Below are 144,179 nucleotides of genomic sequence, written 5' to 3'. Positions count from 1 at the left end.
AATTTGGCTCTCCCCTCATCGCTGAACCTCAGGTTTCTCCTCTGGAAAGTGGGACTGTGCCTGCCTCAGAGGGTGGTGCGAAGGGGAAATGAGGTCATGATGTGAACTGAACCAGAAGCTCTGGGGTAGGCCCAGCCATCTGGGTTGTAACAGGCCTCTGGGGGATTCCGCTGTGCGCTCAAGTTGAGGACCACCGTTCCAGGCGAGCAGAGCTGCTTGTATCTAACTCAGTTGCAAAGCAGCTGCCTGATGACCTGCCCCGGTCTCTGATCCTCCTCTGTGAGGCAGGGCAGGAACTGCTGGCTTCTTCCTGTTGGCTGGGTCTCCCACTCAGTGGGGGCAATGAGCTTTGGGGCCCCAGGGTCTATGCCCCTGAAAGCCTGTGATGTTGGGACCCGGGGTCGTCGATCCCACCAGAGCCTAAGGAAGGGCTCCTACCTTCCTGCCAGAGGTGTGGCACTGGGGAGCAGCAGAAGGCCCAACACCTCCACCCTCATCCCAGTGCTGCTGTGTCTGGGCTGTGCGCCCTGGAGCAAGTCACTTTCCCTCTCTGAGCCTCACTTCCCCATGTACTGTCCTCTGTTTCATGGAAGAGGAGACTGAGGCACAGAGAGGTGAAGCTGCTTCCAGCTGTTAAGGGTCAGTGAACATGAGGCTGAAGGTGCAGACTGTTGGCATGACCTCCCCCTCCAGGCCCTCCCAGATCCACTGCTACTTGGGGTTGAGCAGAGCAGGTGCTGTGGGGGTCCTGGAACCAGCCTGACCTGAAGCAGCTCAGTGCCAGATAACCAATGTGTGGCAGCCAGAGGTCTGTCCCATGCTAGGGAAGAAACCCCTTGTGGTTTTAAGAGTTGGGGATTTGGGGGCTGCAGCTGATGAATAAGGAATGAAGCGAGCTTATGAGCAGGCATGAGAAGAAGTTGTGTGTCAGAGCCTCAGATTTCTTCCAGACCAGTGATTGGCATGGTCTGAACCATGGGACCTTGTTAAGAATTTCTGGGTCTTTATTCAAAATATATGTCCAGAGTTTCTTTTCCAGCAGGGCCCCTGGCTCCTAAATACAGTAAGCAAGGATAGGGGAGCTGGATGGTGGCTGTGTTTTATGGGGATAAGGATGTTAATAATAATAACTAGCATCTACTGAGCAGCTGCTAGGTGCTGGGCTGTGAGCATCTTTAGTGTTTAAAATTCTATGAACTAGATAGTATGCCCATTTATAGATGGAAAAACACTGACTCAGAGACATTTGGTAACTGGCTGAAGGCCAAATTGTGAAAATGTGGAGGAGCCGGATTTGAATCCAGATCTGCCTCCCAAGTCCATGTTATTTCTACTGCACCGGCTGCCTCCCCCAAAAACCCTACCCTCCGCCCCAAAGGCCCCGCCCCCTGACTCTGCTGTGTCGCAGGGTACGACTTTGCGGCAGTCCTCGAGTGGTTCGCCGAGCGGGTCGATCGCATCATCCTGCTCTTCGACGCCCACAAGCTGGACATCTCTGATGAGTTCTCAGAAGTCATCAAGGCCCTCAAGAACCACGAGGACAAGATGCGGGTGGTGCTGAACAAGGCGGACCAGATTGAGACGCAGCAGCTGATGCGGGTGTACGGGGCCCTCATGTGGTCCCTGGGGAAGATCGTGAACACCCCAGAGGTGATCCGGGTCTACATCGGCTCCTTCTGGTCCCGCCCCCTTCTCATCCCAGACAACCGGAAGCTCTTTGAGGCCGAGGAGCAGGACCTATTCAGAGACATCCAGAGTCTGCCGCGAAACGCTGCCCTGCGCAAGCTGAACGACCTCATCAAGAGGGCCAGGCTGGCCAAGGTGAGGCTACCTGGGGGGGTGGAGGGGATGGGCAGCATGGGCGGGGCCAATGGTTTGGGGTGGGGGTGGGGTAGCTGCAAGACCTGCGGGGGGAAGGGGGGCAGAGCAGGAGAATGTGGTGTCAATGATCACAAGCCCTGGCGTCAGATGGCCAGATTGGACTCAACTCCACAGTTTACTGTGCATCCCGACCCCAGCAAGGCCCTTAGTTGTGCTGTGCCTGTTTCCACATAAGTAAAATGAAAGGGTTAGAAGAGTAAAGAACGGAAAAGCCCTCATCACAGTGCCTGGCATCCTCAGAAGTGCTTTGTACACGTCAGCTGTTGTTACTGTCTTCCTCATCAACGTCATCACCAGAATTTCCATCCCTGTTATGCCTTGACCTTACCCTCCCCACAATCTCACCTTTCCCTGGGATTCAGCAAAACAACATGCGTTGCAAGCAGCGGGAGAGAAAGAGGATGGAGACAGAAATAATTTCGGAAGTAGGAGCAGGAGTGGGGGGGATTGATGGGAAGAGATGGGGTGAGAGCCACCCTAGAGGAAAGGAAAGAACTGAGGTCTCCATCTGAACGTTTCTCTCCGCCCCTGTTATTCAGGTTCATGCCTACATCATCAGCTCTCTGAAGAAGGAGATGCCCTCGATGTTCGGAAAGGACAACAAGAAGAAGGAGCTGGTGAACAACCTGGCCGAGATTTATGGCCAGATCGAGCGGGAGCACCAGATCTCACCTGGGGACTTTCCCAACCTGAAGAGGATGCAGGTAACCAGGGTCTGGGGCCCCAGGAAAGGAGCAAGCCGGCTAAGCAGCCTGAGCTTGGAGGAGGCCACCCTTGGATTCCCTGCGTGGAAACTCAACCCAGAATCAGTAGGCAGGCCGGCAGATGGCCCTGGGTCTGCCCTTCCTGCTGGGCTGGCACTGGCCCAACAGGGGCCGTATCTGGGCCCAGGGAGAAACATGGAGCCCCAGCGCTCCCAGTGGGCAGCAGTGTTAGAGGATGTTCGGGGGTCTGATACCTCAAGTTCATGACCTTCCCCAGTCCTGGCCACCACAGGTTTGGAATCCCCACCACATCATGTGAAACAGGACAAGTCACCTGACATTCTCCTGACCCTTTATTGCTTAAGTTTACCACTGAGCTCCTCCTTGGGAGCAATTTGGGACATAAGCCACAGAGAAGCAGAAATCTGCCCAGGAGCTCACCATCTTTGGAGCATACCATGGGCCCCTCTCTTGGGCCAGGGTCAGTCACACATAGTTTCTTATGTGTGAAAAGTCGTCTGAGGGAGTTATTTCATCCTCCTTTTAGGATGAAACAGTCCTCTGAGGTAGGCATTTCATCCTCCTTTTACAGATGAGCAAACTGAGGTTTACAAAGGTAATTAACCTGCCTACGGTTTTAGTAATGTTTACACAGCCTGCAAGTAGAAACCCCAGGAGTGTCCAAGGTCTAAGGAAAAAACTACCACACCATACTAACTGGATCCTCTCTGACCCTCTCTCTTTTCATCTACATACTGAGGCTACAAAAATACCACCTTATATGGATACTGTGGGTGTATATCAGATAATATCGTGGGCGTATATCAGATAATATTTGCAAGGCACTTAGCATGGCCTGGCACCAACTATGCTCTTAAAATGCAGTAGCAAGTTAGGTGAGATGTCACCAGTAGAGGAAGCTGCCTGATGAGCGCAAGGAACCTAGCTCTCTGCACAATTTTTGCAACTTCTCATGATTAATTCTCATGTAATTATTTTAAAATGAAGGGCTTCCCTGGTAGCGCAGTGGTTAAGAATCCGCCTGCCAATGCAGGGGACACGGGTTCAAGCCCCGGCCTGGGAAGATCCCACATGCCGCGGAGCAACTAAGCCAGTGCGCCACAACTACTGAGCCTGCTCTCTAGAGGCCGTGAGCCACAACTACTGAAGCCCACGCGCCTAGAGCCCGCGCACCGCAACAGAGAGTAGCCCGCACTCCCCGCAAACAGAGAAAGCCCGCACGCAGCAACGAAGACCCAAAGCAGCCAAAAATAAACAATAAAATAAATAAATGTATTAAAAAATAAAATATAAAAATGAAAAGTTTTTAAGAATTAGGAAATTAGGAAAAACTAGCAGCAGATGTAGTAGTAATATTGTTTTTGCTCTTGTTGCTTTTAGGGTTTCAGAATATCAGTATAGTCCCAAATACGCATTTTTAATTTCCTATCTAGTAAAATAAAAAGAAAGAAAGAATAGACATCCAAAGCATGCATTTGTTCATGTATGCATTCATTCCTATAACCACCTACCGGGAGCCAGTCACTAATTTCAGAATTGTTTCAACTTTCAGTTTCTCTTTGTATTAAGAATTTAATGATCTGTAAGCAAACATTTGGGGAAGATGACATTTGAAAGGGACCATATGACTTTTTAATGTGAGGAATTCTTTTGCAACATAAATGGTTTCACCTTCTCGCTTGTTTGCCTGTCTGACGTCAGTTTCTGTTAGGGATGCTGGATCAGTATGTAAATGGCTGTCCGGTGGGGGCATATGTGTGGGCTGATGGGAGCAACCCTCACATCCTCTGGAAGATACTGGGACCCCCTAGTTGGGAGCCCACCAAACACGCTTAGATGTGGACAGGCTGGGAGAGACAGGGACCTTAGGAGGTTGTGCTGAGGGCAGGAGAAAGGCTTGTCAGCTCCACCGTCCCCCGCCCAGCCCCCCCAGGCTCCCTGGTCCAGCCCTGCCCTAGAAGGGAGGTGAGAATGCCCAGGCTCACACTTGTCTTGAAATGTAGCCGTGGGTGTTTTCTGAATTTTTCTGCAGTGAACTCCGTGTGCTTGTCCTGAGACTGTCCCCTGTGCACTGGCCTCATCCCAGTGTCCTGAGATTGCTGTGGCCAGAGCCAGGGTGGGAGCGGGAAACTCTTGTCTTATCATTATAGAGGCAAAGGAGAAGCTGGATGCTTGAAACTCAGGACCTTTCAAAATGGCAAAGACATGCAAAGCGGAACATATTTCTTTTACTGTGTGCTGTGGGGGTCATGGGAAGTCAAGGAGGGGAGCTGTTGCCCGTGCCTACTGAGTCAGAACCCTCAGGGAGAAGCCAATAGTCACCTTATCTTTGATAAAGGAGGCAGGAATGTACAGTGGAGAAAGGACAGCCTCTTCAATAAGTGGTGCTGGGAAAACTGGACAGGTACATGTAGAAGTATGAGATTAGATCACTTCTTAACACCATACACAAAAATAAGCTCAAAATGGATTAAAGACCTAAATATAAGGCCAGAAACTAGCAAACTCTTAGAGGAAAACATAGGCAGAACACTCTATGACATAAATCACAGCAAGATCCTTTTTGACCCACCTTCTAGAGAAATGGAAATAAAAACAAAAATAAACAAATGGGATCTAATGAAAGTTCAAAGCTTTTGCACAGCAAAGGAAACCATAAACAAGACCAAAAGACACCCCTCAGAATGGGAGAAAATATTTGCAAATGAAGCAACCGACAAAGGATTAATTTCCAAAATTTACAAGCAGCTCATGCAGCTCAATAACAAAAAAACAAACAACCCAATCCAAAAATGGGCAGAAGACCTAAATAGACACTTCTCCAAAGAAGATATACAGATTGCCAACAAACACATGAAAAGATGCTCAACATCACTAATCATTAGAGAAGTGCAAATCAAAACTACAATGAGGTATCACCTCACACCAGTCAGAATGGCCATCATCAAAAAATCTAGAAACAATAAATGATGGAGAGGGTGTGGAGAAAAGGGAACACTCTTGCACTGCTGGTGGGAATGTGAATTGGTTCAGCCACTATGGAGAACAGTATGGAGGTTCCTTAAAAAACTACAAATAGAACTACCATATGACCCAGCAATCCCACTACAGGGCATATACCCAGAGAAAACCAAAATTCAAAAAGAGTCATGTACCAAAATGTTCACTGCAGCTCTATTTACAATAGCCCGGAGATGGAAACAACCTAAGTGCCCATCATCGGATGAATGGATAAAGAAGATGTGGCACATATATACAATGGAATATTACTCAGCCATAAAAAGAAACGAAATTGAGCTATTTGTAATGAGGTGGATAGACCTAGAGTCTGTCATACAGAGTGAAGTAAGTCAGAAAGAGAAAGACAAATACCGTAGGCTAACACATATATATGGAATTTAAGGGAAAAAAATGTCATGAAGAACCTAGGGGTAAGACAGGAATAAAGACACAGACCTACTGGAGAACGGACTTGAGGATATGGGGAGGGGGAAGGGTGAGCTGTGACAAAGCGAGAGAGTGGCATGGACATATATACACTACCAAACGTAAAATAGATAGCTAGTGGGAAGCAGCCGCATAGCACAGGGATATAAGCTCCGTGCTTGGTGACCGCCTGGAGGGGTGGGATAGGGAGGGTGGGAGGGAGGGAGACGCAAGAGGGAAGAGATATGGGAACATATGTATATGTATAACTGATTCACTTTGTTATAAAGCAGAAACTAACACACAATCGTAAAGCAATTATACCCCAATAAAGATGTTAAAAAAAAAAAAAGAATACTCTCTCCAGATAATCCCGAGAGCATCCTGATTAAGAGCTACTGGCTTAGGAATGACCTGTGGCTTCTACCATGATTTGTTTTTAGTTGCCCTAGGCCTCCATTTTTCCTTCCCTAAATAGTGATAGTATGTGATTTCCCACTTGCAGAAGGTCACGGGGGAGTGAATGAGATAATTAACGTAGTGAAAGCACTTCCAGCGTTCTTGAGTATAACCCTTATTGAAGTAGACACCCGCATGACTCAGTCTCAGAGGGGTACAGCATTCAAGATCCACTCACTGTTCAATAGCCAGAACTAACTTAAAGAGCAATTTAATTATAGTCATCCCTCGGTAACCACAGGGGATCGGTTCCAGGACCCTCCACAGATACCGAAACCATGGATGCTCGAGTTCCTTATATAAAATGGTGAGGTACAGCTGGCCCTCTTGTATCCACAGATGCAGAACCCTCGGATACAGAGAGCTGACTGTATTTGCTTTCTAGAACGCTGGAGGAAATCCAAATGAATCAGACCAGTAATGGTTAAATTTCCCTTCCTTCTCCAGCCCCTGCAACGATTTTCTCTCTTGAAAAATCCACCAAGAGCCAACGTGCCTTTTTTCTCCTCCTCTCATATCTTTTGTGGATCTCCTTCCATTGTCTTCTGTCCTCACCTTCTTTCTTCTCTCTCTTTCTGCAGGACCAGCTGCAGGCCCAGGACTTCAGCAAATTCCAGCCACTGAAAAGCAAGCTGCTGGAGGTGGTGGACGACATGCTGGCCCATGACATTGCCCAGCTCATGGTGCTGGTGCGCCAGGAGGAGACACAGCGGCCCGCCCAGATAGTGAAGGGCGGAGCATTTGAGGGCACTCTGCACGGCCCCTTCGGGCACGGCTATGGGGAGGGGGCTGGGGAGGGCATCGATGATGCTGAGTGGGTGGTGGCCAGGGACAAACCCATGTACGATGAGATCTTCTACACCCTGTCCCCGGTGGATGGCAAGATCACGGGCGCCAATGCCAAGAAGGAGATGGTGCGCTCCAAGCTGCCCAACAGCGTGCTGGGTAAGATCTGGAAGCTGGCCGACATCGACAAGGATGGCATGTTGGATGACGAGGAGTTCGCACTGGCCAACCACCTCATCAAGGTGAAGCTGGAGGGCCATGAGCTGCCCAACGAGCTGCCCGCCCACCTCATACCCCCGTCCAAGAGGAAAGCCACCGAGTGATGGGGGGGCGGGGAGGTCCAGAGCAGGCAGGAGTTAGAGGAGATGGGAGAGGCGATCACACACACACACACACACACACACACACACGTTGGGAACAGCACTGCGGATAAGGGGACAGTGATCCCTAGGTCTCCAGGTGGATCTTCGTGTGGACACATCTCCAAGTTCTCGGCATTGCCTGAGGCACCGGAGTGCTCCCAGGGTCCCAGGTATCAAGCCTAGGTCTCCATCCCTCTTTCCCTCCCCTATTCCACTGCCCAGAGACCCGCCTTCTCCCACAGAGGGGGCAGTTCACTCACCCACAGATGGCCCACCTACCTCCAGATTCCCCGGACTCAGAGCATATGGAAAAGGCTTCTCACTTAATAGACAATCCACTTTTTTTCTGTGCTTTCTCCCCCCTCTTTGGCTTCCTCATATGAAGTCTGCTCTGGGGCCAGGAGATGGGAGGGGAGGGGAGCTGCGGCAGGGAGGGGAGGGGAGGAGGGAAGCGTCCTCAGCGAACCAAGCCCCAGACTTGAAGACACGTGGCCCCGAGCCCTGTTCTCTCCCAGGCTTAGGCTCTGACTGCCTTGGCAGGCCTGGCTTTGAAACCTGCTTGCGCTTCACTTCAAAGAATCCCAGAACCAGAGAGAGAAAGGAAAAACTCGGCGGGAAAGAAAGCAAAGAAACTGTTCTGTCATCCTCTGCTCTCATAGCCAGTCAAGGTGGGTTTTATTCCACAGATTCTGGGACATTCATATTTTTTCCCACCTGGCCTCTATGTATCGATGCTTGTACTCGCCTCACATTTATCCAGCCTCTTCTGAGTGCCAGGAGCTGTGTTAGGCACTTTATATATATTATCCCATGTGGTCCTCACCACGCTCCGAGGAAGTATGTGTTAGTCCCTCCAATTTGCAGAGAGGAGCCTGAGACTCGAGTTCAGGTGACCCTCCCAGGGTCACAGAACTCACATGTGATAGGGCGAGGGCCACAGACACTGCCCTCTGCTGGGATGATGTGCGGGATCCCAGCGTTTCTGGCTGATGATACACCGCGGCAGATAAGCTGAGCACACAGCCCCCTCGTGGCCTCCCGGAGCGGGCTGGCGAGGGAGAAGGGCCAGCCAGCATCTGGTGGGCCATCAGTCTGGCCATCTGTCACAGCACAGAAGCAAACCGTGCCTTCCGGCGACGCTCCCCATGTTCCTAAAATCGCAGAAGCCCGACAGCACCAGCGGGAGAGTGGGCTGGCCTGTTGGGTGCTGTTTGCCTCTGTCTCTGCTCTGCCTCCCACCCAGTAGCCTGAATCATCCCAGCTCAAATGCAGCCACCAACTCTTATCCAGTGGGACCTCCTGCTGATTCTCTGAAGGCCAGTTTGGGAGGTCTAAGGTCGTGTTCCCTGCAGGACCCCCGGGAGTCCGCGGTGTCCTCGGCAAATCCCCACCGTTCTCGGTGCCCTGCAGTCTTCCTCATGGTCTCTCCCTTGGCTTGCTTCGCAGCCACTGACTCAGTCACTTTGTATGCCATGCTCCTACTGTGATGGAAAACGAAAACAAGTATAACTTATTTTGTATCTATGTTGAGACTATATAGAGAATATTCTGTGTATCTACGATGTGCTTACTACTGCAGTGCATTTGTCCTCAGTGTTCATGTTAATATAGCACATTTATCCTTTGGTACACGCTTGGCCGCAGAGCATCATTCCGTGGGAGGCTGAGGAGAGGAGCTGGACTCTTACTCGGGCACCTTGGGCAGAGGATCGGGGCCGCCCATAGCCAGCATCCACAAGTAGCGTCCCATTGGCCTGGTGCCTCTCCAGGCCCGTTGCCCTGGTGGAACCCCACTGACACTCTGGACGGAAGATGGTCCCCAACTCCTGGGGTTCCTTCTGCATCCGTACATTTCTCTTTCTCATGAAATGAACACCAAAGGAAAACCAAGGCAGAGAGGTCTGACCTCCTCTAACTCAAGAGCCAAGCCCAGCAAAGGGACCATTTCTCACCTCTTCGCCTTTACTTGAGCCGAAGGAGAAATGGGAAGGAGACAGCAGAGGGAGGGGAGGTTTCTGTCATTATTTTAGATAAAAGGGGGTGTCTGTCCCCTCACCCCAACGCCTCGTGGACACATGTGCCACCTTCCTGCCTGTCTCCCCTCCCTTCCTCAGGACTCCACCCCGGAGAGATCTGGGCGGCATGTGGGAGTTCGTGTTGCCATCTGCTGAGAAAGAGGAGATGGGGCTTGAGGCCCCTCCCCACGGGGGAGGGGACAGATGAGGGACACTTCCTCTGGGGCTGTCCCTCTGCCCCTGCTGCCTCGACCTACTGACCTCTTGTGGGCTCTGGGGGCCTGCAGAGATCCCCTGCCTCAGCCTCGAAAACATTTAATGTGGACAGCAGAGCCACGTCACAGCAGTCTCACCGGCAAGAACCCCTAGAGGCTCCGCTGGCCTGTCGCTCCTTCCCCCAAACTCAGCCTGGGCCACAGAAATGCTCAGACAGGAAGAGCCCCGCCCTCTGCCCCTGTGTCCATAAAGCCTGCCCCTGACACCTGAGGACTAAGCCATGACCAAAGCCCAGTCACGTACAGGGGACGCTGCTGCCACAGCAGGGCCTGGCCTCCGTTTTCAGGGTGGGAAGAGGTTTCCCTGAGTCACCCCACTCCCATTTGTCCCTTCTGTTCCAAGAATCTACATTTATGTGTTGGCTGGTCAGAATTAGCACAGCCATGTGGGGGGAATAGGCTTATTTCCCCTATGAGATGTTAACTAGCCTCTATACATATTCAATCTTTTATTCTTTAACTTGTCCATCCATTCATTTATCCATCCAGTCATCGTTTCATTCAGAAGACACTGAGAATCTCCTGCAGAAAAGGCCCTAAGATGAGATTCGTACGTCCATTGAGCCATTCAAAAATACTTGATAAATGCCGCTTGCGCAGGGGGAATGTCCTCGACGGAGCCAATCAGATTCCAGCTCTCGAAGAGCTCACAGCCTAATGGGGGAAGTGAGACATTTATACAAACATCGATAATACAATGAGGGACCATGACAGGTCCTGGGATGGGGGAGTGCAGGAAAAGCGGAGGCTCACGAGAGTCAGAAATGGCCTCCAACTGGAGAGAAGGTGGTCAGAGAAGGCCTGGGGCAAGGGTGGGGCACTTGAGCTGAACCCGAAACATTCTGGAGTCTGCCTCTTGTGCCCATCTCTCTTCTCTAATCCAAGGAAGACAGGATTTTTATACAAAAGTAAACACACCGCATTCCCAGCCCACAAAATCATGACAGACTCGGAACCGCTGATGTATTTGAGGAAAAGCATGATGAGAATTTTGTCCCTGGGGACTGTGCTGGTTTTTTCACAGGCCGTTTCAAGTAAAAATTTTATCAGTATCTTTCAAGTTGAAATTTTCAGTGCTTGGAGAAAAAGAAAAATGGTAACAGGGATGGTAAGTTATCCCAGCTGGAGCCATGAGGGAAATGGAGGTTGTAAGGGACATGGCTCTCCGCTTGACCTCCCCCTGGAGGTCATTAATGCTGTTCCCCACAGTGTGGTTCTCAGGTCCTTCTGGCACAGGGAGGACCGAACTTTCTACTCCTTTAAAGTTAAGGAAAACGTAAATAAGACGGAAAGACAACCCTTAGAATGGGAGAAAATATTTGCAAATGAAGCAACCGACAAAGGATTAATCTCCAAAATTTACAAGCAGCTCATGCAGCTCAATATCAAAAAAACAAACAACCCAATCCAGAAATGGGCAGAAGACCTAAATAGACATTTCCCCAAAGAAAATATACAGACTGCGAACAAACACATGAAAGGATGCTCAATGTCACTAATCGTTAGAGAAATGCAAATCAGAACTACAATGAGGTATCACCTCACACCAGTCAGAATGGGCATCATCAAAAAGTCTACAAACAATAAATGCTGGAGAGGGTGTGGAGAAAAGGAAACCCTCTTGCACTGGTGGTGGGAATGTAAATTGATACAGCCACTATGGAGAACAGTATGGAGGTTCCTTAAAAAACTAAAAATAGAACTACCATACGACCCCACAAGCCCACTACTGGGCATATACCATGAGAAACCATAATTCAAAAAGAGTCATGTACCGCAATGTTCATTGCAGCTCTATTTACAATAGCCAGGACATGGAAGCAACCTAAGTGTCCATCGACAGATGAATGGATAAAGAAGATGTGGCCCATATATACAATGGAATATTCCTCAGCCATAAAAAGAAACAAAATTGAGTTATTTGTAATGAGGTGGATGGACCTAGAGTCTGTCATACAGAGTGAAGTAAGTTAGAAAGAGGAAAACAAATACCGTATGCTAACACATATATATGGAATCTAAAAAAAAAAAAAAAAAGGTTCTGAAGAACCTAGGGGCAGGACAGGAATAAACTTGAGGACCCAGGGAGGGGCAAGGGTAAGCTAGGACGAAGTGAGAGAGTGGCATGGACATATATACACTGCCAAATGTAAAATAGATAGCTAGTGGGAAGCAGCCGCATAGCACAGGGAGATCAGCTTGGTGCTCTGTGACCACCTAGAGGGGTGGGATAGGGAGGGTGGGAGGGAGACGCAAGGGTGAGAAGATATGGGGATATATGTATATGTATAGCTGATTCACTTTGTTATAAAGCAGAAAGTAACACACCATTGTAAAGCAATTAGACTCCAGTAAAAATGTTTAAAAAAAAAAAACACGGTGAGCTGCGTGACTTGCTTTGGCTCGCGAGATATGGTGGTCGGCGACATGTCCCCTCCTGGCGGAAACAAGCATGCGGTTTGCCACATTCTGCCTCTCTTGCCTGGCCAGGAATGCACGTGGGAGCCTTAGTGAGCCCAAGTTCCTGGGTCACTCTGAAATCCCTTACCAGTCTGCACTGGACAGGTGGCACGAGCAAGATGTGAACTCTAGTGATTCTAATTTTAAGCCGCTGACAGTCATGGGCTATTTATCACCCAGCATCACCGAGACTATCACAGCCAAAATACCTGCTAAGTTCTTCCCAAAGTTTAGTCCATTGAGTAAGTGTAAAGGAAAGTCTTCTAGGAGGTTGAGTTTCTGCTTTCTCCAGAACCAAGTTCACCTGAAGCTCAAGGCTTAGGTGATTTACACAACGTCTTTTAGTGTCTGAGCCATATTCTGCAATGTCCCAGCCCCAGCCCTTCCATATCGCTTTTTAAGCCGGAGAACTTTGCACTAATGGAGGCAAATGCTGATAGGCCCTGTCTTCTTTCTGTGATAATATAGATGCTGGGGATTGAATGGGCATTTGTCTGCCTAGAGCTAAACAGAGAGTGCACGGGTTGGAGAGAGAAGAACTACAATCCCCAGACTCCCTTGCAGCCAGGCTCAGGATGTGGTTTAGGTCCGCCAACCAGATGTACTCGTGGGAGAGTTTACTGAAGCAGATCATGCCAGAGGTGGACCCAGCAGCTAACACAGAAGCTTCCTGACTTCACAGCTTCCTTTTCATGCTCAAGAAGCTAGAGGCCTTGCTTGTGAGGTCAGATGAAGCAGTGGCCTGCACTAGTGACAGCACAGCAAATGATCGTATGCCACCTAACCAGAGGGCCTGAGCGCTGCTGAGACGTGCAGACGGGACCCAGGCTGCAACAGGGCAGGCTTCCTGGAGGGGTGTGTGGGTGTGTGTGTGTATGTGTGTGCTGGGAGGATACCCTGAAGTGGTTCTTGCAGGATAAGTGAGGAAGGGAGGGAATCACTCTCCAGAGAGAGTGATGACTGGGGAATTTTCAAAGTAATAATCCCTTTCTAAGAATCCAGGGGGTACGAACGTGTGTACTTCGAATACTTGAGACTATAAAATAAGGAAATGGTAAAAAAAATAGCAGTTCTATCTCCTCCCTTAGAATTTCATGGGGAGAGTTTCCCCCAACCCCTTCCCAGGAAACGTGATTAAAGCATAATAGCAACAACCATGGCGTGAGGGCTGGTCAGCATGTACACACCTCATTACCCAGAGAAGACGTGGGAAGTGCAAGGACTGGGGCTCAGGCTACCTGAGCTCCAGCATCAGGATAAGCCATGCGGCCTCTCTGTGCCTCTGTTTATTTTTCCCCTAAGTAGGGATCATTTCAATTTTGGGGAGGTACTGTGAAAATACAAAGAGACAACAGGTGGGAAAGCTCACAGTAACATAAATGCTGCACACGTGAGTTTTGCTGGCATGTGCTGGAAGAGGCACGATTCAGGGAAGAGGCAAGAATCCTACGTACGGGAGGGAGGGAAGGAAAGCAGCCACGCCCCAAAAAGGCACAGAGAGAAAGAAGAACGGAAGAGGTGTGGAGGATCCGGGAAGCGCAGACTTGCAGTGCCTGAATTCTTGAACTGTGCCCGGCGGCTGGAGACTACCTGCGGGTACCTGCAGGCCCTAGACCGCCAGGGCCCCGGCCACCTGGGTAAATGCACAGCCCTGCATCTCCGCTTGGCATCCCTGCCTGGCCTCCCAGCCACCGCGCTCTGGTGCTGGCAGAGGGCTGTGAACAATCAAGGTGCACTCGCCAGGTGGGCTGGAGGGGCAGCGTGACAGCCTGGCTCCAACACAGGCCACCTACGGATGTCGCAGGTCGTAGCAGATCCTCCAGGATATTGAATACACAACCCAAATATCAAAGGTTTATCTTCATTTACAAAGTTCCAGAATCACACTCTTATGTGAGGTGAAGTCTCCTTTTCTACCAGCCTGTGTTTTGTTTGTTTTGAAATAGCATTTCTTAACCCTTGTTTGAGACAAGGAGCTAAGAGAGTAGCAAATGCCAGATCAGGGTAGAAAGGAGATGACCCTCATTGCATCCCAGCCCCACTGTGGGATGGGACTGGGATCTGGTTCACCTTCGAGAGAATCTCACTTCCTGGTGTAACGGTGATGCTAGTGAAATGTGACTTCAGTCCACGTCTCCCTTCTCACAGCCCGCTTCCTCTCTTTTCTCTTTCTCCTGCTCTTCTTCCCACCCCCATCCAGGGTGCCAGAGGACCACTTCTCCCCAGCTGAGCATTCTGCCCTTTCCAGACCAGTGATATACACACACACACCCCACTCGCAGTAGCCGTGTCTGTTCCCTCCCATGGAGCTGAGTCCTGCCATGGGACCACTGGCTGATCTGAGGAACTGAGTCTGCATGTGTGACCATGGGGTCAGATGCTGTGGCCGTGACTCTGGTCACAGGTATGAGTCTAGCAGGATGGCCCAGTGGGAAAGGTCCCAGTCAATCCATCAAAGAAGAAGGCTTGAGATTCAGTATCAGGCGGGTGTTGGGACACACCACCATGCAGGCACCTGCTCCTATGCAGGCTTCCCCTCTGGATCTTATCTACTTCCTAAATACCTCCACAGCTTTCTCGGCAGTACACAGCAATTCCCCAATTCCAGAAAATTCTACTCCTCAGGAATAGGCCACGCATGAAAAGATATAACTGCAAGGAAGTCAGCTGGTGCTTCTTGCCCTGAGCAGAGTAACCGTGCAGAGCAGCCTGGAGCAGATGCAGCTTGTCCTCTTGATCCTCTGGCACGTCCAGGGACCACAGGAAGCGAGGCCTGAGATAACAGCAGCCCTGAACTCTGCAGTGACATTTCCTGGAACTTCTTGAGAAGAAGAGAAAACAAGCAAACTGACTCTGAGCTGCAGTGCCCGGCCAGATGTCACTCCTCAGTCCTGGGGACTGACTTAATGTCTGCTTTGGAATCCAGGTCTAGTGGTCTGTGTACAAGAAGAGCCACTTCACGCACCAAGGATTGCAGCTGGGCTGCCTCGACTGGATAATGACAAAAGTCCACAAGCTGGGATTTTCCAAGACCTAATTCAAATGGATCAATGGCATTGGCATACGTGTTGAATTTCACCACCCAGATAATGAAGTCCTTCAGGGCGCGGAACACGCGTAGCCCAGTGCAGGGGTGCCTCGCTGTGTCACCTGGATGGTCCTCGAGTGCTCATTTCCCGAGCTGCAGGTCGCGCTGCCAGCTGCCCGCCCTCAGCTTCAAGCAGTCTCCAGAAATTACCCTCAGCGGCCTCCCGCCGGTGCCACACCCTCTCCCCAGGAACAGCTGCACCCAGTGTGGGGTCAGTGAGAGGCTACAAAGGCCTGGCCCCTTGCCCCACCTGGAACGGTTCTGAAGCGCCCTCTCAGTTTAGAATTCCACACGGGCTCAGCCCAGCCCTCCAGACTGCATTGCAGCCCAACACCTCCCTCCGCCCCCTCCTGCGTCTTTCTCTTCCCCTTTCCAAGAGCACCCCCCGATACACTTGCTGCATGCTAAACTCCATCCCAGGGTCTGCTTCCCAGAGATCCCTCCCTGCAATAAAAGAGAGGGTGTGGCAGATAGAAGCTGCTCAGTAGACACTGGTTGGCACAGTTGGACAGTCAGTTAGTTGCTCAGTGATAAATCCAGTCTGAGGTTGGCCTCATGGGGACTACTTAGTTGACCATGCAAATAGGAGAGGCGGCCTTGCCAGAAGGTAAGTACCACATGGCACCAAACCTACTTGGCAGGTCACTTTGAATCACTGGGAGAAGCTGGCACTACGGAAGGCAGGGAAAAAGGCAAAATTGTTCGAGGTACACCTCAGGCAGCTCCAGCCAAGGGTTGTTTATTAGTAAATGAGGAGAAGGACCATAGGACTCTTCTTCTTTGCAGAATGAGACCATTGTTTCAAATCACTCTCAATCTGCAATTTCTTCTTTTCTTACTGACGGCCAGTCTCTCCTGTTCGTGGACGTGCTGCAGCTCAGAGAGAGACAGAGGTCCATCGATGTCGGAGAGAACATCCTTTCAAAACGTAAGCATTAGAGGGAAGGACACTTCCTTAGGAGCAGAATTGGTGAAGATGCCGTCCTTAAGCAGAAATCTAGAACCACTGCATTGGGAGACTTTTCTGCATTTGCCATAAAAGCCTTGGTGATAAGGATGAGTTTTTTTTTTTAATTGCAGACTTGTAGGGTATAATAGAAGATCGGTGGATGAAAAAGAGCTGGGGCAATGAAAGAAGATCTGATGGGGATCAGGGTACTCACGGCTGGTTTCCACACCCCAGCAGCCATGGACGAGTAGCAGCTGCTGGGAACACTGATGGGAGGACTCAGGGTGCCTTCCTGACCAGTCAGCTACGGCTTTGCTGGTCCAGAAATGGGGAATGGTGGCACATCCCTCCTAGACTAAAATGTCACCAGTTCCTCAGTGAAGAGGAATCAATTTAATACCAGAGCCATATTGTACACCATATATAGTTTATTATGTAATTTTATGCTAGACGTAGTTAATAGTTTAATGAACCATACCAATCTTATTTCATAGTCTCAATCATTTTATCATCTTTGAAAAGTCTTGAGAAAAAGGATCCTCTTCTGATACTTTTAAGCAAATAGAAGCCTGGACACGGTGAACCCCAGTGAATCATTGTGGTAAATCCCCTGTTGGCCAGCGTGGGCAGGATGGGTAACAGCACCCTTTATAGAACATGCCATAAGGCCACTTCCTGATTGTGTCTGGTCTAGGTCATAGAAACACAGGTCTAGGAGTTGAACGGGACCTTGGAAATCATCATGTCCACCCAGCCTCAGACACCCACCAATGGAGCTCTGTATCCTTATGACTGTCCCTGGCCACCCACGTGTCCAGACCAATTTCTTCTGGATGCGGTATCTTTCAGCAGTCACTATCTCGTTATCACAACACTTTGCCTTATCGACAGGCACATGGAACTGCATCTGAAAAGAATGTAGGGCCAAAATACACTTGTCAAAACCCACGGAATATATGACACTGAGAGTGAGCTCTAACGTAAACTACGGGCTTTCAGTGATGTGACGCGTCAGTGTAGCTTCATCCATTGTAACGAGTGTACCATTCTGGCGGGGGATACTGAGAGTTAGGGAGGCTGTGCATGTGTGGGAACTCTCTGTACTTTCTGCTCAGTTTTCCATGAACCTAAAACTGCTCGAAAAATAAAGCCTATTAGTGAAAAAGGAAGAAAACAGGGCCCTGTCTGCACACGTGGAGCTCGGTAGCTGTATGTCACAGTGAAGGACGTGCTGCCTGGCATGAACTCTGGGGTCAACGGGGTTGGGTCCTCAGGCTCCTACCCCGTCCCGCTGAGACAAAATAAAGTCAATGACTGCTGGGTGTTGTGAGGGGTTGAGCTTTGAGTTGGGGGAGCTGGGGTCTAGAAAAGAAAGAAGATTTAAATAGGTGATCATTTAATTAACTCTCTGCGATATTCTCATCTTTGCAGCTGTAGCTTATCTCAGGAGCACTTGCTTCCCCTTGTCCTTGTGCTCCTTTTCAGCTCCCCATTTCAGTTCTACTATTGAGGGCCTGCCTTCCACCGTGGCCAAGCTTTGAGACCATCATGTCCCATCATTTCCCTCCGTTGTTGGTCTCATGTGATCCAGGCACAGAAAAAATAACCCAAGATGACTTATTGCTGAGAGAAAAGGAGATAAGTCACGAGAAGGGAAAGAATTTTTTTTTTCTTTGCTGCTCAGGAAATGCAACTCGCTAGATAAGTTTTTTTAAAAAATGAACTCTAATTTTCTTCCAATGCAGAAATAAAATTCCCTTGAAAACCAAATGTATCATTTATGTGTCTCAAACCAGAATCATTTTTTTGTTCAATAAAAAAGGCAGATTGGGGGTGTGGGGAATATGATCAATTTCAGCACACACCCTTTCTCTGTGAGAATTAATCAAATAAGGATGAAAAGTAAGGTAATCCTTCCAGTGCCCTTCCCCTGACTCTTCCCACTGCCCGAAAAGATTTCATACAAAGCTATTTCAGTTACTGTAGGGTTTGGCCCTAATTCAACAATTTTGCCAAAGTATGTGTTAGGAGTAGTGCAGTGTCTACAGGGCTTCAACATTCGTGTGTGTGTGAGAGAGAGACAGAGAAAGCGTCTGTGAGCATTTATGTGTGCCTTGTGTGTGGGTATTCGTGTGTGTGGCTGCGTGTGTGTGTTTACTATTTTTGTCCTGTTTCTCTAGTGGTACAACAGTTTTGGAGAGTACCTGAGAACAACTTTGCAAAACACCTTACCGGAACGTTCCTATCCTGTTTCTCTTAAGCAATTCCAGCTTTGGAAAGACAACATTGAAAAGTGCTTCCAGCTGAGCAATTTGAAGACTCAGGACAATGTTGACCTATTATGAACCAGTCAGGTCTCCAGGCCACCAAGCCCATTACCAGGTCCTCTGCAGCCTGTCATCTGGGCAGGTAGTTGAACCCTTCTTTGAACCACATCTGTAAAACAAGGTAAGGGCTCTGCACCCTTTCCTCCCGGTGCTGCCTGCCAACACCCTTCCACAGAAGGCAGCTCGGGAATATGCCCTCTCTCCTTTCCCCTCTTTTCAGCCCCGGTCACAAGCCCACAGTGGCCTCTCCCTTTCCTGAACTGGATGCACTCACACACTCAGCACCTAATAATGTAAGATGAGCTGTTTATTAAGGGTCTCAAGTGTCTTTATTCTGTCTGTTGACCAGACTCCAAGCTTCCACAGGCAGGCTTGAGTTTCCTGTTCCTGTTGCTTCCACCCAAACTGCCTGGACGAGCCAGGGGCAATCCGCTGGTATTTGGTGCTGGACAGATTGTCACAGGCCCAGTGAATGGAGTCCCTTGAGGGCTGCAGTCAGCGAAGCCTCCAGCCTTGCACGGACTCAGATGAGACTTGATTGTTAACTTGCCCCAGCTTGACATCCATGAAGTGGCAGGACTGGATTAGCAACGGGAAGTCTTTCCAAGGATTTATGTATATTTCGTCTTCCCCTCTCTAACTGGAGACTTTTCAAGGAGAAAGATACACCTCCTTCTACTTTTTATATCCAACTATATCGCCTTAAAAAATGCTTAATAAGGAATGAAGGAATTGTTTTTTAAAAAGGAGCAAAGGGCACAAACTCTTTATGGAAATAATAGGAATCAGAATATAGAAAATCTGAGATTATTTACATACAGCCCCACTAGGGACCAGAAGAATAGACAAATTATTCTTCAAAGTCCTTTCTAGACTTGTGACACTGGATACTGAAATAGCTTAAGTGGTCAAGCTGTTGACCTTGTTCATGTCTGAAATGTCTTGTGATCTATTTGATCCTTAGTTGCTGACCATCGTGCACTCGTGATATTGCCATATTCTATCTCTTAATTGCAATGGAAAGAATAATAAGTCTCTGATGAGTGAACAGACTTTCATCAGATAGGAGCATTTTTTCCACGTGAACAATGCTCCCAGGACTTGACAAGCTGGCCCTCATTTCTCTCCATCAAGGTCCTGCCTGTACTGTGAGAGCCTTGTGACTAAGAACCTGATAACCTGCTTGGGAGGAGGAAAGGCGGGAAGTCAGGTGAGGACAGAGCCTTCTCACCCCAATGCAAGGACAAGAACTCTTCTCCCAAGTCAAGGATAGGATATTTCCCAGAACTCTGAATTCTTGCCTAAGGTATATCCAGATTTGTTTCCATGCTTTTGGGTGGAAATGTCCCATTCCCAAGTTGGATCAAACTGACTTCATATAAAAGCTGAACTCCAAAAAACACTCGAACCAAGGGTGGCCAGCTCTTTTGAAAACCTACTAAAGAGAAGAGCTCTCTAGATGGGGCACAGGCTCTCCGCTTCACGCCATCCCTACTCAGTCTGCCTAACAGATCGCATCACCCACCTACACCTTTAGGCATTTTGTAGATCAGCGAGAGCACAGGACCAAGACCTGAGCCTTGAGGGGTGGCCCAAACAGGCAGAGAGAGCAGAGGGCACAGTCACTCCTTAGACCTGAGACAGAGCAGCAGCCACTTCAGAGCTGGAAGCAGAACATGGGATCTCAGAACCCAGTGGTACTAAATGCAGTGGAAAAGCTACCAAGAACAAAGGCTGGTGAAGTTTGATAGGGGAGGTTCAGGAGTCATCCAGAAGGGGGCAGGGACATAGTGAGTTGATGGACTACATGTGGCAGAGGTTTAGCAACCCATAGATGACAAAGAATGGAATAGGAGCTCAAAAGGAAGTGGAATTTTTTAACAAAGAGGAGTCATGAGCATATGTTAGGTTAGGAAGGAGTCAGTTGGAGAAAAGATCTTTAGGGTAACCTACACTCCCGGCTTGCCTGTAACTGAGCAATTTCCTGGGATATGAAGCTTTTAGCATCAAAACTGGTAAAGTCCCAAGTAAACTGGAATGAGTTGGTCATCCTACAAAATGCAAAGGGGACAGAGTGGGGATGGAGAGAGGGAATTACAGGATCCTGGGAAAGGTAGAAAGGCTGACCTGGAAAGGGAGGCTTTCTATACACCAATTATTTTGCCACTGGGAAGTCTCTTGGTACACAAGGAACATTTGGGTTTACGGATTATAGAAACACGTTTGCAGTTGCTCAGTTAGCTTGGTGCAGGGCTGAAGTCCTGGTGTCTCCTGCTACTCCCCGTTCAAGCTCTTGGTTAACTTGTTTCAACTATCTAGAACCTTCTGGTCACTGACATTCTAGCTCTCTGCCCTCCAAATCAAGGTCAAGCTTTCACTGTTAGTCCTCAGCCCCTGACAAATAAAGCTCCTTGCACCAAGGTCCCAGGCCGGGCCTCTGCTTTGGATCAGAACATTCTTCCAAGGGCTTCATGGACAGGAAGTGCTCAGGCCTGCAGCGTACGGGTGGGCATGCTAGAATGTCCCCCGACCTTCTCCTGCTGCCGTCTGGCCACATCCCTGCAGAGCTCACATCCTCAAACCCCTCTTTGACACTTCATCTCCCCCAGCCCGGGTCCACTTCTTTTAACAGTGCTTTCTCAGGAGCAGGGTTTAGGTACACAATTCCTTATCAGTGTATCTTTTCTTAGAATTTAGGAAACTCTCCAAGCTGACAAACCTCTCCCCTTCATATCTGTCAGGGGTTAGAATCAAACAGGGAATCCTGAAAATATAGAACCAGAGTAGCTGCTGGCTCTGCTGCTATTAGCCACGTGACTCTGGGTGAGTAAGCTCTCCAAGCCTCCATTCTCTCATCTGTAAAATGGGTCTATAAATGCCTACCTCCCAGTGTCAGCCTAATTCACCTAGAAGGGATAAACAAAAACAGTTTGCCAATTCTTAACCACACTATAAATAAGCTAGCAGCACCAGAGGTAATGATGAGCTGAAAAGACATCCTGGAAAGCCAGCAATAAATACCTGTTGAATGCATGAATAAATGAAGGAGCGAATATACGATTGCTGACATGATCAGACCTGGGGAGAACCCCAAAACAGTGCTAGCCTAGGTATGAAACAAGGAAGGGGCAGTCCCAAGTTCATGGAGGTGGAATTTGAAGTAAGTCGGCAGTATGAAGACAGAAAAGCTGGCAGGACACCAGGTGCAAACGTGAGCCACAGAGGAGGCCTCGCAGCGGAGGGAAGCAGCCTTGCCGTGAGAAGCCTCCTTAGTTCGGGGCCACGCACAAGCTCAGCCACGCGCTCAACTGTCCTAGCATCACACACACAGAGGCTGCCGGAGCCAGAAGAGGTTCCAACCCAAATGTAAGCGAGTAAAGCGGACAGGTACACGACAGCGGGGTGCTGGGCGGTGGTGAACCGGAGAACGCACACCCTTTTCAACGGAGGCCTTTAAAAATCGGTTAAAAACAAAATCTTTGCCAGTCTCACAAATACAGATGAAGAAACCGGCTCAGAGGGTGGAAGAGCCTGTCCACTGGTGGCAGCCTGATGACTGCAATCTCTATCTTCCAACTGCAAGCGTTACATCGTCAAGACCCCGGGGGAGAGAAGAGGGTCTGTGGACATGGCAGGTCTTCTGCCCCTGACCCTCAGCCTAAGCTGAGCTTCAGACTGCTTTCAACACTGGCCTTGCCCTGATGCAGGTTCCGAGATAAAAGTGCAATAAGGAATGTGCCAGAAGCCAACATAAGGACGTGATTCCCGCTGGTAATGAGACACAGAGGGAGGCTGGCTCTATTAGTCTGCTTGGGCTGCCATGATAAATGCCACAGACTGGGTGGTCTGACCAACAGAAATGTATCTCCTCACGGTCCTGGAGGCTACAAGTCCAAGATCAAGGGCACGTTCGTTTCTTCTGAGGCCGCTCTCCTTGGCTTGTCTTCTCCATGTATCTTTACATGGTCTTTCCTCTGTGTGTGTCTGTGTCCCGATTGCCTCTTTTGGTAAGAACATTGGTCATATTGAATTAGGGCCCATCCTAATGACCTCATTTAACCTTAATCACCTCCTTAAAATCGTATCTCCAAACCACAGTCACATTCTGAGGTACTGGAGGTTAGGACTTCATATGAATTTGAGGGGGACACAATTCAGCCCATATCACTGGCTTTTGGTAGAAATCAACAATCCTTCAACATTTTAATGACATCTGTCCTCTCTGGCACTGTGTATACTAGAAATAATCAAAATCACGGGAACAGAACAAGGGGTCCTCGTCACATAACACTGCAGCAAAGCTCTGAAAATCAGCCTCCCCATTTCCTAGACACTTTAATTCTTTCATTTGAGAACTTTTTTGGGGGGTAGGGTGGTTAAACATACTGTATTCCAGGCACTCTGCCAGGTACCGGGGACACATTTGGTGAGCAAAGCTGACCTGGCCTGGGCCCTCAGGTAACTTCAGAGTCTATTGAAAACATTTCTTCTGGTTCTACCCTTTACTACTTATATGTCTTAGACCAGGTTGTTTAACCTCAGTGAGCCTCAGTTTTTATATCTGTGAGATGAAGAAAATAATACCCATAATTAGAGAAGATAACATGACACATAGAGAAGGTCTATCACAACCTGTGGAACTCATGTGTCCTTAATCAACGTAAACCTTCTCCCCTAAGTCCTATTACTTAGGATTCCACATAAAATAATACATACTGAGGAATTAAGCTTTTCAAACTTGAAAAGGAACATCTTTAATTTGCCTAAATTTGGTACTTCCCATCCCAGGGCAAGACGAAAACAGGACCATAACTTATTAGTGGAGACAATGAACATGTTATCAACAGAAAGGCACATTCCGAGAGAATGCAGGTCCCGCTTCCCATGGTCCGGATCATCCCTCCCTCTTCCAACGCGGGGGGTTGAGGAGGGACTGGCGCCATCTTGGACCATAAATCATTTCCAAATGGTTCCTGGAGGGCACAAACCCCCGGAGCAGTACCTTCCACGCAGCTAAAGAATTTCCTGCCAAAATGGATAAGAATTTCCTGTTTTGCTTTTCATTATTACTTGAAATAATCATATTCCGAGTCTTGGCAGATCGTAAGCAGCAGGGCCTGAGGGTGCATCAGCGCCCTCCGGACAATTGCAGCCACTTTAGAAATGTCAAGTTGAGACCGGGACAAAATGCACAAAACGGCCAGTTGGAATGAGAGAGAAGGACAGCCGATGCGTGGGGTCCCCTTTGTTTGGTGCTGGACTTTACCCATGACTTTGCCCATGACGCCAGACCAGGCAGGAGTGTCCACACTGTCGCTCAGCCTGATTTTCCCCTTAGAGTTCAGGAGGGAGCTCCCACAAGCCCTCAGGGTTATCCCCTCTCCCTCCTGAGAAGGTCCCAGGTGCCCTTAGAAGCATGAACCTCTCGGGGCAGCTCCAGGTAACTCCCAGACTAATTATACTTGCCCCTGTGTGGGCAACCAAACATGCTCAGAGAACACAGGCTGTACAGCCAAGGTCTAGGCGGCCAAGACCTGTACTAGGTTCCTTCACAGGTAGTCTCACTTGCATTTGTCCCATTTCCCCTGCTGCACCCAGCCTAGAATAAAGCCTCAGGACCTCAGGGTCTCATCACCTCCAGCCCCAAGGACAGCAGTGGCCTCTTACCTGGTCTCCCCCTACCCTGTGCTATTCTTATCCCTACTTCTCTAGAGCTGCTGGTACCATCCACACACCACTCAATACGTTCACAAACCTGCTCAGAAATCACAGAGCCTAGCAAACAAGGCACGCGCCCCTCCTCCCGGCACTCAAAGCCCCGCGCGATCTGCTCTCAGATTTCTCTCCTATTATTCCTCCCCTCGTGCACCTACACTTCGGCCAAACGAGGTAGTTCCCCATTAAGTTCACATTTCTTGTCCTTTGCCACACTCCTGCTTCTGCCCCCGCCAATCCTTCTAGATCCTGTGCTCTCCAATCCCTGCCTCTCAGAGTGCAGCCTTCTCCATGAAGTCTCCCCATCCAGGCTGCTCAGGGCCAGCGCTCCCATCCCCACCGCCCCACACAGCTCTCCGTATTGTTTTGTCACAATGTAGGGACGATATGGCCGGTAGGACTGTTGCCAAATATTCCCAGTCTCTTCTGCTGGGCACTTGGTGGACGACCTCGTGACTTGCTTTGGCCAACAAATGTAAATGAAAGTGATCTGCGTCATTTTTGGCCGGAAGCTTGAAAAGCCAGTGTATACTTTGCCACTTTTTCTTCCCCATGAAACATGTGTCAAGGTGAGGCTTCCATCAGCCTGAGACCTTGCTGACCTGCTATGATCATACAGTGGGAGTGAGAAATGTCTTTGCATCATAAGCCACTGAGATTTGGGGGTTGTTTGTTATCACAACAAAATCTGGCTTATCCTGAAAGCTACGATATGAAATCTAAGAGAACAACTAGCCCATCTCCTGCTTTACAGGCGAGGAAACTAAAGCTTAGAGGAAGTGGAATGACTTGCCCAAGGTCACATCATTAGTAGTGACTCAAGTCTAGGGCCAAGTTCCCCTAACATCCAGTCCAATGCTGCTTCCATGGCACCATCCTGTAGGATCCTTGAGACCAAGGACCTAACAGCAGGAGTCTGGGATCTCAGCACCGGCCCTCCACTACTTAGCTGTGTGATCCTGGGTGAGTCACTCCTACTCACAGACCTGTTTCCCCACTTCTAGAATGAGAATACGGGACAAAAACCCTTCTAGGCTGTCTTGTCCTGTACCCCTCTGTGTTCATGTTGGTGCCCTGTATTTGTGGAGGACCAACCAGCTATCTCAAGGGCTTATCTCATCTCTCCCTGGGAGTAACCAGGACTTCTCCAGGCGGGGCAAAGGTCAGACTACATGCACCGACTCACTCTTGAATCACCCTTCCCGTCTCCTAGTTCCTCATCCAGCTGCCCACAGCTGTGAGTTTATGCTTGACTCTCATCTACCAGGCCCTGCCTTTAACTGGTATTTATTCAAATAACATGTACGGTCCTTAACCAACTCCACACAAGCACCTGGCCTTTGACAGTAGAGTCCATAAGGTATGAGCTTGTTTTTTCGTGTGTGTTTGTTTCTTTTGTTTTTTCTTATCACACCTCAGTTCTTGAGTATTCTAAGTGCTGTCAGCCTTTTAATCAGGTCATCAGGTTTCTGTCCGGGACATGCTCTTAATTCCTTGTCTTTGTCTTTTGATCTCCTTTCCTTAAGCTGCCTCGACAGGAAAAGAACCAGTTCTTTGGGAGTTAAGACAGGAGGTTCTTAAAACATGGCAGACCATCATGTATTCCTGGACATGGTGTCAAAAGTCAAGGCGGCCCTTCAGCCATCAGCCACATGCCTGACATTCTTAAGGAGTTGGTCAACCCAGAGCAGGAAGGAGCTCAGAGCATGGGTGACCTCTTCCTCATACTGGTGGCAGAGAGGACAGGCCATGCCCTGGAGCAGCTCCTTTCAGAGCAAATACTTTGCCACAGAAGTATGTTGTTCACAAGGACACTGGCAGTCTTGGGTTTCCCCTTTCCGCTTTGGCCAACTCTGTGAGCGACATTAGAGCAAATGACCCAGGAGCTACCAGAGGCAGTGTCCTTGCAGCCACCTCGAGTCTTCCATTAAGCCCCCTTTTCACCTAACCCCAGGCTAGTTAACCAACCAGACCAAAAATGGAAAGGAACCCAGAAAGTCTAGTCCAACCTGGCCATGAGAAACATAACTACAAATCACATCTATATTTTAAATATTCTAATAGCCACATTAGTAAAAAAAAACAACAGGTAGGTGAAATTAATCGTAATGATACCTTTTTATTTACCCCAATATATCCAAAAATTGTCAGTTCAATGTGTAATCAATATAATTATTATTACTGAGAAAGTTTACATTCTTTCTTTGAAACTGTTTTCAAAATCCAGTGTGTATTTTAGGCTTACAGCGCACCCCATTGGACCAGTCACAGTTCAAGTGTTCACTAGCCGTTTGTGACTAGTGGCCTCTGTACTGAGAGCACAGGTCTAATGAAGCCTCTTACCATTAGAGAGGAGGAAACTGAGGCTCTGAGATGAGAAATGAATGACATCAAGATCCCCACTTCAGAGGCAGGTTAAAGGCTAGGTGTCTGCGTTACCCTTTTAGTTGTACCACTAAAACACCCCAAACCAGAACAAAACAAAAATACCACTCAGCAGCAGATAAGGTGTTGGTTTATACGAACCCCAGACGAAATGCTAAAGGTACTTTAGCAGAGTACAAGAAGTCATGTGACTTTCAAGTTCAAGCAAGCTGGGCATTGAGGGAATTTCTTCTGCTCTCCGAGTGGGGTAGTTATTTGTGCTCCAGTTAAAACCAAGCAAAAGCAGCTGCGCCGCTAAACAGATGCTCCTTCCAGGAGAAAGGAGTCCTGGAGGGATGCCACCCATCCAGCTGGCTGTGCCCACACTAGTGGCCACTGGATCCATTAGCCTAGCTTCTGACCTGCAGCAAGACATTGAACGAAATATTGCTGGTAAAGAGAAAAGAGCATGAGTTCGGGAATCAAGTTGACCCGAATTCCAATCCCTGACCACCTCCGTGAGCTTCTGTGTTCTCCTCTGTAAGTTGGGGAAGATGCTGATGATACTTTCCACTGATGGCTGCTGGGGACACTGAATGGCCTGGTGCCGCTAGCAGGTCCCTGGCACACAGTCAGGCCCTAGTAAACTTCGGCTTTCCTTCCCTGATGTTCCTGAGGCTGGTTTCTCATAGCAAATCAATGCCATTCTCCTAACTGCTTTAGGGAAAGGGGTTCTCTGGCTTAAGGGCCACTCTTATCCAGGACCACTTAGTCAGCTGCGAAGTGCTGCTAACTGGACCTGTCTCAGTGTCTTCATGGATGTCTCTGGAGCACCTTTCTAGGCCCAAGCATGACGTGCACGGAGCATCGCCCTCCTAGAGTCAAGGTGGTCCTCCTGGCAACACTGCTACCTGGGGTTAGGAAGAAAACCAAGCTGGGATGTCACAGCTCTCTGTCCATCAGTGCTATCTGGGGCCAGTCTCAGAGGGAGTAAACCCTAGGAGCGAACCCCTGACCAAAGTTTGGGAGGGGAACTCCTCAGTGGGGGGGTGATAAACTTAGTGCCCAGCTTGGATATGGGAGTGCCTCTCTCTCCCTGTGGTATTTCTAATTCTAACATCAAGTAAAAATAGAATTTCCTGTTGATCTGATAAGAAATTCCTGTTTTTCCAGGGAGCAGGGGAGACCGTATTGGGGGGCACGGACAGCAGGGTTTACCAACTACTTCCGAGATGGACGATTACAGAAAGGAGGGGCCGGTGGGTCCTGGTTCACATTTACTTACTCTTAAAGTGTAAAGACAGCTCATGCCAAGAAGAATCACAGGGTGTGATGAATAATTTCCTACATACATTGAAGACCTTGGCTAGCTTTGGAAAGTTCTTTCTGCTAGTTCCCTGGGGCCTGGATATTTTTAGTTGCCAGATGCAGTTTGGTCCCGATTCTCAGGCTGAGATGTTGAGCCTCACACATGGAACATGGCATATCAGGGCGGCACCTTGCAGGGGGTGTGCAGGTGCCAGGCCTCAGCCTTCACCACAAATCCCTGGTCACCCCAACTTGTGCTCTGCTTCTAGGGTAGCTCAGAGCCTTTGGCTCAGCAGTCCCCGCTGTGCTTGCTTCTGCATAAACAGTTCAAAGAGTTTGTCTCTAGTGGACATTTGAGGCTTTGGGGTCTCCCAGCATCCAGCTCCCATTCCTTCTGTTAATGGCTCCCACATTTCCACTTGGAGAATCACCTCTTCCACCCAATGTGCCAGCTTGACGGAACTGTCAGTCAAGGATTCTTGCCCTCCCCTGGTCAAGTGGCCCATCAATCAGACCCTGTCCTGGGATTTGGAACCTTGAGTGGAGTGATGTAAAGACAGAAAAATGACCATCACCCATTCACCCCAGCAGTCAGCCTCTGGCCCCAGGACCCCGGACCTTGTCTGGCCCCTGCCCTTTTGAGTCTGATTATTCATTTCTCCAATTCTGTGGGCTACCCAGGTGCCTTCTAGAGATCTCCATTTTCTAATACTTATAAATAGAGCACCGTGATAAACGCAACAGTGCACTGACGGTGAGTCGGAGGTGTCACCTTGTGTGTCTTCTAACAGGAAAGTAATAGTCTTAGCACAAATGTGTGATCCTGGACTAGCTGAGAAGCACCCCGACACCAGACAGCTCCTCGGCCTTTTAACAGCCCCGTGAGGAAGACAAGCAGCAATCACAGCACCTCTTGAGAGGTGAGGAGGCTGAGGTTCAGAGGCCTGCCAGCTGCTACACAGCCTGGGCATGGAGAACCATCATGTAAACATCTGTCTGTCTCCTGACCCCAACCTAGGATGTTCTCTACCAGACCTCCTGAGCTGAATTGGAGCTGTGTCCCAGGATGGGGGTTATTTGATCTTTAGCCTCTTCTGCCTATTGATGCCCATGTCCTGGCTCACCAGTAACTAAAATTGGGAAACTAGCCTCTGAGATATATTTCACAAAGTCTGACTTGCATCCAAGCAGAGAAGCCATAAAAACACTTTTTTTTTTTTTTTTTTTGCAGTACGTGGGCCTCTCACTGTTGTGGCCTCTCCCATTGCGGAGCACAGGCTCCGGACGCGCAGGCTCAGCGGCCATGGCTCACGGGCGCAGCCGTTCCGTAGCACGTGGGATCCTCCCGGACCGGGGCACGAACCCGCGTCCCCTGCATCAGCAGGCAGACTCTCAACCACTGCGCCACCAGGGAAGCCCCATAAAAACACATTTTAAAGTCACCTTTAAAATGTCATCGGGATTGTACGTGTGTGTTTCTGTTGACACTTCACAATAGCCAAAACGTGGAACAGTCTATATGTCCGTTAATGGATGAATGGATACACAAATTTTGGTATATCCATACCATGGAACATTATTTGGCCATTAAAAAGAATAAAGTATATACTAGTGTATGCTACAGTGTGGGTGAACCATGAAAATATACTAAGTGAAAGAAACCAGGCACGAAAGGTCACATATCAGATGATTCCACATATATGTAATACTCAGAAGAGATAAATCCATAGAGACAGAAGACAGCTGGTGGTTACTGGGGGCTGGAGGAGAGGGGAATGGGGAGAAACTGCTTAATGGGTACAGCGTTTTACGTTGAATGACAGAAAAGTTTTGGAACTAGATAAAGGTGGTGGTTGCACAATATTATGAATGTTCTAAATGCCACTGGATTATTCACTCTAAAATGGTTAATTTTATGTTATGTGAATTTTATCTCAATAAATGGTATAAATACTTTTGTTGATAACAATAAAACTAATTTGAACAAAACAAGAATATCATTAGGACTCATCCTTTCGTTTTAATTCCTATTAGTCTCCCTGACTCCTTTCTCTTCCTCCGTCAAACATTCACAGTCACCTGTCACCTCAGGGCTTCCTCACACCATTTTCACTCATGACATTTGGTCTCTCAGCAATGCCCAGTGACATCCCAGTGTCTAGAGACGAAGTTTCAACTGGGTGTTCAGAGTCCTCCAATCTCTACATCTCAACTGCCAGCATGCTCTCCACTCTAGCCAGACTGTCCTCCCCCCATCACTGGTCACTGAGCTCTTCCTGAGCCCAGCCCTCCTAAGAGACGTGATCTTCATGAACCTTCACCCTCTATACAGGTGGGTGATGATGATGATGACGATGATATTACCAAACCACTGCTGCTACTATTAATAATAGCTTCCATTCATCCAAAACCTCATGTGCCCCAGCTCTTCTAGGTGTTTATAGTGGGGTAAGGATGCTTCCCATCAAATTGAGACGGTTTTCCTAAGCTCCCTGTTTGTGGGGTAGGCTCTGGTGTTAAGTGTTCTGGTGACTCTTTCTTCTGTGGTAGATAGGGTGCAGCCTTCTCTCGTTCTGCATTTCTGCCATGATAACATCTACTCCCTTTTGTTTTACATTTCCCCCCTTTCGTTTTGCATTTCCCCTTAACCTCTCCCTCGGTTGATATGTAGAATTTGCTATTTGTATGACCTACGGAGCCTGACGATGGCATTGGAGCCAAGATACCGGGACAACTGCCATCTATCAAGAACCTTCCCATGGGGTGGTGCCGTGCGTTAACAGGCCAAGAGGTCCTAAGAAGAAGAAGACAAGATGAGATCTTTGAGAACAAACATCTTTGACTTGTGGGCAAAGTTCCGTGGATGGGCTGGTTTCCCCTCTCCAGTGCTGCGTTAGCTTAATTAGAGCTCGGGAGGGGCTGAATGGAGCCCCGTTGTCAAATGTTGCCATGGGGGTACGGGTTATTTGTTTGAGGTTTTAGCTGGTTGAATGGCTGTTTGTGTTTTTTTCCTCCTGATTTATATGCCTTTGAAACACACACCTTTGAGCAAGGCTGTGAGCTGCCCAGCCCAGGGTCAACAGGCATCTTGGAGTCAAGGAGTGCTAAGATTCTGAGAGCCGAATTGCAGGGACATGGCCCCCAAAAGAAGAAAGGGTGTCCCGGCAACACTCACTCACTTACATTCACAGTTTTGTGTAATATTTATAATAATTTTAGCTAGAGAGAGATAGAACTGTCTCCACATTAGAGATGAGGCAACAGACTCAGAAGGTTAGCCAAGCCACAAAGTTAGTACCCGTGGAGTGTGGACTGAATTCCAAAGTCTCTGCTTTTCCCTGCACTCCAGTGTCAGTTCCCCTCTTCTCTCCATTCTTAGTCATTCCTTGGGGCTCTTCTCTCTATGAATGAGCTGGCCTTAGATTAGCTCTCCCACTTGTGGGGTCTCTGTTCTGGACTCCTACTGTGCATACGAGCTATGTTACTCGCTTGAATGTTGATTTCATAATCGTCTAATATATTCTAATCTAACTGAGTCTCCTAATGGGACAGGAAGGAAGGAGGCAGGGCACAACCTTAAAAAGAATGACACAGCTGTCAAGGACAGGACAGGACATAAACTGCTTAGAGCCAACAAAGTCCAAGATAGCGGAGGATCAACTTCCAGTAGACCCTGAGCCTCATTATAAGTTCATTGTGATACATTAGCATCTAAATGACACACCCAGGACAGTTATGAGGCCGACCATAAAGGGCCAAAAAGTGTGCAGTGTCCCAATTCCTGGAAATCCCTGCCTCTTCCCCAAAACAGTTGGAATAATCCTCCCACTCATTAGCCCATGAAATTACCCAGCCCATAAAAACTAACCACCCCGGAAGCAGCCGCATAGCACAGGGAGATGAGCTCAGTGCTTTGTGACCGCCTGGAGGGTGGGATAGGGAGGGTGGGAGGAAGGGAGATGCAAGAGGGAAGAGATATGGGAACATATGTATAACTGATTCCCTTTGTTATAAAGCAGAAACCAACACACCATTGTAAAGCAATTATACCCCAATAAAGATGTTAAAAAAAAAAAAAACTAACCACCCCGTATTTCGGGGAGGCTCTTGCTTTCTGAGGTGGACCGCATTCTGTCTATGGAATGTGTCTCTCTCTCAATAAACCCGCTTCCACTTTACTATGACTCGCTCTTGAATTCTTTCCAGCACGAAGCTAAGGATCTTCACTTGGCGGCCCATCCCAGGGACTCACCCAAGGCCTGGGACATGACCATCCTCTCACCACATTTTTTCCTACAGCACTAACATATGACTATTTCTTTCAAGCATGCGTAGCTTGTATCCTCAATAAAAGCATAGATTCCTTGAGAGAGGATGATTGCTCTGCTCCCCTCTCCTCAACCCTGCCTAAAACAGTGCTAAATAAGCAGGAAGTGACCACCATGTCCTGGGATCTGGGAATTTAAATAGTCCTTAAAGATTGTTCTCGGGCTTCCCTGGTGGTGCAGTGGTTAAGAATCCGCCTGCCAATGCAGGGGACACAGGTTCGAGCCCCGGTCCGGGAAGATCCCACATGCCGCGGAGCAACGAAACCTGTGCACCACAACTACAGAGCCCACGTGCTGCAACTACTGAAGCCCACGTGCCTAGAGCTCATGCTCTGCAACAGGAGAAGCCACCGCAATGAGAAGACCACGCACTGCAACAAAGACTAGACCCCACTCACCACAACTAGAGAAAGCCCACGCGTAGCAACGAAGACCCAATGCAGCCAAAAAAAAAAAAAAAAAAAAAAAACCACCAAAAAAGAAAGAAAGAAAGAATACCAACCAACCAAACAAAGAAAGATTGTTCTCATCCAGGACCAGACTACTCTAGAAACTCCTCAATGATCACACGAGCAAATGAAGAAAGGAACATTGTTTCAACTGACTTCACTACCTCTAGTTCTTTTTGCCCTTAAATAGAAATCCAAAATTTCTTCTAGGAGAAAGAGGACAAAAATAAATAGATAGCTAGTGGGAAGCAGCCGCATTAGCATTAGGGAGATGAGCTCGATGATTTGTGACCACCTAGAGGGGTGGGATAGGGAGAGTGGGAGGGAGACGCAAGAGGGAGGAGATATGGGGATATATGTATATATGTAGCTGATTCACCTTGTTAGACAGCAGCAACTAACACAACATTGCAAAGCAATTATACTCCAATAAAGATGTTAAAAAAAAAATCCTCTAGGAGAAAAGAAAGTTAATTCCATTCCTTCCAGGGTTTTGGCTCTCAAAGTTCCAGAGTTGACAGTCACCACTACTGAGACTCATTTAGGGGCCATACTGACTCTGCTTTTAAAAGCAATACAGGTTCACAACCCCTTATCCTAAACTCTCAGAACCAGGTGTGTTTCAGAATTCAGAATTCTTCAGATTTCAGAAAGGTGATGTGGTGCATATACAATATATCCTGTAACAACCCCAGCCGTGTCCAAAGCAGCACCTCATTACTATTTCTAAACATAGCTGCATTCCACATCAGGAGAGGGTTTACTTCCAAATGAGTTTCGACACCAACCACACAATTTTCAGAGCTTTTTGACTTCAGAATCATAGATAACAGAATGTGGACCTCTAGTAGATAATAATTATTGAGTGCTTATTATACGCCAGACTCTGCTAAATGTATACTGTGAGTTAACTCATGTAATCCACCAACAGACTCAGAGGTAATTTCTCATTTTACTTCCATTTCACAGATGAGGAAACTGAAGCTTAAAGAGGTTAGCAATTTGCTCAAGATCACACAGAGAGTGAACATGGGAGCAGAGCTCCATGGGTAGTTGTAGATACAACCACTGGGTTTGGGGCCTGGGCAGATTTCACCCTCAGGTATGGAGAGGCAGAGCCCTAGGTCTTGAAAGGAAGAGACAAGAAAATCAGCCACCTTCCAGAACTAACTGAATGACAGGTTCAAGGCTGACCCTCAGCCTTGACCATGAATGAGACAAGCATGACATGGGCATCACCTGGCCTGGAGGGTCCGCAGAGTGCAGGTTAAGAGCAGGGCCTCCAAGGCCAGCCCATGAGGGTCAAACCCCGTAACCAGCTGGGGGATGCTGGGCAAACTTCCTTCCTTGTTAAGTTTCAGTTCCCTCTTCTGTAAGATAAGGTTTCATCATGCTTCTTCATAAGACTGGAAGATTAAATGAAACAATCCATGTAATCACAATGCCTGCCACAGAGTGGGACCCTTGATATTGCTTTAAATAAATGCCTGTGACGGAAGAAAATAAGATTGTAAATTGAGATAACCAGAGAGGAAAGGCATAGGCTGACTGATCCTTCAGTGTTCAAGTGCCCCGTCTGAATCCTTTCGCTGCTGAAAACACCCTTGTTTCACAGCCCTTCACCACTCAGCCACACTAGACTGCGGTTTGAGGGCGCGAGAGGAACGCCATCAGGGCCGCGGGCAGTCAAACATGTCCTGAACAGGCCACGCGAAGGCGGCATGGCTGTTTCACACGGGCTCGGGTGGAAGGTGAGGGTTACGGTGGCCCGGGCTGGAGCACTACGGTGCCAACAAAGGCCCCGACAAAGACCTTGACCCGCAGTCTCTGAACAGCTCAAAGACAAATGGATAGGTCGCTACTCCTGTCAGTTCATTCTACACAAACACCCTGGGGCATGGCCTCGCTCGCCCACGGTTTTCCTCCCGTGGTTTGCCCTTCCCCCACCAAACACAGGCCCTCAGAAATGGCCACCCGGGGCAGCACGAACAGCCAGCCATTCCCCCGGCGCCTGAGGAGGCAGGATTTGCCTGAAGGATGCTGACAGGACCACACTTCACTGGGGTCTTCCAGGGCCCACACTGGCATAACGTCAGGCCTGGGGCCGCGTTCTGCAAGACGCTTGTTCTCGGAGACTCTGCACCTGAAAAGCTTTCCTCTCATCTGCAAACTCATGGCCACACAGGGGCACCAGACGAAGGGCAACAGAGAACAAAAGTTCCAGGAAGACGGGGCATTTGACCACTCACCATTGTGGCTCCCTGCTCACCATTGTATCCCCAGGGAAGAACAACGTTCGGCAAATGATATAGGTGCTTAACAAATGTTTGTTGAGTGAATAAAGAAAAGGACACGCACCTCTTGGGCCGTGCAACGTACGGCTCAGCGTCCCCCGAGGAGGTGTCCCTGCCTCGTCCTCCCCATCCTGGCTGCAGGCTCCTCCTGGCCAGCACGGGAGCTCATCTGAGCACCACGGTCCACACCTGAGGCACGAGGAAAGGGTGCCAAAGCCAGAGGAGTCCGCCCTGACCGGCTGCTCTGACAGTGCTGTCAGCTGTGGCTTGTCAAGCCCCCGTTTCAATCTCACAATGTCTGCCCTCGTTCCGCAGACAGACCTGCCATTAGGAGCGTTCCAGACCAAACCTCAGCTGCTCCGAAGAGCAATAATTAAATCAACAGACCGTGATGTCTGCTTTCGGTTCCTTTCACACCTGTCTGCCAGCAGGATTACTGGGTAAAAGAAGATCTTGGCTGGGCCCAGACTGGTAAGCACCCTGCAAAAATATCCTGGGGCTGGCGGGGAGGGAGGTGGTGGTCAGCCACGTGCTTCTCAGACCCACGCTGCAGCTCACTGACATTTCTGGGGGGGCTGCCCTGTGGCCCGGGGGAGCTGCAGGTGGGGCTGGAATGAAAGAAGCTCACATAGAGAGTTGGCAATAGGCTATGGATACGGGCCGGGAATAATCGCTCCCTTCGCGAGCATCTACTGGGTGCCTCTGGCCTTCAGAGCTGTACCGGTTTCTCTGTCTCTTGGTTCCCTCCTTCAGTGGCCCTGAGTTGAGCAGTTTCCCCAGGCTGAGGAAAGCACTGCGTGCCCACAAGAGATGTTCTGGAAATACTTGCCGACTGGGCAGGGGCAGAGGTGGGTGACACCCCAGATTAGAGGCTCTGCGGCCAAGTTCCCCTCCCTTCCTTGCACATCTCAGTGACGCCCCTGCCCCTGGATGGTGTCCTGGGTTTGGGGCCCCAGGCTCTGGGGAGCGGAAAGGAGAAGGCTCTAGGCTCCCAGGGGCTCATGGGAAGGGAGGTCAGCATGTCACTTTCCTCTCTCAGGACCCCATGGCCTTCCGTAAATACACACAGCCTGGAATTCCTGACAATCCCAGCTGATTGTCCAGGAAAAAGAAAAAAACCACAGAGCGCCCACTGAGCCCTGCCCCATTCTAGGTCCCATAAACACGGATGATTAAAAATACTTGGAGCCCTTGAAAGAATGCCTTCCGCACCAGGGCCCGAGGGTGAGGCCACAGGCTCTGGGACAGGCAAGAGCAGCCCCTGGAAGCGAAAGCAGTCACCTCCAGTGGGGCCTGGGGGCCTCTGCTCTGAGGGGCTCCGGCAAAGAAACTTGGGAGCAGAAGTGTCTCTGGAGGCTGGAAGGGCCTAGAAGAAAATGATAGAGGAGGCCGGCTGATTCTTACTTAGAAAGAAACCCAAGTAAGGTCTGTCAAAATTGTAATGAAATAAAAAGTAGAAAAACCTGTTGCTTTCATCCAATGGGTTTTCTAAAGGGTAACTTCTACCTGGGATCACAGAAGGGCCATTGAATGATAAGCTACAGCTGGTGTGTGTGTGTGGGGGGGGAGAGAGAGAGAGAGAGAGTGAGTGAGTGATGGGGTTGGAAAGTAAGAAGCAGACTCACCGTCCTGGCAGGGGTGATTGACATGGTCGCAGGAGGAGGTCAGGCTGCTGTTACCCAGTGGCAGCAGGGAGAAGTGAGGGCACCAGGCCATTCCTTTGGGTGCCCTTGCTACTCTTTGCCCCAATCTTGACAGTATATGGAAAATGAAGCAGTCATGGGCTTAGAAAAGCATTGAAGAGACTCAAATGCCTCAGGGATGAGGGTCTATCTGGGTCACAATACCAGGGAAGCTGTTGAGACCAGTAGAAGGGCTGGCTGAGGGTGTGGGCAACAAGGATGAAGATATGAGCATGGATGTGGCCCTGAGACCAGCTGGGGTTTGTCTCATTTCCTCTTGTAAGTGTCTCCCAGGAAAAGAGACCACCAGAATTCTGGATGAGCTGCTTCCAGAACTTCTAAGAAGAAGTGGGTCTGAGTGGCACAAAAGATAGACCATTGAAGATGCTGTGCTGAGCAGCCCAGATGCCGCTTCAGGACTAAAGAACTTACTCCCGCAGCTGCTGGAAGTGCTGCCAGCTGAGAACCCCCTTCAGAGTTGCCTTGGTGGTAGAGTTGCCTCGCCCCAAATGACACCCTCTTCCCAGGGCAACCTGCATCCAATGACTGGTGGATGCGGAGGTGGAAAGCCCTGTACCATCACCACCACTCAATCCGACTCTGAAGGTCCACCCCAGCTTCCGAGCTCCCCACGGTGTTGGCGGAGGCCTTTGTTGCCACTGCACCAGCCCGCAGCTCTCCCCTCACTTCAGTCCTGCTTCCTCCTTCCCTTCCTTCCACAGATGTCCATCCCAAGAGCGCTCTCTAATCAAGCTTCCACACTGCACGCGGATCCTGCCTCTGTCTGGCATACTGGCACAGGGCCAAGCACCCACACGTGTGTTTGGCCAAATAAATACATATTCTGAAGTCTGTTCACTATGTATGCATTATCTACTAAAAACTTAATATTATTAGAGCAGACGCAAATGATCCCCTCCCCCGCCCCCATACACACAAACCTCAGGGGGAAGCCCTGGAGTCACCTCCAGGAAGCCCTCAAGCGTTCTGAAAACCAATGGGTTAGGGCGTGGCTCCAGGCAGAAGGGAGCCCTGGGCGGGGCGCTGGTTCGGCACCAGAATGTCTGATTCTGACCTGCGCTTCTGCCCCTGCAGCTGGGTGAGCTGAGGCGTCAGCGCACTCCTCTCACAGCCGCACCCTCGTCGGTCTGAACTGCCCCGGCTCCTTCCTGGGTTGTGTGGGAGAGCCAATGAGAGCTTCAAATATTATGTTTGGAAGGACATTTTAAACTGCAAAGGGCTGTGCAAAAATAAGAGAGAATCGTTTAGCGAATGGCCCATGAATTGTGTTCATTCACTGTGTTCGTGGCTAATTCTGGACACTCATCCCCCTAGTGTTGGATTAAACAAGATATCAGCAGGACCTGCCCTAAACACATCCACTGTCTTCTTTGTCTGGTTCATTTTAAGACTCAAATAAGATAACAAATGTGAGAGTGCTTCAGATGTCATACTAGTGTGTGCAGGTTTGCTACACAGTGGCGGGTTTGGAGCAGGGGTGGTGGGTGCTGGAGAGAGGTAGGCTGGAACCAAAAGAGAAGACCCAGGTCCCATGCTTTCTCCACCACTTACTAACTTGGTGGTCTTGGGCAAATCACCTAACTTTGCCTCTGTGAAATGGGACTGGTAGTTCAAGCTTTACTTTCCTTACAGAGTTTTACTTTTTTTTCTTTTTCTTTTCTGAAAGTCAATGAAAATATGTATTTGGAAGCATTTTGGGTAAATTGAGGCCAAGAGACTTACAAAGTCCTTACCTCCTATAAGTGGAAAAGTTACATGGAACCCAGGGCCTTGACTCCCAAGCTCAGCCTCTTTCCATGCTGGGTCAAGTATTAGGACTAAAAATAACAACAGCAATGCCGATTACAACAGTGATCACCACCGCCTTTAAAATACCTCAGGCAGCTTGGCACGTCTGTGTTCGTTAGATGCCCCTCTGGGCTGAGGGAGTGCAGCCCGGTGAAGATACCAAGGTTTCTATTTCAGACCCCACTCACCACTCACCCCCGGTGCCAGGCACCCTTGGGCAGTGTCCAACCTGCCCGACTCCATGTTGGCAACCCCTGTGGTTATCATCTTAAGTTTTGAGTTGTTTTTCTGCAGCAGGGTGGCTGTGTGCTCAACATTTCACTATTTCGAAGGCTGTCCCCTCATAGAGCAGTGAAATCGGTGGGCCAGAGTGTAGACTGGTCAAGAAAGAAGGCACCAACCTGACAGACAGACGGGGCGGGGGGACCCTTCATCTCCTCCATTCCTAGGAGAGAACAGGGAAAGGAGTGTGGCCTGGAATCAGAGGAAAGAAAGAGGAGAGGGGGAGCCCAGCATGTGGTCAGGATTTCAATCGGGGAAGTTCTGTGTACAGAGGAGAAGAGGGCATTGTCAAACTTCCCGTTAGGGAGGGGACCTGGGGAGAAGGGAGTTCTGAATGCTCCCAGTGTTTCCAAAGGGCCTCTCCATTCCTACCGCGAGCTTTCCCCTGCAGCCAGGAGGTCTGGCCACCCACGAGGCGGCCCGTTATGTCAGTGGGAAGAAGAGCCGAGGCCTCTGGGGTGAGGCGGGAGGTGCTGGGCCTGCATCTCAATTTCCCAGCACACAAGCCCAGTCACCTCCCTTGTCCCTTTTCTCTCCATGTAACACACACCCCTTTATTCTGGGTGTGGACCAATGGCATCTTGCCTTGGTGGAGAATGACCCAAGTCCTGTGATACACGGGGATCCATCCACTGCTAGCAGCTCATGGAATAATTCAACATCTTGCGAATGTCACGTAGTAGCTGGGAGGTGAAGGCAATCAGTGCGGACACCACTCCGCGCGTTTCTAGGTCAGATGAGTTTCTGGATCAGGGGGATCAAGGTGTTAGCTGAGAGTACAGAGTTGCAAGTCAGCTGACCTAAATTCAAGTTCTGACTCAGCTGCTCACCCACCCAACTCGTAAGTTAAGTTAGCTAACCTCTTGAAGCCTATTGCCTTACCTAGAAAATAGGATTAACGCCCACATCATACAGTCACCGTGAATTACAAACAAAAGTATTTGTGAAGTATAATATGAAAGGTTACACTGAGGTGGGATCGCGTGATGGTGAAGATCAGGGTATTTGGGGTTAAAGAGCTCTGCACTGGGTCCCAGTTCCACTCTCCACTCAGGCTGGACCTTGGACAGGCACTGAAATGTTTTAACGTAGATTATTTTTTAGAGCAGTCTTAGGTTCACAGCAAAGCTGAGCAGAAATTACAGAGACTTCCATCTCCCCATCTCCCCAGTCCAGAGCTTCCCCACCATCAACATCCTGCCCCGATGTTACAACTGATGAACCTACATCGTCACCCAAAGGCATTATCACTCGAAGTCTTCAGTTGACATTAAGGTTCACTCTTGGTGGTGTACAATTCTGTGGGTTTTGACAAAGGTACAGTGACATGTATCCACCATTATAGTATCACACAGAATATTTTCACTGACCTCAAAATCCTCTGTGCTCCGTGCCGCAGAGTGGCTGGGCCCGTGAGCCATGGCCGCTGAGCCTGCGCGGCCCTGACAACCATTGGTCTTTCTACTGTCGCCATAGTTTTGCCTTTTTCAGAATGTCATATAGTTGGATTCATATCCTACGGAGCCTTCTCAGATAGGCTTCTTCACCAGGTAATGTGCATTTAAGGTTCCTCCATGTCTTTTCGTGGCTCGAGAGCTCCTTTGTTTTTAGCACTGAATGATAATCCATTGTCCCAAGGTACCATGATTTACTTCTCGGCCCACCTACTGAAGGACATCGTGGTTGCTTCCAAGTTTGGGCCATTATGAATAAGCTGCTATAAACGTCCACGTGCAGGTTTGTGTATGGAGTAAAGTTTTCATCTGAGTAAATACCAAAGAATACAAGCGCTGGATCGTGTGGTTCCCGTAGCTTCTCTGAGCCTCACTTTCTTCATGATGTTTGACTGAGCTCCTGCGCATGAAGCACTGTGCACAGCACCCAGCACGTAGATGGGGCTCAACTAACGGGAGCACTGCTCGTTAGCCTACTCAAAGGTTAGTGAAAACACTAACGTAAGGGATGTGAATCCAAGCATCGTCTGAGGGGGATGACATATGGGTACGTCATAGTCATGAATCATCTCTCTGCAGCCCAGGAAGGCTCAGGGCAACAAGAAATGCTGGAAGGCTGTCAGGGCACCGCTGCCTCCACTGAGGAGGGTCTCCTGAGCAGCCTGTGCTGTGGGAGGGGAGGTGGAGATGAACCCTCTGTCCCATAGTAAAGTCTGTCCCAGGTTGAGCAAATCAGGCTGTTGGGGGGGGGTATCATGAACCCTTAGACGTCTGCTGTCGTCCACCGTCTCCTTCCCAAGTCCGCTCCTCACACAGTTTCCCCCACCCCTTCCTCCACTTGACTCATCCGAAGCTAAGCCCGTAACCAGAAGCTCAGAGGTGATGAAAACAGGCTCTCTTTTCGTTTCACCTACTTCCTGTGAACTCACTTAATTCTTCCCCAAATTACCAGGTCACCAGGAAGCTTCTTTAGTTCAGTTTTTTCCTTTCTTTTTTCTTTTCTTGTTCCTTCTCTGATGACAAGATCTACTTGGGATCTAGACTTCAGTGTAAAGTGTGAGCGGGTAGTGTTTCTTTGGAACCCACTTCTTTGGTATCTTTGGAGAGGCTGAGTGAGGGGATGGGACTGAATGACAAAATGAGGCTCCCCATGTGGTATGTGGTTTCCAGAGGCAATGCATCCTTTCCTGCTGAAAGGACTAAAGACACATCCTCCGGGCCTCCAGCCCTGGGCCATGTTAGCTGGAAACAATAATGGTGCTTATGGGTTTTGTTTTGTTTTGTTTTACATCTTTATTGGAGTATAATTGCTTTACAATGGTGTGTTAGTTTCTGCTTTATAACAAAGTGAATCAGTTATACATATACATATGTTCCCATATCTCTTCCGTCTTGCAGCTCCCTCCCTCCCACCCTCCCTATCCCACCCCTCTATGTTTTGTTTACATCTCGCCCTTCCTTCTCCTTCCAGGCTGCTATGCGATGATTAAGTGATCTGAGTCAGGATCAGGCCTGAGGCTCCCAGGAGCCGGAAAGCTGGAGTTTCTGCCAATGATGCTTACAAAGCCAGCGAGCGTAGGAGGCTGCCACAGGAGAGCCTGTGTGGGTGCCCCTCTAGTGACATCACCTGGGCATCCTCCAACAGGTCACCTCTAAAATGAGGGTGTTGGACTTAATGACCTCTTTGATTTCTTATAGACCCATTTTTAAATACTTTTCCAAATGATCTTAGCACTAGCCAGTAGAAGTTACTGCCATGATGGACATGTTCACTAAAGCTACACCGTCCAGTAACGGCAGCCGGTAGCCAGGTGTGGCCATTGAACACTTGAAATGTGCCTTGTGTGGGCAAGCAACATTTTTTATTTCATTTAATTTTAATTAATTAACTTATTTATTTAAATTAATTAATTTATTTGGCTGCACCGGGTCTTCGTTGCGGCATGTGGGATCTTCGCTGCCGTGTGTGGGATCTTTTAGTTGTGGCATGTGGGCTTTTAGCTGCAGCATGCGGGCTCTAGTTCCCTGACCAGGGATCGAACCTGGGTCCCCTGCATTAGGAGCATGGAGTCTTAACCTCTGGACCACCAGGGAAGTCCCTAATTTTCATTACTTTAAATGTAAGTAGCCTCAAGGGGCTGGTGACTACCATATTAGTCAACACAGGTCTGGGGAGCTGGATTCTGTCTCTTTTAAACTGCATGTTCTGTCGATTCCACCTGAAAATGGTAGCACAAAACTGTCCTCTTCTCTTCATTTCCAGTTTCCGCCCTAGGCTGAACCATCACCATCCCCTCCTCCGTGGTTTCTTTTCTCCTACTTTCACCCTCTATGATCCTTTTGGCATAGCACAGAGTGAGCTTCTTCAAAAGTAAAATTGACCAAGATATTCCTCTTCTGAAAACGCTTCATCAACTTCCCCATCGCAGTAAAATCGAAACCCCCCATGAGGCCTGGACACCTTGCTCCATCTCCCCCTTGCAGCCCAACACTAGGCTCCTGGAAGCCACCAAATCCTTTTCCACCTCAGGTCCTTTGCACAAACTTTCCCTTTGTTCTAGAGCTGGGCTGTCCAATACAATGGCCACTAGCCACACATGGCTTTTTTATATATACACTTAAATTAATTGAAATTAAATACAATTTAAAATTCAGTTCCTCAGTCACATGAAACACATTTCAAGGGCTCAGGAGTCACACGTGGGGCTCCCCTGTGGCGCAGTGGTTAAGAGTCCACCTGCCGATGCAGGGGACACGGGTTCGTGCCCTGGTCCGAGAAGGTCCCATATGCCGCGGAGCGGCTGGGCCCGTGAGCCATGGCCGCTGAGCCTGCGCGTCCGGAGCCTGTGCTCCGCAACAGGAGAGGCCACAACAGTGAGAGGCCCGTGCACCTCAAAAAAAAAAAAAAAAAAAAAAGTCACATGTGGCTCATTGGTACCATACTGGACAGTACAGATACGGAATATTCCCATCATCACAGAAGTTCTGGGACAGTCTTCCCTACACTCGAGCTTGGCTAACTCCAACCTATCCTTCAAGTCTCAGCTTAAATGTCACATTCCCACAGAGGCCTTTTCTGATCCTCCAGCCTAAAATAAGAGCCCCTGCTTTCTTTTGTACAGAGCCTGCAATTTTCTTTTTTAGTTCTTACAACTGTTGCAAAGTTATAGTTAACCTGTGTGGTTGTCTAATGTATGCGTCTATTAAAATCTAGGATAATGTCTTTTTTGTTTACCAGTCAATCCCTGGACCCTATCTCAGTGCCTTGAGACTTAGTAGCAGCTCATTCCTGTTGGGTGGATAAATGAAATAACGAATAAATGGATAGAGTGGTTGCATGTAATCTACTCATCCTTCAAAGCTCTAGGTAAAGAGCCAGAGCTCAGGAACCACATGGCCCTGGAATGGAATCCTGACGGCCAGCTATGTTTCAGCCCGTTGGCTAACCTTTCCGAGCCACCCTCTCTGCACATGTAGGAGGGAATGCTATTGCCAGCTCGGAGCACTGTGGTGAGCTGTGAGTGAGATAGACAGGTAAAGCCCTTGGTCCACAGTCAGTGCTGTGTGGATGTACATTCCTTTTCCTTTATCACTTCCCCTGTGTCCTTCCAGCACTCTCTGTGAGGTCTTCTCCCTCTCACATTGCATCTCCAGCCTTGGCTTCTGGTCCCATTCCCTCTAAGAGGATTTTAGTTTTCTCTCAGCTGCCACAACTCAAGGATCAAACCAGAAGATTTCTCCAACATAGAGAGCTCACCTTGCTTGGGCCCTTCCTCACTGCCCTCCCTGTCTCTGGCTGTATAAACCAGCCTGACTCACCTGCCCACCTCCAACTCATAAAGGCAAACTCCAGCCCTGGAAATTCTCTCAGAATAGCAGGTACGCAGGCATCTGGCCTAGAGTGGGCCCACTCTTTTTCTAGGGTGTTTTTGATCAATTTGCGTCTGTGAACCACCTACATCAGTATTCCCTGCTTGTTTAAAATGCAGATTCCTGGGCTCCCACTCCGGACCCATTTAACCAGAATCTCTGTGGGGGGGCCCTGGAAGCTGCATTTTCAGTAACCAGCTCAGGTGATTCTGTTGCTCTAGATTAAGGCTTCTCAGTGTATATTTACCCCCTCAAGCACTGGGAAGATCCTTCTGGTAAGTCCCTCACTGATCCTCCCTTTAATTTGTATAAAATTTTATTTCTATATCAAAAGATTATTTACCAAACACCTACCAAGTGAGTTATCAAGTGAATTACTACTATTATTTGGGATCTATAAACTCACATTAAAAATTTAGTCGGGTTTACAGTGGACCCCAACTCACTGTTCTCCCCGGTTGGCATGGCAGCATGTGGCCATTCTGTGGACTTCCACGGGGCACATGTCCACAAAGACACTGAAGTGCCCAGAGATGCTTTTAGGAGGACTCACTGTAGTCAGAGGCCCATCACTGTCTTGAGTTGGTCATGATTTTGAACTGCTGCTCTTCTTGGTCTTTAATGATAACTTACTGTGGGTTTGTCATGGTTGATGTAGTTTATTATGGATTACATGGTGAGCCCTGTAGTACGTAGGGGTGCAGAATGACACCAACACAAGTGGGGCCTGAACATTCCCAATAACTAGACTTTAAGACATGTAGCTTGCTGTTAAAACATGAGTAATCTTAAAGCTAAAGCAGACGTGTGTGTACATATATAAACAATCCCTCCAAAATTTGTTTTAGAATGATAGCTTATTGTAATCAGGGTGGTTTTCCATGTGGCAGTATAAAGGGCAGGGTCAGCCGGCTTCGGGCAGTCATTTAACCAGCCCTGCACTGCACACAGCTACCGTCACTCCTTTTTACTGCCTTTGCACCCTGAGCGCCCACTGTCTGCGGCAGCGCTCAACCGCTGCTCCGACACCCCCTCCTCACGCCGCAGCTCCAGGGTCCCAACTGGAGCCCTGGGTGCAGTTGGATCAAGTTAACTGCAAAACAAGACACACATGGGAACAGCCAAGAGGCCCCGCCGGGGACACGGGCAAGAAGGCATTCACCCCAGCAGCTGTGACTGCACCCAGGCTCCCCTCTGCATTCCTGCTGGGAGTCTGAGCACATCCTGTCCGCTGTGTCCATAAAAACAACCTTTGTTATGCTCATCTCAGCATTGTTTATGATGGTAAAACCACTTGGGAACAAGCCAAATGTCAACATCGGGGTGGGGGGGGATTCATTAAATAAACCACGGTGCCATCCATACAATAGGAAACTATGTATCCATTAAAAATAACATGGAGGAAGAATATTAATAGACATGTCAGCTGGGAGCCTGTCTTTGCTCCTTAGGGGGACACCCGGAGAGGAAGGCTGGCTGTTCTCACTGCTCCTTGCAGCAGGTCTCCTGTCTCCAAAGTTCATTCTTTCCATTTCCTCTGCCTGAAGAGCCCTCTGGCCAGGCTCCGCCTATGTAAATTCTACCCATCAAAGGTAGGCAGGATAATGGCTCTCCAAAGAAGTCCATGCCTTAATCCCTGGATCCTGTAAATACCTTACCTTGCAAGGCAGAAGGAACTTTGCAGATGTAAATTAGGTTACAGACCTGAAAATAGGTTGATTACCCAGGTGGGGCCCAATCTAATCAATTTCCCCAGCTGGGGTCAGAAGAGACAAGAAGAAGAAATCACAGATATTCAAAGCATGAGAGGATTCGCCCTCACTGCTGGGGGCAGGGGTGGGGCATATGGAAAGCAGGAGGAGGAACGTGAATGTCCCCTTAGGAGCAAAGACAGGCCCCAGCTGACAGCCAGTAAGGAATCAGGACCTCAGTCCTACCACCACAAGGAAGTGAATCCGGCCAACAACTTGAATGAGCTTGGAAGCAGATTCCTCTGCAGAACCTCCAGAAAGGAATGCAGCCCTGCCAACACCTTGATTTTGACCTTGTGAAACTCTAAGCAAAGGAGCCAGCAGAGCCGCATGGTACCCACGTATCTGACCTACAGAGCTGTGGGATAATAACTCTCCTGGCAACGTGGCACAGTATTATTAACTACAGTCACCATGCTGTACATTACAAGGTGTAGTTTTAATGCACTAAATTTGTGGTACTTTGTTGTGGCAGCAATAGAAAATTAACACACCATCCTTCAGCACCATCTTTCAGTACAAATGCCACTTCCATGAAGCCTTCTCCAGTTTATCCATCTATCCGTGTGTCCCCTCTGAAGTCTCAAAGCATTCTGCCCTGAGCCTCTTCAGCCATTACCATGGTCCACCTGGGTTATATAAGTAGGGTTATTTATGTACATGTCATATTTATCCTACTAGATGATGTGCTACTCGGGGCAGCAACTGAGGCTTATTCATCTTCATTTTCCTTCCAGGGCACAGCACCTCATGTGTAGTCAGTGCTAAATTTTTCTTGGAAGTATGTTTCACAACCTGTACGGATGGTTATTGTTTTAATAAGATGAATTACTGTGGCAATTAGGAATTGAAAGATGGACCCTAGAAATATTTGTAAATATAGAAAGGAATAGCTGATTGATGATGGATACTGACAGCATACGGAAAATTAGAATGGGCAACAGAAGGATATATGAATATGGGGATGTTTGGAATTATGCTCCGGCAGTTGGCTCTGAGATGTAAATTCATATGCAAAATAAATAGGATTGAAAGTTATCTAAAGTGTTTTAGAATATAACCTCTTAAAAGATTCAACTTCTTGGCAACATGAAGATTTAATTAAATGAATGTTCTTCTGCTGCTTCAAATGGATAGAAATGTAGAAGAAAATGTAACATAACACCCAGCTGAGCTCAAAAAAAAAAAGAAAGGGACACCCCCACGTTCCAAAAAGAAGAGGGAGCTTGAAGTCAGCAAGAGCTCCAAAGAGACCTCATAGTCCCATTGATGCAACTACCAGATGATGGAGCCTCTGTTACATTTGGTCCCTGAGGGACCGAGCAGAGTAGATCCCCACCAATATCCTTTGATGTTGACATGGGAATGAAGAAGCAGAGAGAATTCCAAGCATAATAAACAGTTAACACATACCTAGATAATGGAATATCTTAAAATACCTTAACAGAAGAAAAGCAGCCAGTGAGAGATGTATTACCTGCAAAAGAATGACAATTTGACTGACATCAGAAAAATATATGGCAAGGACTGGGAGAAAAGAGCTGCTTCCTAGAATTCAATACCCAACTAAATCATGATTTGAGGATGAGGACAAAATAAAGACATTTTTACAAAAAAGACCGAGTTTACCATTCACAAACTCTGACTGAAAAACTACTAAAACATGTGTCTCTTAATGAAGGAAATTGAACCCAGAAGGAAGAGTGGGATATAAAAGCAATGATGAGAAAACAAAGGTAAACATATGAATACAACTAACCTTTTCAAGGATAACACAACAATGACTAAAGAAAGTGTTAGAACAAGGTGAAACTACTCAGTTACAGAGATGGAGGAAGAGAGGGCATGATCAGAGTACATGCATTTTAAGGTTCTTAACCTGTTTCGTGGCAGCATATATATTTAATTAAACATAGGCTTTTCTAAATACAGTGTGCATGTTAAAAATTTAAAGATTATCTCTAAAACAGTAGAAATAGATTGTAGAACAAAAAAACTAGTAGAGAGAGCAGGGCAGGAAGGAAAGAAATAGCTTGATTAAGCCAGTGGAAGACAATGGGCAAAAGAGAGTAAACATGGTCAGTAGAGAAACACCAAACGAAATGACAGAAATAAATCAAAATACATTATTAATCACAATTGCTGTAAATACCTTATTTTGCCAGTTAGAAAGATTCTCAAATTGCATTTAAACACACACACACACACCCTCATCTTATATACTATTTATAAGAGACTCAACTAAAACATAACATGAACGAGTCAGAAATAAAAGAACAAAGTAGACATACCCAGAAATGAGAATTTGGAGTACAGGCCGTGGAGGAAAATTCTCACCCGTTGCAGAAGGAGGTATGTTCGAGGATGTTTCCCACAGTGTTGTTTGTAGCAGTGAAAGATTGGAAACAGCATGAACATCCGCTAGTATGAGGAAGAAAAAATAAAATTTGGCATATACATATAATAAAACACTACATAACAGATAAATGGCTGAACTAGATCAAATGAATACATATTAAAAGCGTAAGGTTGAGTGGAAAAGCAAATTGCAGAAGGATTTCATCATATGATATCATGGATGTGGGTTTTTTTTCAAAGGAAATTTTATTGAAGAGCAATATACATACATAAAAATGTACACATCATAATGAACCATTCAATGAATTTTCACCAAGCGGCACACCCTTGTAACCAACACCCAGGTTAAGAAATAGAACGTTAACAAATATCCCAGAAGATGTCTCCTCCACCTTGCTCTACTCTAGTTACTACCCCTGTCCAAAGGTAACTACTCTCGTAACCTCTAATCCTATAGATTGGTTTTGCCTATTTTTGAAATTTATATACATGGGATCATATACATACAAAGTGTGTACTTGTTTCCTGTCTGGCTTCTTTAATTCCATATTATGTTTGGGGGACGCATCCTTGTTGAAGCATGTAGCTATAGTTTATTCGTTCTCTTTGCTATGCTAGGATTCCATTGTAGGAACGTGCCACGATAATTTATGCTTTTCATTGGTGATCTACATTTGGGATGTTTTTAGTTTGGAGGTATTACAAGCAGTGCTCCTATGATCAGTCTTGGACTTTTTTTTTGGTGCATATGTGCATGCATTTCTCTGAGGTATAAGCTCAGCAATTCCTGGGTCAGGGGGTATGCAGACTTTCAGCTTTAAGTAGAGACTCTCAGTAGTTCTCCCCAAGGGTTTTACCAATTTACTTTCCTAGCTGTGTGTGAGAGTTCCAGTTACTCTGCATCTTATTCACACTTGAATTTTTAGTCTTTTTAATTTTAGTCATTCTGGTGGTTGATGGGTATGACTTTTGAAACACATTCATGCACAACTACTGTACGTTGCCTGTGAATGAATATACATGTAATATAAAAACATGAAGGGGGAGGATAGACACCAACCTTAGAATATTGACTACCTTAAGGCAGAGAGGCAAGTCTGAGGGCGGGGGTGGAATGAAATGGGAGGCTTCAGCTGTACTTATTCATTTTTAAGCATGAGAAACAAATATGGGCAAACAAACATTTTTAGAACTGGGTGGGAAGTATATATGTGTCTTTTCTTTTTCTCCATATTACTTATATTTGGTATACATTGTAATTGAATTTATTTAAGAAAAAAGTTCTTAAAGGAAAAACAGACCCTCCACAGGGAAACAAACAAATTCAAAGTGTATCTGGTTATAAACACAACACTCAAAACATGAGTAATAGACAAGATGTTCCACTTCTGTGTATAATTGTTTCAGTACATAGAAATGCTTTAAGAAACTATAGTACAAAATAATTATGTGGGTCTGATAAAGGACTAGAAGCAAGTACCAAAGTCGAGTATCTCCATTTATAATTTTTTGCAGGAAGGACAATTCCCCATGCTGCGGTGGATACCGCATGCATGTCCATTTAGAAATAAAATTTTCTTGCAGGGTTGGTATGATTATTCAAGCCGATTTTACAGAGGAAAACACTGAGGTTGAGTGACTAAGTGACTTGCCCAAGAGAGAGGAAAAAGAGGAGAAGCAGAGGGGCTTGGCCCGCCCACACTCAGTTCCTAAATAGCCAAGCACTGCCTGAGGCATGCTGGTGCCACTGCCCAGGGCAGGTGTTCACTCCAGCCTTGATGGGAAGCAAGGAAAGGCAGCCTCCCTCCAGTACATCACATGGACAGGAGGACCCCAGGAAATACACATCTCATGGGAGGAAGAGCACAGGGCACATGCATGGGTCAGTTCAACGCTGTTGATGGGTGAGGACAATTGGCTGCACGGAGGAAGGGCCCTGGTCTCCAGCCCCGCTAGGGTGTGACGGAGGTGGGCAGGCAGGAGGAAAAGGCGGCAAGCCACACGCTGCCCAGACTCTCAGAAATGCGCTCTGTGCTTCTAGGGCTGGTGTTCTGAGTGCATCAGAACAGTGGGAGCAGCCTGGGCTGCTTAAGCCCCCTCCCCCAACATTCAGGGCTCATTCTCAGGAAAGACTTCTGAGTGAGAAATCTCAGGTCTCAGACTCAGGCCATCACAAAGGCACAGTAGAGCACTCGGAAGGGTGCTCCAGAGGGCCACCCTGGAGCAAGCTAACCGGAGGCTAGTTTGATCCCTAGGCACAAAATGGTCTCTCCCTCTGTTGGGATTACATCACCCGCTCCAGGCAGTCCTCCTGGGTGGCTTCCTCCAGTGTGGCCACACTGGTATCCTTGCCCTGACACTGGAGGATGGGTAACTCGCTCTCACCCACTTCCTCTTGCTGCTCTGCTGCCTCAGGCTGATCCAACCACAGCCGCTCAAGAAGCTCTCAGGATGTGGGTCTCTGAGTGGACCCTTGAAGCTCCCCTTCCCCTGACCTGGCGGGGGAAAACGCTGCCCCATACACAGTCTCTCTCTCTCTCTCTCTCCATCCCTTCCTCCCTCCCTCTTTTCTCTGTAACAAGGAGGATATACATCTTGCTGTCTTCAAAGACATACTCTCTCTCCAACATCTCAAACTCTGTATTTCATTTCTTTATTCCCTGAGGTAGGTGAGGAGCTAAAGGCAGCAAAGTCTGTTTCCAGCCAAGCCCCTCTGCAAGTCTCGCATAGATGACTTAGCCCATCACTTTGGAACAAGGGGATGTTTTGCACTTACTGTTTTGTTCCCACCTGTGGAGCTTCAGAAGGATTCCAATTGCAGCACCCTGTCCTACAGCACAGGTGACAGTAGGGCACAGTGTTTGTCTTGGGCTCCAAGCTGTCTATATCGTCTTCCCACCCCACGTGACTAGAATTCTATCATTTTCCCCACAATTTGACCCAAAGGTTGCCTAAGAGAAGGCTCGCTTGACTAGTGGATGTATGATTTAGTTTAAAGCATCTGGACCAGGAGTCAGGCAGCCTTGTCATAAGCCTGTCTCTCCCACTAAAGTGCTGTGGGACAGTAGACAAGTCAGTTACCCTCTCTGGGCTTACGATTCTTGGCTGTTAAACAAAAAGCTTGAGTTTGATGGTTCCCAAGTTCTTTCCAGTTCTAGGATGCGGAGTCGGTCTAGAAGATTGGACAAGGTCAGGGCCAGGCCAGTTCAAGGACAGAGGTGATGCCAAAAACCCTTTGGGCGGTTCCTGACATTTCCATTCCCATCAGTGGGCTGCTTTGTTTCAGGTGATGAGATTGTCACAGGATCTGTCTCCTGCCTTGGGGGCATGTACTCCCCCAGTCCAGGATAGAGACAAAACAAAAGGACAGGTCCCTGGGCCTGGGGGGCCCCAGGGCGACATCAAGCCTCAGCAGGTCAAGGAAGCTGCATGTTCCGAACAGCCTTGTCCCAGGATCTAAAATAGGCAGCAAAGGGAATGGTTTCCAGGCTCCCCCTCCGCTAAAGATAAAAATACCGTGGGCCCGGGGATGTTCCCAGTCGTAAATCCATCAGCTAGGACTATTTCTGTCCTTATCCCTTGCCCACGGTTCCTCCTACGACCTCCATCCATCCTGTCCTCCCCGTCCTGGCTCCCCAGCCACCTTTTAGCTGCAGTAGGTTGAAGCTCATCACTGCCTTCTGACCACAGTCCACGGCTTGGCCGTGCCCCTGTGAGAGTCCTAACCTGCACACAGGCGAACAGATAGGCCATCAGGGGCCTCGTCCAACCTCTGGGAGCCTGAGTAGCACGGGTCCACTCTGACAGGCAGGTGGACTCCCGGTATACGCCAGGTTTCCCTGCCTCCATGGCTCAGTTGCAGCTTGTCTTCCAGGAGTAAATGCCCGTTTACTGCACGGCTGTGGGTAGGGTTTCTTCTTCATGTCGTTACAGACATTAAAGTACTACCTCTTAAGGCCACTGGGATGATTAAATGAGACCCCGTATGTAAAACATGAAAATTGGCACCTGGCAAGTTGTAGATGCTGAGAAAGTAAGACCTGCCTTCCCGGGCCAGCCATTCACCGGGAGTTCAGACTCCCACAGCTGACCCATGTCTTCTGAGAGCTCCTTTGAGATTTTTTCAGTCTGAAACGCTAAATCAGCTTCAGATCCGGCTCTTGAAGAGACCTTTGAAGACACCTGGTCTATCCTGAGGCAGTAAAATCAGCTCCCCGGTAACTAACCTGCAGCAGACGCAATGCTGCTGGGCCAGCTGGAGACTATGGTCTCATGTCCAGTCTTCCACTGCCCTCTGCAGGTTGCAGTGAGATACTGCAGTCAGTGCTGGCATCCCCTGTGCAACACCAAGCCCAAGGACCCTCACTTTACAGAGTTGAAGCAGTTTACAGATAAGACAACAAGGCAAGGCCAGGTGTCTGAGGAAGGCAACACCTCGGAATAGCACGGTGACTTACAGCTCACAAAGCACTTGCCTGTTTGATTTTCACGACCACCCTGCCTTGCCTCTGTTCCTAAGCTCAGAGGGAATTCAGTCATTGTTCAGCCCTGATAGACTACTAACAGCTGACAGACACATCTCAGTTTCAGGCCATGTCCTAGAACATTCCAGAAAATCAATGAAACGGACCTGTGTGGATCTCAGTGCAAATACCGGTTTTATTTCTAAAGCTCTTCAGTTTTAATCATGCTGTAAAAGTCTAGAATATTCTGAAGAAAGGAATTTTGTAAGAAAGTGTGTGTGTGTGTGTGTGTGTGTGTGTATAGATGTGAGTGTTTGGTGTGTGCATTCTCTAGCAATGAAGGTTGGCTAATATATGGCAGATGTCAGCATCTGGTGTGATTATGATGATGAAGAAGCATTTCTCACATGCCAACCAGCTGACGGTTTCATTTATTGGTGACATCAAGCACTGGGCTCAGCTGCGTGGTTTACACTATCCTCCTCCTGTGGCCAGAACCGTGGATCCCATCCAGCAGAATGTTGGATATTTTATACAGTGAAGGCACATGACAAGGTCACACTGTCCACCTAGTACCAGGTGGAAATCACCCGTCAGAACAAGCAGAGGGGATGCTTGCCTTTCTCCTATTCTCTTTTCCAACCTCAGACACTTGGGGGGATTTAAGTCAAGTTCATGAAGCCCAGATAGCACATCACAGTAAGGGAACCAAGTCTCTGAGCGCTGCAGTTCCCTTATGTAACTGGAGTTTTTAGGTCATATATTTATAGACGTTTAGATCCAGAGAAGACCTTAAGAGATTATTCCAGTCCAATCCTTTCATTTTGCAGTAAAATGAAGCACAGAAAAGGGAAGTGACAGCCTAAGGTCACAAAGATAATTAGAGACATGGCTGGGATGAGAACCCAGGCTCCTTGACTGTTTTTTCTCTGGCCTATCTTGATTCGAGTAGCCTCATTTGTAGATGGGAACTACTGGCTTCAGTTGAAGATTTTTAAACCTGATCTTTTTTTAATGCACAAAGAGGAAGAAGCTAATGCATTGTAGGTACTCAATAACCGGGTTTGTTGGCTTTTGGTGTTATAGAATAATCTTACTTTATGCAGCTTAAGAAGATTAAATCCAATTAACCTTGAATTTGTTTCATTCTTTATTCTCTCCAATGAAGTGCTTAGAGGTTTGAATCTCACCCCACTGTCCCATTGCAAATCTGAGTGTGGATATGAGGTTATAATATGACGCTCACTGGTTTGAAGGAAAAGCTTTCTGAGGAAGGCTCACAGATTCAGAGTTACTTTGGTTTACGCTTCTGGAGGTTTGTGGAAATCCTCTTTGAAGAACAGATGCTGTCAATACTTGAGGTTATACAGGCTGTCCAGTGAGTTGGGACATAGCACAAACACTTCCTAAATCTATTTCAAATACGTGATTACAACAGACATGAAATGATGCTAATTGCCTATTAGCCACTTGGGCCTAACATTTCTGAATTTGCTTATCATTGTGTTTATAAATCATATTTTTGATCAAAATCGTCCAATGCATTCAATGTTCTTCCAAACACCGTCCTGATGAATCACACTGTTGTCATCCTGCAAGTTTTATAAATTCATGTTCTGCAGAGCAAGTGTCATCTTCCGTGGAATCCCCAGTGTAGGATAAGAAGACTCCAATGGGGCTTTTCTTCAGACCTTCACAGACCAGGGTTTACAATTTTCTGGTACATCAGTGACACACTAGGAAGGAACAACAGAGAACTTACTGCAGGGTCTTCACATAGCTCAGGACACCAGTGCCAGCCACCATTCCGAGACCAGACACCACTCTGCAGTCCCAGATGTTGGGAGTGCCCCCAGGGCAGGACCCCTTAATTTCCTAGTCATTCGTTCCATGTGGTAAGCACTGTGGCAGGCTCTGGAGACCCAGGGATGCCCAACTAGAGAAGGGGCCCTTTGTCATGTGACACAGTCCTTCACAAGCACACTTGCTCCTGGATCAGCTGCTCATGCAAATCCACTGCAGGGATTTAAAATCACCTGGGTGTTGTAGCGTCACAAAGGGGCTTAGGTTTGAAACTCTGCTTTAGGTCTAGGGCCTCAGAGGAGGGGCTCATCAAATCATTGAGTTCTGCATCAGATTATATACAAGGAGCTAACTTTGTAATCTGTGAGCTTCCTGGGAGCCATGCAGCACCTCTGCCCTCTGAGAATGGGGTTTGGGTAACTGTCAGCACTGGGGCCACGGTGGGGAGGTTCTGGGCTATGGGAAGGTTGCTGCACAGGTGTGGGCATCTCCCTGCCTGGGAGCCCTGCGCATGGGCTGTGTGGTCCTCACCCTGAAGCTAAATCTACTGAAAACCTAAAGGGCAGCCTGACTGGGGACCCATCTTCCTTCCTCACGCTCAGTACTGATGGCGGATTTGCCTGCCCCCGGGGCTTCTCCTGTACCCTTCCCATCCCAGGAACTCTGGGTTCATGAGTACCCACTTCATCTTGAAACCCAAAAGGCCTATCAAATTTCCTATCAAATATCCAAGAGGAAATCCAACTTGGGTATCAGGAAGAATCCAGTTCTGCTAACTCAACGGAGGCTGCAAAGGCAATTGAAGAGTCCTGTGTATGCAGGGCCCACTTCAGCCCAACTCAGAGACTGGGCTGCTTCTGAGGCTCCACCAGTGGATGAAACTGTCCTGGCACAGTCTCCTTTTGCCAGGCATTGTCTCCACAAGTATCACATAGGGGCTTCCCCAAAACGATTCCAGCGACCGTGGAGTTCACTGCTACACACGCCTCCAAGGTAGTGACCGATCACCACGTAGTGCAATCATCTGGCTTCCTAAAAGGCTGCAAACTCTTCAAGGGCACTTATGTGTCCCCAGTATCAGCATGGCACAGGGTAATCACAGAACAAATGTGGTCCATCTCATTCATTCATTAATTCTTCTTTTTCTCTCCATTTCCTTAGTACCTCACACAGTGTGTTTAACAAAGAAGGGTCTCAAAAATGCCAGTGATGGACACAAAAGATTAGGCTCTTCTGGAGTTTTATCCATCACCCTCATCGTTATGGAAAATAATGAAATCTGTGGGTGATAAATGTGCTTCAAACAGCCCTCCTTCCTCTCAGGAGGCCTAGCTGCAAGCTGCAGCTTTAAGGGGTTTCTTGTTATTTTCCTGCAGGTTGGAGGAGGTACCTCAACTGCATAGCAGAGGGCGGGCGTGGACCCAAGACTTCCCAGTTGAGAGAGAGCCTACTGTCTCACCCCTCTCTCTGCAACAGAACCTTCCCCAGCCTATGCCCTGCCTCCCCAGACTGAGGGGGCATCATACCAGGGTGGTGAACTTGTCCACGCAGGCATTACGGATCTTCTCCGGGGTGGCGGGGCTGTCTAGACGGAAAAGCTCCTTCGTATTATTATCTGTGTGCTGAGCCCGAGCTGCGCGGATGGCATCCTTGATGGCGAAGAAGATGGAGGCACCCAGGAAGAGGGGCGGCTCCCCAACAGCCTGAGTGGACAGAGCAGAGTGTAGGCGGGGAGTCAGGGGAGGGCCCAGCTTCCACATCTGCAGGGCTGGGGATGTCGGGGAGCCCAGCCAGCACTAGTGGCTACATCGAGCAAGACAGGAGGAACGGTCAAAATTAATCAGAGGCTGAGAACAATCAGTGCAGTAAATGACTCAACCTTGTGGGTATATTTCTTTTAACTCTTACTATGTGATTTTCTCTGGTGACACCGTGCAAATACGATGGACCGTTGAAAGTTATATTAAGTAACTATATTTTACAGACAAAAAGAAATCTGACCCTTTCCTCACAGCAATAAGCCTAGGGGAATAATCTACCTGCAGCTCTGTCACCAGCTCTTACAGGCAGCATAATTATTCTCACAATTTGCTGAAATAGAGGCATCGTGACAAATAGGAATTAAACTATTTTCTAGCAGAGGTTGTTTTATCCCCCAAAGCATAGGTCACAGACTGCCTGTACCAGAATCACTAGGGACACTTGCTAAAAACGCAGGTTCCAGGGCTGTACCACAGACCCACCGAATCAAAATTTCTAAGGGTGAGCCCAGTGGAGCTGCATTTTTTTTTTTTAAACATCTTTATTGGGGTATAATTGCTTTACAATGGTGTGTTAGTTTCTGCTTTATAACAAAGTGAATCAGTCATACATAAACATATGGAGCTGCATTTTTATCATGAGCTCCAACGCCCAGTGATCTGATGTGCAGTGAAGTGTAAGAGCCAATGGCAAGGATCACAAAGTATCCCAGGCCCTCCCACAGTAAAGTAAACCGTGAGATGAGCAAAGGGCTGTGTCTCATTGGTTACAAGTAATTATCTGTCTTCCTTCCTAGACCAACAACTGTATCAATCAGCTTGACTGATTTTCAACCATTTTTTCATACTTATTCAGAGCATGGAGGAAATAAAGGATGGTTATAACCATCCAGGCGTGCTGATCAAGACTTAAGGTCTAGTGGTGGACACTGAAGGAGGTGAAAGTGTGTGCACAGAGGCGCTGCCCCGTGTGCAGTCAATAGGCTGATTCTCATGAGACAACATGGGTGCTGGACCTGTGAGATCATCTCTAAGATCAAGCATTGGGGATGCACACCTGGGACGGGGGTGTAGGTCAGGATTCCACCTACAGGACTGAACTAAGGAATCCCTCTGAGTGTACCCACAAGCGCTGGCTTGGACCACACAGAGGTGGTGTCATCCTTGACCCAGTTCCCTATGTTCCCAGGCAGGACTGCCCACCCCTCCATCGCCCTCACCAAGGCTCGTGTCAGGTTCTCCTCTCTCCTCCACACGAGCCCCCCACAGACCCACATGGCGGGTGGCTGGAGCCCCTCATCACCACCCGTGGTTTCCCACAGGGTAGACTGGAAGGTAGCACAGACCCAGGGCAACAGTACCTTGGATGCATAGATGGCCTTCTTGTTGGGACAGTCACGGAGCAGGGACACTCTGAACTCAGTGGGGATACTGCCAAATGCAGGGATCTTGTAGGTGCTGGGGCCACGGGTGTGCAGGCTCCCCTCAGGGGAGTAGTGTAGCTCCTCCAGGGTGAAGAGGCCCAGGCCCTGGACAAATGCCCCTTCCACCTGCAGGGCAGACAGAGACCGTGGCTACCCTGCCTTCCCGCCCCCCTCACCCAAAGACAGGTGCTGCTTCCCACGGCGGGCACCAAGCCCCACCTGCAGTGGAGCCTGGAAGGAAGCTGAAAAGAGCCCCCCACTGCTTCCCTGGCTCCCGCCCCAGCCCAGGATAACTGATCTGGGCCTTTGCCAGGCATCTGTGTAGGCACAGCAAAGGCACTGACGTTGAAATCAGTTTCAGAACTTGTCGGCCATTCCAGGAGGGACACGCAGCTGTAGGCGTAATTTCCCATTAGAACCTGCCGCAGGGCAGACGGAGATGTTCCTTCCACGTTGCCAGGGGAGAAATGGCGACCCCGAGCTGAGAAGCAAGCTCGTGGGCTGATGGTGGCTGAGTGTGCCGCAGGGGCCCACGCCCCTCCTCTGTGCTGAGTGGGACCATGCGCTTTGGGGCAGCCCCACAAGAGAGGAGGACTTTCCTGGACAGTAGGATTGAGGCTTTCTGAACTCCCAGCCCTGCCTGCCCTCTGGGAGAAGAGCGCCTCTGCTGTAGCTTACAGATCTCTTAAAGGGCACTGCCATGCTCTGCTGGCCCACACGTCTGCTCTCCCAGCCTCACTGCTCAGAATCGTGATATGTGGCACCATCGTAGCTAAGCAAGTGTGTTTGGGGGAGACCAGGTGCTGAGCATCTGTGTCTGCCGTGCTGAGCCCTGTGCCTGCCTGTAGCAGGGGTTCCTCACCACAATTGTTCAGGGAGTTAATAAACAGATTTATGACTAAGTTTCTCTATACTCAGTAACTGTCCAGTTTTGAGAAACAATGCACGTTTTCTGCCGGATGTTCAATACCTCAGTTCTCGATTCCTCCCTCTGTCTTTTTCTGTTCTGCTGCTCTGCTTAATACTCTCATGTTTTCCAAAAGTGATTTTCTTCCAGCCACCCCTTTATTCCTCTTGCTGGAACCCATGTCTTTTGCTCCCAGGACCCTCCACCACCCCGCGCTTGGTAGCATTTACTTCCTAGGGTCCAAGAGCTGACCTCGATGGAAGAGAAATGAGGAGGGAGAAGATGCCTCTGACCTGAGACCCCACGACCTGCACATTGATCCCAGACTCAATCTCCACTCCCCCATGCTCCCACTCAGACTATGCATGTGTGTGCACGTATGCATGCGTTTGAGTGTGTGCACACCCAGTGTTCCCACCACCCATCATCTTGTTTTCTGATGTATGAGCGCCCTTTCCAAGTTTAACCACGTGGATTTGTCTTCCGCCCCGAGAGTTGGGTGGGCTCTCACCTACCTAAATCCCACTCAGGGAGACTCACTTGGTACCGTGCTCAGACCTGCTTAAAAATGACAGTGGACAAGACGCTGTGGCTGGGGACCCTAGGAGGTGGTGGGGCACACCAGTGGCCAAGTCTGTCACCACTCTGACGCCCCAGGAGTCTTACCTGTCCAATGTCAATGGCAGGGTTCAGACTGGAGCCAACGTCCATGACGATGTCTGTGCGGAGGTTCTAGTACAGAGAGCAAAATAAAAGCAGTTTGAAAAGAAAGGGATGCGTGGAATGACAGAGGGGTCTTGGTGACCCTTAGGTTATTAAGTGCCAACCCGAGTAGTACTTTCACAAGCAGAGCACTCCAGGCACACTCAGGCAGGAGTCTGAGTAGGAAGGGCAGGTCCCCAGGTTCCTGAGGCTTTGAACCTGTCTGTGTCTGGGTCGATCATGTAAGGAAGGGGTTCACAAATTACATTCCACAGGCTGAACCCAGCCTGTCCCCTGTTTTTCTACGGCCTGTGAGCTAAAAATGGTTTTCACATTTTTAAATGAGTGACAAAAATAAAAAGAATATGTTGTGACACATGAAAACTATACGAAATTCACATTCAGTGTGCATAAATTACATTTTATGGGAACACATCCATGAGCATCTGTTTACACACGTTCATGTCTGTTTCCACGCTACAAGACAGAGTGAAATAATTGAGGCAGAGTCTCTGTGGCCCAGAAAACGTAAAATATTTACTCTCTGGTCCTTTATAGGAAGTTTGCCAAGGCATGATTTAACACATTATTTTCCCAACCAGAAAGTTCATTCCTATCGGCTCTTTGTATTGCGATTTCAGACGTTTCTCTTTTTCCCTTTAGTACTAAAGTTTGGCAAACTTCTTACCTTATGATCCCCTGTTAAGCAGTCAATTTCCACTTCAGAGCAAGCCACCCCATAGGTGAAGTAGTGGAAAGCATTCCCTGAGTTTGTCTCAAAGCTGTAGCCAAGGTTGGGTGTCCTGGGGGAGAAAAGAGAAAATACTGCACATGTATTAAGAGGAACATGCCCCCCACTCATACACACACAGATAGCTTGTCCCCTAAAATCTTGAGACGCTAAAGGTTTTATTTTTTATTCAGCTGTTCTTCAAAAAAGTCCATGAGTTTTGAACATTTTGAACCTGTTCATGAAACCCAGGCACTCCGGAGCATTTTGTCCCTTGTCTCTGGCTCTACTTTGCCAATGGCCTTTATATGAATCATTCTGTAGAGCTGAGCAGTGGAGGCTCCCAGCATGCTGGCCTCTACATGGTAGAAATGGAGGTGACAGATCTGCCTGAGCTCATGAAGGACACAAGCTACACTCCAAATGATCTACTGAATAGGGATTCAAGATCTCAGAACCAAAGGTTCTTTCTGGGCCGGCTTGTGAGCTTTTCATACAAGTTCACCTGCTCACAGGGCTGCTCACCTTTCTCGAGGTGAAAGGTAATAAGATCAGTACCTCGTGCCAACTTGGGTGCCTCTTAACGCAGCCACCTTGCCTGGTATTACTCCTCATCTACTGATCCCTTCTAAGTTTCAACAAATGATTTGAGCAAAGGGTTGCTAATAAAAGCAGATGCTCTTTTATAATTTTTTTTCTTTTTCAATCCTGACTATCTTATAAGATTCCAATTTTGCATGAGTCAACATATACGAGTGTGTGTGTGTGTGTGTGTGTGTGTGTGTGTGTGTGTTCTCTGCTTATAACACTCTGTATCTGTGCTATTCTATTCACTCCACAGAAATAATGATGTGAGCTGATGTGATCAGAATCTGCATGAAAACAAAACCAATACAGGGCTGAGGGAAAAGGCTTCTCCCAGGAGATTATCACCTTCTTTGACCTCTGAACTCACCATCTTCATCTGGGTGTTCCCTGATATAACCCCAGTTTTATCAACTCTAAAAATGAAATAGGAACTTATGAGAAAATTTGCATTAGTTTGTGTTTGTGTAGCTCAAATATTACATAACCCAAGGAACACTGGCAAAACATTGCTTTGCCCTAAAAGTATATATATATACATTTATGTTACATATATATTATATATATTCATAAATTCACACAAGACCTTTTAAAGCAAACATTGAACTATTTTCCAAATCCACTGATCTGTGAAAGAAAAGGCACTAGTTAAATTTCCCAGAGAAAGCTAAAACATTATGGCTGACAGTAGATACGATCATATCTTTTTACAGCTTCTAAATCAGATGGACAGGGTCTCTGCTACTGAATTTTAAAGTTGCAGAAGATATGTGCTCTTTTCTAAAACTCACTTTAGGTCCACTGAATTCTGCATTTTGTAACAGGACTATGTGCTCTAAATCCTCCTCTCATTCTTTTGAAGGAAAGCCTCCTTAAAGAAATGTGACGCGTAGCACAAAGTAACACACACGGGTAACTCGGAACACCAGACGCCTCTGGTTCTTGCAGGAGAACGCTGAGGGGCGAATGGCTGGTAATTGACCCGCTATGTCAATAAATGAGGAGACAGGTTCAGAGAGAACCAGTGATTCCCCCAGGTGGAATAGTATACTCTAAGACCAGAACTAGAACAGAGGTCTTCCGATATAACAGCTCGTGCTTCCGGCGCATAGCTGGGTGAGCCCACGCAGTTTAGAGCATCTTTGAATTGAAGCTGGTGGGGGTCCATTGGAGAGACAAACATTTTGGTGCAACTGCTCTCTCCTGACCATAGGCTGACAGAGTTCAGGGCTGGAGGGCCCTGCAGAGGTTAAGATGACGACACACTGTAAGACGGGCGAGATCAGCGCCTTACTTACCTGTAAAACCCGGTAGCAGACAAGCTCACTGTACCCCGGTAGGCAGCCATGACCTGAGCAGAGGAAATGGCCGTCAGGAAGGGGGAACCATGGTTTCCAGAAACGCTGGCCCAGCACTAAGCTTTCAGAAGCTTGTCTTCCTCATCTGGAAGCTGATCAACTCTTTTTCCTAGTGATTCTCACTTCCATACCTTACCTCCCCTTCTCACCGTACCCCCTGCACCAGGTCCTCGTCATCTGAAGCCTGGAGCGCTGCAGTAGCCTCTTAACTGGTCTTCCTGCCTCAAGTCGCCTCCTCGCCCTGCCGTGTAGCCCAGCCAAGTCAGAGGGGTCATCTTAACACACCACACTAGTAGCCATGTTACTACCCTCCTCTAGAGCTTTCCATGTCTCCCCATTGCCTACAGAGCAATAGACCAAATGCCTGACATTCAGGACCCCAGTCTTCTCTCTGGCTTTATGTAACACACACATCATTGCTACTCCAGCCAAAATCAAGTGTCAAGTCTCTCCCAATCCTTCATGTCCCCACACGTCTGCACCTTTGTTTACGTGGGTCCTCTGCTATATCTGTCCCAATCCTTTTCTTCCCTCAGCAACCAGCGCAAGCTTGCCTCTTCATCCACTTCTCCTGTCATTACTCCCTAATCTGGGCAGTACAACAGCAGCTCTGTACACGGCTCATTTGATACTTAACATGTTAGCCTTGTGTTCCTACTTATACTTTCCTGTTAATAAAGCTACTCATCTCTCCATCCATTCTATCTCTTTAACTACATAATAAATTTTCCTTTCCTTCCTTCCTTCCCTCCTTCCTTTCCTTCCTTCCTTCCCTCCTTCCTTCGTTCCTTCCTTCTTTCCTTCCTTCCTTCTTTCCTTCCTTCCTCTCTCTCTCTCTCTTTCTTTCAATATCCACAGCTCTAAGATTTAACTTGTTACTGATATAGTTTGCATCATGATCATTGTCAATTACCAAGCACTTTACTATATATCAAATGCTATTGAGTCCTTTACAGATACTGTCTTACTTAATATTCAGTGCAATCCTATAAGGTCAGCACTTATGAAGATTATTATCTTCATTTTCCGATGAGAAAACTAAGGTTTAGAGAAAAAATTTCTCTAGGATCCTTACTATATGTGCATGATATCAAATATATACATAGATCATAGGGGTGGCAGTGATGGCTTATTTTTCAGTACAGTACAAACACTAAAGAGCTTTGATGCCTGTCGTCTCCTGATCACACCCTTCTGATAATGGCCTTTTGGGGGTTATCTGCTTATAAGGAACACTGGACTACATGGCCGATAGCTGAGGACAAAGCCCAGGTCAACGGATTGGAAAGGCATTATTAAAAACAATTACGGTGCCTTACAAATCCATACTAAAATTCAAACTACCAAAATCAACCCACATGCATGTGGTATCTATGAATGTGGGCAGGGGAGTGCAGGTTGTGTGAGGCATAGTAAGGTGAGTGAGTCAGAGAGAAATAGCTTATTTTCTTTGACTCTGTTGAGGGAGATCTGTACTATCTGCGCTGGTTCACGTGTGGTCACATTTTATGTGTTACTGTTATATCCAGTCCTTTCATTCCAACATTAGGGGAAGGTGAGGCAGGGCCACCATGGCTATTTCTGCTCATGGGAGGAGCTGAGGTCTCTCACCTGAGAGACACTTCCTTGCAGCCTCCCTCTGAGGGTTTCTGACATGCAGGCTTCTGAACCAGAAATCAGAGAACTGGGCTCATTCTTATCATGAGTGCTTGTTGTGTCACTCTTAAAATCACAGAGACGATATAAACTCGCGGGCAGTATCTTTTCCCTGCCCCCTCACAGATAGCGTCTCCGGACCCCAGAGCTGGGCAAGGGGAGAGGCTCCTGGGGCAGCCCTCCAAGAGATGGAGGTTTGGAGAAAACGAGGCTCACCAAGACTGCAGACAAGTGGGGCAGGGGACCAGCCCCAAGGGACCAAGGCTTCTCAGTGAGGCGGAGGTAGCACTCACCCCGTCTTCTGAGGCTCAAGGTAGCTGAACCCCTAGTTCCCACGGGGCTGTCAAGATTCTGGATCAAAAATTCTCCTCAAGTGACTTCCCTCAACTGTGAACATTGTAGAGCGGGGCTCAGTATGGCTGGGCATTTACTTGTCCTGTGAAAGTACACAGAGCTCCTCAACTTCTCTTTGCCTGTGCGACTAGATCCCGACCTCCTATTCCTGCCCAGGGTCGGGGACAAAGCCCTGCTCTTAACTTCGCTTTCATTTGCAAAAGCGACTTGAATCAGCTCAGACTTACCCAGTCTTCCCAGGAGCCACTGGGATTCTTTCTCTTGAAGGGTTCCAGCCTTTGCAGGATGGTCTGGCAGGCTTCCTGAAGAACACATGCCCCACATGGCAGACACATCAGTCCTCTGCATTCCCAGACCCAAACAAAACCCCGAGGACCTGCAAGCGACGCTGTGCCCAGAGTGCCTCTCAGACAGCCTTGCCACCCTCTTGGGAATGTCTGAGTCCCAGGGTAGAAGCCGTGGGCTCTTGCTTGGAGAGCACTTCCTGACCCAGTCCTGAGGCTGACAGAGGGGGAGATGTTGAGGGATCCCTAAGGAGGTGCCTTCTCCCGTCAAACGCCTTTGTTTGATGACATCAGACAAAGCACGTGGTCTGACCTGGCTGACCCCACAATCGAATTTCCATTTCGCTCCATTGTCTTGTGTCCTCCCAGAATCCCCTGCTTTCCCTCCAGCTGCCCTTGCCCTCCCACGTTCATCCTTCCTGGCCTTGATGGAAGTGGTTGTGGTTCTTGAGCCCCTCTTTTAGCTTGGTGTCCCCTGGAGAAGAGAGCCAGAGGCATGGCCACAGCCACGAGCCTGCAAGGAGCCATTCCAGCCCCCGGCCCGGGGACTCTCCACGCCCCCCGCCTTGGGCTGGCCCTCAGCATGGTGGCCCCTGAGGCTCCTTACGTAGACGGCCTGTCCGTAGATGTCGGTGCTGACAGAGGCAGCCGTGGGAGAGGTGTTAGGCACAGTGTTAGTACTTGTTTCGCTGATATAGATCTTAGAGGTCGGGATCTTCAGAGCTCTGCTGGCCACCTGCGAACAGAGAGGACGTCACCCCCTAGGGAAGGGCTTGTCTACCTTCTCCCCAAGATGGGATTCAGATTCACTGTTACAGAAAAGAAAATCATTTCGTAAACCATAATTCTACTGAGACTCGGATGTTCTCACATCTGTCTGAATCTGAAGCAGCACTTTATGGAGTGGTTTGGTTGGATTAAAAAAAGTCATAAATGTAATGGTGATGAACAATGCCTTTTTAAACTAACCCTGGCTTTTAAAAAAATCCAGTTTGGCCAGTACCCACAAGCCAAGCAGGTATGCCAACTCTAATTCAGCGCCCCTGGGAGGAGTCCCGTGTGCGTGAGGGTAGCCAGCTACCTTAATACACATAACACACACCTTACACACAGTCACAGAGCCCTAGAGTGCTGGTGATGGAAGTGGCCTGAATCATCACCTGGCCAACCCCTTTGCACAGATGGGGAAACTGAGGCCAAGAAGAGGAGCAGACTTGCCCAGGGTCACACGTAAATGAGCAGCAGGGCTAGGGCCAGAGCCTAGGCCTGCCTCTGCTTCTGGTATGTGGCACTGCTCTCTTTTTCACAGCATCTTCCCTCACGCAGACACCACAGTGCTGGGGCGGATGCCCATGGTCTCCAGACTGCTCACCTGGACCATCTTGGTGTGAAGGCCTTGGCCCATCTCTGTGCCCCCGTGGCTCACCAGCACAGAGCCATCTGTGTACACATGGATCAGGGCTCCTGCCTAAGGGAAGAGAACGATACCAAACAGAAAATCCAGCAAATCCTAACTCAGTTTAAGGCCTGGGACCAAAAGTACTGGAGCCCAGGAAAAAGAAAACCAGCAGTAGAAATTTGGATAGAAACCTCAGACAGAAAAATCAAAGCAGTATAAAACTCACGATCTAATTATATAGTCTTTCAGTAGTTTGCAAAACTATTTTTTTCATATCTCTCTGTCACCTATCCTAAGAGGGAGGTAGGTCTTTGTCATGATTCTCCTGACGAAGAAATGGGATCAGAAAGGCAGAACAGATGTCCATAGTCCTATAGGCAGGAAGATAAGAACTAGACATTGACCCCAGATCAAGTAGGTATGCGCAAGTTCAACTTTCATTTACACAGCAAAGAGTTCCTCTGTTCAGCTCTGTTCCCGTGACAATGGGCTTTCCCTTGCAACACCGCAAGCAGAGGGGGAAATGGGGCCCCAGTGCAGTGGAGATGGACAAAATTATATAAAGCAATTACCTGATTCAGAAAAGGAACTGTGAAGCTTATTCCAAATTTGGTAGGAATTATGCACAATCCTCTCTTTTTCCAACAATTCTCCCTGGAGGGAAGAAAAAAAAAAATTCTCATAGCAACTTCTCCACTATATTCATGTCAGATTGAACATATTTTATGTCAATATCTTTGTAAAATTGGAACAAAGCATCCTTGGAATTGCCCAGTTAGTCTCTGTCATAACTGAGTTGTGCTTCAATTATGTAGACAAAATGAGAACAGCGGAAATTTGGGTTCTAGATCCTCCAGTGGAGCTGAAACAGGGCCCACCCTTGAAAGTCTTGAGTGGGATTCGGATTGGGTCAGAGTGCTCTGGTGATCTTGGACTCTACTCGCCCCAGGGAGGAACTGTGGCTCGCTGACGATAATGATAATACTTTCTTTGTGCTGTATATTTGGTTATCCAAGTAACTCTGTCAGAAAGACAGAGCCAGCACAATTATCCCCACTCTACAGATGATGAAACTGAGACCCAAGGAGATGGAGTGACTGCCAAGGTCACATTTATAGATTAGTGTCAGAGGTAGGCACATAACATGGTGTTTTTAGTCCCAGGCTGGTGTTCTCTAGACTATCGTCTGCCCAGAAGGCAGACAAACATATAAAGATGGACCACACTGATGTGCTATGACGCTGAGTGCTGTGAGCCCCGAGCCCCAGGGCTGAAGACCATTTCAGGATCTTAAAGAGATGGCTGTGAATGAGTTAGCAAACGCAGCAGCCTCCTAAGTTACCTATTAAGTTATTATTCTTATTTTGACTTCAGCAAGAAGGCTATAGAATCTGAAACCCAGAGAAGCCCCAGAACGTCAGGCTCTTCCCCTCCTGGCGCTTACTTGTTGAACTTGTCAACCTCACTCTTCCGGACGTGATACTGAGAGCTCTTCAGGCATTCATCCCAGCACCTGGGCAAGTTGAAACCCTCAAGCCTCTGGTTGAAGTGTGTCAGGTCCCCTTCTCTGTACAGGTTCTTCCTCCGTACCTTCCCAAGGAGAGAGACACTGAGGCCAGGTCGGTGGCAAGAGACCAGGGGGGCATAACTGGAAGTTGAGCTTCCTGCCCCTCACCAGCGCCTGCCCATCCTCTACCCCCACGGGAGATGTCCAAGATACAAAGCAGGCTAACCTCCTCTGACCTGTGCCCCCAGATTCCCCGCTTACTTCCTCTGCAGGCAGCCCACAGGTCACCGCGACGTCACTCATCCAGTGCTCGGCAATGAACAATGCCTGGGGCCCCCCAAAGCCCCGGAAGGCCGTGTTGGAGGGCAGGTTGGTCTTGCACAGCCGCCCAGTGCCCCGGACATTGGGGATTTTATAGCTGTTGTCCATGTGGAGTAGAGCTCGTTCCATTATCTGAAGCAGAAGAAACCAAAATGGGAGAAAACGATGCATGGATTTCATTGGCTCCTCCAAAAAGGAATTTCAAGGGCTGTGAGCATCCCCACCTCTGCCAGCCCCACAGTCAACTGTTCTTCCTCAGGCCCAAATTATTTCTTTCCTGGGGTATTGCAAACCTCCTTAGTGCACTCCTGGCCTTCTGTGTCTCCTCCTTCTAATTTATGCCTCATTCTGAAATATGAGGTCATAGCAGGTCAAGCACTTGCTTCAAAGTCGCACTTACTATCTCCAGAGTAAAGTCTGTATATCTTTAAGCATGGAATTCAAGACACTTACTGACCTTTCCCCAATACACTTTTTTTTAAATAAATAAATTTATTTATTTATTTATTTTGGCTACATTGGGTCTTCATTGCTGCCCACGGGCTTCCTCTAGTTGCGGTGAGTGGGGGCTACTCTTCATTGCGGTGTGTGGGCTTCTCATTGCGGTGGCTTCTCTTGTTGCAGAGCATGGGCTCTAGGCACGTGGGCTTCAGTAGTTGTGGCACGCGGGCTCAGTAGTTGTGGCTCTCGGGCTCTAGAGCGCAGGCTCAGTAGTTGTGGTGCACGGGTTTAGTTGCTCCCCAGCATGTGGGATCTTCCCAGACCAGGGCTCGAACCCACATTCCCTGCATTGGCAGGCGGATTCTTAGCCACTGTGCCACCAGGGAAGTCCCCCCCATATACTTTTGATCCTCTTTTCTGACTGCATGTTACTCTCACCCGTAAGGCCCCTCCCCACCATATCTACCTGCTAAAATCCCCATTCAGCTCCCACATGGAGGAGCCCCTCCCAGATCTTCTAGTTGGAATTGATCACTTGCCTCTTTTAAAAAATTGGTGACTTTATTCTCATTAAACTTGTACTGCAAATAGTTTAAAGAATCAAATACTTCCATAAGCCACGTTATACAAACCAGCAGCTGCCTCCGCTTTCTTCCGTCCACTGCCCAGAAGCAACCACTTATTCTCTGTCAGCCATTTACATTGTCCTCCACATCTCTAAATAATGTTTATATCTGTCAGCTATTTACATTGTCCTCCACATCTCTAAATAATGCTTATATTGCCACTTCTTGACTTGTTCAGTTTTAGACTTTTTATACTGTTTTCCCATCATGGAAAAGGAGGATTTAGTTCCCGCCCAGCCCCCTTTCTCTACATATACACCAGCTTCCTATCTCGCCTCGTCCTTGTATAGTTATACTTCCTTCTCATCAACTGTCCATTTAATCATTCTATAAACATCACTTACAGCTGAACCATGTAGTTATACTAGGTTTACTTCTCTTTCTTGATAATATTTCCCCCCTTGGAGTTAACAAGTATCTTTACTTTTTTCATTTGCTTCATTTTCTATGCACATATTACTACAAATTTGTTTTCAATATGTTCAAACACATTTGATTTTCTATTAATCTCATCTTTTTGAAGAAATTGTTTCTGGAGCCTTCTGGCCAACTTCAATCTAAATTGGCAGCCCCTAGGCTTCTGTTCAGCTGTTGCCCAGGAGTTTTCCCCTCACTTTCATCCCAAGGATTCCCTCTGCCTCTCTCCACATTGAATCTCCTGTTTCTGGATCCCATGTCTTCCCTTTTCTTAGTTTTACACCCTTATATGATTGGAGTACAACCGTCAACATCTTCCCCAAAAGTGTATATCTAAAGGTACATTTTTGAGAACTTGCATGTCTGAAATGTCTTTATTCTACTCTCACCCTTAATTCATGACTTGGCTGTATACAGAATTCTAGGTTGGCACTACGTTTCCCATTTACCCTCAGCATTTTGAGGGCATTTTACTAGTGCATTCTAGCTCCCCAGTATTGAGAAATCCAACCAAGGCCTTTCCAACTCTTGGAATGAGTTCCGTTTTTTTTCCTCCCTGAAAATTGTAAAATCTCCTTTGTCCTCAGGTTTCTAAAATTTCACAATAATGTAAATTAGCATAAGTCTATCTTCCTTCATTGTGCTGGTTACTGGATGGGCTCTCTTAATCTCAAAATATATGCCCAACAGTTTTGGGAAATTTCTTGAATTATTTCTTAATAGTTTTCCTTCTCTCTCTTTTTTCTATTCTTTCTTTCTGAAACGTCTATTATTTGGATCTCCTGGGCTGGTCCTCAGATTTTCTTGTATTTTCTTGCTATTTTTCCCCATTGTTTTCTCTTTTTTTAAGAGAGCACCTCAAGTTTCTTTCAACCCTTCTGCTTTCACAGTTTTAATTCACAAGGCTTCATTTTTATTCTTAGACTGCTTCATTTTTATAGCATCCTGTTCTTTCTTTAAAGTGTGATAACTCATCTCTCTGATGAGCTAAATGGTAGCTTTTGTTTGTTCGTTTCATTTTGGCTTTAATTTACTTCCCCATTTATAGCCTCTTTCCCACAGGTTGCTTTTGGGGTTCTTTGATTTTTTTCAGTCTTAGTCATCCTACATGATTTTTATATGTCTCAATTCCATTTTTGCTTTCCCTTAGCACTTTGTCAATTGTACTTCATTTTATCTTTTATTATCTGTCTCCCCCACCATACTGTGACCTTCTAGAGAGCAGAAACAATGCCATATTCTTCTATATGTCATCACCCTAGGGGCTTGATAAATATTTGCTGGATTGAATTTTAACACTTGTAAAATCTTTGGGGATAAGTCCTATATCTTTTTCAACCTGATTTTCCTACAACACCAAGAAGCAAGTGTTATATTTGGTGAGACTACCAGAAATGTTTTCTTTTTTGAACAGTTTCCTACACTAGATCTGAAGTATAATGTTTCCTAATTGAGCCAATTAGAGAAGCCCTTAGCACATTCAAAGTGGGAAAAATGGGGAACTTCTGCTTCTCCTGAAATGGTTGACTTCTTTTTTAACAAGAATCTATGCATATATAACTAATATGGTTATAAAATTAAGATTTAAAAAACTTAAAAGGTAGTACCCCCAAGGTAACTTGGTTAATTTTCAAAATGACAAAAATATATGTCATATGAGAAGGTTCAAAGCAGCATTATCCATGAAGCTAAAGACTGGAAGCAACCCAAATGTCCTTAAAGTGGTGAATGGAAAACAAAAAATGGTCTATTCATACAACGGAATATTCTTCATCAATAAAAAGGAATGAAGGAATGATCCATGCTAAAACACGGGTGAACCTCAAAAACATTATTCTGAGAGAAAAGAAGCCAGACAAGAAAGACTACATAGTATATGATTCCGTTTATATTAATTGGCCACAAAAGGAAAATCTGTAAAGACAGAAAGTAGATTAGCAGTTGTCTGGGCCCGAGGGGTAGGAACAGGAGTGACTGCAAATGGGCATAAGAGATAATTTTGAGGTGATTGAAGTGTTAAAAAAACTGGATTGCAATAATGCTTGCCTGACTCCTTAAATGTCCTAAAACCGTTAAATTGTAGAACAGCTGACCCTTGAAAAATATGGTTTTAACCGTGTGGGTCCACTTATAAGCATATTTTTTCAATAAAGATATTGGACATTATTTTGGAGATTTGCAACAATTTGAAAAACTTCACAGATGAACTGAAGAGGCTAGAAATACCAAAAAATTAAGGAAAAGGTATGACATGAATGCATAGGATATATGTAGATATTAGTCTATCCTTACATAGGTATAACGTAAGTGATTTTAAATATAAAATAATATGTTAGTTTTCTTACTGTTTTATAACTTTGCTTTCAAAGAATTATATTACTGTTCAGTATGCCCCTCTCTTGTAATTGGAGAAACTGCCTCTCAGCCTATCATCACAGGGAAGTGGGTTTTTAAAAATGTAACAATGTTTTCAGTACTATATTATGTCTATGACTGTAATCATATACTATATGCCATAAAAATTACTGTGTGTCATAAAAATTTTATAACGATTCATTCATTAGTGTATAGGCTAGGCTATCCTGAAGCAATCGTATTGATTACACTGGGCTACCATAAAGCAATCATACTGCTGCTTCTTCGTTATCAATGCATGAATCACTGTATCTGTAAATAAACATGAATTTCTCTTTCACATTATCTTTTCATTGTTGATGTCTAGTGTTAGTAATTCAAATAACATCTACAGTGTTTTGTATCATATAAGATAATATTGATGTAGGTACTTACAGACAGACGGTTCATCCTATAAACAGATCATGTAAATTTACAGTAGCGATAAATATAGTACAGTACTGTATTTTCTTCTCCTTATGATTTTCTTAAGAACATTTCCTTTCCTCTAACTTATTTTATTGTAAAAATACATATATAATACATATAACATATAAAATATGTGTAATTGGACTGTTTATGTGATTGGTTATGTTTCCAGTCAACAGTAGGCTATTGGTAGGTAAGTTTTGGGCGAGTCAAAAGTTATACACAGAATTTTTTTTTTTTTTTGCAGTATGCAGGCCTCTCACTGTTGTGGCCTCTCCCCCTGCGGAGCACATGCTCCGGACGCGCAGGCTCAGCGGCCATGGCTCACGGGCCTAGCCGCTCTGCGGCATGTGGGATCTTCCCGGACCGGGGCACGAACCCATGTCCCCTGCATCGGCAGGCGGACTCTCAACCACTGTGCCACCAGGGAAGCCCAACACAGATTTTTGACTGTGGGGTTGGGGGTGGTGCCCCTAATGCCTGCGTTGTTCAAAGGTCAACTGTCCTTCAAATGGGTGAACTTTATGTTATGCAAACTATATTTCAATTAAATTATTTTTAAAAAGGTAAATCAAGTCATTATTTAAAATTCAAACATCACAGAAATGCATAATATAGAAAATGACAGTTAGTATCCCCCCTTAATCCCACCCAGTCACTGTTTGGAGTATGGTCTATCAGACTTTTGTCATGCGTATCATTAAACACACACACACACACACACACACACACACAAATTAGTATTACATTCATGCACTCAATGTCACCATACTATACATAAAGTTTTGTAACTAACTTTACTTGCTTGGCAAAATATCCTGCACCAGAAGGTTGAGTTTCTAGTCAGATAAGTAATATGATCACTTCCATGCTTTAGAGAATAACCAAGGATGGAGAACCTGAAGGTGGGGACCAAGTAGGAGGCTATTGCAACAACAGGCAAGGATTGAGGAGGCCTATTCCCGCATGTGCAAACATGCTATGGGGCACACCCGTGACCTCCCAGTCACCCCGGATGCAAGGGCACATCCTACGTACACCGAGAGAGAGGTCCTGGCTGTTCCCGGCATTGCTGTAGTGATCCACCTCCACAGCCACAATCTTCCCCGTCTTCATGAAGCCAACCTGAAAAAAAGGAGAGTGAGTTCTCAACTGTCCCCTTCCTTTGTCTGTCTCTAGCCATCTCCTCCCACTTACGCTACCTGGAGAAAACAGAAAGAATAAGACATCCCACCACAAAATAAAGTCGAACTTAAGAGATCACCAGACCTCACAGGTGAAGAAGAGAGGAACCAACATCTCCCCAGTGATGGACCCTGGACGCCCCTTCTCCCTACACTCCTCCTTCTTCCTCCCTACTCCTGGCTTCTGGTTCTACCAACGGAAGTGAGGAGGTAGAAGAAAGAACACGGGTCATGATAGGTCAGGGAGGGGAGGGCTGGGAAGAGAAACTAGGAGAGAAACTGGAGACTCGCTCACAGCTTTTGGCCAGAAGACAGCAAAAGTTACACCTTGCACAAGCATGAAAGTGCTTTCACATCCCCAACCTCGTGTAAACTATCTAAACAAACCCTGACAGGCCATTTCATAAGCAAGGAACCTGAAACCCCACAAGACCAAGTTACTTTCTTGGAGCCCACAAAAATTTGGGAATAAGAGAAATGCAATCCCTTTTGGTGAGTTAAATCATGGAATAAAGTCAGAAGAGGCCAAAGAGGAGATGTTCAAAGCCAACTTGTGGAGACAGAGGGCTCCCAGGTTTATAGCACCAGACTGGGACCTGTAAGGTTCTACTGGTGTGTAGAGAGGAGGATGCATGGTCAGAACAGTAGTTGGTCATCCACAGAAGCCCAGAAAAGGGACAGTCCCACAGGGCACTTGGGTAGTGCCCAGCCATACATGTTCTGGCCAAGCAGGCACCCTCACAGCTTATACCTGACCAGGCCCCTGGAAAGTTGCATTCTCATTGGAGATTACTAAGTGGTCATTCTGACTTTGACATCAGGCTGTAAACACATTAACATTAGGCCATCCTGTGGGATGGATTCACCCCAGATCTGCTGACAAATCATGTTTCCGAGCCTGAGTGGACAAGGACCAGATTTGGACCCCAGCGAATTCACAGAAGTCACGCACAGCATCCCGTGGCATCTCTTGGGAAGTGGCCTGTCAGCCTCCCCCAGGATCACCCTCCTATGTTGCTGTTGGTTGATTTGAATTTCTCTCCTTGTTATTCCTTCTTTGAATTTCTACAGGCAGTCATGACAAAAGTCAGAGTGTATCCCAGGATCCCTGAATCTCTATCCCCAGTTTCCTAAGCAGAGGGCACTGCCCACCCGACACAGCCCCCGACATCTAGAACCTTGTATCTGGCCAAGAAGGGGTGTCTGCCGCCAGTTATCAGCATGTCCTCATCACGATCCAGCATGCAGCGCACCGGGTAGCCAGTCCTGGGGGAGGTACCAGAGCATGAGAAACCTCTACAACAGCCCAGCCCTGTGAGTCTCAGGGATAAAAACAGCAAGGAAGCCTTCTTTCTCTACCTGGTACACTGGACTGCTTCGCTCTCTAGACACTGTGCTGGACAAGGTGGGGGACATCCAGGTGTGGGGTATGGGGTGTGGAGTGTGTCCTTACCTTTGGGGTCCTCACAGCCAGGTAGGAGAGATAGGACATGGACACATGCATTTGAATACAATGAACCAGGTGATGTTGCCCTCACCCCTATGCCCACGAGTTCTAAACATCGAGGGCTGTGAAAATTTGAAGCAAGGGGAATCTACTTCCCAAAGGGGGGAATCCAGGAAGCCTTCCTGGCAGAGGCAGCCTTATTCCTCTTCCCAGAGCCCACTGGGGGAACTCACTTGTATGCAGCCAGGGCCACAGCCACAGTCATCACGATGCCCCGGGTCTCCTTCCCTCCAAAGCCTCCTCCCATTCTCTTCACTCGGACCAGAATCCGGTTTACTGGAACCCCCAACATTTTTGCAACAAAGGACTGTGGGCAAAAGAACAAAATACTCCCAGTGAATGCATATGCCACCTGGACTTACTTCAGGCCTGACGCAGAGCCTACCCGATACACAGAAGCCTAATTACTGCTATGAACTCTGAAATTCCTTGATTCGAGAATCCCCCTCCTGTCCCAGGGCAGCCCTTGGGTAGTGGTGCCAGGGTCTGGCGCACATCAGTCACTGTGCACTGAATTCAGACACTTGTTTTTTTTTTGTTGTTGTTGTTGTTTTGTTTGTTTTGTTTTCTTGTTGTTGTTTTTTTTTGCGGTACGCAGGCCTCTCACTGTTGTGGCCTCTCCCGTTGTGGAGCACAGGCTCCGGACGCGCAGGCTCAGCGGCCATGGCTCACGGACCCAGCCGCTCCGCGGCACGTGGGATCTTCCCGGACCGGGGCACGAATCCGTGTCCCCTGCATCGGCAGGCGGACTCCCAACCACTGCGCCACCAGGGAAGCCCCTAGACACTCATTTTTAACCAGAGGGGTGAGCAGCTGTTCACAGCCTACTTTCAGAGCCAAAATTCATTCCATTTGGCCAGGAACTGGTGGGTCACGAGGGTAAGACCAGCTGCCCAAAACACTGGCAACCACTGTCCTATTACATGCAATAGAGAAATGAGGAATATTTGAGCCACTGCAGCTAATGTAGTGGTCCCCATGGCTCTCACTTAGCACAACCCCTTCATTTAATAGATGAGGAAACTGAGGCCAGATATGATCTGACCAAGGCAATACAGCACTGGAATGATAATAGCTAACATTTTCTAGGCTCTATCCAAGTTTTAAAACTCATCTAATCATTACAACGTCCTGGGCAGGCCCCATGTTATAGATGAGAAAGTTATATAACAAGCTCAATGACACCAGCTTGTTGGTGACAGGGCCTGGCTTCGAACCACTACCTTCACATGCCTTCCTGGATCAGCCCATGTCTCCCTCTTCCCCGGCCCCTTGTTGACCCACTGGACACCTACCTGGGTATTCATGGTATTCTGTGTGGACACAAAGAGCTCCATCTCCCCTGCCTCGCCTTTCGGGACAGCAATGGCACAGTGAGTCTCCAGATAGAAATGCTCTTGGCCACCGATGTACAACTCGCCTGGAGAAGCAACAAGACTCCCCACAGTGAGCCCGATGCTGCAGAGGCGGTGAGTTCGCTTAAGGAGAGAATGTACTCATGCAGGGCCCTGTGCAGTTACCAGCTGTTCACAGGTACCCTTTCAGTTCCCCAACTGGGATGGAAAAGGGTCTCAAAGTCTTAGCCATCTGGGAGCTGACCCCCCGCACGCTAACAAAGAGATCAGAACGACACTGAAGTGCATCAGGTGTGAAGCTCCCTTCCTGCTGCAGCCAGCGGAAATGAAAGCTTTTTAGACTATCATTGTAAAATTTTGGAAAAAGTAAAAAAGGAATTAACAGATGTGATTCAGAAGCTGAAAATAAACAGCATCTCCCAGACCCCAAGCTGTCAGTCCAGCTGGATAGCTGGCATACTAGTAACTTAGCGATGTACAGAAACCAACGTAGAAAACCATCCCCAAAGGGGGCTGATAGGCAGCCTTGCTCTGGGGTGAGAGCTCTGGACCTAATTTCCCAGTGCGGGAGGGAAAGGGGGAGGAGAGGAGAGAGCACTAGCTGGAGATGGGTGAAGACTGCCTTCAGGCAGATGGGGAGGACCAGACGTCTGTGTAGCCAGAGGCTGGGCAGACCCAAGACTGGTCAGACATCTGTGACCCTTTATTTTTTTTTTATAGTCTTTATTGGAGTATAATTGCTTTACAATATTGTGTTAGAGACATCTGTGACCCTTATCTTCCCTAGACAGTCTTCCAAATCCAACACATTATAATGTCTCCAGAACCACTTAGGTATGTCCAGTCTAGAGACAGGAGAGTAGAGATTAAGATGCTGAAGTTCTTTCCCAGCCACCTGTCTAGTATTTTGTTACAAACAACAGAGAGACTCTTCTGTTAGGAAATGTCAGGAAATCACTCCCTTGCTCCAGGGCTCAGGTACAGCTCTTGAATTTAACTCATAAACCAGGGCCACCCCATTCCCACTGCTGCATCATGCGGCCATACCTGAAACAACATTATCTGCTTCCGAAAACCCCTTCTTGAGGTCTCCTTTCTCAATCTTCAGCTCAGATCCATAAAAGGAATTGTTTTTTATAGCATCCTGAGGATTAAAACAAAGCTTCAGTGACTTGGCTTTAAAGGACGGAAAGTGGCTTAAAGGGATTGGGGAAGAGAAGCTCTTGGAATTATTACCTCTCTCTTCCCACATAAGTCACACAGCCATCTCTGTAAGTTTCTTATATAGACTTAAAGCTCAGTTGTAGCCCAAGGTGTCCTATTTCTCTATTTCATTAGATACAGACATACAACCCTGGATCTTGAGGAAAGCAAAGAATCCCTCAAGGAACCAGCTGGAGCTGAAATTGGGAAGGAAGAACTCAGCTTGGCCATTTATGGACTGAGTCTAGGATCATGATGGGGAAGGATTCATAGGACCACACAATCGCAGGCTGGAGGAGATTTAAAAACTTATCGGGTCAGATTCCACCTGCTGTTTGAATCTCCTCTAGAGGATCCTAATAAAGGTGTCTCCAGGAACAGGTAGCTCTCCCCTCTCCAGGCAGCCCATTCCCCAGTTACCTCAATCGTGATAATGGCTGGAAGATCCTCATAGGTGACTTTCACTCCATGGGCGGCTCTCTGTGCGTGTTCTGGGGTGTCGGCGACCACAGCACCAATGACGTGCCCAACACAAGTCACCTAGGAGCAGAGCCAGATGGTTAAAGAACATAACATCCTGTCATGAAGCAAATTATTTCTGATTGTTCAAAAAAGCAAAGGAAGTCTCGCCCCCATAATTTTTTAAGGTACATTTAAGGAATGTCCTGAGGCCTCTTCATGTTCTTATCCTACTATTTGGGGTTATGTGCTTCTTCATAAGTGTTTAGAATCAGTAGAACTGGAATAGGACTTGGAGATAACTAGTATCTGATGGCAGCCTCCTGAGAAGCTGCCCAGGATAAAATGTGGTGATTGATTAGTGATGTCTGCCATGAGCCTCAGAATGGAAAGCAGGGCACCATGAAGTATATCTGTCAACTCAGATCTACCCCAACACCCTTGTTCTTCATATTAAGAGATGGAGACCCAGATGGCAAGATCACAGTTGCCTCACTACTAGACCATGACTAAATCTTAACTCTTGACTTCCAGTTTTATTTTCTTTCTACCACTCTACTCTCTTTTATCTTCTGTTTCTCAGATTTATACCAAAAGTTTCTCAGAGGCAGCAATCATGTCTTATCTTTCACCTAGATGCCCCAAAGTGGTCATTCCCCAATACTGGTTCTTAGACGTGATGACCTATAAACCAGTTTTTTTGGTTGTTAGATTTATAGAATAATTAATGATTATTGTTTTCTTTTCATTTAATAAATTCAGTTACTATAGAAACTTCATGGATCTCCTTCAGGGATAATTTTTTCCCAACATCCTTCCAAAAATAAACAAAAAAATTGTCCAACTCATCACTTGGGAAGATGAGATTTCTGACAATAGGAACCAATACTTAACATGTCTTGTCTCTGATAATTACCTCTTCAGGACCCAGTTAAGCTCTTGACTTAATTGGTTAGCCTCGTGGTTGTTGAACCTGGCTGATTCTCACTAACCATAATGCTAGTTATGGTCTTAGAGGCTCTGGAAGTTTGTAAAGCAGTTTGTCTTCTATCAAACGCTCTCCTTTCAGAGTCCTTGTGTCTCAGGGTTATAGTTTTTCATTCCCTCCTTCACTTTTAGCTTAATAATAAGTTGAATTTGTCCTTCAGCAACACCTATCAACCTCCAATTTGCAACATTTGATCTGTACTGGAATTATAAAATGACTGACAACTATCCTATGAGTATACAGGTTTTTGTAGCAGCTGCCTTGAATGTTTGGAATTTTTTTTTTTTGGCAGAACTCCATATATGGTTGAAATCAATAGATAAACTTTCATGTAAGTGAATTATCAATACACATAGTGGTGGTATTGTAATTGTAATTCCTATTCTGTTTGGTTTGTTTAGTGTATTTTTATTTTCTTTTAATAAAGGAGTTTAATACTGTACACTTAAGAACCTGATTGTTTGTTAAAATACAGTCACAGGCCTTTTTTTAATGCCACTTTGGCATGGAGTCATCCTACTATGTCTTATACTATGTACAAGCTGCAGCCATCAATGAAATAAATAAATAAACATTAAGTTAAAAGTAAAAGTGCTACCAGGCATATTCTATCCCTTTACTGATTGTCCTGAATACTGGCTAATTGGATGATGGCCGTGATATGTGCAAATGTATAATCTTTTCAAGATCAGGGATTTGGAGGAAAAAACACAAATTAAAACTTAAATACTCATTTCACTAACTTCATATTTTTTTAAAAAAAAAAATCCAAGATGTACCTTATCCTTTGCAAAGACTGTCTCATCATTAAAAAGTCCAGTTTCATTACTCCCAGGAATATCATCAGCAGAGAGAAAGCAAACAAAGCCTGGCACCTTCCGCGCTTCTGAAATATCAATGGACCTGCAAGGAGGAGGAGGAATGTGAGGGGCCAGGGAGGAAAACAAGCAGAAGACCTGTCACCTGTCACCTGACTCAGTGATGAACTATGCTCTGCTTCTACCTGTGTATCAGTAATTCTTTCCCAAAAGATTGTATAATAGAGAAAATTTCTAAAATATCTTCAGCTATACTTTTTTTTTTTTTTTTTTTTTTTTGCGGTACATGGGCCTCTCACTGTTGTTTCCTCTCCCATTGCGGAGCACAGGCTCCGGATGTGCAGGCTCAGTGGCCATGGTTCACAGGCCCAGCCGCTCCGCGGCATGTGGGATCTTCCCGGACCGGGGCACGAACCCGTGTCCCCTGCATCGGCAGGCGGACTCTCAGCCACTGCGCCACCAGGGAAGCCCAGCTATACTTTTATATCTTATAAATCTTGCTCCTTGTAGTTCCCCATCCAATCCCATCCATCCCTTCATAGGGAGAACAGATACTATCATCTAGAACAGGGATCTATACCCTCAAAGGGTCTATTGATAGAATTCAGGGATCCATGAACTTAAACTGGAAAACATTTTCATCTTAAAAAAAAAAAGACCCATTACCCAATTGGATAACTTTGTCTTCTTTTTGACAGTTTTTCCTCCACCCTAACGCTTCCCTTTTCTACCTCCTATCCTATCCTATCCTATCCTATTCTGCAAATGCTGATTAAATGCTTACCACGTGGAGGCCACTGTGCTGAGTGCTGTGGGAGATATAAGATGAATAGGACACATTTGTCCCTATGGACCTTGTACAATGCCCTATTTTGGTCTCCAAGTACAAGAGAACCGAAAAGCATTTACTCTGGAGAGCTCCAACACCCACATCACAGCTAATACCTATCCAGATTCAGCACATTAGGGCCTTTGCTGTACCACTCAGTTTCCTCATCTGGAACATGGGGATAATAATATGACCTGCCTATAGGGTTGTGGCGAGGAAGAGATAGGGCCACATGTGTAAAATGCTTTAAACCAGGCTGCAGCAAATATTGTGTGACGTGAGTGTTTTATCATCACCATCATCATCGAGATAGAAATTCTTGCCATTTGGGCTCTCAAGGTTCAACAAATGGGTACAAGTGATTATTCTCTGCTGGGTCCTTTGTGGACACTACCACTGATCCTCACAAAAGTACCCTATGGAGAAAATGAGAGCTTAAGCACACAAGCCAAGGTCAGGTTGCTAAACACTGGAATGGGAAGTCAATGCCAGGCACTCTAAGGCCTCCTTCTTCCCTTTGGTGCTGACTCAAGTTCTCCTGAAGATGTGCACTGAAGTTTAGCCCAATATCCACAGTGAAGATCTAAGAAAGGCCTTTCAGCAGCTCCTCATTGCTTTTCTGGCCAAGTGTAGTGTCCCTGTTCAGCAGCCCAAGGCTTTCCTGATCTGGCCCCTGCCTATCTCTCCAATGTCATCCCCCCACCCTCCCAGCATCCCTGAGCCCCTCACGTCTCCTGTTTCTCTCCAGACTGGTGTTAAAAAGAGTTGCTGTGTTCTTCTCTGGACCGGGAGGCCCTGGAGGAGGCTTGTCGTCATGGCATCTCCAGGGCCTGGCAGGTGTTCCCTGCACCCCCTTCCCAAGTGTTTTTTCTGCACGCACTTGATCTTGGCGTGGGCCCGGGTGCTGACGACAAGCCGGAGGAAGAGTTCATTCTCGTAGCGAGGGATGTCATCGCAGTACACAGCCTCCCCAGAGGCCTGCAGGGCCGCGGCCAGGTGGGGCAGGGGCCGGCCCACCATGTCCTCCTCAGACTGACCCTTGGGCACCTCCTGGAACAACATGGCCACCAATCAGGCAGAGCTGCAGAGACACTGTTCCCCTAGAGGCCCCAGGGAGCCACGGAGAGCTTCAGGCCAAAGCAAATGGGAGGAGTGAGAATGGAGGAGGCAGGCGGGGAACAGGGTGAAAGAAACAGAAGGCAGGTAAGAAGGCATTGAGAAGAGTGGTCACAGTATCACTATACAGTCAGCCACGGGCAGCCGCCCAGGACGCCCCATGGATACCCACATCTGCAGATGCTCAGGTCCCTTATATAAAATGGGGCAGTACAGTTGGCCCTCTGTATCCATGGGCTCCACATCCACAGATGACGGCTGACTATATGCAGGAGCAAACAAAACAAGGAACCTAAATGTCCATTTGTTGAGTTGCGTAAATAAACTATGCTATGCTCACAGGATGGAATAACACACAACTGTCAAAAGATAGTTCTGAAGAATTTTAATTAGAAGGAAAGAATGCTCATGCTAAGTGTAAAAGCAGGACATACAACATTGTATGTGTGGGTAATGATTCAAAATTCTGTGGAAAAATGTTATAAATATAGTACAGATATGTCCATATATGCATAGGAAAAAATGGAAAGAAGTATACAAACATATGATAATGATTTTCTCTTGGAGGTGAGATTTGGGGTGATTTTTATTTTCTTATGTTTTTCCATATTTTTCAAAATGTTCTAAAACGTATTCAGTTTATAATACAACACTGTTTTGTGTGTTTTTTCAAAGTAATAATAATGATGGCTAGTAGTTATTGAGAGTTTACTATATACAAGGAACTACCTAAGCTATTCACTTTTATTAACCCATTGAATCCTCAAAACCATGCTGTGAAACAGGGGCCCTCATTAGCCACATTTGCAACTGGGCATAATTAACTTGCCCAAGAGGCACCGAGAGAAAGTAACTTGTCCAAGGTTACACAGTTATGTGATAGCAGAGTTTGGATTCAAGTGCTGGCAGTCAGGCCCAGAGTTTATGCTTTGGACCATTACAATCTAGAGCAGGGGTCTACAAATCATCAACAATGGGCCAAATCTGGCCCACTCCCTGTTTTTGTTTTGTTTTTTTGTTTTGTTTTGTTTTGTTTTGCGGTACACGGGCCTCTCACTGTTGTGGCCTCTCCCGTTGCGGAGCACAGGCTCCAGACACGCAGGCCCAGAGGCCACGGCTCACGGACCCAGCCGCTCCGCGGCATGTGGGATCTTCCCAGACCAGGGCACGAACCCGCGTCCCCTGCATCGGCAGGCGGACTCTCAACCACTGCGCCACCAGGGAAGCCCCACTCCCTGGTTTTACAAATAAAGTTTTATTGGTGCATAGCCACACGCATTCATTTATGTATTATTGCCTCTTGCTTCTTTTGTGCTGCAATGATGGAGTTGAGGAATTGCAGCAGAGACTATGTGGCCCACAAAAATCCAAAACATTTACAGCTGACCCTTTAACTAATACCTCTCAAAAAATTACTGTTGATATAAATAGGGTTTTAAAAATTTTGTTTAGTTTACATGCTCAAGAGAACTCCTAGCTTTGCACATTAGCCCTGCAGAGGAACTAGAAAAAAACAAAATGGGGAAAAAATGCTTTTTAAGGAGCAGGTGAAGATGAGAGGAATCCCAAGAGAGAAATTTAGGTGAGCAAGGGGGGAAATGGCTGCATTCACATTAATATAATTCCCATTTCCTTCACTAGACATTTATGTACAACGGTAAGGAGCTTTAAGCACCCACATACAGTGTGAGTCGGTCACTCACCAATGGTCAGCATCATCTGAGGTGCCCTGCAAGGGCCACTGATATTAGCCACATACAGTCTGTACTCACTTGGAAGAGCTGGATGTTGGCCGGAGGGTCTTTGTGAAAGAGTAAGGTGGCGCTGGAATAGGTGGGGTCCAGTTTACCACACTTCTGTGGAGACAAGATAACAGAGGTGATCATGACTATTTCTATCATTGGTCCCATCCTTGGTTGTTCCCAAGTGGTAAAAGTAACAACTTTCTCATCTCCTCATTTACACTCCTGGTACTGGCTGGATCTATCTCAACATCCGAACGTGGGCTCTGACAGCTTCTCTTTCCCCACCCCTGCACCCTACTTCCTCTGACACACCAAACCAAAGTTTCCCTCCTTCCTGTATTTATGTATGTTGCTTTCTCTGTTGGGAATATCCCTCTCCCTCAGTCTTCCTGGAAAAGTCATCCTTTTTCTCCTCAATTCTGTGGGAAATATTTAGTGGTAGGGGAAATTCTCATAGTATCATCTCAACAAAATTAAGGGGAACGTGAAGCTCTCTATGCAGTATGACATCAAATCTATTCAGAAAATGATATATCCAGATCAAAAGATAGGAAGATGATAGATATATAGATAGACAGATGGAAGGACAGATAGAAAGAGAGAGAGACATTGAGCAGACAAATAGGATGACAGACAGATGGACAGATAAACATAGGAAAAAAGATGAGAGAAATAAGGAAAAATATTAGCAGTGGCTTTATCTAAGATCTGAGAGTAATTTTAATTTTTTCTTTATACATTTCTGTATTTTCTAAAGTTTTCCACAAATTTATTACTTACATAATCAGAAAAAATTAACTATTACAAATGTTTATAAAAAGGGATCTCACTCTGCTGCACCCACAGCTGTGAAGCCTTCTCTCCTTTGTGCCCCACCCCCCACTCCATCTCCTCAGTTGTCACACCAGGCTGACCTTTGTTGATCCCGTTCTCTCCCACACTAGGCTCTCCGCTGCCACCCCTAGTGCACACAGTACAATCTTATGATGTAACAGGTGCAAAATAAATACTTGCTGGCAAACCCATCTCAGGAGTTAAGACTCTACCTCAACTAGCATCCTCTCCTGGATGCGCATCTCCCCTGGCTGTAGTAGCCCCACCTCACGTTCTCATCACATCACATTCCCATTCTAACTACACAACCACAGCTGTACCAGCTACACTGCTGGAAGGATCATCTGGTCTACCCGCCCCCAGATTTTTATAGCTAAGACATAGAAAGAGTGGTGGCCTACTCAAGTTCTCACCTAAGGTAATGACACAGCCAGGACAAGAACCCACATCCCCGACTCCCAGCCCAGTGCTCTGCCTCTCAGCCACCCAGTTGGCTCCCATCTCCGTGTGGCTCCTTAGGCTGTGTCCCTGGTCCCTGCTCCTCTGTCCTTAGACATCCAGAGGAGAGGAACGTTTACCACCTGGTCCACGGCACTCTCCTACCCCGCCAGCTTCCCAGATCCCTAAACACAGGTGCTGCAGGAAGTCTTTGCCTTGCCCAGGCCCCAAACTCACATCTTCTGAGTCCTCTTTGCCCAGCTTCTGCAACACTGTCAGGTAGAACTTGAAGAAAAAGCTGAGGGTGAGGGTGCGCCGGAACTCAATCATGCCACCTGGGGCGTCTGGGGACAAGGGCAACTCCTCCACCAGGCCTGCACACACGTCCTGCAGCAGCTTCTCATTCCAGAACCTGCCAGAGAGCAGGCTGTGTGAGAGCACTCCCAGCCAGCTCTCAGAATCCATTGTGTGAGTGGTTTCACAGGGCCTTAGAGTCATGAACCTCAGCTCAAAATGTGGCTCAGATACTTACAGTTATGTGACTTTAGGCAAGTTACTGAACCTCCTTGAGCCTCAGTTTTCTCTTTTTTAAAGATAGATACAATTTTTTAAAGACCACAAAAATTATAATAGGTAAATAATAGGTAAATCTATTGAGTTCCTATAATGTACTAGGTAATGTCCCAAGTGATTTATATGAAATGTCGTTTTCAATTTAAATTAAAAGGTATAGTCGGGAAAATTTTCATACCCATTTTACCAACGAGAAAACTGAGACATGGAAAAATTAAGTAACTTGACTGATATTACCCATCTGTTAAGTATTGGAGCCAGGAATTGGAACCAAGGAACCAAACTCCAAAGTTAAGCTTTATCTATCCATATGGTTATTGTGAGGATTACATAGGACAGTGCCAGCAAAGTGCTTGGTACAACTGCTGCCATATAGTAGCCATAGTAATAGCAGTTGCTATAATAATAGTGTAGCAGCAGTAACAGTAATAGTAGCAATAGCAATAGTAGCAGCAGCAATACCAGTAGTAGTAATACTAACAGTAATACTAACAGTGACAGAAGCAGTAATAGTAGTAGTGAAAGCAATAGTAATAGTAGTAGAAGCAGAAGTAATAACAGAAATAGGAGAAGCACCAGTAGTAATAGCAAGAGCACCAGTGATACTACTGGTAGTAGAAGCAGCAGCAGCAGCAGTAGTGATACTATTAGTAGTAATAGTGGCAGCAGCAGTGCTAGTTGCAATAGTAATAGTTGTAGTAGCAGTAACAGTAGTAGTAACAGCAATAATAATAGCATTAATAGTAGCATCTTTAAAGGTAGCAGCAGCAGTAACCCCAGTAGTAGTAATACTAGGAGTAACAGCAATAATAGTATATCAGTAGTAGAAGAGACAGCGGTGGTAGTAGCAGCTATAATAGTGGCGGTAGCCACAATAGTAATATTAGTCATAGTAGTGATAGCAATAGGAATAACAGTAATGGTAGTAGGAGAACAGCAGTAATAATAGTAGCAGAAATAATATGAGTAGCACAGCTGTAGCAATTGGAGTAGTAGAAGCAGCAGCAGTAGTAGCAATAGTAACGGTAGTTGTAGCTGCAGCAATAGGTAGTAATAGTATTAGTAATAGCCGCAGTAGTAGCAACGCGAATAGTAGTACAGCAGCAGCAACACAATTAATAGTAATACCACCAGTGGCAGCAGAAATCACAGTAGTAGTCGTAGAAGCAGCTACAGTAGTAACAGTAGTAGCAGCAATGGTAATACTGCTGGTAGCCATAGTAGTAGCAGCAGCAGTGATAATATCAGTAGCACGAGGAGCAGTTTTATTTTGCCGTTAGCTCTTACTTCAATAGCTGTTTCTGCGTGGTCTTGAGGGCTGAGATCGTTCTGTCTGCCATTCCACCATAGCAAAGGGCCAGCTCCTTTACCTGCGCGGCTCCTGGCTGGAACAGGACTCTCATGCCACAGGTCACCTTGGCTATGTCATCTTCTCTGCGGGAGGCCTGCTTGAATGCTGAGAAAAACTCACCCTGAAAATCACAGAAGAAGACCTGTTTCCTCCCTTGTTTTGCAAGGACTGCAAAGTGAGCCTGAAGCAGGGACACAGGTGGGGTGAGGTGGTGAGACCATCACAGAGCAGCCAACAGCTGGTGGTAGAGGTCAACGATCGGGACATGACTGCCACCTTTCAGGAGAAGTTCCAGATAATGTTCCTGGAAGCTGGGAAAGGGCCAGGATTTCTGCCTATCAGTCTGGAAAATGGGAAATCAGGGACACAGGAGAACTGGGTGCTCTCAACCAAAGAGCAGGAGGGGACAAGGTGCTTTCACGAAGGCTCCTGAGAGACTGCCGCAGCCCCACCACGGCTTCCCCATCCTGGTGCCTGGTATCATGTCCACCCGGCCTCCCCAGAGCTGTTCTGAAGGCTCCACTGGCCTGACCACCTCTCAAGCAGGTACAGTGCGATGCCAAAGGGTGTTTGAGACCCAGCATCAGATGGAGGTGTTTGTGGCTTCTGCAGATGCTCTCCCTGCCTTGTGTCTCCTACCAGTCTACTGGCTATGGTTAGAAATCTTGCTTCCTGAAAGAAAGACTCACTATGAAACAGTAGCTGCCTTTGTGCTTTGAACATACATTTCCCCCGGATCCAACCAATCTCTGTCATTGGAGATAGGAGGAGAGCGTGAGTTACTTTCCAGGTAAGAACCAGCTGTTTCAGGTTCTGCTCAAGGTGTGAACTCACCCTGGCACCACAAGTTCTGATGAATGTCAAAGGTGGGAGGTTTAAGGAAAGGTTTACTGGAGAAGCGAGGAGGCCCACTGTTGAGGTTCAAAATGGCCCCAGGCTTTTGTTGAAGAAGCCACGGAGACCCCTCCTAATGAGAAAGCTTGTCTAGATTTCTGATGTCTGATATGGCCCTGGGGCAATCAGCCCAGAGCTTGAACTCGGTTCTGGAACAGAGGTTCCAGCCGCTCACTCCCAGGACTGTGCTCGTCCACGGCAACATTTTTCCCGGGGTTCATGCAGCGTCAGCATCAGGTCATCAGCTGTTCTTTCTTGAGAAAGACCTAATTCTGGGTATTAAAACCTCTTTTCATTTATAAAATGTTTTTTGTTAATGCCCCTACCTGGCAAAATAAAAACTGGGCAGTGCTATGCCTGTTTCCTCTTCCTTTCCCCACCTCATAATTAAAAAAAAATAAAAATCTACTGATCTGTGAAATACAAAAACTCTGGGAATCCCTGTTCAAAACGGTCTATAAGGACAGGCTGGAAAATCATTAAGAAACCACTACAGGGATATAACTGCTTTAATTTAATTAGTATTCTCATGAAGGAGGTCAAAATCAGCAAGGGCAAAACACGCCTTGTAACACTCGCTAAAGCACAAGCTCTGGTAAACCCTTAATACTCTCCTTTACAGCTGGTTCCTGGCTCTCACAGATCACTTTTCTAAAAGGCCCACTGTGGAATGTGTAGGACAAAACCACACCAGCTCAAGACACCACAGGCCCCAAGGAACAAGAGCAAGGCGGCCAGAGGAGCCCAGACCTGCCCCAACAAGCCAGAAAACCCTCTCGTGAAGCAGAAATCCATCCAAGACAACACAGGGCAAGGTCAGGGAAAAAGCACCTTGTCAAGCCCAAGGTCAGCATGTGAGGACCTGACTCACAGGTAGCTTCTCTACCCAGCATGCAAACTCCACACTTCATCATACGAAAACTGGGGCAGGGATACTCCACAACTAGTTGTGTTCTTGGAACTATGTCACTAGCACTAGCTGGTGATCTCCACCAGCTCCTGGATATCTTCCAGGAACCTTATGAATTCTTTCTTTTCAGTCTTCGCAATAACCTGCACAGTCAGTAACATGGGCCCATTTTACAGATGAGGAAATTGGGGCTCAGAAAGATGAATGACTCACTCAGGATCACACATCTACCTCTCTGGTTTCATTGATTATGCCCTGTGCCCCCATATTACTCAGAGAGTAATATGGTTGGTTAAAGGCAATGTTCAGAGACAAGAACATCAATGTTAAAGTGAAGAGATGCTAAGTTTGGCTCCCGAGGCAGGCTCTGGTCTCCCTGTCTGGAGCCTGGCAGGAGTAGGGGTGATTCAGGATGTTTCTGACAGCATCTCACCTCCCTGCTGTAGGGGATCTCAATGGAGAGCAGTATCTCCTCTGGACCTAGCAGGGTCTTTCTGTAGCCAGGGAAGAAGGTGTGATCCATCCGAACCGTTCTTCTGGTGCCTGTACAGAGGCAAGACAGAGAGGGACCAATGTGAGGAAAGCATAAGACAGACCACCAGTGGAATTCTCCATCCTGGTCTCTGATGCCCACAGTCAGAGGCAGTGGCTGGCACAACGGGGGCCAAGGTGCTCCATTTGAAATCCTTAAGCACTGGTGTGCTGGTGACTGTTTAACAATCAGTTCTTTGAGAAAAAACCCTGATTCAAAGCATTTGCTAGTTTATGTGGTATAGATACTCCTACCACAGCCAACGTAAAGCTAAAAGAGCAACATCGCTCAGTGTGATGTTGGAAGGAGGGTAGCAAAGAGTTGACACAGCAGACCTGCCCTCCTCTGAAAGTCCTGCTTACAAGGTTGGCCACTAGCTATCCTCTGGGACCTTGGATTTCAGGAGAGTTCCCACCATTCCCTGATAAGAACGGCTCACTGGGCCTGAAATGTTTGTACACATCATATGGTTTATGCTGAACACCTGACTTTCCTCCTGGGAGTCTGGACTTCTGGTACGTGCCAGGCAGAGTTCCATGACCAGCCCCCAGTAAAAGCCCTGGGTGCTGAGTCTCTAACGAGTGTCCCTGGTAGACTACCCTTCACATGTGTTGTCACAGCTCAACTTACTACTGGGGAGATTGAGCATGTCCTGTGTGACTCCCCTGGGCGGAGGCCCTGGAAGCTTGTGCCTGGTTTCCTCTGCCCCATGCATCTTTTCCCTTTGCTGATTTTGCTTTCTATCCTCTATCCTCTATCCAAGTCATAGCCACGAGTAAGACTCTACGCTGAGTCCTGTGAGGCTTCCTTGACCTCCTAAGAGTCATCAAACCCAGAGGTGGTCTTGGGGACCCTCCAACGAGGAAAGATGGACAGGAATACACCCATATGCAGCATTTCCCTCTACAAATATAATAAATGGAAATAACCTCAAGGGCAGAGACAACTGTAAAATGAAATAAAATAATTGGGAAATGGTGAATGTTGAGTACTTATTACCTTTGTTTTGTTTTTTTACATCATTATTGGAGTATAACTGCTTGACAATGGCGTGTTAGTTTCTGCTTTATAACAAAGTGAATCATCTATACATATACATATATCCCCATATCTCCTCCCTCTTGCATCTCCCTCCCACCCTCCCTATCCCACCCCTCTAGGTGGTCACAAAGCACCGAGCTGATCTCCCTGTGCTATGCGGCTGCTTCCCACTAGCTACCTATTTTACATTTGGTAGTGTATATAAGTCCATTACCTTTGTTTTTAAATATACTTTATTTCATTGTAAGGTTATATAGTTTAAGTTTTAATAGCTGCCATGTTTAACAAACGTTCAGGTTCTCTGAAAACCCAGCAATCAGCTGTGGTGAGCAGTGTACTCTGGCCCCAGCACACACCACTAAGTAAGGCATCTGGCTGACAGGTCCTGTTGTGAATTCTTAATAAAGTGATGGTCCAGCTCTCCTGGTCCCCAACCTGGGTACATCTCCCTTTGCAGCTGCCAGAGATCCAAACTTTAGGACAGCTGCATCATTGAACTTTGGGCTCTGCTTCTCCAGAAAGTGACCTACCTTGTGAGACTCCACCCCATCCCCAGCCCTCTTTCCTGACCACTGTATGAGGCAGCTCACCTCTGGACACGATGGTCAGCTTGGTCCCACTGGCCATGAACACAGGGTTGAGGTCGGAGATGGGGCTGGCTGTGATGATGTTCCCTCCAATGCACTAGGACAAGCAGAGAGCGCGTGTGAGAGAGCCCACCCCAGGAAAGCCCTGCTCACACAGCCGGCTCCCGAACACACAGAAGGTGGGGGACACCTGCTGAAGGGAGAGCCCTGAGGTTCTCCACCCCTGTGGAGACACAGGATCAGCACAGTAAGAACTTGGGCATTCGGGCAACATGCAAGAGATTCCAGTGCCTGGGGTTGGCTCTCAGCTCTGAAATTTACCTGTTGGTAAACCGGGATCAGCCCCTTTAAATTGTTTGTTTGATCGATTTCACCCAAACTCTTTCTGAAAGGGTTGATGTGGTTTATCACAGAGGCCATAGCGATTTAGTAAAAGAGAAATAAAAGGTAAAGATCAAGGAAAATGAGGAGGAAGCCTTAAGGATGAACAGTGTGTTCTAACTGAGCTTCCTTGGCAAAGAATGTAAGGAGAATCAGACACAAGGTTCCTATTATTAGAAAAGAGGAAGAGAACCAGTTGTTCCAGGGAAAAAAAAAAAAATCCTTCCCAGAAGTAGATTGCATCTGAGCTTGGGAACTCAGCAGAGTTTTCTGGGTTTATGTCTCCTTATCTGTAATCAAAGGAGACAGGTGCCTGGCGTAGGGTGATGAGAATGGGAGTAGGTTGTTTTGCTTTGTTTTTTGTTCTAATTTAAAACAACAACAGCAGTGGAATGGGAGGGCCAGCTTTTCTCCCAATTCCATCAACAACTGTGAGACTGAAATGGCGCCAGGTGTGAGAACGCCGTCTGCAAACCCAGAATCTGGGGGCTAGTCTGAAGACTTATTACAAACAGTCAAGAGGTGGGCCTCTCCCTCCTCTCAGGGGGTCTACCTCTGGTTCTCTCCCCAGCTCTGATAGGCAGTCCCCCTTCCTATTTCGGCTTCTCCCTAACTTATCTCTCATTCACCTGCTGGCAGCCTTGGCCAAGTCCAGGAAGAGGGGGGCAGGTGGCTCCAACCTCAGGGGTAAAGACTGAGTCACAGCGTGGGTGCTTCCAAGGGTGGCCCGCAGGCCACCTTCATCAGAAACACCTGTGGGGCTTGTTAAAACCTGACCCGTGGGCTCCACTCCAGACCTGCCGTCAGACGCTCTGAGGGTGGGGCCCAGGAATCTGCATTTTCAACAAACACCCCAGGCAATTCTAAGCACTTAAGTTTGACACCCATTGGGTCTGCAGCAGAGTCCAGACTAGCGCCCCTCGCCTTGCGATGAAAACGTGCATCCTGGGCCCCTAAATAGGGACTCACCGCCACAGACTTGACCTGCTTCCCGGCAAACCAGCACAGCTGCTGCAGGACGCCTCTGAGCACCTCTGTTTTCTGGGTGGGAAGCTTAGCAACCGCATCGAGCAGGGTCTTTTCCACAGAGTTCAGGGGGCAAGCGGCTCCGAAGGAGATACCTGGGAACACACGCTCGGAATGACAGCGATCCCCGTCACAGCTCGGAAAGCACTTCCGTACACAGCAGCCCCACTAAGGCTAAACCAGGACGCACATCCTTATGTGGATGAGGAAATTAAGGCCCAGAGAGGTCAAGTGACCTACCCAATGCCACACAGCTAATAAAAGAGCCAGGACTCAACCCCAGGCCTGCTGACCCTACAACCAGAGTGCTCGTTTCTCTAAACCAGTGGTTCTCAACTCAATAAAATCAGATCTCTGAGGGTGAAGTCTTGGCATTTTTTTTAAAAAGCACCCCAAAACTCCCCCCACCTACCCCCTATTTCCATGAGCGATTCTAACATGCAGCCAGGATAGAGAACAACTACAGAGAATCCCAACCCCCTTGCCCGCTGGCCCCTACCATGGATGCCCCGAGGAGGAAGGCACTGAGGGTGCCCGCCTTCCCCATGCAGGGCGGCTCCCAAAAATGCAGGCGGCAGCGGGAGCCAAAGAGGAGTCTTTCCTGGCACTCGCCATCCCCCCGCATGACCCACCTCCAGCGTCCCAGCCCCTCTGTGGGCTCAGGCAAACTTCCCCTTACCCTCCAGTCCATGCTCCACTGAATTCAGCTCAGGGATCCAGGTTGGGCAGATGATCACAGGAAACAGCTGATTCTTAAACTTCATCTCAATGCCTGAAGAGAAACAAGAAGCCTCAAGTTATAGGTCTGTTGTTTGTCACCATGGCATTTTCCCCCACCACCGCACACAGGACGGAGGACATATTCACGATCATAACATGCTCCGTGGGTGACTTGGGGGTGATTAGGGGTGCAGTGGACAAGATGTGAGAGTAAGTGCAGTTTCCGCACAATCAGCCTGAAAGCTATGTCTTTCCCTCTCAAAAAAACCCATCGGAATTCAAATAAGATGAACTCGAATTCGTGTGTGTGGTGTGTGTGTGTGCGTGTGCGTGTGCGCATATGTGCGTGCGTGTTTAATCACAATACTAGAAAAAGGGCATGAAAATAAGTCAGGAACGCTTGTAAGCACTTTACATATTTTAACTCAATCCTCACAATAACACTATGAAATACTGTGACTTTCTCTATTTATAGATGAAGAAACTGAGGCACAGGGAGGTTAAGTTTCTTGCCCAAATTACACAGCTAAGAATGGGCATATTTCAGCACCGGAGCAATTATTAGAATTGGGATGTAATAGTAATATGATATGAAAGTCTAACATTCAGACAAAACAGGAAAATTGACTGAGGGAGAAAACTTCAAATTGGCCTCCCGGTCCCCAATATCTGTCTGAGTTCTTAAGGTGCATGGCTTGGTGGGACCGAATGTCTGTGTCTGGTTTCTGTCCTTCCGGTGAATCAAGTAAGAAACCTCTGCGAACAGACCTGCTTCTGTTCCTCAGACCCAGTTAGCACAGCACCTCTCCCAGCCCCGCCCACAGGGCTGTAGATGGAAAAGGGTAAGAAGGAAATGTCTGTGCATCACCGCCCCCCCCCGCCCCTTTCCGGTGCTGTTGAGGGTCTCTGAAGGGAGGCGCAGGCTTTGAGGAGTCTGGCCTGTTTGAACATCAGCTCGTAGGTCAAAGAATGCAGATGGAGGCACTAAGTGGCTCATTTTGATAAGGGGTTCTCTATGACCCACTTCCCCCGACGTCATGGCGGTAGGTGGTTACACTGTGCGGAGTGTGTGTGAGGGAGGGAGGTAGAGCTGTGGTTCTCCATGACCCACCTCCCCCGACGTCATGGCGGTAGGTGGTTACACTGTGCGGAGTGCGTGTGAGGGAGGAGGTAGAGCTGTGGCGTGGTCTTAAGCAATTATTTCTAACTTGGAGCTTATAATATCTTTGTGAATGCCTTTCTCTTAGAATCTAACTGAGCCCAGGACATTGTGTGACTCGTGGCGAGGAACATGTCATATACCCAAGGACCCCAAATATTCTTCCAGCCTGTCATTCTCCACCTTAACTCGTGGGACCCTGGGCCCTTGGGTCATGGCTACACAGGCGAGCCATTGTGGTCATATCACCTGAGGCACGTCTCACAGGCCACCCTGCCATCCTGATGTGTCACATTACTGCAGCAGGGGACTCTGCACAGCACCTGTGCTCACAAGGGTGGCCCAGCTCAGCACTTCACCAGCACAGACCTGAGCCAGGCCCTCCTCTCTGTGGCTGAAGAACCAACCAGAACCCAGGGCTCGGGGGGGTCCCTCCAGAGCCAGAGCCAGGAGTCCCCCACAAGCTGGACTTGGCTGCTTAAAAGCATGTCAAGTTCCCCCAAACCAGGGTTCCTCTGAGGCAGACCTCGGCTGTGCTACCATCCTCTCCTTGGATCCCCACTGGGCTTGGGTCCAGCCAAGTGGAAACGGGCCAGGCCAGGTTTATAAATGGATGGAGACGAGCAGGGACCTGGGCACCTCTGCTCCTGTGTCTTCAAGGGCCAAGCCCGAGAGCTGCACATCTCGTGTCTCCTTGACCTGTTCACGTACTGCGGGCCTCAGGTCCCAGGTGGTGGTACCACACGGCAGGTGGCCACACTCATGGGCAACACAGCACAGTCACACTTGGACATCTCCTCTCCCTAGCCTTACCACATCACCCCCAGAAAAGGGAGGGCAAGAGAGTGACCTTTATGGAACCCCTAGTGTCCATCAGGCACCGGCCCAGACACGTAAGCTACGTTGCTCCCTCCGCCTTTAGACTGGGAGACACTGAAGGGAAGGGGTCTGGTCCAGGTGATCTGGGTACCCCTGGCTCTCCCAGAGTACCCAGCGCAGAGCAGGCTCCCTGTCAGTGCTTACGGAGAACAGTCAGCAAGGAGTTCAGTTAGTACTCAGGACAACCCTTAGAGGAGGTGTTACTACTCCACATATGAAATGGGGAAGTGAGGGCAAAAGAGGACACACAGAGGACACACAGCCACAGGGGCTGAACTGGGCAGACTGGCCCAGGGCCACCCCGCGCCCTTACCAATCTCCGTGTTCCCCACCACCAGCTTGGCCTCAGGGTACTGCGCTTTGAGGTCCAGCAGCTCGTTCAGGGCCGAGGCCTGGATCCAGGTCACACGCTCCCCTTCAAAACGCAGCTGCTTCAGCGGAATGTCTTTCAGCCTCTGGAAAATGAAGTTTTCTTACTGTGCTGCCTCTTCCTCCCCACTGCCATTCCCAGGGCCATTGCTTTAAGTTTGCAAGGGGATCAACTCTACTATGGATTTGTTTAATACTGAATTCAGATGGAAAATGCACGTCAGGGGAGAAGGGAGGGAGGACACCACGTATCGAGGCAGGAATTACGTTGCAGCTCTTTTATAGACATTATGTCACTTAGTCTTCAGAAGATCTCAGTGAAGGAGGCACTGTTAGTCTCATCTTTTACAGGTGAAGGAGGACGCTGAGGATCAAGGTTATGTGACCTGCTGAAGGTCACTGTCTCCAGGAGGTACGGGAGGCGGATCAGAAGGGAAGGCAATGGAAGGTTGGCTCTAGAGCATGAGGGGTGATGCGGGGCTGAGAGAGAAAACCCCCAAATCAAACTGATGGTTTTTCAAGGTTTCACAGAGAAAGATATGCTGGCGGTCTGCTGCAAAGCCGTTCTTTCTGGCCTGTTGAATTCCTAAAGCAGCCTTCATGAGCTCGCCACGCCCTGAGAAATCCGCACTTGAGAAGCCTTGAGAGTGGCTTGATTATTATTATTATTTTGGTCATGATGTTGGAGTGAAGGAGCAGAATCATCAAGGTGAGAAAGTAGGCGTGAGAGGTGTCCTTAAGACATGGCTGCAGGCCATGGACTGTGTCCTTTGAACACAGCTCTCTTTGTTTGTTTCGTATATGAATGGACTGCTAACAGAAAGAAGAATGGCTTGCTTGAGGGCTTATACATGAGATTTAGCCAGGAGGTCACCAAATACTTCTGGAGCTCCTGTTACTGTACACAGTGTGCCAAAGGGATCCACTCCCTCAGAGTGACACGTGTGAGAAGGAGAGAAGTGTGGGTCCCTGTGGGAGTATGTGGCACAGGGACTTGACGTTTGGGTGTCAGAGAAAGGAAGGGAAATTCAGGCTGAAACCTACAGGACAAGGAGGACACAAAGGCCCCAGTGGGTACGAGTGGGACCCAACAGGTCTCCAGGGGCTCATGGGGCATCACCTACCAGCAACTCTGGGGGGAAGATGGGTTCCTGGGTGGGATCCAGGGGCATGAATTCCTCTGGGTTGAATAAAGATGGCGAGAGAGTGACCTGCTGGAAAAGGGGACAGATGAGTGATACACTGTCCCCTCCTTTAAAATGCCCCACAGGGCTGGCCTAGCCCTCTGTCCAAGCGAGCTCATCCACAGACCCCAGCAGGCTGGTGGAGGAGCTGGTATCTCCTGGGAAGAAGGGACAAGGAGGTCTTGACAGAGGTTCCAGGGCTAATGTACACATTCACCACCCTCGTGGCTGGGGCGTAACGGTTTCCTCTTCCAGCCACCACTGCCCAGAGTGTGGAGAGAGCCCACTGGCTCCTTTGATCTGAGGCTGGCCCTCAGGCTTCCAGGCTGAAAAGGATCCACTTACCTCGTGGTCTTTCTTCTGGTTCATGCAGCAGTTTGGGTTGTTCCCATTTCCTCCACAGCATCCACCATCCTAGAGAGATGACCAACATTCACACAAAAATATTTGCGAAGAGTTTTCACAGAAGCTAAAGAACCTAGATGATTACTATCAAATGAAATCTGGGGGCTTCCCTGGTGGCGCAGTGGTTGAGAGTCCGCCTGTTGATGCGGGGGACACGGGTTCGGGCCTTGGTCCGGGAAGATCCCACATGCCGCGGAGTGGCTGGGCCCATGAGCCATGGCTGCTGAGCCTGTGCGTCCGGAGCCTGTGCTCCACAACGGGAGAGGCCACAACAGTGAGAGGCCCATGTACGCAAAAAAAAAAAAAAAAAAATGAAATCTGGGTATGATACCTATTCCAGCATCAAAAGGAGCAGCAGATACCCCACCCCATCCCACTTGCCTCTGCGGAGGAAAGGCCTCTGCTTTAACTACTTTCACTTCGTTAACGTAGATTAAATAACTTGAGAATAAACAAACAGGACCTCTCCTGGAAGCAGCAGGGATATTTAATTATGAGAAAATTTCTCCATAAAAGCTAGTCCTATTTTATCAAATCATCTCTTTGTGCCCACATTCCTCTTCAGTGCTGCTTCCTGAGGAGGCCTTCGTTCCCCGACCAGGGATCGAAACTGTGTCCCCTGCAGGGGAAGCACAGAGTCTTAACCACTGGACCACTAGGGAAGCCCCTCATGCCTCTACTTCTAAACCATCAAGTTCTATGGGAATGGGCTGGGCGCCTCCCAGGCTGGAGTCTTTGGGGGGCTGCTGCCAAAGACGTTCAGGACCAGCGGTGTGCCCGGCCAGTGTGCCTGATGGCCTTCCCACGCCTTCTCAAGCACTTCTCGCCAGAAAGCTCACTCTTTATTCCTCACTGCAGGCCTGTTCTGGAGGATATGTACAGGTCTGATGACTCATCACCTATGGGGAAAGGACTTGCTCAGGACCTCTTGGGGTGCCAATGGCGGAGCACAGAATAGAGCCCAGATTGCTACCTCCCAAAACCAATGCACTGAAGGTGGGAAAGGGTGTGTTCACCTGACTCATCTAGCCCAAGGAGGCAGGAGTCTCAGCTCAGAGCCCCAGAAGACACTACAGAATCATGGAGTTGTGCTGAGAGGCAGAAGTGGGGGAACTCCCAGGCATAGACCTAGACACATTTCCAGGGCAGCCATTCCTGGGGGAGCAGGCTGGGAGTAGCCCTTCCTTACGTGAATCATGGAAGACACCATTCACGCCGACATTTCCCAAAGGGTGAGTCACCACCCACCAGCGTCCCCGAGGAAGTTCTCAGAGGGCCAAGGAGGCCGAAGGTGTAGCCTCTGAGAACGTGCGAGCACTGTCAGACTTGCCTCCACCCCCCTGCACGTGCTGCCCTGCGTGCAGACCCCTCTTGCATTCACTGGTTTGCCACTGGATCTCAGAGCGGCTCGGTGTATTTTATACCGCCACACCACCACCTTGCCCTTCCCCTCTGAATCTGGACAGAACGGAGAGGGCCTCTTCGCATCTCTCTTTTTGGAGGAGTGATGTGGAAAATTACCAGGCCCTGCGTACAGGAATACAACAGCCTCCCTCACCTGGTCCTTGTGGGGAAGGATATATTTCGCAAAAGTGGATTATTCAGATAATGAAAGTGTCAACACTTTCTTACTTAGATCTTTTTCCTTGATAATTCATTGATGTGTTTATGATATAAATTACTGTAACGTACAATAATGTGTCACTGCCCTCAAGGCCTACTGCGGTTAGATAAGGCTAGGGTTTTTCCCCAGAGAGATTTCCACTTTTCTCAGTAGGCTAAAACTGCTGGGTTTATTTTTACGGTTCCCCCATTTCCTTCCTTGCTGCTAGGTGAATGTTGTCATTTCCTGCTGTGAACAGGCTGCCTCGCTATAGCATGCTCTTCTCACCCTCTTCCAGTGTGTGCTATGGCCATGAAAACTAGATAGATGAGCTTTTTAGAACTGTGTGTAAGGTAACAATTAAAAGGCTCTGAATAAAGGCCTTGGGGGCCTCCAAGGAGTAACATGCATGAGCTTCTGAGCACCTTCTGCGAGCCAGTCATTTTGCCTGCTTGGAGGACCCAGCTCTACTCTGCTCTACACTGCCAGGCAGCTGGAGTGAAGGGGGTGCAGCTCACCTCCTCCCATGGTGTCACAATAGACTCAGGAACTGTGTAAATGATGATAAAACTCTGACCCACAGAAGGAGTATAATTGTCAGCTACACTCAAAAGCCCTTCTCTCTGGAGAAACTAGGAGAGCTGGTCAGATTGTATTTCTTTGAGAAGCCTCCTATGAAATAAGTACATGCACAAGATTAACAATCCCTGGTTCTCAGGGAAGCCTAAGCAATACATGAAGATCAAATATGGGTAATGGAAAAAATGTACCAGCATCATAATTTATGTTGCCATTTACTGAAAATGTCAGGTGTGCCAGGCATTGTCCTAAGAGCTTTACAAGAAGTCCTTTCCACAAGCACTGTAAGGTAGGTATTATTACAATCCCCATTTTAGAAACAAGGAAATTTGCCCAATATCATGCATCAGTTAAGTGATGGAATGGGATTTGAACCCAGGTCTGCAGATTCTGAATCTAAGCTTTCAATCATTTTCATTTAAATCCGTACCTCCTGGTTCCTCATCATCAACAGCATTCACCAGGATGTGGCATTTTCCATCCTTAGAGGCTCCATCTCCATCTCCACCCTTTTGGACTATTTGGACACAATACTCCTTTTTGTACTGTACCAACTCTAACAGTCAGTGAAAGGCACAGGAGTCTGTGACTCTCCCCTTAACCCAGAATCAAATTGAGACGAGACAGTTTGATTGGAGTCAGAATCAACTTGACCCAGCTGGGAAATCAGGTAAAATCTGGGGAGATTAAGCCAAGAAAGGAGAAGCCAGCCCCCCGTCCTCCTTGCCAGATGACAGGTGTGTGTCTGCATTTATGTAACCGATGCCCATGCACCCCAGCTGTGGTTTCTCACGCAGAGGAATATGAACACTACAGGGGTTCACACACCGTCTGAAGATCTAATTAGCAGTTTCATAAGCCCAGCAGAGTGCCAGCTGCAGAAAGCAGCGGGGACAGGAAAGGAGGAGGGACTCGAGTGCTGAGTCAGGCTGGGTTGTTATTAAATGCCACGTTCAGCACCTGTGCCAGGGGCTGAGCATGCCGGTCACCAAGGAAGGATGCCAAGCCCGAAGGCCCTGGAGGAAATTAGCTCTTAGGCAGCATGCCCCTTCCAGTAACCAGTTCTCCAGGCCTTCCCTGGAAGAAAAGTCTCCGTGCTATTGATGAGAACCACCACCTCCCTCCAACCCCCAGAATAAGAACAGCACAGCCCAACGCCCTTGCCAGGTACCTGCGGCAGAAGGACCCGCCAGCTGGCCACACGATCATTTTTCTCTGTAACCCAGAGGCCCATGGCATCCCTCCCAGCTGTGATTCCTGAGTATTGCTGCTTCAGGAGCAGGGCCACTGCTGTCCCAGGGCCCCAACTTACCTTGGCGAAAGTCCGGAAGCCCTGGAGGATGGGTCTGTAGCCTGTACAACGGCACAGGTTTCCTGTGGGCCAAGGAAAAAGCTGCAGTGTCAGCGCAGGCCCCGGAGCAGCTGAGGGGTTTGTGGCTTTGCTCCCAGCTCAGTTAAATGCTCTCTTTACATATTCTATTTTCTTTGCTTGGAATGACCCTCCTCCTGCTTGTACCCCTGACTTCAAAACATCTACCACTTCTTCCAGGAAGCCTTGCTAGAATGCCTAGACTGAATCAGGTGCTCCTCCTAAGTCCTCCCATGGTGCCTAGTCATAGCTTTATCAGTGAGCTTATCAAACTACATTATAAGCTCTCTTCCCCTTCAGAGTACAACCTCCTTGAGAGGAGGGACTGTGTCTTTCATCCCTGTGTCCCCTGTACCCTGTATTGTGCCTGACATATGATAGGACTTCATATAACTGACTGAATAAATGATGCATTAAAATGGATTGAATGAATCAATTCAGAGGAACAGATACCAGGCCCAACCATCTGGGCCCATTCACAGAAGGCAAAGTGGGAAGCCAGTCCCTGCTCAAGGCTCAGAGTCATGGCGTCCTTCCTCATAGGTGGCCCTTGCCCTGCAGAACCCTGCTGTGAGGAAGCAGCAAGGGAAGACGCCATGTCATTAGCTTCTGTGCGGTTTCCCAGACGATCTCCTCCCACTCCGGCCACTCATGGCTACCCCATCCTAGCACGGGATGAGAGCAGAAGACACCTCAGGAAGATGAACACTAAGGCAGGAGACCCCAGAAGGTCTCCAAACCACCCAAGTGTTCTTCCAATTAAGAAAGCACCACCCTTCCAGTCAATCGTAACCAACATGGTGGGACGGCCTGAGCCTTTCCCTCAAAAGGCGGTGCCTGGAACTCCTACTCCACGCCTGGCATCCACTCTGGCCCTGCCCTGCCCTCCTCAGAGCCCCACTTGCCACTCCACCTCCCAGGCCCTGCCTCAAGGCCCATACCCTGGAAGGCATCCTCGATCTCCTCAACAGTGGGCTCAGGCTGGTTCCGAAGCAGCGTGTACATGCTCATGACGATGCCGGGGGTGCAGAACCCACACTGGGAGCCGTGGCTTTTGGCGATTCTCTCCTAAAAGGGGCAGATGACGTAGACACCTGTGTTGCAGAACCCCTCCCAGGCTCCCTCGCGACTCAGCTGGAGCCAGCCCATGTCGACAGGCAGCGTAGGGTAGCAGGCCGCGTGAAGTCAAATCGTAGTGCTGCCACTTCCCAGCTGTGACCTTGGCCAGTTACCAAGCCTCACTAAGCCTTGTCTATATGTTTAGGACCATCCTAGCACTTAGAGGATTCAGTGAGATCATTCACATAAAACTCTTAACATCATCCATGGCATAGAGGAAGGAGTCAACCCATGGGAGTTATTAATAGGACAGCCCCCTCAAAGAACAACGACTGTTAAAGCCAGAGGGGCTTCTCACCCTTCATTCCCTTCAACAGAGAGAGGAGGAAGCCGGCTCAGAGATTTAAGACATGTATGCAAGATCACACATGGTGAATGCTAGAGCTGTGTCAGGTTCTTCTAACTACACGACCCCACAATCCAAAATCAACCAAATGAATGCATTTTATTCCAAATTAGAATGCTGCTGTATTCTTATGTGAAGGCAATCCTTGAAGTCCAACGGGTGGGGACTTAAGAATTGGGAAATGTGTGATAGAGAATTCACTAAAAGCACTGAATGTCACAGAATTTTCATTCAAACCTGCAAGATTTTTATTACAAGGAGATTCTCCTCATCTACACTATTTTTTAATCTCTGGGAATCTCTCTTGGAACTTACATTAAGTAAAATTGCTAGAATGTTGTATCCCCAGTGCCTAGCATGGCTAGTCATTCATTTGACAGATATTTACTGAGAAACTATTATGTACCAGGAGTGGTAAAGGCACTGGGGACAGAGAGTGAAGAAGAGAGATGAGGTTCCTGGTCTCATGAAGCTCATATCCTAGTAGGGGAAATACTGACAAAAACAAAGAAGAAAATTTGAGGTGGAGGTCAGTGCTCTGTAGAGAATTAGTACAAGAGGACATGACCCAGACTGACTAGTGGCTATTTGGAGTGGTTAGAAAAGCCACTCTGAAAAAGTGACCTTCCAGTTGAACTTAATGACGTAATTTGGAGCAGGGAAGGGTGTATCCCAGGCAGAGGGAACAGCGAGTGCAAAGGCTCTGAGCACAGACAGTGTGAAAGTCTGATGCGCTAGAGCTGCTGAAAGGCCGGGGTGGATGGAATCCTGGGACAAGGGATGTCAGCTGGGGGAACAGGCAGCAGCCAGTCCGTGCAGCTCTTCATAAACCAGGGTTAGGGATCCGGATGGTTATTCTGGGTGTGATGACGAGAGGGCTTTAAGGGGAATTTCAGCAGGGCTTGATATGATCGAATTCGTGTTTTTAAAGAATCACTGTAGCTGCTGGGCAGGGAATAGCTGTAGGGGCAAGAGAAGAAACAGGGGAACAGGACACTAAAGTGGCCTAGGCAAGAGGGGATAGTGACTTGAACCAAACATTAATGGGGGAAACAGAGGAAAAAAATGAAGATTTCATTGTAAAGTTTGGAGGTAGAGTAGTTACTACTTCTGGATGGATTGGGTATGGTGTATCAGAGAAAGAATCATAGGTGACTCCGAGATTTTTATCTTGAGCAATTGGGTGGATGCTTTTGCCACTGACTCAGACGGAGGAAGACCAGGGAAGAAAGAAGTTGGGGGGAAAATAGCGTTTTGTTAAGTTTGAGAGTAGACATCCATCTAGCGATTTAAGTAGGCAGCTGGAAAGAGGAGTCTGGTCTCTGAGGAGAGGTCGAAACTGAAGATACAAAGATGATGCATTCACGTGTAGATGGCATTAAACTCACCTCACGAGAGTGTGAAGGCGGAGAAGAGATGGGGCCCAGGCCAGAGCCCAGGGTGCTGCAGCAATTAGGCACTGAGCCGAGGAAGAGCTGTACATGGTGCAAGCATGGAGGTAGGAGGAAAATGAGGGAAGTGTGGTGTCGTAGAAGCCAAGAGAAAAACATAAATGGACAAGAGGAAGTGGAATCTACAGCTTATTTGGAGCCAAAAGAAGTACATCAGGAATAAGGATCTATTCCATCGGAAAGAGAGGGTTTTCGCCTCATTGTACGGATGCGATCCCTGTGTTTAAACGGTTCATTCTTTCTTTCATCTATGTTTCAAAGAAAAGTACAAGCCCTCATTAATCTTCTCACATCCGCTGCAGGTTGGACAAGTTCAGTAATCTGCCCTTTTCCTGCCTAGGAAGCAAAGACATGGCAGTGAAGCAATACCACCCCACCGCGCTCTGACCCCACATGACTGGCCCAAGATGCTCCCTCCAGGGAGTATAATTAGTTTGCTAATTATACGTAGTTTGCTAATATGTAATTAGTTTGTATAGTATAATTATAATATATAATAGTATAATTAGTTTGCTAATTATATAACCGGCGATCCTGACTCCAGACTCACATAAGGGGCACAAGGGTGGCAGGAGCTGAATGACACAGTCAAGGGAAGATTAAGAAAAGGGCCTGGTTCAGGCACCTTCCATGATGCAATCTCCTAAGGACCTCCTGCCTCAGTTTCCCTAAACGTAAGCACCAGGAACAGTGGCTTTTCCTTCCCACTGTGCTCTGCTCCCACATGGGCTCCATTCCACCTTGTCTACGAGCATCCTTTCTCTCTCCACAAACCCCTCAGACTACTGCTCACTCCTCCCCAAAGTGTTCCCAATTTCGCTTCATCCTCAGGTGCCTGGTACCATCAGGGAGAAAGCACTGGTCAGACACCCACGTGTCTCTGTTCTCTGACTCGGCCCTTGCTAACCTCCACTTTAATGAGCCCATGTCTGTAGGATCCATGGGTGAAAGGTGAGAGGTGCAATGAAATTACCACTGGAGGGAGCAGGGAGTAGGTGGGCTTTTTATCAAGGGGCGCAGAGCATTTGGAATCTTCAGTCTGAGACGGCAAGGGGGCTTCCTAAGCAGGCTCGGGCACAAGGTGAGGAAGTCCCCCTGCCCCTCCTCCTCCAGCTCTGACACAGCTGGACTTACCAGCCGCCAGATCCAGTTGACCTCTTGGTTCCCATGGGGCATGCAATGTCACCATCCACCCAGACACAGGAGGGAGCTCCAGGCTTGGGTGCCTCCACTCCCTGCCTCACAGCCACCCCCTCACCTCCACGAGGATCTGGGGAGGTGGCTGGGCCGGAATGCCACCTTGGCCCGGGAAGTGACACTCGGCCCAACGACCCAGAGCAAGTCTGCAGCCTTGGTCAGAGCCTCTGGTTACCTGCACAGGATGCAGCCTTGTCTTGGTACTTCCGATTCCTTCCACAGTTGTCACGGCAACATGGTGCAAGGAGCAAATGGGGGCCAGGCAGGCATTGGCAGAAAAGTGACTGGAACCCAAATTAAGGTCATTCCATCGACCACTCAGGTCATCAGAGCAGACCTGGGTGCAGGGTCTGGGAGATCTGTGATGCCTGTGTCACTTCTCTTCACTCTATATTATGTTCTTTTCTACAGGTGTCCTCACCTCTCTACCCAAGACTCTGCGCCCGAGCCCCTCCAGCGTCCTGTGGAGTCACACACCGGTGCGCCCTAGGCCTCTGAGCTGGAGCACGGGACCCAGGGTCACTTTCAGCTGCCTCTTAGCCTGACACTGGAGGCTGAGTCAAGAGGAAGCTTCTGGCAGTTTCCAGGCCCAAAGTGTGCTCCTCTCTCTGCAGGGCCCGTCCTTAGCCACTTCAATTTCAGAACCTCCTGTCACTTTTGCTTCTCTGCTTTCACTCACCTCCATTTCTCCCATTCCTCTGTGGGGAGAGGGAGGGGAAATCCCCAGGTGGCATGGGACACCAACCCCTTAGAAATAGCTTCCCCACATCTATCCCTTTATTCATCGCTCATTCACTCATACAGACAACATCAGTTACTGAAGGCCAACCAAGTGCCAGGCACCCTGCCGAGGTCTGAGGAAATAAAGGTGAATAAGATGGAATCTCTGTCTTCTAATAGCTTGCCTTCAACTCAGGAAAACAGAAGCCAGTGTGAAGATGAAATTTAAATATTTTACGGTAAGTGTTTCAGGAGGGCTATGCACAGGGCACCATGGCACCAGCAGAGACAAGGGGCACCTAACCCAGTCTTGGGAGGTCAAGGAAGGCTTCCTAGAGGAGGTGATATTTTGCCCAGTCCTAAAGTGCTAGTAAGAGATAGCCAGGTAGAGAAGTCCTTGAGAAAAGGACATTCAAGATGGGAAACAGCTTCTGCAAAGACCAAGAAATGAATGGGCATGGAGCATTGGTAGTTCACAATTGTTTCTGCATGAACAGAGTGCTGGACCCGTGAAGAGAAAGAAAACTGGAGAGGAAAGATGGGGAAAACTGAAGGACCTCACATGTTGAACAAAAAGATTGGACTTTAATTTGGGGGCAATGGAGGCCTACTGAAGGATTTCATGGGATGTGATATAAGTCTGAATTTTAAAAAGATGATTTTTTTCAGCAGTTCAGAATCTTGTCCATATATATTTATAAGCCAGGAAGATACTTCCTAAGACATCATTCTATAATGTCCCTCTTCATGACCAAGGTCTACTTAGAAACACAGGGGCTTACATGTATACGCGCACACGCACACTCACTCAAAAGCTGACCCCTGCTTCACGGTCCTCAAAGGCCATCAGCCAGCAGGCAAAGGATACATGATCTTGTCCTGGAGACGATCATACTTGGAAAGCATCACCGTGCAGGCCCCACAGCCGCCTTCTCCGCAGCCCAGCTTTGTCCCTCTCAGCCCCACTGGATGGTCAAGGGTTAAAGAATATGAACTCAGAGAAAACAAAGTCTTTGTTGGGCTGCTGGGAAATGCCTGCACTGAGCTTCGAGTGAAGAGCCATTCGTCCACACGCAGGCTCAGGCCCCTCAACCTGGGAGGCAGCAGACCCACACGGCCTCCCACTCAGACGGGATCAGGGAATGAGGCCAATTCCATTGTACAGAAAAGGAAAGGCACCAGCACCCATGTGTCAACCCCTGGGACTGGAGTTCCACTGCTCTCTAATCCTGGAGATTTTCTTGGGATCAAGGTCTTCTAGGTGTGGTCTTAACAGTCCCCCAACCCTGTGGTCTCACTGGGCAGGTAAATCAGGCACCTCAAAGACTGAGTATGTGGGCCAGCCCTCACATCACCCCAGCTGGTCATGCAAGGAAGCCATTCAAGCCAGCATGGGACTTGCTGAGTTCAGCTTCCCTCATCCCCCCGCCAAACCTTCTGGATTGATGAAGTCCAGGGACCAAAATTAAGGCTGGACCAGGGGCTTCTGAATATCCATCCCATAGGATATGTGAATGGAAATTAAAATGAAGATATTTTTGAGGTCAGAAACCAATATTGGAGCCACCTCTTATATATTGGGGGAGACAAAATCTCCGATACGTTGCGCTTGCAAAGTGCCTAACTAATAGGCTATTCTGGAGAACAGCAGTTATGGTGGCCTCTTTCCCGGGGACACAGGCTCCATCGCTGCTTTTCCCTCAGGCCCACAGGCCTCCAGGCCATCTATCTTCCTACTGAAGATGGAAGGACCTGAGGCTATTATCCCTGGTCACTTCCCTAATTTCAAGATAAAATTAATAACTAACAATGATAAAGCATCTTCTACTTGGAAAGCAGCTATACCCATGGACCCGTTTGATCTTCATAATAATGTGGTTAGCAGGTAGGGCAGGAATTGGTGAAAGAAAGAAAGAGAGAAAGAGAGAGAGAGGAGGGAGGGAGGGAGGAAGGAAGACAGAGAGAGAGAAAGAGAGAGAGAGAGAGAGGGAAAGAGAGAAAGAAAGAAGGAAAGGAAGGAAGGAATGAAGGAACGAAGGGAGGCAGACTGAGACCCAAGATGTAATGTGCGCCCTGCAAGGTGACAGCCACTTGTGTCACCTTGAGTGTTAGGGAACACGGCCATCTGACTCCTCCCCCACCATGCTGCTGCTTCTTTTAAAGCACAGCTGGGGAGGGATCTCTAGATCTCGAGTTATTCTCTTCACTAGTCTGGACGTATGAGATCAGCAGTTTAGACCACGCTAGGGGCACGTGAGGACGAATGGAAGCAGCCCAAAGTAGTCTAGAGGTCTTCTGCTAGCCTGGGCATCCTTCTGGAAGCCAGGGTAGAAGTCAAGGCTAGTGTCTTCTCTCTTGCCTGGAACTCCCACAGATCAACTCTCAACACAGGCAGCAGGAAGCCACCAGGACTTCATATTTACATGCCAACTTTCAGGTTTGGAGTTCATTTGAGATTTGGCCTTTAAACCAGCCAACTGCTATGATCAGGAATTTCTGAGGCTGTCAGGTCTTCAAAACTGTACTAGAAATCTAAAATTGATGTCAACAATCTCTAAGAGTGAGCCTCTCTTTCCAGACCACCCAGGTAGATGGGCTGGAAATGGAGTCCCACGCAGTCCCCTGATCCCACTGAGTGACTCCAGGTCTACAAAAAACGCCATCAGGTCCATGTGCTGTGAACCTCCAGACCTGCCCCCACCAGGTCAAAAATCCAGGACAAAGTACACTAGAGCCAGCCACTATCTGATAGGAGGTGAAAGAACCAGAGCCAAGGCCATGGATTCCAGGCTGGCTTCTGAGGGTGCTGAAACGATCCTTTGTTGTTCCAAAGTATGTCACTGCAAGGAGCCACCAGACGTCCCTGCCTCTGGGAGCCACAAGGGTTTAGAGACAGAGGTCAGGATGAGTATCATTCTACAACAGACCCCTAGAGAGTTTCCAGTGTGGGTGGGAAGTTCAGAGCATGGCTCCCGGCTTCAGTCCAGGTCTGCCAGCATTTGCCCAGAACACACGAGGGGGAGGTGTATCCCTTAACACATCCAGCCTCGCTTCCTCCTCTGTTAAAGGGATCGCTGTGAATCAGTGAGATAGCCTACATAAATCACCTTGAACTCCACCCATAGGTAGTCAGTGCCCATTAATGTTAGCTCCTATTCTAGCTTTACTGCTGGTATTGTTCCAGGGCCTCAGAATACTTTCCTACTAGGAAAGGACAAAAGGGATGGGGGATCTTGGGAGCAGAGCAGTACCCCAACCCTGCTCAGGAGTCCCCCACCCCATGCTTCCCAGTGCCTGCCATTCCCACAGTGGATGGTGCCTCTACATGATTCCACCTCAGGCATCATTTTCCCTAAAAAATACCCCTTCCCCTGACTTTCTCTCCACCTTCGCAGAGCTAGAAACCCTGCCTGGGAAGCCCATTTATGTATTAACAAAGGTCTGCTGAGGCAGGCTCTGCTCCTCCTGGGGGTGGGGGGAGGGGAATGACCATGAAGCTTGCCAGAGCTAAGGAGGGTCTCTTGGAGCTGCTTGTTTTACAGGCCCAGGGTAGAACCTTAAATGCAGGAGACTTGAAGAACATCAAGAACCATATTCTTACTCGGCAGCTGAGAATTTCAGACCCACCAGCCTCAAATGACTTCCCAAGGTCACACAGCTGGCAAGTGGCAGAGTTGCAACTAAGACACAGGGGTCCAGAGCCCTAACCCAGTGCTCTTTCCTCTGCACTTCATGGCCTCCAGACCAGTCACTAGCAAATGGGGTAAGGCCCGGAGACCGAGTCCCCAAGTGCCCCCTCTCCCTCACCCCTGCTCCAAAGTCAGGATACATTTTCTTCTCAGGTAGGCCAAAAGGGTTGTTTCTGGATCTGCATTTTTCTCCACCACCTATAAAAGCAAACACCAAAGAAAACTATATCAGAGGTATACTTAGTCATCGTCTCACCCAAGAATTTGTAGAGTTAATGGAGATGTGCTACATATATCATGAAAACGAAGGTGTTTTTCTTAATTCTATAAGATGAGCATATCAGCTGCAAGCCAAATCGTGTACCTGCGGACATGCTGCAATTGTAAAATTCTGCATTAGTGCTCAGCTCTGGACCCACCACAGAGCACTTAGGTACAGCGCTGGCCGTGCTGGGCTGACCAAGGCAAAGTTCCCTTCAAATTGAACAAGTCATTTCATTTCCAGCTGCTGGAGCACATTTGTGAACGCCAGGGACAGCTGGGAGCGGTGGCATGCAGACCTCTGGCTTTGCATCCTGGAGGGTGGACACTCAGGCGGTGGACGGCCAGTCTGCTGGCCTGTGCTCATAACAGAGTGTGGTGTGCGTTGGGTCATCACAGTCAACAGCACTAACACAGGTTAGAAATGGAGGAGAAATCTCAAACCAAAGGCCCACAAACAGAATGTTCAATAAGGCAGAAAGTTTGTCCATGAGGTGTGGTGCTAGTTTCAGATGCAAATCATCAAAGGAAATCTATGAAAAAATCTATGAAAAAATCAAAGGAAATCTATGAAAATCATCAAAGGAAATCTATGAAAAATTTCACTTCTCCTCATGCATCATCACGCCTAACAGGGTCGGGTGATTGGGATGCTTAAGGGGAGAGAATGTGTGATAAGAGTTTCTTTAGAGACACCTGCACTATGATTCTCACATCTTCCTAAAGTAGGAGGAGGAGGTATCTGCCTCACACCTCCAACCTCATGAGGGGCTTCTATAGCCCTCCCTGTAAAGCTCACATGCTGCAGGGCATATGGTGGTCTGGCTTAGCTAAAAGATAGAAAAGGTCTTACCAGACAAGCTGAGGAAGAATTGTAGTGTAAGGATTGATGTGCACTTCCAGAGTTTGGAAGAGCAAAGGATGTGAAATTGTTGTGCCATGGACCCAGCACAGGCCATATGTGAGAGAGAGAACTTGCTTGGAGGTGTTTAAATCATTCCTGGAAGACTGACTACAGGAGGTGATGGGACCTCCATCAGAGTCTGTGTGGAGTGGACCTCCCAAAACTGGAGTCTGAGGGAGAACAGCCAGACTGAGAAAACAGCCCCCTACACCATGTCATGAGACTTGCAGTTGAAGGTTCCCAGCAGCGGGAAGCCATCCTACACCAGCACCTAATAAATAAGAACTTTCTCACTACCCTCTCCTCTCTGTCCTGAAATGAAACTGTGTTTGGCAACTTATAATTGCCCATAGGATTTTTTGTTCACTAAGAGTAATCCAGAAGGTCATGAAACTACCAAAATTTACCCTTGAATAAAGTTGAAAGGAAAGTGGAAGATAAAATTAATTTTCTTTTATGATTACACCCCACAGGTACAGCTTGTTCAAATTTTCCTGGTTATAAATTTCACACAAGGAGTTGTTTCTTTTCTCTTGGAAATTAAATCATAAATGCACAAAAAAAGTCTTTATTACCTTTCTCAAAGATGGCAATAAGGTCCTCTTAGCCTACCAAGAGGCTCCTGCCTCCCCTTCCTCCTGCCCTGCTGCCCTCCTTTTATCACATCCCATCAGTTCTCTGCTCAGTGCCTTCAGTGACCTCCCACATATTCAAGGTAGCATCCAAGTTCCTTAGGCTGTCTTTCAAGACCCTTTTCAATGTGTCCCCAGTCTTCATTTTCAGCCTGTTCCCCTCCTGCTTCCCTGCCAAGCTGGTCTTCATACTCCAGGGAAAATACAACTTAAACCTTTTAACTCCTGTGCCTTTGGCCATTCCATTCCTCTTTCACCTGCATCTTGACTTATTAGAAGACCCCAAACACTTCCCTATCACCCCAGCCACAAGTGGTCCAACCTTCCTTGAATTCCTTGTAAATTTAAAATACCTTTAAAGTACAAAGTCTGAAAAGTAAGTTTCTTTAGTGGAGGGTTTCTCAGGGTTTTAATATTCATCCTTTCATTCTGTCCACATTCATTGGGCACCTACTATGTGCCAACACTATACAAAGTGGTCTGGGAATATCTAAGAAGAGTATCTGGTGGGGATACTTTTCTTTGAAATACATTTTGGAATATGGTACCTTACCTAATCACAATCCACTTTGCCAACTAGCTCATAAACTCCTGAATGGTAACTGCCTGGTCTTACAGATTGTATTCCTCCAGTACATATGTGTCCCATAGGCTCAGGCCTCAGAGGAGCTTGTAAATGTTGACGACATGGGTAGGTGGGTGGGTGAGTGAGTGACTGTTGCCTCATCACTGACTGCTGCTTCTCGTGGGGGTCACTCCTGGACACCTTCAACTGCACCCTACACGCCGAATCTTCCCAGACTCCTCTAGGGGCCACCATCTCCACTAACCAGAGAGTGACTGTTCAGAAAAACAAGAATCCTGTCCTCCAAGAGGATGGTCACTACGGTGATACCAAAATCCTGGGCAGCTCTTTCCCTTCGACTCTGACTCTAGATCAGATGTGGAAACCATCGTCACCAAGACCTGTCACCACCACAGAAGGCCCTCGAGATATTTGATCATTGACATCTTTTTTTTTTTTTTTTTTTTTTTTTTTGTGGTACGCGGGCCTCTCACTGCTGTGGCCTCTCCCGTTGCGGAGCACAGGCTCCGGACGCGCAGGCCCAGCGGCCATGGCTCATCGGCCCAGCCGCTCCGCGGCATGTGGGATCCTCCCAGACCGGGGCACGAACCCGGGTCCCCTGCATCGGCAGGCGGACTCTCAACCAATGCGCCACCAGGGAAGCCCGATCATTGACATCTTACACCCTCTCCAGGACCACAGTGAGTGAAGACAGAATCCTGGACAGTGGTCTGAAACAGGGAGAGTAGGAAGCTCATATTTAAGAGTGAGTCACTAAGTACCAACAGCTTCTTTGGTAACCTCCTTGCACAATATCTGGTAACAAAAGGTCTAGAATATCTCGGGAATAGAATTAGGAAGAAACTTACAGCTGTCTTTATTTGACTGGGAATTCCCTCGCTTGGTCTAGTTTTTATAGCGCTGCTTTCGCCTCATCCCTCCTTGTATTGCCTCACCACCTTTCCAGCAGATTCTCAAAAGTCTGCGTGTTTATAAAATTAAAAGCACTGATATTCATCACAGAAACCTGTAGTAGTAGAAGCTTCAAGAGATAGTAGGGTTTGGGCTTCCCTGGTGGCACAGTGGTTGGGAGTCCGCCTGCCGATGCAGGGGACACGGGTTCGTGCCCCGGTCCAGGAAGATCCCACGTGCCGCAGAGCGGCTGGGCCCGTGAGCCATGGCCACTGAGCCTGCGCGTCCGGAGCCTGTGCTCCGCAACGGGAGAGGCCGCCACAGTGAGAGGCCCGCGTACCGCAAAAAAAAAAAAAAAAAAAAAGAGATAGTAGGGTTTGATGTAATGATACTATCTACAAATTTTAAATTGCTTTCCTAAGGTGAAAATAAAATACATGGGGAAACAATTTTCACCAAACCAGATTCACCTTGAAATGCTCGCTTCTAGATCCGGTGCATCATAGCAAACCGTCCCCAAAGAAGAACAGAAGCTTGTACCGTCACACGTGAACTGATGGCTTAATAAATAATCAAACCTTAGAGTGAGACTGTGCCTTGGAAGTCACTGAATCCGTTTGCTCACCCAATATAAAAATTGCTTAGAAAAATGCCATGAAGATGCCACTGTGTAAGTAATGGATCGAGAAAGCCAATTCAACGACTGTTTCTTAAATCTCTACAGTGCAAATGCTGAATGTGACAAAGTCGTTGGAATTCTTGGCCGCAAGTCTAACAGCCACCAACAAGGAAGATTTGCCCTGCCTCTTAGTTTGCTACCAGAGACCAATCCTGAAAAGAAGTCGGCACAGAGAGACAGCTCTGCACCTGGAAGAGCACAGCTGACCCCAGTTCCCAGGGCCACCCAGTGATACCACTCAAACTGAATCCAACAGTCCTGGGAGCACTGACATTGTGGCGGCTCATGGAATTCCCCTGCTACTCACCCAAATATATCCTGACAATTTAAGCACTAGAAGCATTTTAGTCCTTGAAAATTGCCTCCAAAGTCACCCAGTTTCTCAACTCAAAATTGCCAATGCTGCAAAACAAATAAAATCGCTCTGACGATGGGGTATAATCACCACTCATGCTGTGCACACGGCCGTTCACAACGTGCAGCCAAGCCCACCCTTTCACCGCCGCTCTCCTGTCCAGCAAGGGAGCTGAAGCGGATGCAAGCACCTCAACACCCGCGCAGGGAGAGCAAGTGGACAGTAGAGACGATGTGATGTGCTTGCCCCCTCTTCTCCCTGCACCTGCATTAAGATCCGCAAAGATCCTCACCCTTCCGGTGCTGCAAGGCCTGGTACCCTTATCATAAGACCGCCCTCTGCCCTACCATCCCCACCTTCCCTAGGTCCCTGTGCAGCAATGAAGTTAATCCAAGTGAGCAATTTTTATCAAAGTAAGAGGTTTGCAATATTTATATGTATAACTAAGTGTGTGTGGGGGGGAGAAAAGCGTGCCCTTTAAGAAATAAAAATTGTGGCTTGCCACAAGATGTCAGTATATGTCCTCACACAACTTAGCTGTTACATTTACACAGACGGAATATCAGAATCAAAGCTGTGTACATCTGAGGGCTTCCCTGGTGGCGCAGTGGTTGGGAGTCCGCCTGCCGATGCAGGGGACGCGGGTTCGTGCCCCGGTCCAGGAGGATCCCACATGCCGCGGAGGTGAGAGGCCCGCGTACCGCAAAAAAAAAAAAAAAAAAAAAAAAAAAGCAGCTGTGTACATCTTATACCCTGAGATTAGCAAGAAAACACATTCCTGCTCCTTTTCTCAGTAAAGAAAGCAACAAAAGCCTTAGGATACATTTGATTAAACACAGAAATGGAGGTGACCTCCAATCTCACCTAGAACCCTGCCCACTTTTCTCAGCTTCCTGCCAGTGTCTCTATTACCGCGAAGAGGTGGCAAGGAGCATGGGTGAACTCACAGACGCCTTTCTTCTCGCTTCCCTCCCCATCACTGCTTTACCCTGTGAGTATCTTGGCTGTGTTCTAACCCTGAGAAGGTCTTCTTTCCCCAGTGTTACCCCAAACGCAGCGACAGCTTTGAAGGAAGAGAGAAAGAGAGAAGGCGAGCAAATAAGGGAGAACACAAAGGAGAGAGAACAAGAACAGGTCTTTTCCGGAGGACACACATCCCTCCCGGGGATCAGGGAAACCAGAGAAAGGGTCAGCTTCTGCTTACCTTTTTGCCATTCACAAAGAAAACCAACTCATCTGCTGTCATTGTCACGGGTTGGGGGTCCCTGAACTCCAGGTACCTTATGCCCAAGAGGCACTGCCAGTTATTACTGCTCTGCAACTTGAAAAATACGCCTCCCAAAAAAATGAAATGAAGTCAGCCGATGGGAGGGACCAAGCTCAGAGCTTCGGGGCATGGAGAGCTCTTGGCAAAAGACACCCGTTTACATAATCAAGGAAAATGCAATCACACACAGCAAATCACACCCCCAACACCTGTGTCGAAGAGCACAGAGGAAGACACAGGCAGATATCAGCAAGGAGGATGCTGGTGCCAGACGACTGTGGGTCTTAGGAACCACCCTCACAGAACCTGCTTCATCCTCCCACTTGCTGAAGACGGAGAAGGCGGAAGGGCCATGGTCATAGTGACAGTCACGCCAATAGAGGTGATTCACACCCTCCGCGTCTACACTTGTCATTTTACCATTTAGGTTTACAGCAACCCAGACTCAGCACTTACATGCAGGACTCATCCTCCCAGAGCTTGGAGGGGTCTGGAGTCGTAAGAGGCAGAGTCCAGTTATTCAGACGCAAAATCTTGCATTTGACCTCAGCAGGTCTCTTATCACTTTCAGAATGCACTTATTTTCATCCTGTAAATGGGCAAATGAATGACATCAAGAGCAAAAGGCTGAGTGACAAATGATGTATTCTTGGAAGTGCTTCGTAAATAAGCAAACAACCAAAATTTCTGTTACTATTGCAAATGTATTCTCAAAAGCACAGCAAAAATAATCCTGATAACAAACCACTTCTGAGGTTTTCCTTTTGTTTCTCTCAGGGAAATACCCTTGATTAAATTGTCAGAATAACTCATAAAAATATTTCAAAATACTGTACCAAATAAAATGTGCATATCTCATAGGCACAGGCCAAATTAATACAGAGCTGAAAACCTTCCCCCATCCAGTCTCCATTAATTCCTGGTATAAACACACATGCATATCACCCACCCAGGCAGCACCAATGAGCTATAAAGTCCAGCGGCCAACTGCCCCTCCCAACTCTCTCTCCCTCTCTCTCTCTCCCTCTCTCTCTCTCTCTCTCTCTCTCTCACACACACACACACACACACACACACACCAGCATTCTCTCTGGTCTTCTACGAGGCTAGCCTCTGTGAAGTAGGTCACTTCCCCTACACCCCCTGAAAGATATGAGTGGGGAAGAAAGCAGTATTGGGCAGATGTGCTTGGTACAGAAATAATCTAGAGAAACTGAAGACTGCCAGGACAGCCACCATGTTATCAACACGATGCCGCTCTCCACACAGACTTTATTTAAGCAGGAGATGAAATTCCACTCGTAGGGTGGCTAATCATCCCAATTTGTCCCCAACTGTCTTGGTTTTAATACTAAATCCCTGGCGAATCCTTCAGTCCAAGGCAAACTAAGATGATTGGTCAGCATAAAACAGTGGTTCTTAACTGGGGAAGGGGGATCTTCATCCCAGGAGCCTTTCTGGCAATGTCTGGGGATATGTCTTGTTGACAGAAATCATCAATAATCAATTAATAATAATAATAATAGAAGAGAGTTTTAGTTGAGCCAAACTGAGGACTACACTCCAGGAGACAGTGTCTCCGATAGTTCCAGAGAAACACGGTTTTCAGAACAGTTTTATATCTTGTCAGAAAAAAGAGCATCTAACATGACAAGAGTACATCCCTTCATGGTTTCAGAAAAGACAGATCAGCACATACACAGCACATTTACAGACAGATCAGTAAAGCCCTGGCACCTGGGAAAGGAGACTTATCATGAAAGGAGCACCAGCACCGGTGTCCCAGGAAGGGAGGCATTTACTAATTATCTTTAAAATGGACAGTTTTACTTCTGGTCAATGCAGCCTTTTCTTTATCAGTTAAAGCAGGTGTACAACGTATATTTAATAGGTCACAAAACAGGCTGTTCTAGTTAGCATAAAGTTAAATCATGTATATGCCAGAATGACTTCCCCATACCCCAATATGTGAAAATTTCTTCCATCATTTCTTTTGATTGAATAAAATCTTTCAAAAGAAAGCAGTGATGACCAAAGTATTTGTCCCTTGATGCCAGAGTGGTTGCTGCCTGTCCAACATGTCCCTCGGTGCTAGGACTTCCTCTCTCTTTCTTTTTTCTAGGAAAAGAGTTGCCTAATTATTCTCATTGGGGAGTAATTAATTAATCAACCAAAGTAAACACAGAGGTATATGATGATGGATAAACACAGGGTATATTATCAATTATATCAAATTGTTACACAAACTTTATACTTGTGTTTGGGGCAGTCAACTTAGAGCAAACAGTGATACATGTCATGAGTACCTTGATAGCTAGGAAAAGAATAATAATACATACTACAACAGTGACAATCATCTATAAAGCAAATCAGGGGGAAAAAAGGCCTATTACTGAGGGACGCTAACCAAAGAGATTATTTAAAGGGTTAGTTTCCCATACATCTTTTAGCCTTTTTGCCTTTTGGGAATTTTTTTTCTAAGTGTATGCCTAATTTTCCACAGGTGTTGATATAAGTGCAACAAGTAATGTGAGCAATAGCACAGCAACTCTTGTTAAGCCAGCAGAAAATCTAAGGCAACCTTGTTATCAAATACTACTTGGGCTGAGGAGTTTAGGGATGTCCGTTGTGCTGCAGTGCTTTTTGCAGTGTCCTCAGCTATTTGACCAATGGTGACTGATAGATTTCTGATCATCTCTCTGCTTACATATACTCCTGCACTACGAATCGAGATTCCCAAAAGACTTCCCCACCAGGTGTCTTGGTATCCTGCTAAAATGGATCTCTTGACTCTGTAATGAACAGAGAAAGGAGGTTCATCTATTGCCTTATATAGAAACAATGGGGTAGCATAATGCACCAGTAAACATAATGATTCTATTTGCCAGCTATTAAGACATTTATGTGCCCATCTCTGGGAAAGTGGGTCAATTCTAATACCACATGCAAAGATAAAACCTGGGGGAGCACAAGCAGTCTCAATGATAGCCTTGTTAATTGGAAGTTTTCTTAACATAATATTAAACCACAGATCATTTTTCTTGCAGCTTTTCCAAAAGCTACCTGTATGACATTTGACATTTAAGAGTAGCTGGCATAATTTACTCGTGTTTTTCTCTTTAAGGCATCTGTTAATTAAGTAAGGAACAAAGTGAAGCAGTCCTAGGGTATGTTGTATCTGGTCTCTAAAGACTGAGGACAGTATCAGACAAGGGATGGACACATTAATATGTTGAAGAATTTGAACCTGAAATGTTAGGCCAGAGAGATGTCATTCTAGATGAGTGGTAATGTTTGGAACATCAGAAAAGTCGGTGCCAGGTATTAAGAGGGGCCTAAATCAGTCTTGTATTCACTGAGGAATTTGATGACAGATCCAACAATGTGTTAAATTGCCCTCAGTAACTATACGCTGTGACAACTTTACTACACAATGTTCTTTTCATCCTGAACATTGGGGCAAAAGCATAGCTAGAAATAAAACAATAATTTTCAATTTGATAGAGAGATAAACATTTGGTAAACAGTTCAATTGAACTGGTAGAGTGAGTCTTACAGGCTTGGTCCAGATTCTTGGGTCTGTTGTCTACCACTGATGTCTCCTTCTCATCTTGGCTTGATGGTACTTGCCTCAGTCAGTGAAAGCCAGGTCAGGAATAGGTGTTAAAGTTCACTTGGGTGGAGGGGACTTTTTTAAATGAGAGATGTGAATCCATGAGTCTATGCCCTTTAATTTGAGAGCACACGGATTAGTAGATAATACCTGATAAGGTATTATCAGGTATCATTATTTTACAACATGGTTTCAAAGAATCTTTTGTTTGATTTCTTTTCCAATGTGCATAATCTCCTGCAGAGATTGTACACATTGCAGGTTATGGGGCATCTGATCTTTATCCAAAGATAGATTATTGAGGTAAGCTTCAGAACCAAGCTTAGAATGTCTTCTAAATAATTCAGTGAAACTTCACAATAATGTAACATAGAAACAAGGAGCCATCTAGGAAATGAGTCTTAGGCAATAAATATCAAATCTCAATGATAATTAACATCATGAGAACTTAATATACATGAAGGTATATTAATGAAACCATTTTTTCCCTCTAAAATTATCCATATCTCTACAAAATATAGCCAAATTAAGACTAATCTGTTTACAAAATAAGTCTGGTTTCAATAAACTTGGCCTGACTATTAACATAAGTGTAATTGATCATATGGACTCCTTGAAGTTTGACTTCATTGGACCTTTTCATAAGGAATCCAAATGGAACTTTCAACAGGCTTCTTAAGGCCAGGAAAGTCATGCCAAGGACTTGCCATCAGATTCTGCCTGTAATACCTACAGGTTTGGTAGGATTTCTCTCTTCTCAAGATCCAAAATATCTTGAGGTTCCTGCAAGTGCCAGGAAGTGGCCCTCCTTAATCACCTGGTAAGGTTGCTGGGAACCCAGTAAGTAAGGTACCAGCTTGTTTTTTCAAGGGGCTATATGGTTCCATAAAGTCTACCTTAGTTCTTTAAAACTATCTAGCCATACTTTATTTTATGTATATTCCCAAATGTGACATTTCGGTCAAAGCCATAGTAATATTGCCAGTGTTTCCAACTGCGTCTTGTTATAAGGAGAACAAATTCTTACTGAACTCATGCAAATAATTGCATTGCCATGAAAATAAGAATACTCACTAATTAAGAGTTTCCAAATTCTGGTGGGATCAGGAAGGGAGAAAAGGTAAAGGTTTTAACTCTGATTACAAAGGTATAATTTACCAAATTGGTGTAAGTCATAATTAGCTTAGGGGAAATGTTTCCTTATATCTGGAAAATAAAGATGAAAGGCCAGTAATAGTTCAGACAAAAAAAATCACTAAAATTACCATTATATTTATCAGTTCATTCAATCCCATATAACTAATTCTTATTCTTCTTGAGTCCAATATTTCCTTTAGTTCTGTTGATCTTGCCTGATGATTGAAGGCAATAGTGTCAGTGATAATTTTAAGAAGTTTGCAAGGTTTTTGTTAAGGCTCCTACAATTTACACAGGAAAGTGGGTGCATTGATCACTGGAGACTGTGGAAGGTATACCCCAAGTAGAAAACATTTTCTAACAGTTTCATTGTCATTGTGAGGGCACCAGCCTTGCAGTAAGGGAAGGCTTTAACCCATCAAATGAAAAATGGAGTTTGCCAGGGATCCAGGAAGAGCCAAGCCGTCATCTTGGGTTTCCCAAGGCCCAACTATTTAATTTACAGCTATTCCTTACACATCTCAATTCCTCTGATTTAGGAGCAGACTGTTGCCATGTTACAAGGACATCAGGATGGCAAAAGTCTGACAATGAGGGGTTAATTTTTTGCAGAAGTAGAATGGACTTTATACGTGCCATTATCTTTACAGATTCTGTTGTTGTTGCCTTTGCATGAAAGTCTGCTGGGCATTTCCCTTATACTTGAGTTCAGTCCCTTTAGTGTGAGTCCCAATTTTGATGGCAGATAACATTTTATGTCAGGACATATAAGACTTCCAGGAATTTCACATAATTTCTGGAACACTTACAATGCATATAAGTGTCTGGACCACTTATAATGCATATGTAGTATCCATATGTATGGACACTACTTAAAGAAAGCTGAATATTACTTTTTATTGTTACATAAAGAAAGCTGAATATTTTATTTATTGACAGTGCTTCCCATGACAACATGCCTAATTAATTTAATATCTCTCTTTTTATAAGGAAAGAAAAATATCTCAAAGTTAGTTCTAAACCAAAGGACTTCATTTAGAATTTGAGTTTGGGAAAGCTTTTCAAAGGTATCAAAAAGGTTTTTAAAACAGTCAAATAAGTCACTGTGAAAAAAAATGTTTAGTCATTCACTTAGCCAAAGTGACAATAAAATACTTCAAAGGCAAATACAGAAAGACAACAGATTGCTTAAAATGTAAAGAAAGTTTTACAATCCGTTATCAAAACAGATCAATATTCCAAGAAAACTTTGTCCTCCTAACAGGGAGAGAACCAAATGCTAGTTTTGCAGCAGCTTACCTTTAAATTCAATCTCAGCCAGTCCTGACCACCACTTTTCTCAGGGTGCCTTTTCCACAAACCTCCCACAACTTTCTATATCCAAATTTGTCTCTTATTTTCTTTCCCATTTAGAAATAACCAGATTCAGGACAAAATCACTTTTTTTTTTTTTTTTTTTTTTTTTTTTGGCGGTACACGGGCCTCTCACTGTTGTGGCCTCTCCCTTTGCGGAGCACAGGCTCCGGACGCGCAGGCTCAGCGGCCATGGCTCACGGGCCCAGCCGCTCCGCGGCATGTGGGATCTTCCCGGACCGGGGCACGAACCCGTGTCCCCTGCATCGGCAGGCACACTCTCAACCACTGCGCCACCAGGGAAGCCCAATCACTTTCTTTTTACCTTAACAAAATGCAATTCCATTCCTCATATTTTCTTTTACTAGAATCACACATCCTACTTTCCTTGCATATTGAAATGTTTCTCTTATTTTTCTAGTATGTTTAATTACATATGTGTTACAATTTTTAACCCTTAAGAACCTGAATCGCTAGCAAAAAAAACCAAGAAGCAACAATTGTGAACTGTCTGTATACCAGCATTTCATGACTGGCAAACTTATGTACATATTCCATAACCTCTAGAAACATACATATTCTCACAGCATAATTTCTTTCCTTAATGTGGTACAAGATGTGTGTCCAATAAACCAAACATCTTTAGTTTTTCTCTAATAAAAGACAAAAGTAGGTAAACATTGACTTGCTTAGCATTAATGTTTCAGTATTTTATCTTATGAAAAATGATCTAGATATTAAATGAATTCCCATCATCAAACTTAACTTAGCAAAACTCTAAAGTTTCAAGTAAACAAAAATCTGGAGAAACTATTTTTAAGTAAACATACCATAAAACATAAGTATTCTTAAAGAATCTTCCTAAAAACCATTTATTTTATTACTTATGAAAGTATCATCATACCAAGTTAATTTTCTTATTGACAAATTTGCCAACAGAGATAACAGGAGTCTACTGACTTCCCGTAAACCCAGGTACAATTACAGTATTATTCTAATGTTGATGACTCTAAAACCATGTCTGTATTAATTATACCAACAACTTAAACTAACTTTAATACTGAATATTAATTTAATATTCAATATTTCCCATATCTCATTAACACAAAAGTCCTTTGAGTAAATTTCTATTATATTTCTGAGAATTTATATAAGCACCTATTTGGTTAAGCTATTTAAATAGAGATCTTTTACAAATTAATTTTGATAATACCACCTGAAGGTAGAGACATATCATGTCTATGACATATACATAGACATACATACATCCAGATATACACAGAGATCTCATAGTTTTCCTACTTGAGTTTGAAAAGGTCTCTTCTCCCTTTTTCTTTTTTGTTGTTTGTTTGTTTCACGTTTTAGGTTCTGCTGATTAAGCCAAGGCCACAGTCTCAGGAGATGTAGGCTATGCTTACATTTCAAGGACCTGTAAAAGTTATAACTTCAAGCTTTCTCCTGGAAATACTTTTGTTCCCTATGGGTCAGAATTTTGAAAAGATATTTTATCAAGCCAGCTTTATTTTCTAGCTGCATATGTAAAAACCAGTTTCAAAATGTCAAAAGAGCCCCATCCTGGTCATTTTAGGGCCAGATAAGTATTTGATAGTACTGTATTGGTTCAGTACCAATGGTACATGAACTCAGCTGGAGTTCTAGTGGGTGGCTGCCCATCTGAGAGATGGTAGGCTTTGGAAGTACAGTTTACCTTTTACTTTCATTTTATTTATAAGGTCTTAACAATTTTGAAGGACAGTATAGGGAATCAGAAGTGTGCTACTTTTTAAAATTTTTTAAGGAAACTCCATACTGTTCTCCATACTGGCTGTATCACTTTACATTCCCACCAACAGTGCAAGAGGGTTGCCTTTTCTCCCACCTTCCCCAGCATTACTGTTTGTAAATTTTTTTTTTTCTTTTTTTCCGGTACGCAGGCCTCTCACTGTTGTGGCCTCTCCCGTTGCGGAGCACAGGCTCCAGACTCGCAGGCTCAGCAGCCATGGCTCACGGGCCCAGCCGCTCCGCGGCATGTGGGATCTTCCCGGACCGGGGCAGGAACCTGTGTCCCCTGCATCAGCAGGCAGACTCTCAACCACTGCGCCACCAGAGAAGCCCTGTTTGTAGATTTTTTGATCATGGCCATTCAGACCACTATGATGTGACACCTCACTGTAGTTTTGATTTGCATTTCTCTAATGATTAGTGATGTTGAGCATCCTTTCATGTGCTTGTTGGCAATCTGTATATCTTCTTTGGAGAAATGTCTGTTTAGGTCTTCTGCCCATTTTTGGATTGGGTTGTTTGCTTTTTTAATATTGAACCGCATAAGCTGCTTGTATATTTTGGAGGTTAATCCTTTGTCAGTTGCTTCATCTGCAAATATTTTCTCCCATTCTGAGGGTTGTCTTTTCGTCTAGTTTATGGTTTCCTTTGCTGTGCAAAAGCTTTTAAGTTTCATTAGGCCCCATTTGTTTATTTTTGCTTTTATTTCCATTTCTCTAGGTGGTGGGTCAAAAAGAATCTTGCTGTGATTTATGTCACAGAGTGTTCTGCCTATGTTTATCTCTAAGGGTATTTATAGTATCTGGCTTTACATTTAGGTCTTTAATCCATTTTGAGCTTATTTTTGTGTATGGTGTTAGGAAGTGTTCTAATTTCATTCTTTACATGTAGCTGTCCAGTTTCCCAGGCACCACTTATCAAAGAGGCTGTCTTTTCTCCATTGTATATTCTTGCCTCCTTTACCAAAGATAAGGTGACCCTATGTGCATGGGTTTATCTCTGGGCTTTCTATCCTGTTCCATTGATCTATCTTTCTGTTTTTGTGCCAGTACCATACTGTCTTGATTACTGTAGCTTTGTAATATAGTCTGAAGTCAGGGAGCCTGATTCCTCCAGCTCCGTTTTTCTTTTCCAAGATTGCTTTGGCTATTCGGGGTCTTTTGTGTTTCCATACAAATTGTGAAATTTTTTGTTATAGTTCTGTGAAAAATGCCATTGGTAGTTTGATAAGGATTACATTGAATCCGTAGATTGCTTTGGGTAGTATATTCATTTTCACAATGTTGATTCTTCCAGTCCAAGAATATGGTATATCTCTCCATCTGTCTGTATCATCTTTAATTACTTTCATCATTGTCTTATAGTTTTCTGCATACAGGTCTTTTGTCTCCCTAGTTTGGTTTATTCCTAGGTATTTTATTCTTTTTGTTGTAATGGTAAACGGGAGTGGTTCCTTAATTTCTCTTTCAGATTTTTCATCATTAGTGTATAGGAATGCAAGAGATTTCAGTGAATTAATTTTGTATCCTGCTACTTTACAAAATGCATTGATTATCTCTAGTATTTTTCTGGTAGCATTTTCAGGATTCTCTATGTATAGTATCATGTCATCTGCAAACAGTGGCAACTTTACTTCTTTTTTTCCAATTTGGATTCCTTTTATTTCTTTTTCTTCTCTGATTGCTGTGGCTAAAACTTCCAAAACTATGTTGAATAATAGTGGTGAGAGTGGGCATCCTTGTCTTGTTCCTGATCTTAGAGGAAATGCTTTCAGTTATTCACCTTTGAGAATGATGTTGGCTGTGGGTTTATCATATATGGCCTTTATTATGTTGAGGTAAGTTCCCTCTATACCTACTTTCTGGAGAGTTTTTATCATAAATGGGTGTTGAATTTGTCAAAAGCTTTTTCTGCATCTATTATCATATGGTTTTTGTCTTTCAGTTTGTTAATATGGTGTATCACATTGATTGATTTGCATATATTGAAGAATCCTTGCATTCCTGGCATAAACCCCACTTGATCATGGTGTAAGATCCTTTTAAGGTGCTGTTGTATTCTGTTTGCTAGTATTTTGTTGAGGATTGTTACATCTACGTTCATCATTGATATTGACCTGTAGTTTTCTTTTTTTGTGACATCTTTGTCCGGTTTTGGTATCAGGGTGATGGGGGCCTTGTAGAATGAGTTTGGGAGTTTTCCTCCCTCTACTATATTTTGTAAGAGTTTGAGAAGGATAGGTGTTAGTTCTTCTTGAAATGTTTGATAGAATTCGCCTGTGAAGCCGCCTGGTCCTGGGCTTTTGTTTGTTGGAAGACTTTTAATCACAGTTTCAATTTCAGTGCTTGTGATTGGTCTGTTTATAGTTTCCATTTCTTCCTGGTTCAGTCTCGGAAGGTTGTACTTTTCTAACAATTTGTCCATTTCTTCCAGGTTGTCCATTTTATTGGCATAGAGTTGCTTGTATTAATCCCTCATGATTCTTTGTATTTCTGCAGTGTCAGCTGTTACTTCTCCTTTTTCATTTCTAATCCTATTGATTTGAGTCTTCTCCCTTTTTTTCTCGATGAGTCTGGCTAGTGTTTTATCAATTTTGTTTATCTTCTCAAAGAACCAGCTTTTAGTTTTATTGATCTCTGCTATTGTTTCCTTCATTTCTTTTTCATTTATTTCTGATCTGATCTTTATGATTTCTTTCCTTCTAACTTTGGGGGGGTTTTTTGTTCTTCTTTCTCTAATTGCTTTAAGTGTAAGGTTAGGTTGTTTATTTGAAATTTTTCTTGTTTCTTGAGATAAGATTGTATTGCTATAAACTTCCCTCTTAGAACTGCTTTTGCAGCATCCCATAGGTTTTGGGTCACTTTTCTAAAATTGTCATTGTTTCAAGGGAGTTTTTGATTTCCTCTTTGATTTCTTCAGTGATGTCTTGGTTATTTAGTGGCATATTGTTTAGCCTCCTTGTGTTTGTTTTTTTGTTTTTTTTTTTTTTTTGTGGTACACGGGCCTCTCACTGTTGTGGCCTCTCCCATTGCGGAGCACAGGCTCCAGACGCGCAGGCTCAGTGGCCATAGCTCACGGGCCCAGCCGCTCTGCGGCATGTGGGATCTTCCTGGACCGGGGCACGAACCCCCTCCCCTGCATCGGCAGGCGGACTCCCAACCACTGCTTGTGTTTGTATTTTTTACAGTTTTTTTTTCGTGTAATTGATACCTAGTCTCATAGCACTGTGGTCAGAAAAGATACTTGATATGATTTCAATTTTCTTACATTTACCAAGACTTGATTTGTGACCCAAGATATGATCTATCCTGCAGAATGTTCCATGAGCACTTGAGAAGCATATTCTGTTGTTTTTGGATGTATTGTCCTACAAATATCAATTAAGTTCAAATTGTTTAATGTGTCATTTAAAGCTTGTGTTTCCTCCCCATATAACCCATCAATCCCACTACTGGGCATATACCCTGAGAAAACCATAATTCAAAAACAGTCATGTACCACAATGTTCATTGCAGCGTTATTTACAATAGCCAGGACATGGAAGCAGCCTAGGTGCCCATCCACAGATGAATGGATAAAGAAGATGTGGCACATATATACAATGGAATATTACTCAGCCAGAAAAAGAAACGAAATTGAATTTTTTGTAGTGAGGTGGATGGACCTAGAGTCTGTCATACAGAGTGAAGTAAGTCAGAAAGAGAAAAACAAATACCATATGGTAACACGTATATATGGAATCTAAAAAAAAATTGGTTCTGATGAACCTAGGGGCAGGACAGGAATAAAGACACAGATGTAGAGAATGGACTTGAGGACATGAGTATGGGGACAGGTAAGCTGGGACGAAGTGATAGAGTAGCATTGACATATATACACTACCAAATGTAAAATAAATAGCTAGTGGGAAGCAGCTGCATATCACAGGGAGGTCAGCTCGGTGCTTTGTGACCACCTAGAGGGGTGGGATAGGGAGGGTGGGAGGGAGGTGCAAGGGGCAGGGGATATGGGGATATATGTATACATATAGCTGATTCACTTTGTTATACAGCAGAAGCTAACACAGCATTGTAAAACAATTATACTCCAATAAAGATGTTTTTTTAAAAAAAAGAATGCTATGACAGTACATTAGGTCATACTGACTGCTATCTTTCCTTGTAATATTCATCTGCCACACTCTGGTCATTTTTCCTTGAATGTCTTAGCAACTAGATTATTGTCACTTTTTCCAATGCTATCCCAGTTGTAATTCTTGGTGATTTTTATAACTCATTTAGATGATTTCTCCAACATACTGGCATCTAAATTTCTAGACTTTGTGTACTCCAATGGTCTCAATTTCCCCCCTATTTCAGTAACTCACAATTATGGTTTTATGATAGACTCTACTGTTATCAATAAATGTGACTAATTTCAGTCTTCTATTATACAACTCACAAGAAAAGAAAGAAAGAAAGAAAGAAAGAAAGAAAGAAAGAAAGAAAGGAAGGAAGGAAGAAAGAAAGGAAGGAAGGAAGGAAGGAAGGAAGGAAGGAAGGAAGGAAGGAAGGAAGAAAGAAGGATTAACTGGATGGAAATTTGAAATATTAGAAAATATGTCATGAAAAAATACACAATACAAGCAATAATTAATTTTATTTAACAATAATAACAAAAACACCAACACTGATATCTAATTGTGGGTTTAAGCAAAACAACATAAATAAAAATAATAAATTAGTAATGCAAATTTTTTAAAGTGATTGCAACTACAAAGCTCTAAATCTTTGTATTATTAGGGGTGTTGATAAACTCTATATTTCAAGTTAGAATGCTTGTTAAAATATTAAAACTGCATAAAAAAATAAAAAGAATAATATGTATAATTTGCAAAATAAAATCTAAAAAATATTCAAGTAAAAAATGCAGAGGAAGGCAAGGAAGAATAAAAGTTTTTTATAAATCAGAATGAAAGAGCAGAAATGAATAAAAAGAAGAAAATATTACTCTAGAGAGAAAAGATAAATGAAAGTCTAAAGTGAATATGTTAGTTGTCAAAACAAAATGACTTGCATGACAGAATAAAATTTGTTAAAGGCTTTTTATTCAGCTGGTGAGCATCGAGGCTACTGGAAGACCAGATGATTCCGGCATTGAAGTAGGATCAGGCTTTTTATAGGACAAGGGAAAGTAGAGTAAGGGAGGTTTTGGCTTGGCAGAAATTTTTAACTTTAACTGAAACTTAAAAAAAAAAAAAGAAGTGTGCTACTTGTGAGCTTAGCTCATCAAGGTGTTGCTCTCAAGTCAGTTCAGCTCTTTTGTGTCTCGGTTTCTCCAGCCAGCTGTCTAAAACCACTGTGCGGGTTCAGAGCACTGAATGACAAATTCTTACGTGCATCCCCAGGACAGCTATAAACTACATAAAGTGTCACGATGGGGTTCCCTGTGGGACCACTACTCGTTATGACGATCATTTCTCAGACACTTCCTCTAGGTTGTCAGTTGCCTGAGAATGCCTCTGGTCTGGAAGGAACTAGTGTCCCTTCTTTTGAGAGCTGAATGGACTCAGTCTCTCATTTTGCTCTCAAACAGCTTTTTCATAATATATACATACAAATCTTTCCAATTTAAGCCAAATTTGAAAAAGAGGTTAGCCAAAACTTTTAACTCTAAATTTCCTTCTAGGTTTTTCCTGCCTAGGAATTCCCTCTAGGTTCCTGGGTAAGATATCACCTCTAGGTCCCTGCCTAGGAAAGCACTCCAAAGTTTCTTCTGGGCTTTTCTTGCTTAGGAATTCTCCCTAGGTCCTTTTCACCTAGGAAATGTAACAAAAATTTCTTCTAGGCTTTTCCTGCCTAGGGATTCCTCCTAGGTCCTTTCTACCTAGGAATGGTACCAGTTCCACAATAAAACTTCAAGGCTTAAGATGACAACTTGAACAAAAGTCACAGGAACGTCAAACTTAACATAAAGAGGTCCATATATCAGGAAGAACTTACCAAAGCACCAGAAGAATTCTGTGACGCCAGGGCAGTGGGGACTCAAGGGGTCTGTGCTAGGCACTGAGTCCAAAGTAGACTCCAGGCGACCTCAGGTGGGTTTTTCTGATAACTTGTTGACTACACAAAGTAACGTCAAAGAAATCATCAATAATCAATCTACCATACAAATAGAAGAGAGCTTTATTGGAGTTAAACTGAGGACTACAGCCTCAGACTCTCAGATTGCTTTGAGGAACTGATCCTGAGAAGCATGGTTTTCAGCACAGTTTTATGTCCTGTCAGAACAAAGAACATCAAACATGACAAGAGTACATTATTTCAAGATTTCAAAGATGACAGATCAGCATGTACACCAAAAGTCAGTACAGCCTTGGTGCCTGGGAAAGGATCCTTGTCACTGAAGTGTACTAGCACTGGTGTCTCAGGAATGGAGGCATTTAATCTTTATCTTTAAAATAGACATTTTTACTTCTGGTCAGTGCACTCTTTTCTTTAATGGTTAAAGCATATGTATAATGTAGTTTAACAGGTCACAAAACAGGCTGTTCTAGTTAGCATAAAGTTTAAGTTAAATCATATATAAGCCAGAATTACTTCCCCATACCTCAATATGTGAACATTTCTTCCATCAGTTTTATTGACATGACTGGGGAAAGTTCCTACTGGTATTTAATTGATAGAGGCCAAGGATGCTACTAAACACCTTACAATGCATAGAACAGCCTCCTATAAACAAAAATTATCTGGTCCAAAATGTCAATGGAGAAATCCTGCCTTAAAAGGAATAAGAAGGAAGGAGTTTGGGAGAGGTAGAGGAGTGAAGCTTGGGTAGGTGCTTTATAATGGGTCAATTCTCCCAACAGTGCCCACACCTCTGTGATGGAGAGGCATTTCCCCTATTCACTGATCTACCCAGCTTTACAAGACCTCCACTTCCTCCTAGCCAGTCTCTAACCAAAACACCAGGACACTCTCAAGGTAAAGGGGGAAGGCTGAGTAAAGAGCTCAGGTTTGGGGTTAGGTAGACAACTTGAGTATTAGCTCCACCAGTTCTGTGTGACCTTTGGCAAAAATCACTCTCTTGGCTTCAATATCCTTATCTACGAAATGGGGCTAACTATACCAGCTGTGTAGGAATCCACACTAGTGAGAATTAAATGAGGCAGAGGTTAGATGTTTTGCCCACAGTAAATACTCAACATACACTTTTGTCCCAAAGTATCCGTGGTGGGTTGGTTCCAGATACCAAAATCCACAGATTCTCAAGTCTCTTATGTAAAATGGCTAGAGTACAATGAATACAGTGGGCTCTTCATATCCCTAATCACAGTTTAGCATATGCGGATTCAACCAATCGTGGATCAAATGTCCTGCCCTTGGTTGGTTGTATCTGTGGAGTTGAAACCAATGGATACAGAGAACTGATTGTAAGGATTGATTTACTTCCCACTCAGCCAATCATTAGCCTCCTTCTCTTATCTGGAGAAGAAATTCCACTGTTATTATGGAACATTTCAATAAGGGCTTATGTTGTCATTCAGATTTTATGTCTGTAATAACTAGTTTCTATAAAACTGAGATCTAACAAAACTCTGACATATTGATACTTTAACTTAGTATGATTACTTCTAATTCAGAAGAATATTTGTGACCATGTCTTTCTCTGCAGTTTTTCAAGGTGCTGTAAATTAGGTCTTCCCCAAGCTGAAGACCTTCTGTATATGCTTTCAACGTTGGGATGCAGTCTCAGATTTGGGCTGAATAATGGGATTTCGTGGTCTTGAAATAGGCCAACTATAACTTACATGACATTAATTTCCTTCATTTCCCTAAGGACTGCTTGGTTTATAATATGCACTGCATTGGCATGTGAGGTCCCAAAGTCCACAGAAAGGTCAGATAAACCCTGAGGCCTCCTGGACACAGACCTCTTCCTCTTGGAACAACACTGTTAGGAAATCATAAAAGATAGGAAGAGAGAAAATGCTGCCAAGAGCCAAGTCATTATTTCTGGAAGAGTGAGCCCCCTTGGGGCCAAGTACTCCCTGCAAAAGAGGAAGAGCTGTTCAGGAAAGCTTTGGCGTGTTCTCTGAAGCCTTACGCTGGGCTGGGTCGACAGCTGTAGAGCCTTTGCTGCTTCTGAGTTGATTCTCTGGTAGCTTGTGCCCTGGCAGATCCCCAGCTCCCTTCAGAAGTCTCACTGCCAGCCCTAAACCTGCCTGTGCAGCAGTGCCTCTGGTCTGCTCACTCCCTCTCTTTGAATCCAGATGTGCATCGTTTCTGTGTCTGACAGGCATCCCCTGTTCACTTCCTTCACTTACAACAAACTTTACTTGAAAAAAAATCACTTTTCTTTCAAAATATTCCATTTTTTAGATTATTTTTTACTAAGTTGTTGGGGTTTTTGTTTTTTTAGCTAAGACTGGTTTCCCTCCTACATACGCCCATTCTAGATGAAAGATGTCACTATATTCTCAGAGCATCACTGCCCAGCACCTAAGTCCTCCCTTGTTCTCCCAGATGTCTAGTTTATTAACCAGTCCTAATAATAGTTCTTAACAACTGAATAGCATTTCTTTCACACAATGTGATTTGTTTTCATCCTTATAAAAGCCCTGCAAGATGAGCAGGGAAGTTATTATCTTCCCTCTCCAGACAAAGAAAATGGTGGTCCGATAAGTTGAGTTGCCAACTGTCTCACAGTAAGCAAGTACCGGTTTCTACACCTGTCACCCACTACCCAGCAGAGAAAGCATCTCTTTGATACTTCTTCACTAACTAGGAAGCATAAAACCCAAGATTTTTAGCATAGCACTCATGGGTCCTCTCAGTCCAGCTGAAATTCAGCCTTCTGGTTGTTGAAGTCTTTCTCTCAGGCCTGGACGGTGAGCCCCTGAGATCAGGAGCAGAACCGTTTACTACTATATTGTTGGTGCCCAGCATAGGGCCAGGTATATAAAAAGGATCAATAAATGCCCATTGAATTAAGCCCACAATGCAAGGAATGAACTGAATTTTCAGAAATGTCTAAGCCTCTGCCTTTTGCCAAATATGGAACTCTCTCCCATCACTCCATACATTCTTAGAACCATTTAAAGTCCCTCACCAGCTTCTTTCCAACTAAACTTCTGTCATTGATATTAGGTAACCAGCTGGTATTCCTCAGCATAAAGGCCACATTACTCTATTACTACTGAGAAAATCAACCCTTGATTTTCTATGTACATCTGCGAAGTAGATCCTTTTAGAATCAACAAGGTGGTATTATCCAAAAGTGGATACAGAGTCAAAACTAAAAGCACCCGAACTTCTGCCTGGGTCAGTACTGCTGACACAAAGCTCCAGAAGTAGAAAAGGCCCAGAAGCAAATTTAAACCCACTTTATCTGTCTGCACACATTATGTTCTCCAATAATACCTTTCAATAAACTCTATAATCTCATCATCATTGTGATGATGACAATGTGGGCTTGTCTGGATACCAAGTAAAGTCTCTCTTTCCAATCTGAGCTGCTCCAGCACAACTCGGGAAGGAGAGTCCTTACTGCTTTGCTCATTCAAAGGATCAACTCACATACAACCTGTAGGCAATATGGCTGAATGTGTACCATTAGGGAAAACTATTTTCACAACTGTTTGCAGCCCTATTCCTCTCCCCTGATTTATTTTTCTTATTATCATCTGAAATACTATATAATGTACTCACTTAAATGTGTATTGTCTATCTACCTGAACCTAATAGAAGGTAAGTGTGGCAGATGTGTCTACCTGCCAACCAAATATTCATGCCCTCCTCTTCTAATAGAGAGTTTCTGCTGGGAAACAATTACCAGCCAGGTGCGACATTTCCCAGCCCCCTTACATGTGGATAAAGCTATATTATTGCGTTCTGGTTAATGAAATATGGGTGAAAGTGATGTTAACAATCTCCAGATTGCCATTTTCTCTCCCACGCTCTGATCGCTAATGTCTACGTCCAGTGTAATCTTGGAAGCCTCACACTAAGTATAACAGAGCTTCAAGTCAGCCAAAGTCCTTAAATAAATATTACAATGATCTGAGCATTCTCCTCCCCTACATTATTGCTTATTTGACTTTTTAGGAGCAAGAAATCAACTTGTATTGTATTTACCCACTGAGATTTCTGGGTTTGTCTGTTACAACATCTAGGATTACATTCACTAATACAATAAGTTCCCCAAAGACAGACATGTTAATGTGTGTTTTCGTCAGTGCAAAACACTGCCTGGGCATGGTGAACACAATATTAATTCAAGAAGTATTTTGAAATTTCTTCTTTGTAGTCTTTTGTTAGTCCCAAGAGTAATCAAATTCTCTATAAATAAGCTCAAATCTGTCTCTTTCATGTAAATGGAGCAAATGATTAAAAAGAAAGAAAGAAATATTTCTTGAATACTGAATGAACAAACGAATGAATTAGAGCAATGAGGGGACCTGGTTTTAGTTAAAGGCAAGGGAGCATGGCTCAGATGTCTGGCTTGACCCATGTGCAAAGCTGCATGTGTAAATGATGGCCACCAAGGATTGTGGGCCCCTGAGAAGAAGACTATTTTGGTCTCCTTCCCAGATCCCTGGCCTTTAGTGTCCCCATCCTCACATTCTGTTTTAAGGATGGGCTCAGAGCAACCTCTACACAAGGCAATATTCACACACCCATTCATTTATCAACTTTAATAGGACTCTGCCCTGTCTCAGGCACTATGACAGGCTTTGGTAGGGTCAAAGAGGCTTAAAGAACACCCTCATTTTACCTTATAGGTAACCCATGATTTCTGAGCCAACATTTCAGAAACTGAACATTTCAGAACATTACCTTCCCTCCTAAATATCACCACTCCCCAAAGCAAAGATGCAGATTTCAGGCTTATATAGTGATTTTTAATAAATATATTTATTTATTTATTTTTGGTTGCATTGGGTCTTTGTTACTGTGCACAGGCTTTCTCTAGTTGCGGCGAGCGGGGGCTACTCTTCGTTGCGGTGCGCGGGCTTCTCATTGCGGTGGCTTCTCTTGTTGCAGAGCATGGGCTCTAGGCACGCGGGCTTCAGTAGTTGTGGCATGCAGGCTCAGTAGTTGTGGCTCGCAGGCTCTAGAGTGCAGGCTCAGTAGTTGTGGTGCACGGGCTTAGCTGCTGCGTGACATGTGGGATCTTCCTGGACCAGGGCTCAAACCCGTGTCCCCTGCATTGGCAGGTGGATTCTTAACCACTGCACCACCAGGGGGAGTCCTGTATATATATTGATATTTTTTAAATAGTTATGATATGAAAACTTGAGAGCTTCCTTCAGACCTCCCAGGGCTGCCTCCCTAGTTTTAATACAGTAGCCTCTGGGAAGTCAAGTCAGGGTGCAGGAGTGTATAGGAGGATCACCTGCTGCTCCCACTCTAAATCTGTCCTTGAACCAGAACTCTCCACAGGAACATAGTGTTGCTAATGATGCTATTTGCTTTGTGTTTCTTTTAAAAAAGAAGGAACACCATCTCTCCTGCTTTAAAAAAAAAATCCATTAAACTACTGTTTACATCCCAAGGCATAAAGCCCAAAAAGGGAGCACAGTCCCCAGAGCAATCAGGGACAGAGAGCAAGCCGGCCACCTCAGACCTGTTCTCTAGACTAAGTTCAGTTTTCCCAGTGCTCAAGGAGAGGAAAAGGAAACTGGAGCAACCTTCTGCATAGAGTCTTCCCTTCTGCACGAGTCCTTCCTGGTGGTCTTATCCATGCCTGGCCAATGCTGTCCACTGCTGATGGGACCTTCCCTTCCATCCTTTCTCGCACTTTTGGAAGAAGTCTACCCTTCTCTCCAGAGTCTTGAAAGCTAGTTGATCCTTGGCATTTGTGGATTAATATTTGAGATTTTAGCCATTTGTGGGTAATCCCAAAGTTTCATGGCATAATATTTGCCACTTTTCTGAAGCGTGAATTGTAATCTTATGAGCTATAATGCTGCATCCACGTCACAGCACGCTGAGCAATTCTCATCGAGTGATTTAAGGAGATTTCTTATACTGTTAGCTTTATTTTAGTACATTTTGTGACAACTGGAGAAATTAAGACAACCACATCTCCTCACTGATTTAGCAAGTAACCTTAAGGTCTTTTAGGAGAGTATATAGTCCTTGCTATAAATGCTGCAATGGAAGGTCTCCAGTCCTAAGGCTAGTCTACTGGTCAAAGTTAAATCACTTCCCTAGTAGGAGACATTTTGAAGAGGACAAAGATTTACGAAGCCACTAATATATGCCAAGTCCTAAATTAGGCATTCTATATGGATCTCATTTACTTTCTACAATATCCCTACAAGATAGATATCATTTCTTCTTTTCTATATGAAAAAGCTGTCTGGACTCAAAGAGGTTATGTAATTCACATGGCCGGTAAGGGGGAAACCAGGATTTGAACCCAAGTTCCTCTGATTCTAGAATCTTCTGAAAGCAAAAGAGAACAGAGACTAGGCTTTCCTAGCTCAACACCACCTATTATAGGGGCTGGAGGCAGGGGAGAAACTGCTTCATTGATAAAGGTCTCACTTAATACTGAAGAGGTATCAGCAGTGAGAAACTTTGACCTTGAGAGAATCAGAGGAGTAGAGCAGGGGATGAAACAACAAGGAGAATGGTGTGCAGTATGGCAGAAGCAGGCTTAGGGCCGTTCAGGCCTGTCTTCTGAAAATACACGGAGATAGTTTACATCTCTGTCTTTACTCTTACAGTCCCCATAAAGTGCTTCAAAGACACAGATCACCCAGTGAACAGAAATTGTCAGACTACAAGATGTCAGACTACAAGAATCTTAAGGGATTCTATAATCCCAAAGTAAATGCAAAGTGTAAAAAAGTTCTAGGGAGAGAGAAGAAACAGACAGGAAGAAACAGTAGGAAGTCAGTGCAATCTTAGCTGTCACCCATCTGACAACTGACTTCCTGGGGACCAAGAAAAAGGTCCCAGGTCCCAGCCTCACTCTACCAGGAGAGAAGCAGATGAAACAGGACATGTGACTACTGTCACCACTCCTCCAGAAGCCCAGGCCCAGGATGTGCAGAGAAGGGCAAAGCCAGGAGCATTCTTGCAGGGTCTACCCAACACTTGGACTTGGCCATTTTTCTCTAGGAGAACAAGGAAGCTTCTGGAAAACAGTACCCTTTGGTGGTTTGGTAGCTTCCTGGAGCACGAAGGGAACATGAATCTGGATGGGAAAGGTTTTAACCTCCCATAGATGATACTTGTGGGCCTGATAGATTTAGGACATAATGAGACAAGAAGGAAGACAGAACACCCAAAGGGAGAAAAAATAGAGTGGTTCCCAAGGATGACGACGTTACCTCAGGGACCACTCCACGGCCTCTTAATCTAATTTCCTACCTCTGTGATTCTCGGATGTCTTCTAGAACCAGGTGAGTAGCCAGACCAGAACAGTTAACAGTCCTTAGTGACTTGGCAACTATAATTTTTCAGTCTTGATCGCTATCAGTGATATTAAATGTCCCCTATTCATCACCTGTATCTAATTATCACCATTATTCTGAGAAGCTCATATGGAAGTAGGAACTACGGTGACAAGGATCTCGTGACTGAATCACACAGCCCCAGTAGCCATGTGTGGGTGCCAGGGAAGTAGCAGCTCCCAGGAAATGCGTGAAGCACCTTGCCTGGAGGCTAAATCAGAGTGCCTCAATGGTGGGCCTGTGAGCAGAGTTCGTGAACTTGTTCCAAATGAGAAAAAGAGTATCTTCTTCCAAGGCAAAATCTTCTAGCTTCCCATTCCTTTGTTATGAAACAGAGCCCTCATTCAACTGATCTAGAAAATTCTGGCAACCAAACATTGTATTGAGATGAAGCCATGGAAAGAGTCTCAGTCTAAGAGACAAGAGACTCAGGGGCAGCCGAGGATCTGTTCCTCCTTGACACTTTCGGCAAGACCCTTTCCCGTCTGTAAACTCCACGTATTCTCGCAGCTCTGTCATACCAGGGTATTATGGTGTGGGATAATACTTGGACTTTTTTTTTGCATCCTTCTTTCCAATGGCATAGCCTGCTCAAGTGTGCAACGGTGCTCTATATTCATGTCCTCTGAGCCTCACTCATCTCTGAGCAAGTTGTGCATTGCTATCAGGACACTCCCAACTCTTGTGCAACATCAGTGTAGCCAGAGTGTTAAGGAAAAGAAAATAATATCAGATGATAGAAGTGCTTTAGTTTATTTTATGCTTATCATTTTCATATAACTGCTTGGACCAGTATTTCCTAATATAGAGTATCCTTGAGTAATCCTCTCTTTAGTAAGCCTCTGAGATAGTCATAACATTGTATGGCATTATGAAATATGTTGTCAGACTCTTGTCCACCAATGCATAGAGTTGACTCCCTTAAAAGATCTATTGGGGGATGGAGGTGACAAGAAGTCTTCCTGCCGGCAAGGTTGGGCGCGCCTACAAAGTCAGCCCAGTAACCCTGAAAGTAGGACTCACCAAGGATAGGAGCTGCTCATCACAGCCCCACCCTGAGGCCCAAGCACGATGTGGCCCTGCCCTGGGACTGCCTTTTAAAGGACGCTTCTCCATTTTTCCTGTGGTTATTCCCCTCCCCATGGGTTGAGAGGTCCTTTAGGCCTAAGAAAGTAACCACTCATAGCCTATATCACTCCCCCTTTTACAGCATACCGCAGAATGGCCCCAGCTCACTTCAAGGCCCAATCTGGCCATTTTCCTTGGTCTATTCCCGCAGAGGAGAGCTGTGCTCTTAGTATGACCACCCTTGGCTCCTGATATGTACAACCTGAGGTCCCCAGAGGGTGACTCCTGGGGACAGTGGGCATAGCTTGGATTTGTGATGGGATGGAAGGGAATGGAAGTGGAAGGGATGTAAGTGGTCCTTATCCACTCATCTGCCTGAGAGAAGACCATCACAGGGTGGGATAGAGCTGAGGATGGGAAGTCAAGGTGGAAAGGGGAGATGTACTATGATGCTGGGGAGAGCAGTTCGCTGGAGAGTCCTAGTCTTCAAGGTGGTTATGAAGGTGCATTTGTCCAGCGAGGAGCATACAACCTCTTGATTTAACATTTGTTAAGCTGGTTTACAACTTCTAAACATGTAAACATATAGCGAATGGGCTTCCATTTGTACCCTCTCCCTGCAAATACTGGGAGTGATTCTGGAAAGTGGTGCACTTCCAACAGCTTGTATAAATATTAAAGAGGAGGGAAAGTAGGTGAGCAGTGGCAAAGACTCACAGCTTTAAGTGAAAACCTCTCCTAAAACTCAAACCAATGCAAACAGAAAGATTCCAAGCGCAGTGAGAAGGACCAAGAGTCCACAGCACAGACCGCTTTGCCTTAGCATACAGGGTTGTGCCATTAGGACCCATCTGGACCTAGCCCACAGAACCCATCTTTTGGCCAATAGGCTATTCCCCAATCCCTAAACTCACCACCAAACCTCAATGCCTTTTCCCAGTTTACTCCCTCAGCTTAGAACCCCTTTTCCCCATTTCTCCCCATAATGAAACCCTTGAAAACTCAGCTTAAATGCAATCAGCTCCCCAAAGGCCATAGCCTCAGACTTCCACACACAACCACACCTAGGAAAATTCATTGCTCTCTCATCTATTTCCAGTGTATTTTATGTCTACCTCTAGTACGGCATAAAACAGAGACTAGATGTTACTTTTTTTGTATCCCTAGTAGTGGTCAATCAGTATTTGTTCAATGACCTCTGCTCAGCTATAAAGGGCTGAGGGAAAGGCACTGAGTCTTCTCACATGTTTTACCTAAGTCTGCTTCCCTCCCATCCAGAGAGAAAAATCATCTTAATCTCACACTTATTCTTATCGTGATACTTCTCTGCACTCATCTTCATGCCCTACAGTTTGTACAGCACTACAGCTCTTTCATGTACATCAATTCATGGTATCCTCATAAGTATTACATAATGTTATAAGCCCCATCTTCATCTGAAGAAATAGATCTGAGAGTGAGTGAACAGCAGAGTTTGAACTTGAACCCCAGGTTTTAATTCCAGTTTCAGTGCTCCTTCCTCTCTACTGGATCCCCAAGATTATGACTTGAGCACCCCCCTTGTTCTTATGACTGACAAGCTCATGTAGACCCTGGTAACTGACCAGTGCAGAGATCTAGTCAACATTGGATTTGGACAAATAAGGAGTCAGGGAGGAAACCCTCAACATTTATAAAACAAAATAGCAAAAACCAACAATGAAAATCCAGGGATTGGGAAGTGAGTTTGGCTTAAGTAAACCCCAGTTACCAGAAATGCTAGCTTAAGTGAAATAGGACTTTCCAGAAAACAGCAGGTCAGATGGGAGTTACTCATGGTCTGGAAATCTGTCATGGGCAATGCTGGGTGCTCTCTTATAAGAAACATTTTGAAAGGGGTTTGGAAACAGTGTTTGCTAAAGGGATGGAAGTGGTCCAGAAATGGACAAGTAAAGATTATAAGGAAAGTGAGAAAGGAAAAGTGGGGAAACTGGTTTGGGCAGAGGACGAGGAAGGAAACCAGGAAGTAGCTCAAAGAAAGCCAACCCCAGGAAGAGAGAGGATGAGCCAGGAACATCTGCCCACTCCCATGGCCTCATGGTTTCCAGTGGTATGATATAAACCTAATTGCACCCAACCGAGTCAGCTCTGACTGGAAGGGGTAGACCACAGGCTTGACTGCTCCTACCCTACAAAAATCCCTGGAAAGCTAAAACAATCTCTTCTTACGTCACTTCTGGAAAGGAACAACTGCCCTGCTGGGCTGTCAGAGCAGAGCCTCTCCTTTCCTCCAGAAGGTCTCCCCAGGTTCCCTCTGTGCCCTCTCACATTCAGTCCCTTTCTGTTTGGACATGGGGTGGGGAAGATGTTATTCAGTTTTATATTGTGTAGGAAGCAGCACAGTGCTGTACTGGACTTTGCAGATGAGATGAGGAATAAGTTAAAGCCCAGCACCCGTCAGTAAAGGCCAGTTTTCCAGAGTGTAAGACTAGGGTATGTGATATCACTTATATGTGGAATCTAAAATATGACACAAATGAACCTGTCTATGAAACAGAAACAGACTCAGGGACACAGAGAATAGACTGGTGGTTGCCAAGGGGGAGGAGGGTGGGAGAGGGTTGGATTGGGAGCTTTGGAATTAGCAGATGAAAACTGGTATATATAGAAAGGATAAACAACAAGGTTTTACTCTATAGCACAGGGAACCTGTATTCAATATCCTGTGATAAACCATAATGGCAAAGAATATAAAAAAGAATGTATATATATGTACAACTGAGTCACGCTGCTGTACAGCAGTCGTTAACACAACATGGTAATTCAATTATACTTCAATAAAAAATAAATTTAAAAAATAAATGAATAAAAAAATAAATTTTGCTTCAAATAAAAGAAAAAAGAATAGGCTATGTAAGCAGATATGAACTCCAAGAAGTGGTAATTGACACTACCTAAATTAAAGAGCCCAACTTTGCATCCACTTTCATACACCTAGTACCTGCCTTCTCCTTCAGTAAGGGCCTGGAGATCCAGCCCTCTCCTACCAGCACCCACTGAAAGGAAGGGAAATGTCAGGGAAGAGGGTGGGAAGACACTGTTCTGTACAAAGATTAACATAACACAGACATGACATTCAAATTCCCACCAGGAATTCTCTGAAGGCCCAAGTGACCACAGGCCTGAAATGCCCAGCAGAGCCACCACATAGTAATTAGTCACCTTCAAGAGCTGGGAGAGCACCTTGAGGACAGGTATGGCAGCAGCAGGTGGGAGGGGTGGGAGGCACTGTCTGAGCTGTGGGTGCCTGTGGCTACGCCAGCAGGTCCCCTTAATTATGGCATGCCCTCCAATTTGGGAAGCCCACAATTAGTTCTGAGAAGTGTTCTGGGGTGACGGACCCCACAGCTGGTCTTTTCTTCTGGATTATGTTACTGTATTCAGTTGGACAACAGTGACGGCTCAGGTGTATGAAGTAACCCAGAGAGGACTGTCTCGGGCCAGTGGCTCCAGCTGGGAGCTCTATGAATCCCTACATCAGCCCAGCACAGCTTGTGCTGGAGTAACCAACAGGAATCAGGAAAGAAGGTGTTACTATTTTGATTCCCAAGGCTTGCCCCTCTGGGCTCTTCCATCAAACTTCTATGAACTAATTTTTGTCACAAAGCAATAATTTCCAGGAGACTGAAAAATGTGCTTTAACACCAGGCCAGTAGGAAGAGCTTTCAAGAAAAAGATTCCAGGGATGAGATTTAGAGAAGGGAATGTTAAGAGCCTAGCTGTACATTTAGTTGTATGTACAACATCACTAACATACAGAGAGAGGCAGAGACAGAGAGAGACAGAGAAAGAGAGATTCAAATGTTTGTGTTCAAATCCTTTGTTCTTCACTCACTAGCTCTGCACCCGTGGATAAGATCCCTATGGTCTCTGAACCAACATCCCCGTCTGTCTAATGGAGATAACACTTTCCTTATTTGGTGGTTGCAAGGAGAAGTGTTTGTTAATTTCCAGGACTAGAGCAGGTATTCAGGAAATGTTTCCTGAAGCAGAAGTTGGAGCTTGGCAGTATTTTATACTGTATTTTAGCCACTCTCCCAAGAACCTACCAGCCAGATGCATCTGTCAATAAACTGGTGATATCAACTAGGCACTTCCTAGGGGAGAGTTCCTGAATCTCACACTGGGACACACCAGCAACCACCAGGAGGCATGACAAGAATGAACCCCTCCTGAGAGCCTGCCTTAGGCCACAATGTAAGTACAGTACTTACGTCCCTTCACTTCACATGTGGGGAGCCAAGCAGAGATGGGACTAAGTCTCTGACATCCAGGACTTCAGGACGCTTAGCTCTGTTTCTATCCAAGAAAATGCTGGGTGGCCCAAAGGCAGAAGTAAGGATTTGGATGAGAGAGTCAAGGCTCACTTATATTAGATGTGAAAGATCTTCCAGGCAATCTCATTCTCTCTTTACCAAGTCATAAATACCTAACCTCTGCATTTTGTTCCTGATTCCTTACTGCCCCACTGCATTTGGACCCAGAAGTATGACTTCTGAAACCTGGGGAGATGTGACAAAGTGATACACGTAATACATGTGACTTCTGCCCGCATTTTCTTGGCAGAACTAGTAACACTGGTTACATCTAACTTCAAGGAAGTGAGTCCATCAGTCAGTGTAGTTCGGGTTAAATGGTGGCAATGAGCAGCCCCCCAAATCTCAATAATTTATAGGAACAGTGATTTATTTCTCATTCATGTGACATTAGTAGCATTGTAAATGCAAATACAGAGGGCTTTAAAACAGAACTTTGTAGGAAGAAATGGTACATCCTGCCTGTACTAGAGATTAAGGGAGTAGGGACAGTTAAACAGAAAAATAGACAATTGATCCTGACCTAGAGTTGGAGAACTTATCATTATGTATATTATATTCAACAATAAATTCATTCAACAAATACTTATTGAGTATCTACTATGGACCAGGAACTGAACCCACTGATGTACAGTGGCAAACAAAACTGGCCTGGTCTCTACCCTCACAGAGATTAAATATATTTAGAAAAGAACTGAAATTAAACCAATAAACACACAAATAAATATATACTTACAAATTGGGCTGTTACAATGGAAAACACTGGGCTGTCAGGGACAGAAAAGCAGACAGAAGGCCATACTGAGGAAGTGATGAGAAAACTGAGTGTTGACTGAGTTAGCCAGGCAAAGAGTGGTGGAAAGAATGTTCTAGGCAGAGCACACAGGTTGTAAAAACTCCCTGAGATGGAAAAAGGGATTGGTTACTTGAAGTACGGATGGGAAGAGGGAAATCAGTGTAGTGAGTGTGGAAAAGCAGTTCAAGGGGAGGTTAGTGAGAAGATAGATCATGGAGGGCCTTGAGACCATGGTAAGGGTTTTATTGTGTTTTAACTGAAATAAGCCATTGACAGTTTTCCATCATGGAGGGTGGGTGTAATTTATGTGTAAGTGTGAGACATTATCCTACACCCATTTATAAATCATTTTTACTGCTACAGGGAGAGTGGATTGAAGTGGGGCAAGAGTTGAAACAGTAAAACCAGGTTGGAGGTTAGGCAGGAATCAAACAAAAGATGGTGGTGGCCTGAGGTAGCCCTCTGGAGATGGATATGGACATATCCGTAATGATTCCAAGACTGTTGATTTAGATGTAGAATCAACAGCAGTTTGTGATGAATTAGAATGTGTGTTGGGAGAAGAGGAGCAGTGAATGAGGAAAGGTAGCAGGAAAGATAGAGCTGGTTTTGCCTGAATGAACTTTACCCAGATGAAGAATGACGAAGGGCCAGGAATAGGGGAATGAAAAGTTTCTTTGGTACGTGTTAATTTTGAGATTCCCGTGAGCCATTTCATTTGATATTAGAAATATCAAATAAGTCATTAAATATAAGAGTCTGAGGCCCAGAAGAAAAGTCTGGGATACAGATACTCATTTAAGGGTCATAGTATATAAAGTAATGTCAAAAGTCATGGGAATGGATGGGATGAGGATTTAAAGGGAGAAGAGAAGAGGTCCATGGACTGCTTCCTGAAGAGCTCAAAGTATTAGAGTTCAGATGAGGGGAGGAAGAACAGGGGTGCTGGCAAAGAAGTCTGAGAAGACCAGGGAGTTAGGAGAAAACCAGGGTAGTATTGTGCCATGGAAGCCAAGAGAGGAAGCATATATTTCAAGAAAGAAGAAGTGGCCAACAGCTTAGAATGCCACAAAAGGTCCAGTAAAACAAGGACAGAGAAATCACCGTTGGCTTTGGCACCACGTAGTGACCTAGGAAAATGGGTTTCTATAGAGTGGAGGGTGCAGAAGCTGAAAATGAATACACTGAAGGATTAATAAGAGGTGAGGACATGACACAGACGGCTCTTGAATGAAGTGTAGTTAAGTAAGGAAGCAGAAAATTGGGGCAATACTTAGAGGAGATGAGGATAACAAGGATAGTAGTATACAAATGTTGAATATTTATTGGGTGGATCCAATGGAGAGTGAAGGGTTAAAGAGAGGTGGAGGCAGAATCCCTAATAAAGGAACGAAGAGCCTCATAAGGCAAAAAAAAAGGGGTGGGATCCAGAGCACAAATGGGGAACCTAGCTTTGCAGAGGAAGGGAAGGGACACTTCTTCCCAGACACAGAAGAGGAAGAAAACTGGGTGGTAATGCCACCAGGTGTTTGGGTTTAGTAGTAGGGAGAAACAGGTAGAGCTTCTGTATTATCCTCTACTTTGGGGTTCTTAAAAAGTTAATACATGGGAGAGAGTGGCCAAGATGGCAGAGTAGGAAGACCCTGAGCTCATCTCCTAACAAAGTCACACCAAAATCACAACTATTTACAGAACAACTATGAATATAAATGACCTGAAGACTAGCACAAAAGATCTTCTATAACTTAAGATATAAAGAAGGAACCACAACAAAATGGGTGGGAGTTGCGGGGAGATGCAGTATTGTCAAGACCCACACCCCCTGGTGTGTGACCCACAAATGGGAGGATAATCACAGTTTCAGAGATTCTCCCCAAGGAGTGAGGAGTCAGAGCCCCACATTGGACTCCCCAGCCCAGGGCTCCTGCCCTGGGAATATGAGTCCCCCAAATACTTGGCCTTAAAGGCCAGAGGGGCTTGCTTTGCAGAAAACCAGAGGACTATAGGAAACAGAGACTCTACTCTTAAAGGATGCACACAAAATCTCACACACGCTGAGACTCAGAGCAGAAGTAGTAATTTGAAAGGAGCCTGGGTCAGACCCACTTGCTGATCTCGAAGAGCCTCCCAGAGAGGAGAGGCAGGAGGCAACTGGGACTCACCCTGGGTACATAGACACTGGAGGCAGCCATTTTGGGGAGTTCATCTTACCAGGAGGACACTAGTGCTGGTAAGCACCATTCTGGAATCCTCTCTCTAGTTTATTAGCCTTGGGACCCAGACCCATCCACTAGCCAGTCAGCACCAGTCCTGGGACACCCCAGGATGAGCTACTGGCTGCAGGGGGACACAGTCCTACCCACCAGGACCCTGGCCACCATGGACCCCCATTAGCTCCCCAACCACCCCAGGACATGGCCCCACCCATCAGAGGGACCAGAACCCAGCTCCACCCACCACTGGGCCAGCACTAGCCCTGGGACCCTCAGGGCTGAGCTATCCACTGTTGGGACACA

The 144,179-nt window shown here is 46.4% G+C and overlaps 2 protein-coding genes across 6 annotated transcripts in view; one reads left to right on the top strand and one right to left on the bottom strand.

The window, feature by feature from the left end:
• The window catches only part of EHD3 (EH domain containing 3), a 31,067-nt gene extending 21,797 nt beyond the window's left edge, over positions 1–9,270 (top strand). Inside the window, exons 4-6 of the mRNA XM_027113461.1 lie at positions 1,409–1,821; positions 2,421–2,585; positions 7,073–9,270. Coding sequence (XP_026969262.1) covers positions 1,409–1,821; positions 2,421–2,585; positions 7,073–7,600 — 1,106 coding nt within the window. The 3' untranslated portion in view covers positions 7,601–9,270. The remainder of the gene's footprint in view (positions 1–1,408; positions 1,822–2,420; positions 2,586–7,072) is intronic.
• Positions 9,271–53,038: 43,768 nt separating this feature from the next.
• XDH (xanthine dehydrogenase) lies at positions 53,039–114,382 on the bottom strand. Of its 5 annotated transcripts, none has more exons than XM_027113458.1 (36): positions 114,050–114,380; positions 108,678–108,735; positions 105,717–105,813; positions 104,304–104,412; positions 100,957–101,083; positions 99,959–100,020; positions 96,405–96,473; positions 96,000–96,086; positions 94,820–94,961; positions 92,428–92,520; positions 91,692–91,843; positions 90,345–90,438; positions 88,615–88,724; positions 86,314–86,498; positions 84,691–84,865; positions 83,209–83,292; positions 81,201–81,370; positions 79,453–79,576; positions 77,647–77,766; positions 77,071–77,167; positions 75,964–76,088; positions 74,842–74,975; positions 74,340–74,427; positions 73,016–73,102; positions 67,611–67,802; positions 67,287–67,432; positions 66,415–66,496; positions 65,816–65,911; positions 65,051–65,179; positions 64,387–64,461; positions 62,090–62,142; positions 60,165–60,279; positions 59,441–59,506; positions 57,805–57,993; positions 56,210–56,386; positions 54,014–54,616 (listed from the first exon to the last, which is right to left on the bottom strand). In XM_027113458.1, the coding sequence occupies exons 1-36, from the start codon at positions 114,089–114,091 to the stop codon at positions 54,566–54,568; spliced, it is 4,002 nt and encodes a 1,333-aa protein (XP_026969259.1). In that variant the 5' UTR covers positions 114,092–114,380; the 3' UTR covers positions 54,014–54,565. The 5 variants fall into 5 exon arrangements, 4 of the variants coding, with proteins under 4 accessions (XP_026969260.1, XP_026969261.1, XP_026969259.1 ...); XM_027113457.1 differs by having other exon boundaries at positions 54,022–54,616; positions 96,000–96,089; positions 114,050–114,379; XM_027113459.1 differs by lacking the exons at positions 104,304–104,412; positions 108,678–108,735; positions 114,050–114,380 and having other exon boundaries at positions 53,039–54,616; positions 96,000–96,089; positions 105,657–105,813.
• Between the last annotated feature and the right edge of the window lie 29,797 nt (positions 114,383–144,179).

This window comes from Aethalodelphis obliquidens, unplaced genomic scaffold (assembly GCF_003676395.1).
Source record: "Aethalodelphis obliquidens isolate GAN/ISIS:26980383/991018 unplaced genomic scaffold, ASM367639v1 scaffold12, whole genome shotgun sequence".
Lineage (NCBI taxonomy): Eukaryota > Metazoa > Chordata > Mammalia > Artiodactyla > Delphinidae > Aethalodelphis > Aethalodelphis obliquidens.
The sequence above is the reverse complement of the archived record's forward strand: the minus strand, read 5'-3'. Positions and strand labels throughout refer to the sequence as shown.

Coding starts and splice junctions, on each gene's coding strand:
- XDH (XM_027113457.1), bottom strand. CDS start 114,091: ATGACAGCAGATGAGTTGGTTTTCTTTGTGAATGGCAAAAAG. Junction 108,736..114,049: donor TCTTTGTGAATGGCAAAAAG/GTAAGCAGAAGC, acceptor TTGCTTTTATAG/GTGGTGGAGAAAAATGCAGA. Junction 62,143..64,386: donor GTGGCTCCTGGGAAGACTGG/GTAAGTCTGAGC, acceptor TCCTCTGCTCAG/GTCATGGCTGCCTACCGGGG.